The sequence below is a fragment of the Channa argus genome, chromosome 7, assembly GCF_033026475.1.
Source record: "Channa argus isolate prfri chromosome 7, Channa argus male v1.0, whole genome shotgun sequence".
Classification (NCBI taxonomy): domain Eukaryota; kingdom Metazoa; phylum Chordata; class Actinopteri; order Anabantiformes; family Channidae; genus Channa; species Channa argus.
This window is the reverse complement of record NC_090203.1, coordinates 2,278,946-2,409,960: the sequence shown is the minus strand read 5'-3', so window position 1 is coordinate 2,409,960 and position 131,015 is coordinate 2,278,946. Positions and strand designations below refer to the sequence as shown.

The window sequence follows — 131,015 nt, the reverse complement described above, 5'->3', positions numbered from 1 at the left end:
TGTGGAACTATGGTGACTAACACAATAAGTCACCAGACCTGCATTGTTATTCAGATCTAAATATATATACATTTTCAATAAAGCGTGAAATGAACTCAGAGAAAATGAAGTTTCTCTGAGTTACAGTCAGAAAGTGAACAATTCTTAAAATTTCCAGAACAAACTTTCATACAAGTGGGATTTTTAAACATCACATGTGGACACACTGTATGTGTTTGTGTTTGCGTAAGCGTGTCGTAGTGAGTGGGTGTTTCCAGTCAGTGACTCTGGAGCCAGAAGGGGTGTAATGATATGAGCCTAGACAGGAAGGACCACAAAAAAGAGACAGAACAATATTAAGCATAATAAATGGACAGGTGTTTAGACGAGTCCTTTGACACCACCCAGACGACGTGGTCTAACTAGATTTTAACAAAAGGTAATACTGTATGTTAAAAAATTAGTATCTTCTGGGGAAACTGAAAGTAGGTTTTACTGTAGAAGCAGGACAAAGTGGCATCTGACTGAGCATGAGATGAACAGAGGAATCTATTCATTGTGACTGGTCCACACACACACACACACACACACAGTAGCACAAAAAACAACATGAGGTACAGTAGAACGACACTTCCTGCTACGAATAAATGTCAAATAATTTGGCACACTATCACAAATATATCCAATATTTACTTGGGGAGGAAATATGTCAGTGCTTGTCTGAGCCTGTACTGAGCTGCATCTGACTCATCTGTTGCAGGAATCCAGCGGTTTGTTGTTTTGGTTAAAACACCAAAATCTACTCACTTTTTCCTACATGAGCAGATGTCACAGGTCTGTGTGGCTGAAGGGTAAATTTGAATTTTGAGAGTAGAGGAGGCGAGGCGGGGCTCCCCCATCTTAACAGGAAGCCCGGGGGTGCTCTCCCTTCCTCACTCCTGGGAAAAAAATCAGTCAGCAACGAAGCCTTTCTGTGCTCTTGTTCTCGGTCTAACTCATCGAAAATATCGACAGTCCTGTTTTGCCTTCGTCCTTCCGACGGCTTTTTTTTCCCCCCCCAGTCACACACTCACACACACATTTCCTCATTGCTTCATGGCCCACTAGATGGTGCTGTGGGTGACATTTTCCAATCAGCAGACAAAAGCTGTGTGTGTGTGTGTGTGTGTGTGGGTGTGGGTGTGTGTGTGTGCTACGTGCTAAGCGTGCTGGCAGCAGAACTCTGTACTGTGCTGACTTCACTTTTTCTACTTCATGTTTTCATCGACTTCAGCACCAAACAATGAATGAATATAAAATAAACCACATGAAACACATTCCACTGTCTGACTGTACAGAGACTGGCCCTAACATGTACTTTAGAGCAGAGTGTGTGTGAGGTATGTCATACACCTCTGTGCCATCTGGCAGTGAAACACGGTCCTAAGCAAGGTGCTCTGCAATGTTGTATAGTCATTTGTATGAGGAACTGCTGCTTGCTCATCTGCAATTAGACAGCTGATCGATGGGAGGTTTTAAAAATGGAAGAGCTGGTTTGTCACTGTCAACTCATTTAGTACATTCAGGCTATAAACCATTAGATTAAATGTAAACGTGGCAAAGGAATGTAGCCTCAGGTGATTAGATACTGTATCGGGGCGAGGTGTGGCTACAGCGGGGATTGGTCAAAGAGCAGAGTCGGAGGCGTTTGTATCAGATAAGTGGTGGTAAAACAATACTCAGGCCTTTAAATTATGGACCATTCGATCAAATGATGTTCATAATAACAAACCTGCAGAAAAATTATAATTCAATGTTAAAGATAACATGCTCTTTATGATTTAGAGCAAAGTGGCACTAAACCTTCTGGATTATTCATCAATAAAACAATTGCATATATAATATAATAAGGACTTTTCAGAGTTTATTAATATAGAATTTAAATCTGCAAATGTAGTAACAACAGCTGTTAGGTAAAAAATCAAGTAGCTAAAATGCAACACATGTGTTAATGTTCCTTTCTAATTGTTAAAGGAAACAAAGGACTCCAGCCATAAATAGATCATAGTTGCAGCAAAGTGGTTGGGTTCAAAGTTAGTCAGATCCTGGTTACACCCAGTGTTGCTGTAAGATCCTATAATGTATGTGAAGGGCCTGTAAACACACCTAACAATGACGTCCGAGTAACATGTGTTGGTCTGGACCAACAGATTTCAACTGATCTGGACCGTGTTGAGTACTATATACAACGATAAAACATAGGTGACAAGTAAAACCAGAGAGTTGTTAGAACACATTGAGAGCTTGTTGCAATAGATCCATGTCCAACAGATGTAACTGAAAACGTAAAACGCAGTTCCTCCACACAGTTCTTCCCTGTTTTGATCTTGGTGGCCGAAAGCAAATCCAAGGCTTGAAACCAACTTCTGACCGTATGGAGTTTGGAGGCCATCCCAGTGCTTTCATTGGTTTCCTCCCAGAGTCCAAAGTCAAGCATGTTTGGTGAACTGGTGACTCCATATTCTTTCTGTGTTGGCCCTGAGATAGACTGGAGAGCTGTTCAGGGTGGACCCCGCCCCTCTCCCCATGACAGCTGGGATACGGTGGATGGAGCGATGTTGGCGGCATCGCTACCTGACTCTTTAGAATGTCCCACAATACCAGTGCAATAGAACACTATTCTTACACATGTTTTAGGTTTGTCAGTCCACAGTCTTCACTGAGAGCTGTTTGCAGCAAACAGTGTATTTGTTTCACACTATCGTGAGTGTTCAGCGAATTCTAATCATATCGACAGATAAGTGAGTTATGTTGCCAGGCTGATTTGAGGAGTTTTGTTTAAAGTACTCACACAGAAACCAGATAACATTGGAATGAAATGAATTCAAGCTAAAAGTCCAAACTTTTGACTTTTTACAGCCATTCTGATACTTTAGTGGAAGAAATCCTGAAAGATCGTAAAAGATGTCAGTTAAACATTATATGAATATAGTAAAACCTCAAGAATTTGATCCTCAGGCCCTTTGTTTTGGATTGACTATAAACCTGCTAGACATTTGGTGAAAAGGAAAAAATGCTGCATTACTCAAATACCCTTGGGTGTGATCCTGACATATAAGGTGAACACAACCTCTCAGACATGTTGGGGCAAACATTGTTCTTGATGATGCCCCACTTTGTTGCCATAACCATTTCCTCTGTTCACTGCATTACTAAGAAGCTTGTGTGAGGCTTCGTAGTAGTGGGCAATGATGTCAACAGGTAGCTGAGTTTGTCAGCCAGCTGTTTCAACAACATCCGGTCTCATTAGTAATTATTTCCGTGTTTTCTTTTTCTTTCCTCTTAGCTATCTAGTCTGTCAATCAGCTGTCAGTTAGCTTGGCCTACTGTACAACATGTCCTCCGACTTTAACGTACAAAGACGGTGTTTGAAGCTACCGTCTCATACGGTTAACTGATCCATATCAGGCGACAGCTACAAACGCAGTCACAGTGCATGGATGGCTGTTCCTTACAACTGTGTCGTGATCCGGCCCTTTGGTTTCACTTCCTGTCTCTGACTTTTATTTTGTATTCCCTGTTTCCACATCCTGCCTTGTCTATTCTGCTAGTTTACACTAATCATCACTCCAAATTCTTTTCACCTGTTCCCCTTGCAATTTAAACCTGGCTCTTTCTTCAGTTTCCTGCCCGATTGTTTCTCTGCATAACTTCACCGAGTCTTACCGCCATTCTGGACGTGACGTTTGGGTCGTATCTTAACCTGCCAGTCTGTTAATTTGTCTGTTTATTGCCTACCTGCCAGGTAGCTAACCAGCTGGGTGCCTGTCTGATCAGTTTGCCTGCCGAATCCCTCTGTGAAGCAACTCTCCAGCTCACCTGCTTACAGGTACTACTCGAATCTGTCCCTGAACCTGATCACTTGTCTGACCCCCTGGCTTCATAGGTCTTTTTGATTATCTGAACTCTGCTTGACTGACCTGGATTCTGCATTGTGTTTCTTTCTGGCCTGGCTCAGAACTATGAATTCATTATTGACTCTGTTTCTTGGATTGTGGACTCTGTTTAACTGCTCTGTGTCCGTTTACTGGATCTATACCTGAGTTTTCTGAACCTGACCCTGAACCTAAACCTTCCCCTTGTGTCTGTGCTTCTGGTTTCTATTTACTATACTCATTACACTGGCCACACATGAACCTCACAGAACTTAACTAGGACCCCAAGACATGCTGGAAATGCTTCAGAGGTAGTTAAATTCTGGTTAGATTTTAGAGCTCGGACTGATTCCCAAACATTCTCCACAACTAGTTTAAAAGGTTCCCGTCTTGCGATCTGTCCTCAGTGTCAGATAGACCAATATTATTTTAAGGGCCTAAGATGCAAAATCAAGTCTAAAACTCAAATTATCAGCATGCCTCAGCCTCCTACCTCCACTAACCTTAACTTTCCTGCTAATCACCTGTCAGCTCCCAGTCCAGACCCACAGCACTCCATTAATGTTGCTGAAGTTCCTGTTTTGGTATCTGTCTCTGATAGCCAGTCCACCACCACAAACGCGGACCCTCTTCCTTTGCCAGCCTGTTCCTGAATCTTTTGCTATGTGAGTTTGCTGACGCTCCCCCTGACCCCTCTTCTTCTCTCACTCCTGTTCCTGGTTCAAAAGATTCTCCATCAGCTTCTGAGACCTGTCCCTTATTAAATAGCACACCCAAGAAAAGGCCAACTTGCAGTCAAAAGCAGCTCCCTGAACCTCAATCCTGCAGGAATCCTAACACCCTTCCCAGTGTCACTGCAGGAACTCATTTCTATTCACCATCACCAACTGAATCTGCTTTGGATCAAACACAACATCAGCAATGCTCAGTAATCAATCAGTTACTGCTAAGTCTCCTCAGCACCATGGAGACCACCAGGGACCCTCGTGCTCGTTGTGCTGCGGCCCTCTAGATGGAAGGAATCATCTCCTCCAGACCGTGGTTCTTAATTCCGCCTGGGGTGGCCAAGGTGCTGAGGGGCTTGAATGCTTTTAGGAGGTAGGTAAACAGGCTCAACCCCTTCCTCTCCAGGACTCCTCACCCATGGTCTGCAAAGCTGCTTTTGAGGTGGGCAACGTTCCACCCGGTTCAGGCTCTGATCCTATTCCTGCCTCCGGGCCGGCTGGCGCCTCGCCCAGTTCTGGTTCTGATCCTGATCCTGTTCCTGTCTCTGAGCGGGACGAACCCGCCTCCAGTTCTGATCCTGTTCCTGTCTCCGAGCAGGTCAACGCCGCCTCTGGTCCTGTTCCTGTTCCTGTCTCCAGGTTGTCCAACGCCTGTCCTGGTTCTGATTCTGTTCATGTTCCTGTCTCTGGGTCTTCTGATACCTGTCCTAGTTCTGGTCCGGATCGTGATCTTGATCCAGATCCTGATCCTGATCCTGATCCTGATCCTGTTCCTGTCTTCGGGCCGGCCAACGCCTCGCTTGGTTCTGGCTATGTTTCTGATCGTGTCTCCAAGTGAGTCGATGCCACCACTGGTTTAAAAACGGAGCCAAAATGGTGGTAGTTTCTATCTCGTGTTTTGGCAGAACTGTTGACACTGCACCACCTTGACAATATGGCCGACAAAATAGCGCTAGGTTCAAACTCATTTTTGGGGTTTTAAACCTCAAATATGTGGGATTAAAAATGTGCAAACACATCAGTTTGGTTAAATAAATAATAATGTTAAGGTTACTAAAAAGTCACCGTCTGCCATAAAAATGTCTACTTCCTTAGCATCATCGCATATGAGATGCTACATTAGGGATGTACAGATTTCACGAATAAGATTTGTCTCACACTGGACTAAACCCCAGAGTGCTATGGGAAAGCCCTGTGTTCTGTGAACTGTCCACCACTCAAACCTTCTCCTTCACAAACTTCTAAATGTTATGACATCTTGTCACATTCACTTTTTTTGTTTTTCACGAACGGTACACATACTGTCTCATATTTCACAGGAGGACAATCTCCTACTGTAAGTACTTAAAAAATGCATTGTTACCACTGATTGTTCTACACTCTGTCAAAGCTTCTTGGCAAAGTGGACCATGTCGGCTCACAAGTTGAACTAAAAACATTTATTATAGCAATTCCGCTAAAATGGAATTCCACCTAAATATTTCACAATTAGAAATGCAGCTCAGGGCATCTTGGACTCTGTATGCAATACTGAGAAAGCTTGTGAAATGACTTTATTGGATAACCAGCATAGACTACAGGACATCTTGTCTAACCCAGCTGGTTTTTGATGTTTTACGCTAAACAAAGATTCTATAGTCATTTCAGCGTTAACAGAAACATGTACTGAGAACAGCTCAACCCACGACAATCAACCAACACAGGCTGTTTGTTTTCCTAACAGGTGTTACTCTTGTGTCAAACATCACATCATGACCCGGACAGTGGAAAAATGTGAGTCTAGTAAACAATCTGTGGAACATTAGGTCAGTTCATGTCATGGTTATGGATTCAGAAATGATCTAAACTTGAAGAGACAAACATATTTATGGACATCTTGTTGATCATAAAAGTTAATTCAAAATACATTTCATGTTCAATCTAATTCAATTAAACTTTATTTATATAGCACCAATTCACAACAAAGTCATCTCAAGGCACTTTACAGAATAAAGTCGAGATTATGAAGATGTATAGAGAGAACCCAACAATTCCACAAGTAGGCCTGCATTCTGAGCTCTAAGTGATCTACTGACATGATATGGTGAAATGAGATCTTCTATATATGATGGAGCCTGACCATTCAGAGCTTTATATGTAAGAAGCAGGGTTTTAAATTCTATTCTAAATTTAATGGGAAGTCAATGGAGAGAAGCTAGTGAAGGTGGAATATGATCTCTCTTGCTAGTTCCAGTCAGCACTCTTGCTGCAGCATTTTGGATTAACTGAAGGCTTTTTAGAGAGTTAGTAGGACACCCCAAAAGTAGGGAATTACAGTAGTCCAACCTAGAAGTAACAAATGCATGGACCAGTTTTTCAGCATCACTTTGAGACAGGATGCTCCTAATTTTGGCAATGTTCCGTAGGTGGAAGAAGGATTGTTTTAGAGATTTGTTTTATATGTGAGGTAAAGGACAAATCCTGGTCAAAAGTAACTCCAAGGTTCCTTGCAGTAGCACTGGAGGACAACGTTATGCCATCTAGAGTAACAATATGGTTGGACATCATATTTCTGAGATTTTTGGGCTCAAATACTGTGACTTCAGTTTTGTATGGGTTTAGAAGTAAGAAATTGTGGGACATACAGATCTTTATGTCTTGTAGGCTTGAAGCTTTATTAACTGATTATTTTCATCTGGTTCTATAGATAAATATAGCTGGGTATCATCAGCATAGCAGTGGAAATTTATGGAGTGTTTTCAGACCCTTTTGGAACTTCATAGCTAACCTTTGTGTGCATGGAGGATTCATCATTACCATGAACAAATTGAAATCTATCAGACAGATAAGATTTAAACCAACCTAGTGCAGTTCCTTTAATCCCAATTTCATGTTCCAGTGTCTGTAATAAAATGTTGTGATCAATAGTGTCGAATGCGGCACTAAGATCTAACAGAATTGGTCTGTAATTGACACCTGGGTCAAGACAGTGTTTTTTAAGTAGTGGTTTGATTACAGCCAGCTTATAGGCCTGTGGTATATATCCTGTTTCTAAAGATAGATGATGATAGATAGAAGATATCTACGAACATGTCTTTTAAGGGTAAAGCTTCCTTGAGCAGTCTAGTTGGAATAGAGTCTAGCAACCAGGTTTTTAGTTTAGATGAGGTAATTTGTTTTGGTAATGTGTTTTTTCAGGCTAAATGTGATTCTTCTAAGTTTCTGGAAAGCCACTTCCTTTCTAACTTTAGTCATCTTTCTATTCTATAATGAATAGAATGATAAACTGGTTTTCCCACATTTAGCAACAATACATTCAAAATCAGATTCAATTTTTTTATTATTCAAGTTTCATCATTTAAGATCTGTAAATTGACTTATGCTAAAGAACAGAAGTTGGCCTTTTACAGTTTATCAGGGTTTATCAGTTATTAGTTTTGTCTTAATGCTAATTTGAACATGGCAAAATGTTATGAAGATTTCTCAGTGTGATAGTTTTCCAGTCTGTTGTTTTGCTCTTTGGTTGTTTGTATTATTCAGTCCAGAAGCCAGAACAGTGACCTTCCCCGCAGGAAAAAAACAATGCAAATCTAATAACATGGAAGTGCCCTTTAATAACCAATCAGAAAAAGGCAGCTAGGCAAACAAAAGGGTGGTTTCACGCCAGCAACGGAAAGAGGGCCTAGTTCAAACAAAAAGCATCACTGACAACAAAAGCCACAAACAACCCCAGCATGCATTCACACACACACACACACCTACACACACCTACACACAAACAAAAGGCTGAACTCAAAGACCCTGAAAACTCCCACGACTATCTCAACAAACAAAACAATGAGATAAAAAAAAAAAAAAAAAAAAACCCCACACAGATCATAAAATACTGTAAATGAATAATTCCAAGTGCTTGTTGTGGCAGTTGGGCCTGATAAAGTTGAATGGGAGAAAAGCTGAATGGAGCCAGACAGGGGGAGGCATGCGTGGCGTTCACGGTCACATGGTGGATCGCGTTTCCTTTGTCTCTGGACCCCACGGCTCGCTTTGTTTGAAAGGGGGGATCAGATTTCCACTCGCCTTTGATCCCTCCTCCTCCCATGCTTGCATAGCTCCTCTTTCTGCAGCCTTCATTCCCTAGCCCCACCCCCGTCCCCCCAAACCAAGCCAGACGTACCTCCCACGCAGCCACACTCCTAACGCACACATATATAAGGTCTTGTCTTCAGCTTACTGGAAACCTGACACAAGGCTGCATCTGGAGCTGAGGCCAGTGCCAGAATAGCTCATCTAATGACTTCATGTGGAAAAACTTCAGGATGAAGTATTCACCAGGCTTAAAACTAAAACTGGAGACGCCATCAGCCCTATGTTCAAAGTACTGTAAATTAACCCTTGCAGAATATTACTTGGGCTAAAAATAATGCAAATATGCAAGTACAATAGACTTGTATACAATAGAGCAAGAGATCTGTTGAATATTGTCACTATGAAAAGGCCAAATGTTGCATTTTAATCCTCATTTACTGTTGCATGCACCTTGATCGTGCAGAGTGGAATAATAATTTTCTTTCTCAAAGCATCAGAAAATCACAATAAACAGTCTTTCTCCAGTTTTGGTAAAGTTGAACCAAGGGTCATCTCTACTGTTTATAGGAACGAGCACACAGACTGCCTTGTAAGGGGAAAAGCAGTTAGAGGCAGAAACCACTGAGAACTGAGAACTCCCAGTATTAGACTGTAATGAATGTGCATTATTTATATGAAGTGTCTGCTTGTACATTACGTTGCACAAACATTAGACGTTTCCTTTCATCAGTGCTGAAGCTCCCTGACACCTCAGCTCTCAGATAACCGTTGCCCACACAGCGTGATTAAATAATCAGGGCTGCTGTGTTGAGTTCATGGAAAGTACCTTGAATAAATAAAATAGGCAGGAGTCCAATAATTGTTTTAACCGTTTCCAGGCACATTTGTTCCTTTGGTATCTCAGCTCCATGCTCAACTTTGAAGGAGTAATGTTAGTATAAAAAGTTACATGAACATGAATACATAACATCTATTTACTTAAAATGAGACCCTTCATTTGAAGCAACATCAAAAGCATCACGCTACAATACATGTAACAGATACAATGCATCTCAAAGTTCCCAACTGAAACTTTATTCTGGCTCTTCGAACAACTGTCCAAATGTATGACAATTGTCCAAGAATAGTTTATTGTTAAATGGGTTAGTAGCCACTGATTATGCCCTACACCCTTCTTTGAAACAAGGCTACAGGTTATTAGTGTGCAGTTGGTTCCTTTAGTCATTAATATAACTGTCCGCATCCCTGACTTCACTTCCTCCCTCAGGACTTTTATTTTGTAGTCTCTTCCTGTTTTTTTGGTCCCTTCACATTGTTCCCAGAACTTGCTTCAGTTCCGCCTGCAGCCTTCCTCCTTCCCATCAGAAGAAGCAAAAGTGATCTACGTCATTGCCCTGCTCACTGGCCACGCCCATCTATGCGGAACAGCTGCTTGGTCTCAGCAAGAAACTTGTTCCACCTTCAAGACTTTCGGGACTAAGCTCTCATGAATTTTTGACACTTGCTAGCCCAGAGGTGGAAGCCGCACTCAGCCTCTCCAGTCTGGCTCAGGGCATGCGCCCCATTATGGATTATATTAAAGACTTTCGGACACTGGCTGCAGACATTGAATGGAATGATGCAGTACTGTACGACACATTCTATAAAGGCCTGGTGGATCGGCACAAGGATGCTCTGGCTCAGCAAGGCCGCTACTCTTCTTGATAACCGCCATAGGGAAGGCCTCCTGGAGAAAGCCCACGCCCATCACATTTACATTTACATTTACATTTACATTTTGTCATTTAGCAGATGCTTTTATCCAAAGCGAAAGATTTAAGTGCATAGGAAGATGCGGAAGAGTTAGGTTTTCAGCAGTTTTTTGAATATTGAGAGAGATTCAGCTGAGCGTGCAGAGTTTGGTAGCTCGTTCCACCATCGTGGGATCATTGAGCTGAACAGTTTTGCTTGGTGTCTTCTGTGCGGTGCTGGGACCACCAGACGTCGTTCGTATGCAGACCGCAGCGGGCGGGAAGGATTGTAGACTTGAATGAGTTAACCACCCTGTAAGCAAGAGACAGAGCTTTGAACCTGATGCGAGCAGCTACAGGAAGCCAGTGTAGAGATCTAAAAAGTGGTGTGACATGGGTCTTTTTTGGCTGATTAAAAATGAGGCGAGCTGCTGCATTTTGGATCATCTGCAATGGTTTGATTGCGGATACTAGTAAACCCATCAACAAAGCGTTGCAGTAATCAAGACGAGATGTGACCAGCACCTGTACAATGAGTTGGGTTGTATATTCTGTGATGTAGGGTCTGATCTTCCTGATGTTGTAGAGAGCAAATCTGCAAGCCCTAGAGACTGAGGAGATGTGGTCCTTAAAGCTCAGTTCGTCGTCGATGATGACCCCCAGATTTTTGGCCGATTTAGTGGAGACAATCACTGTAGATCCAATGTTGATGCTCATGTTGTGTTGCATCGAAGGTCTGGCTGGGAAGACAAGGACTTCGGTCTTGGAGTGGTTGAGCTGACTGTGTCTCTCACTCATCCAGGCTGAGATGTCTGAGAGACAAGCAGAAATGTGCGATGAGACAGTGGAGTCGTCCGGTGGAAAGGACAGGAAGAGCTGTGTGTCATCAGCGTAGCAGTGATAGGAAAGACCATGTGAGTTAATGATGGCACATAGTGATGAAGTATAGACAGAAAAGAGGAGAGGACCAAGAACTGAGCCCTGCGGCACACCGGTAGAGAGGCTATGAGAGTGAGAAAGATGCCCCCGCCAGGATACCTTGAAGGTTCGTCCAGATAGGTAAGAACAAAGCCAGTCTAGAGCTGATCTAGAGATGCCCAAGTCAGAGAGTGTGGACAAGAGGATCTGATGGTTCACAGTGTCAAAGGCTGACGATAGATCAAGTAGAATTAAGACAGATGATTGACCTGTGGCTTTTGCAGCTCGAAGATATTCCACAACTGTCAGGAGTGCCGTTTCTGTGGAGTGACCCCTCTTGAAGCCAGACAGGTTGACATTGAGGAGGTTGTTCTTGGATAGGAACTCTGGGAGTTGGTTGAAGACTGCTCGTTCCATTGTCTTGGCCAGAAAAGGAGGGAGGGAGACAGGTCTGTAGTTCTCCACTACAGAGGGATTACCCAAACCCATGCAGCTTGGTCGTTCTCGCCTCTCTCCCGAGGAGAGAGAGCGACGATTAAGGAAGGGGCTCTGCTTCTATTGTGCCACATCAGGTCATAGAGTTTCCACCTGTCCCGCAAAAAGAACCAGAAAAGGAAGAGCTCAGTAGTGTCCCTACCCCTACCGAGCCGTTCCTTGTCTGGTTCCCCTGAGTCACGCTCCCTAACCCAAGGTTTGGTTGGCACTGCTCCACGCCAAGTTCCTGCACCTGCTCATTGATTCGGGAGCCAACACTAACTTCATAGACAGACACCTAGTTCACTAACTCAAGCTTCCACTAACACCTTTGCCCCAATCACTCCAGGTCCATTCGCTTAACAACCAACTAAACAAGGTACAGTTTAAAACCAAGCTGGTTTCCCTAGCCATCATCATTTAGAAAGCCTGGTGTTCCACGTCATCGATTCCCCTCTGCATCCCCTGGTCCTCGGCATACCATGGTTTGAGACACATAACCCCCACATTGACTGGTGAACCGGCAAGGTTCTGGGTTGGAGTACCCCATCTCATGGTGGTGTGACCACCATATGACTGTGCCATTTACCCTCTTCTGTTCGTCTCATTCAGGCCCTCGCCCAAGCACCACCACCTTTCTGCCTGTCCTCCTCATCTCCTCTATGTTCCCAAGGATCTACGCTCCAGGGTCATTCACTGGTGCCACGCCTCTAAATTAACCCGTCACCCTGGGGTCTCTAGAACCCTTTTTGTCATCCGGCAACGCTTTTGGTGGCCCTCCATGCCTAAGGATGTTAAGGAGTATGTGGCCACATGTCCTGAGTGTGCGCAGGCCAAGACTCCCAGACATTCCCCCAGAGGTCTCCTCCGCCATTTTACTTGTCCCAAAGAGACCCTGGTCCCACATATCCATGGACTTTGTCACTGGACTTCCCCCCTCAAACGGCATGACCACCATCCTCACAGTTGTTGACCACTTCTCTAAGATGGCTGACTTCGTACCCCTTCCCAAGCTGTCCCATGTCTTCCGCCTTCATGGCCTTCCCCGTGACATCATTTCTGATCGAGGACCCCAGTTCACAGCCAAGTGTTGGGCAGAGTTCTGTCATCTGCTGGGGATCTCGGTCAGCCTTTCCTCCGGTGAATCCGAGAGACTTAACTAAGAACTGGAGTGGAGCATGCACACAACTCCCTTCCAAGTGGTCTATGGCTACCAACTACCTTTGTTCTCTTTCCAAGACTCTGATGCCATGATCCCATTGGCCACTGCTGCGGTTTGACTTTGTCACCTTGCCTGGCGAAGAGCACTCCAGACCCTTATCAAATCAGTGTCTAGTTACGAAAAGTGGGCCAACAAGCGGCGCTCTCCTGCTCCACAGTATGACCCAGGCCAAAGGGTCTGACTTTCCACCGCGGACCTTCCCCTTCGGGTGGAGAGCAGGAATTTTGTGCCTCGCTTTGTTGGAAATCAAGGTTCATCACGGACCCTCATAACCATCACGAAGAGAATGTTTTCCATGCCGCATCCATGTTTGATTCACGCCATGCATGTGTTTGTCACTCCATGTGATTTCCTACCTTTGAAGTTCAGACTAATGTTCGACTACGTGCCCATGAGTAACACTAATTATTGAACCAAGCATCACGGACTTCTTCAGTGTTACTAAGTGTATATGTTCCCTGAAAGGGATTTTGGAATTTCGTATATTAAATATTGGATATTGTGTCACTAATAGAATTTTTTGGAGTTCTTTTTACGTCAGGGATTGGAGACCCACCACGACTACGTTCCACACACACACTGCCAGGACCATAATCCACTCCTCCACTTAAGATCCTTACCTCCCCTCCAGACTCAGCTCGTCTCCCCACACACTGTAACTGGAGATCAGCCCCACCTAGCGAGTCGGAGGGCTAACCACATCGCCATCCTGCTTTGCCAACAATAGCCTTCTTTAATAAATGTAATGTTAATGACCCTGCACCTTATTGGGTCCAACCCTACAAACTTGCTCTTTAAAATAACCGCTGTTATAACTGAGTCCTTGCCAAGAACCTTGGCATGTCGTGGCTTCCTCTGTTTTTAGGAAATGAGTCGATCATTGGCCACCGGCTGCTTCTCTTAGTGAATCGGGGCATGAGGGGAGATGGAAATGGAAGTGATGAAAGTAACAAAGCGACAAAGTTAAGAAACATCTGAGGTTCTTCTCATTGTTCTTTTTCCCCTCATCGAAAATTTGGCGATCTGGAATACAGAAATTGAAGACCAACTGATGAGCATTATTTAGAAAAGCCCGGTTCGTTACAACATTACATCACAGGAATGTTTGTGTATTAAATGTCTTAGTAAACTAGCTGGTATAAATAATTATGTCCTCTCATGCAGGTGCAGAACCAACATACTAGCTGGCCGTAGGCTCAAGTCTTTGCAGTGTGTTCAAATTCTCTTTTTTAGTCGCAAATGGAGGCGAGAATCAGCCTTCCTCGCTCCTAGTTGGTATAGTCAACCTTAATACGAGAGGTGCTAGTATTGGCTTCGTGGACTTCATCTGGTGCCCTCATTGTTTCAAATTTAGTTTATGATCAAGCACATTAGCATTTAACCCAAAACCAGTGCTCAAGTACCAGGCTGTTCTCATTGCCAAGGCTTGAAAAAGCGCTGCTTTGTCTAGTTACATGGGTTACATGCTGTCATCGATCGATGCTCTGAGCTTTCAGTGTAGTAGAAAGCCTGATGCTTCAATATTTGATACCTAAAGCAATGACTTAATATATAAAGTTAAAAAGTCTCACTGGGAGATGGACGGGTGTTGGATGGTACAACAGGACACAGAACTCTCCCACAGGAGACCAGCGTTCAACTCTAGTGTGAGACATTGTGGATTTCAATGATGAACTGAACACAATGTGGTGCATGTGGTTACTATAGAAAGGAAGTACAGCAACGTTTGATGCCTTGGGAAGTGCCATCATCTGACACTGTGGGATGAGAATTTGTCAGATGACAAGGTCACAAAGCTGCTAGAATGACAGAGCCATTACATAGAGCCATAAATCAAATCTAATTCCCGATATCAATTAGGTGGGAATTGTAAAAACTGTGCTCAGTAAAATGAAATAACACACAGTTAAGAAACTCTATCCACTATCTATTAGCTCGCTAAGAGTTTGAAAATGTTTGGTAAAGTAGCCTATGAGGCTTTAGTAGCTTCCTTTATGCTTTGCAATTTTGCAAAGCATAATATTTAGATTCAGCAAGTGACCTAGATTTCCATATGGCCCAGGGTTAATCCATCTTAACGATCGCTGGGCGTCTTTGTACAATTGATACAGCAAAACAACACATGCTATGTGAAGCATCCCTTTGATTGCTTTGTTGCGCTGGCATCTGCTGTCAGAAAGAGTGGGGCCCCTACCCCGCTCGGGTCCACCAGCCAGACTACCGAGGTCAGGGGGCCTCTTCCCGCACATAGCTTAAAGATGGCGTCCTTCCTGCTGCCAGGCTGATGTCAGGGCAGAGGAATGTTCAAAAAAGAGCACACTGGGGGGGCCTTGTTCTCCAACACTGAATAGTCCTTGGCGGCAAGCCAAACCACATGCCACACAGCTCGAGATGGAGTGAGGGGGCAGGGAGAGCGAGGACTGGAGGGAGCAAGGAGAAAAAACAGATAAAATGAACAAAGCTGTGAGATGTGTGGAATTTGACATATAGATTTAGTTTGGCGGATGGCTTGAGGTGATAAGGTCTGAAATATGCAAGACATGAGTTTGGACGAGCAGTCTTTGTACAGTAAAAGCCTCACATGTAACTGAATTTTACATTTGAGATTTTCAGTAGTAAAGTAAAACCTTCCCTCCCCTGGTCATAGGAAAACCTTTTCCTGTTTTGATAAAACACAGAAAGTGAACAGAAAGTATCAGATGTCTTTATACGTGGATTTCTATGAGTCTGGCTCTAAAGGAGACGCTGAAAGAAACAACACATACTGTTGCTCAGGCACAGGAGACATTTTTAAGAGGTCAAACTGATTAAACTTTCTCGATGTGCAGTGCCGTGAACTGCCAGGGCCCCGGTAGATACAGTATCTGTACATTGTATACACAGTGTTGGATTGCAGTCTGGGTCCTTTATTTATTTTCTACCTTTACTTTTAAATTCTACTTTGGAACTTATATAAATGTAGAAACAAGCATTTCACTACATGTCAAACTGCACATGGTTGTGTATGTGACAAATAAAATTTTAATTTAAAAGAAAATGCAAAACACTTATCCTAACCCTAATCCAAACCTAATTCTGAACCCTGAAAACAAGACTCAAAGCCTCTATCAGCACTTTGAAGATGTGAGGACCGGCCAAAAACTGTAATAAAGACTCATACAAACACACAGCATTCACTGTGGCTGCTGGCAGTATTTTGTACATTTTTAGGTTGTCGGTGATTTCCGAGTACAACATTTAGCCAAAAATAAAGAGTAAAAAGCTCACAGTCGACACGATGACATTATCTGTTTACAGAGTGAACAGCAAATGAGGTGAAGGGGGTGATTTACAACAGACGAAACACGATCTCTGTCAGATTATACCAAGGAAGTGGATTCAGAGTGAAAGAGAAAGTGTGGATAAAATGTGAGGGGAAATGTTTAGAGAGTGACAAAGTCCAGTAAATTACAGGCTTGACAGCAAAACGCTCTCGATCCACTTGTTCAGGCTGGAACAGAGCAGGAGTCAGACATGTTTTGGTTTGATTCATGGTGTATGTGATGGGCAATGGCCAACAAATCAAAGGAAACGATAAAGGAGGGAAGACATACTGTATGTAGATAAGTCATGTAAAGTAGACAAAACAGACATAACCGAACATGAAAGAGAGGCAGAAACTGATGATGTGATATCACATCAGGAGGAATGAAAAGCAGCCATCCACGCCCCCCCCCCCCCCCACCCACCCACCTCCATAACACACACTAAAACACAACACTGAGTCACTGTTCAGACTAAAGTTTGACACCTAACAACCAGAGAGAATCCAAATAAAAACATGATGTAATTCTCCTCCTGTAATGGAGATGTTGTCTTTTCATCATCTGATCAAACAGACTCACAGACATCTCAGCCCATCTGGGACATGATGTTCTGGTGAATTACTAACAGTCCACACCTAGTTTGACGTGCATAATGACCGCTGCAAAAAAAAAAAAAAAAAAAAAAAGAGGTCACCAAACATGAAATTTCTCAGAGATTCTCCACAATTGATGGCGTATTTGATTTATTTTTACATAGAAAAAAAGGTTTGAAGTCAGTTTTCATATTGGCCCTAATTATTCTTAAATTAAAACTAGACGTTCACTTTGCCTCTGGTTCTTTCACCCACTGTTTTCATAGAAACAGATTAGAGGGAAACTTTGGCAGCATCTATTTTAGAGTCTTCTTATTTAATTTTTTTTTTTACACTGAACAGCCTTATTCTTACATCATCACCACAGAAGAAAACTGAATGTTTATCTTTCTATTTCAGCTCACATACCTTGTTCAATGCAGGAATGGGGGATGGGCCAATTACACATAATTTCAACCACACCACGGTCTAAAATATACTGTCAACAATGTGGGACACGCAGCAAAACTGCGCTAACCAATGGCCCAACATAGACCAACTTGATGTGCACTAACCCTTTTTAATTGCGAATGCAAACACAGAGATTTGGTTGGCATTAGGCACAAAGACACATTGAGTCATTCCGTTTAGGTTTAGCCACTAAATAAACCTGGTTAGGTTTAGCTAAAATGTCAAGAACACGTTTAAACTCACTGCTTCCTTAGGGTTTTACAACGTACGTCACGTATTTCGAGTGGCACCACAAATGTAACGTCGATCACATAAAATCCTTCGGTCCAATTCAGTGCCTTGAAGGGCGACTTCACCAATTTTCAACTTGCTTTTTATGGCTTTAGTTTAGGATGTAAATGTACATTAACGCCTTTGAACTTTCCTCTGACTTGCCTACATCAATATATCTCTCTGCTTGTAGCTTAAAAGTTCATCCAGATGACATCACCCAGAGAGGTTTTTCATCATTAGGACTTCAGATAATATCATTGTGGGAGTAGTGTGAGCAGGATAACAGAATCTGAAGTGAAGGTTCCTCCAAGTGATGTCATCTAGAGGCGTTTTTCTGCTAGAAGTAGAGAGATGCTTTAATGTGGAGAAGACAGACCGAAGTTTGATGCCATTTATTATGTACCCGTCCAACCAGAACTAGACCCAAAAGAAGCATGTTCGATGTCAGTGACGCTCTCCTTTGACACTTACTTAAATAACCAGGTTACGATGGAAGACCTGGCTCCTGTGGAGATGTCTTACTTTCACCCTCATTGCTTTATGTGTCAAATGTTGAAGCTCCAGAGTTTCCATTGTACGCAGGCGACAGGCCCCGTGCATCTCTTAGTGATGCAAAAGGCCGGACAATGCAGCAGTTTTTGACACCTTGGCAATAAAAAAAGTAATTAATGACTGAGGCTCAGTTGGTAAAGCAGTCATCAGTCAGCCACAGGGTCAATGGTTTGATTCCCAGTCCTTTGAAGTCGGATACTAAAAAAGACACAGCTGTCCGTGACAAGTTCTCCATGGGCTCAACAATCCAACAATAAAAATGGTAAAAATGGGCCGTGTTAAATATTCACACATGTGACCGAATGGGATTTTGCTGAGTTGCATTAAGACCAGCACGACATACAGTACGTACAAAACACATAGATCCTGGCTACAGTAAACAGCATTTGTAATGATGCAGTTGGACTCAAGCTGTGTGTGCTTGATGTGAAAATGCCCAGCAGCACCTCTTCAGATCTCCTCGTGCAGCTGTTGCTGTGCTGTGACATCACTTTGGAGCTTGAAGTCGGGCCAGCGTCTGACCTCCCCTAATGAGCCTCCCATGTTATTGTAAGGCTCAGTCACGTCTGGGACATTTTCCTCTTATGTAAGGCTCAGCATGTCCAGACATGCAGTTTTAACCAGTTATTTCAGCCCAGTGCAGGAATCTGACTTTACCCTGCAGCTCAGAACAAGATGTTCCCAACTGCTAATGCAGCATTTATGTGGAATGTCAAGCAGCATGAAAACAACCACACGTCTGCTGAGTTCCCTCAGCACACGAGGCAGAGTTAACCATTTAAAGGCCGAACTGTGGTCTGTAAAACATTTTTGTGAGGCTTCAGATTGTCAACACACTATGCAAGGACATTGGTACCGAAATTACTCCTGTTAGATATTTTGCACAGGGCTCCCAGAGGATCAATCCTAAGACATTTGAATGAAATACCTCAAAAATATGGGGCACAAGGAAATTGAATACTTGCAATCCTGGTCCCTTGTGGATTAACTGTTCCCCGAGAACTATGATCCAGTCCCACTTTGCTAAGTGCAGCCTCACAAAGCTGCACGAATGGCTGTTTACCTTAAATCTTGTTTGTGTGAGACTTTTTGTTGCTTTTATTCATATTTATGTGGAGGTTTTACCAGATGCCATGTGATGACTGTGCCCTTTATACAGTTGTAATAAGTATCTTAAAGTTCATCTGGTCCTATTCATCAGCTGGTGACACCATCTGCCGGCTATGGGACAACTCATCACAGACAATAGAGGCCCATAGATTGTCCAACACTGTTCATTTAGATAACAAAAGTAGGCCAACACTGTTTTAAAGGCTTATACCCTTAAAGACGTTCTGGTTCCACTTGACTGATGCAATACTATTATATACAGCTTACAGCCTGAGATGTCTACTGTTAAAAATGCATGTAAACAGCACTTAAGGGCATGTCACGTCTGCGGGCTTTGTGATTGGTTGATGCAACAGGAGCTCTTTAGTGGTTAGTGGCTCATTTTTATTTCACTGAAATCCAAGAGAAATCCCCTCCATAATCCAGCAGACTCCCCAGAGACATTCAACAACAGTAGAGAGGAATATAAAAAAAATAGAAAATAAAAAAAAACACACCCGCCCACAGGCTTTTGATTCTATTGAAAGTGTTGAAGAGGTGATAAAAAAAAAAAAAAAAACAATCATAGCTTTAAGATGTGAGGAGGGAATTAAAAGGGGTGAACATGCGTATGAAGTGTACAACACAGTGGATGGTGTTAAAGTCGGGATAAATCCCTATTTGCTTTTGTATAGATACATCCATGAGAACAGAGACAAAGAGTTTCATTCCAGAATGAGACATCCACCTACACAGATTGGAATTTAGAGGAACAATGTGTGAAGCAAACATTGGAGGCGTCCTGACAGAAATCTGCTGTCATGACTAAAGACTAAGACAAAGATAAAAAACTCTACTGAAGCTATTAAGATTTGGAAAGTTTGTGTTTATACATTTAAATATTAAAGAAAAAAGAGGGAGTTTAGTTTCTCCAACGCTGATATTTATTGATGTAAAGGGGCTGAACAAAACAATAGAAACACTTCAAAATTACACTGTAGTACCACAAACTTCAGCCTCCAAAATAAGTGCAATAATATTCAACACAAAAAAAATAAAAATGGCAAAGTGAACAATGTATATTATGTCTCTGTCTATATAAGTAGGTAGTGAGAGAGATAGAAATATAAATATAAAAGTGTTGATTTCTGCATTTCTGAACTGCAACTTTACTTCATACACGATGTACAAAGAGATTAGTTTTAGAGTTTTAGTGTCTTAATATCACTACAAAAGTGCAAATGCATCTGTTTGTTATTTTAAAGCATTGGGTGTTGAAATGAGGTTTTCTTAACATAGAGCTGAGAGTGACACAAATGTCAGGTCACAGTGACCTATGACCACCAAAATTAAATCAGTTGATTCTTTGACATTTGTGCCACATGTGAAGAAATGTATGATCAGACAGATGGACAACCTGAAAACATAATGCCTGTGGGTTAACCCACATACACTTGTTTACTTTACTTATGACTGATGATATTGAGTCATGCAGAGAGTTTTCAGTTTTGAGATGTTTGTTTTTGAAACTGCTAATACTGAAGGTGCTTTTTACATAGTAAGCGGGGGGAAGATAAAGGGCAATATACCAAAGTGCACACTTGCTCAAAAATCCCTGAAAAGAACTTTGTGTCATCATTTGCATATCGCTTTAAAATGTCAATGTCTTCGTCCACGTGGGGATGAAGATGTAGTGGTTCCAGTGATGAGTCTTGTAGATGACTGGTCCTCACATTACACCACAGGAACTACAAAAGTCAGGAAACAAAGATTGTTATTATTCTTCACAGCAAATGCAAAAATGAAACCAGAATATCTGTAGAACTGTGGTTGCACCGTTTAAATCTTGAACTTGAATTGGTGGTTGAATGTTTCTGCAAACCAGTGAAGTAGCAGTTTGCATGCATCATTTCAGACACACCGAGTACCACTGGGTATTTTTGCAGATGTAATGAAATTACAGAAGTGTTCCAGAGATATTGTGAGTTAATATCGACCACCAAAATCATCTCAGTTCATCCTGGACTCCGGCTGGATGTTTGTGCCACTTTCCAAGAATTTCCCTGCAGGTGTTTCTGAGGCAGCGCTTTCACAGGGGCTATTGTTTTTGGCATTTCAGGCGTGATTACATCTTTATTACTGTTTGTAGTTTGTGTTTAAGGCACCACAACAATAAATGATTTACCAAAATCAAGACTGATAAGATGTGGTGTGTTTTCATAAAAAATAATGGCACTGTTTCATAAAACCACGCTGAAAATATTAGTGCCTGGACTGGACTTGTAAACATCCGGGTTTCAAGCATCGGCTTTGACTGATAATAACACTGTCAGTATGTAAAAAAAAAAAATTAAAAAAATCCTTTCGGTTTGTCAGCTCCTCAGATAGGAATGGGTGTGCTGCACACTTATGACTTCCAGTCAACAATTCCAAGCTTTCAGACTGTTCCAAATGCAGATTGCACTTGGCGTGGTCATTGTTTGAAAATGTTGTTTTAGCTTCATCTGTGTGTGTGTGTGTGTGCACACGTGTGTGTGTGTTTGTGTGTGTGTGTCTGTGTGTGTCGGGGGGGGGGGGGGGGGGATTCGTGATCTGACACCCAGCTGCAAACAACATCCTTAAAAACTGGATCAAAATAAACAGTGCATTTCCAAAGAACCACCTGGAGTTGGCATTTGTTAGCACCAACGTAAAAATACACACAAGACTTGATTCTACTTGCAACATGTAACTGACACACCTAGACAGGAAAATCATTCCACATGCATACAAAGCATTTAGTGGTACAAAGGGCACAGTATCACAAATACAGTAGAAAGCCGCTCCCATGAATCGGCTTTCAACCACTTTCATCAAGTTTAATGCTGGTGGTGTCCACTTGAGGACCATGCATGTTGGAATCCCTCACCAGATACTCCATCAACACGGGTATCCGTGCACCATCCACTCCGCTGATGTATGCACAGTGTGTGCAATAAGTTGCGTGCACACATTTGTGCTCTTGTCTTGGCAGAAGCTGCCATTGGTTTCTGGAAATGTAATCCGCACAGAGGACAACCCTGTAAGAGCCAGATCAACACAATGATAAAGTTTGGGAGGGTGTGTCCGTAGCGTGCACGTCGACCACTAAGTCTGCCAAAATTAGAGAATGTTTGTCGGTGCATTGCTGAAATTCTCTGGTTAAAAGTAAATCTTTCTGCACTGCTGTTCACAGAAGCCTCTGACAGAACCTCCCCAATCCAAGTTTCGTTCTACTGCACATCCAGAAAAAACACACACTGGATCTTTAAGCTCTGCACACTCCGGTTCTAGCCTGTCTCTAATGTGCGGCAGCTTCTGCCAAGACACATCGCTCACAGGCGGCGTTTTGGGACCAACTACAGACAGTATTTGCTGTGTGGGCTAAATGTGAATTTAATAAGTTCCAGAAAGAAGCAAACAAAGTCAACGAAACCTCATGTTTCTCATCTAAATATAGCTTAAAGGGATGTGAGATTACAGCCGGTAATTCGCACAAGTGGTCTTTAACTTGTTGTGCAGTCCCAGTCACTCAAGATGATGTGAAGTATTTATTTAGGGAGCATGTTGTCATCCAGCTTTTCCGAGCCTTGATCCTCACTCAGCTGTTTGGGCTCCGCTGCAGTGAAACAGCGGGGGAGTTTAAAATAACTGCCTTTATGATACCTGTGAGTAGGACTGACTCTGACCACACTACAAGGAACTAGTGTACTCATGATTATTTACTTTGGAAAGACTTGTCTCCACAGGTCCCTATGGCCCTTCAGATGAGTAATACAAATTGTGGTGTTTAAAATGTCTTAATTCCAGCTTGATGATGTGCAGAGGCTGTGGCTGCATGTTACATGCTCTTCCATTGGGTACAAGATGCCTTTTTGCAATTTAGAACCTGTTTTGGGAAATTAAAGGGTTTTCATTACTGATGACTGTGCTGGGGATTTTTACTGTATAGTGAGGAAAAATAATGATGATCGGTAAATCTGCTGCTAAACAGAAAGTTATAAGTTGTGTCAAGTTGAATAAACGTCCAAATAAAACCACCGAAGAAGGAGGTGGATTTCACGCTGCATACACTGACTACTGATTGATTGGCGGAAACTTTTGGCAGGTCCACTGCAGAAACACAGCACAAAGAACCGTTTCAAAGAAGACTTTCAGCTTTCGTCTGAAAAACTCAGACAAAAGCAAAAATTCAAGGATACTTTTTTTTTAGACTTTTTCTTCATGGTTTCTTTTGTTGCACTGGTGAGAAAGGAAAATATCTCTCGAGAGTGTAGATTAATGTGTTTCACTGAGACGTGGCTGCAGGACAGTATGCCCGACACAGGCATCGGTATTGACGGCTTCAGTACAATGCAGGTGGATGGGAGGAGAGAGGAAAGTGGAATGGAGGTTCTCACACGGCATATTGATCGCAGTCTATATTCTCTTGTTTCATTTCTACCGGTGTGTCTCATTCCTGAGTCAATGTGAATTGACTAATGGATTGAGACACACCACTGATAATAGGTTCTGACACAGCCAACTAAAGCTTCCAGGCCACAGCTGCAACCTTCTCAACAATTGGGAGTCATTCGGTCAAATTTATCAGTAAACCAAGATTAAAATAGGTCAACAGTTTTGTCTTTTTGCAGTTTTCTGTGCGTCGGTTTTTATAACTGGCAACAACATTTAGGTACTTTCCTCTAAACCGAAAAAACACCAGCTGACACTGTATGGGCCAGTAACCAGCCAAGCGCTCCACCCCAACACTTTCTGCAGCACTTCAGTCAAAATATATAACAGAACAACAGACTCAGACACAGTTTCTTGAACAACAAGGATTTGATATTAATTCTGCACATTTAAAAGCCTCATATATTTTATGCCATTCTAAGTTCATTAACATTCACTACTGGGGTTGTTGCGGCTGCTAACAGTCTTCCTAGAATCAGCTTACCCGTTCCAACATACTGGTTACATCATGCAAGGTGGTTTTTGCACAAAAAAAGAGGGAAAGATAAGACTAATGACTGGGTCCCTCCTCTGTTTTGTTGGGATACAAACGGGGTACAAACACTGTGATATTCACCATTAGTCCATGTAGAGAAAAGCTAAGATATAATTTGTGGTTTTCATGCATCTCTGCACACCCAAGGAGGGGAGTGTTGACGTCAGGCCTGTTGTATATGCCGATGATGTAGCTCTATTGCTTTTAATTCAGCTGCTATCGCCGGCTTGCATTGGGGTGGTTTGCAAGCAGGTGTGAATCGCTACAGAGTCAGCAGAGACACTGGTGGTGGTGTGGCCCTAGGGAGGAGGCCTAAAAAAAGAACAAAAACCTATTCCTGGTAGCGCAAACTGGGTCTGAATTGTACAAATATTCAAATATTTAGTGGTTGAAACCAACCTACAAAGATGTCTAGAGGATACTTTGTGTTAGTTTCATTTTTAGTTGGACTTGCGTAATATTAAAATGTCCCCTGCAGTCAAGCTAAATAAAAGGACTCTGCTTTGAATTATTAACATAAAAACATTTTTCCTTTTGCTTGTTGAAAATGTCCTATATGCACATCAAGTTTTTTTCTCTTTTCACTGAGAAAAACCTTTGTATTATGTAAATATTTCTCAAGTTTATCAGGTCAAAACAAAATGTCTCCAATTTCACCATGACAACTATTCTCTTTTATGCACTGCAAGCTAAAATTCAGCTTATTAAACAATTCTACGTTGCTTAGTAAACTGGCATGAGCCTCCAGAAATGGGCTGATATGTGCATATCATAAGCTTTAAAATAAGAAAAACATTACAGTATTTTAATGGACAGGTGCTTAAATACAAAGGACCTTTCACCCAGCTGCTCAGTGACACACAGCCTGCTCTTACAAATATACTATGTGTTGACTACATGTATACATATACAAGACATCAGAGGAGTTTAGCCATGGTCCCTTAGCACGACTGCAGAAAACAGGTTTTTTGTTTGCACTGCCTTTAAGTAACAGCTGGTTACATAAGTGCCCCCATTGCTTTCCTAATGTTATGTATTTCCTGTTCAAACAGGATGCACACAATGGATTTGAGTTTTTGTGCTGACCTTTCTTTTTACACTGATTTAAAGTCGGTGGAGCTTCACTGGAAAGATGTCAACATCACTTACACCAGAGGTTTGCAAGATTAGTTTACATTAATTTAAAACTGTGTGATATGAGGATATTTTACTAGCCATTGCATCATTTAAATTAAAATGATAAAATATGTTGTGTTTTGTGCATATCATTTTTGCTTCTATGTAATTGTTTTCTGTGGTTTTGGGATTAAATAAATCAGCTGAACAGAGCTACCAAACGCTGCACGCTCAGCTGATTCTCTCCCAATATTCAAAAAACTGCTGAAAACTGAACTCTTCCGCATCTTCCTATGCACTTAAATCTTTAAAAAAAAAAACCTTTCTGCTCTCTTGCACTTGTATCTCGTGAAATGTGAACACTTTTCTGATAGGACTTTGCTTTGATGTTTTCTCCTTGACTTAAGATTTTTGCTGCCTTGTACCTCACTTGTAAGTCGCTTTGGATAAAAGCGTCTACTAAATGACTAAATGTAAATGTAAATGTAAACAGAGAGCGAGCGAGTGTTGAAAGAGGAGTCAGTGTCAGTGGGAAATGTGTGGGTTTCCACGGTGTGAGAATTCCTCTCTAAGTTCCCACCAGTATTTAACTGTTGACATGTACACCTTTCTTAATACCTGCAAAAGTCATGTTTATGCAGCGGTGGATTTAGAATCATCAGGAAGTCACAAACTAAGCTCAAACTCAATTAGAATATTGCTCTAACTGCTGTATGAAGCCATTCATTAAAACCATTTTCAATTCTGTGCAGCTTTTTCTCTTTTTGTTAAGGTTTCTGGGGAGTCATCCAGGTGAGGTTATCTGCAAATTATTTCTGGTTAGTTTGAATGTGTGTGGAATTTAATGTCTCTTTGGCTCACAGCTCATAGACACAGAGTAGATTGTAGCAGATTGCTAACAGATGTTAATTCCCAGTGGTGGAAGGTGCTAAGAGATGTTAAGTCCCAGTGTTTCCTGGCATTCCCTGGGACTTTTACGTTCTTTGAGCTGCCATACACCTTCACATTTGGCGACATCTTTTATCTCAGCAGTGTTGACATGTTTAAGAGACTTATCTTGCTGAGAAATGCGTGGGAATAAAATTTATTGGTTTGGTTGCTTCACATTGCAAACACACCTCCTGTGTAGCCAAAACAAAAGAGAAACCAGAAAAACCTTTGAGAAGAGCAGGTTAGGTCTTGACTTAATGGTGATGGCAGTTGATTGATTGGTAACTTTTAAGACAAGGTTTAGGGTAGTGCTAAAGCCAAGGCTTGAATCAATTGCCGCAAAAGTATAGACTCTTCCTGTTGAACCAGGTTTTACATATTCTGCATACAAACCGACAGTCCTCCTTTACATCCAGACACACCCTCCCTGGCCTGAAGCCATTGCTCATTCGTCTCAAACTGCAGCCTTCCAGCTTGTTCAATAAAATACTGTCAAAAAAAAAAGATGTGCACATGTAAAAAAGAGGGAATGAAAGGCTGACATGCAACGAGTACATGACTTTGTCAACGTCAGCCTGCTGGTGTGAGTTTTCAAATGAACCGCAGAGTAAATTTACTTTAGGAGGAAGCAAATAGAGTCAAATATAGATAGTGGAGCTGGGAACATGGGACAGTGAGGGAATAAACAGATGCTTTGAAGGACAACCTGCTGCACAAAGGGCACAGAGGCTTTAACAGATTAACAGTTTGTGGCTGAAATAAAAAAAGGATTCAGGCAGGAAGATATTGGCAGCGTGTTCAAAGGTTTGCGCTGTTGTGGAACTGTAAAAACAGATCATGACATGGCAGAGCAAAGGTCAGATTAAGGAAGCAGACGTTAATCTTAAAGGTCTGTCAACTCTCCAGCTTTGGACAATATTGGGAAGGTAAATAGTTAAAGACATCAAAGTCACTGTGACGTGTGACTGAGGTCAGTGCGTGATCAGACACACAATATGAAACACGAAGTCCCTGCACAGCAGGAACAGCAGACCACTGAGATGACATTGTCATGAGCTCATTCATTTCCTGTGCAGACTAAACTTCCATCTGCGTGATTCTGGTTCTTCATAATGCGATTTGCTGAAAGAGGGAGGTGGAGAGAAAGTGTGGCCAAAGTTCAATGTCCCCGGCATTAAACCAATCCAACTGAATAACCTGACCACGGGACACAAGTGAGGAATTTTAGTGACTGGAAGCGGGTTGCAGGTCACAAGGACGTCACGTGACTGAGCCCATTAGAGTGACTCATTACTTTAATCCAAAAAAAACACTCATTCCCTATGAGAGTGGGAACAGTTGGGATTGATTCCTATTCCTTTTGTAAAGTTTTTATGGTGGAAACAAAGCCAACGAAAGTCAGGTCAGTCTTCAGCTAGTCCACTGTCTGACAAAAAGCCCAGACTTCGCCTTTTCAGGTTAGAGTCGAGCACTATAGTCGACACAGCAGAAAGAAAAAAGTAAGCAGTGAATTTAGACATATTTCCACAGCAGCCTTTTAACTTTGTATCTTCATATCTTTTGTTCCAAATAAAAGTAAAATTAATACAGGCTAAAGCAATTAAAGTGGCAATTTACATACATAGGCTGCATGCAGGTTGGTTTTCTTATGACAACAGTGTGATGACAAGGTACGAGTCAGGAGGACAAAAATGGGGGATTAAAAAAAAAAATCAAGAAATTGTGTAAAGATTAACAAACAGAGGAAAGATGATGATGAAAAGACGTTGATGAAAGATGCAAAGAGGATAAGACAAGACATGGGGCTAACTACACGTCCAACAACAATGCAGTTGGTGCAATCTGTTGTCCACTTTGACAGCAACAAGCTCCAGGAATTGACAACTGTAGTTGCAGACAGTAGCGTTGCACCACGGACACTTATTGAACAGACGCCTGGGCCTGGTGCCCAGCAGGCCTGTTAATAATGCTACTAATGCTACTGCTCATAATTTGAAAAAAAAAATACCCGAAATGAGCAGAAAGAGATGCACGTCAACCACAAAGATTTAAAAAAAGTCGAAACTGATTAACACCGACCTGAAATTCTTTAAAGAAGTAGCAAAATGCCCCAAAACAACTGCTGCACCTAATTGTTGAAATAGACCAAAAATGACTAAAAAGTGATACAAAATGGACAAGAAGACACTAATTAATAAATCCTTGTCTGTGCCCAGGGGCCATTTTCTCCATTTGATCCACCCATGCAGTACATTTGTTCTCCATTTCACACACTGTCCATCTGTTGTCCACTTTTATTCTGAAGGATTTAAAATAAACATGAAGAAACTCCATTAAAAAACAAAACAAAAACTAAACACTTTAGAGAGGTGCTTCAAGCAAAAAAGCAGACTGAATTTGGGTGGAATATCTCTTTGAAACAGCTGCTCTTATCACCAAAGACCGAAACCCGTGTAGGAGTGTCATGAAATGTGAGTAGCGTGGGCGGCATGGGAGAGAGAGAGACAAAACTGCCTCGCAACACAGAGACGTGTATTTCCCCTTCCACAGATTCCAGTGTCAGGGCCTCTCAAGTCAAGAAATGTGTGTGGGAGGCAGAAGTTGGCCATTTTGCCATCAAAACACTGAAGGTGTGAAATTTTTGCAGGTGAAGCAGGGAAATTTTTATGTGGGTGCTGCAAAAGTACATGGTCTTACAGAAAAGCTGTCAAAAAGCAAATGCTTTTCTGGATCTGACATGAAGCCACAAAGAGGAAATGACACTAAAGGGAGACAAAATATGTCCAGACAGGTAAACACATCATCTTAAGTGGGTTGTATTTACATGTTAGGAGCCTGGGGCACATACTTATGCCTAAAATGAGGTTTGGATGCAGCCTCTGATATTTGATGGGTGTTATCTGCCCAACCACAGGAATGATGTTTAGAAAAACCAGTAAACACCAGAGGGAATGAATGTTTTTTCAGACAACAAAAAGGACTCATTTTCAATCCGTCGCTGGGTTATGTGCAAGCATATCATTGCTTTTCCATAATTCTGGTACAGGATACTGTGGTGTCTTGTCAGATTCAGGCCACGCACTTATGGTTTTCTAGGTTTGGATCTTTTTCATGAGATTTTTTTTCAAAGACACTCTGCATTTCTGTCAGCTTCTGCAGACTGTGTTGGTGTTGTTAAGCCCCTCCTGGCTCCAGTTGAGAACGCTCTGCATTCCTTTGCGCATAGCTCTTGTTTTTCTGGCCTCACAGGAGGCATGACTGGGTGTTAGTGGAGCCTGACAGACCTTGGATCACTGAGCTAATGCTAACACAGTTTGTGTGCACCCTGCATGTGACCACTTGAGCTTGTCAGGTGAAGTTCAGGCCACAAAAATGTGACTGGTCAACACACGTGCACGGCTGGCAGGCAGCTCTGTCCTCATGGATCAGATTTCCAGAAAGAGGAAAATTGCTGCAGGAACAATGCAACTGCAGCAAGCTGTAAATGCTACTTCAGCAAAGGTGCAAAGGTAAATGCAGCACACTGCATTAATGCTGAAACTATGAGTAGATAAACAGAACGTGGTGCTCAGGTTTCCTTCCACATTCCAAAGACATGCACGGCAGGTTAACCAGTGACTCTAATTTCCTGTATGATATTTGTTGGGTGCAAACAAAAGTTCTAGACAAAGTGAATTTGTACCTAATCATTTCAGAAAATCAGACTTTGAGGGAGAACCACGTGGTGTCAGTGGCCTGAGATCTCTATTATTCATCATTGCATTACACCATGTCGACATTTGGGACCGTTCTCACAGGAACCATTTTTCCCGTCTTTTCTCACGCTTATCGTTTATCAGTCTCCAGGCTAAATACCCATATAGGTTGCTTCATCTAACCCTTACATATGACCAATGGCAGTGACCTTTCAAATAGTGCCCTTGTGGTGGCACGTGCCCAGGTCTTCGTTGTCATGGAAACAATCAAAAACACACAATTACGCGTGTTTGACATTGAGGCATAAAAGAAAAACTTGATTAGGTTTAGCAAGAAAAATCCTAGTTCTGGTTAGAATAACTGCCTGTGTGTCGCTATGGTTGCAATAATGAGCGCTTCACATCTGGTTCACCTTGGGAAAGTCCTGGGTTTTCTGACCTGACCATCAAACACATAACTGCAGAGTTTATCAACCGTCTGCACAACCAACATATGGACTGGGTCTGTTTGCAGATGGGTTGAATTACATGAGATAGTGTCAACAAGACTGCGATTACGGGCAGTTTCCAACAGAAAACGGGGAGATAAGTCAAGAAATAGGGAGATACTGGGAAACATCCAACAGCTGATAAAGAAACAAGTCGTTTGTGACTGTGTGTCAATGTTTGTGTTAGTGTATCAATATCCTGCTTCTCAAAATGAGATACTTTGTACTTTCTACTGAGATATAATACTGAGAAAGTATCTCATTATTTTGAGTTAATAAGTCCATATTTTAAGATACAACATATTGACATCTTTCCCCCAAGTGGTGAAAACAGGCTTCCAAAGAATCGAATGGAGCAATTTATGATAACGAAGAGTCCAGTCCACATCGCGGGACCTGCATTTCCACTTGTGGCCACTGCAAAAGAGTGGCCTCCAAAACTAAGCACCACTTAGGACTTGGAACTTATAAACCGCTGCCATTCGTCTTTGATGCCCTAATTTTTCCTTCATCTTAAAAAAAAAAACAAAAAGAAAAAAAAGAAAAGTCATGTTAGATAAAATCGACACTGCTGGTCGCTTAAAATATGTCTTGACAGCTCATGTTTCTTGTCCCTATCATCACCATGAGCGATTTCGCTACAATGTCACACTTATCAACTACTGTAGTGAGCACAATGTTATCGCCACTGCCAGAAATGATGGCCAGAGGTAACAGAAAGGCATAATCCCTGAAGACCCTAACCATAATATTTCATTTCCAATTAGCTCTAACAAGATGAATTTGTAACAGCTGTAACAGGCCCTTTTGTTCTGATCGCTCATCAAAATGCAACAGCTGAAGAACCAATGATTCTTTAATACCAATGATTCATGTGCTCATAGAGTTTATTTACAAGAAAACAAAATGCTGCATGCAGCACTTTGAAGATCAGTAACATAACAGCAGCTTATTCTCACAGAGCTTAGATAACCTATCCCAGATTTATCAGAGGAATCTGCTTTCAGTCAGCAGCCTCAGAGGTCACAGGGCAAACTGCATTATAACTTTATCATGAACAAATGATTTTACCACAAAGTTGCAGTAGATAACTAATAACACAGCCAGTATTAAAACGTGTGTTATCATCTCCTATTGTACCATATGTGGTTGGCAAGTTGCTCAACAGTTCCGGTTCAGGGTTTAAATTTGATCATAAACTGTTTAAAACAGTCGAACTGAATTCAGGAATGACATCACTCCTCAGCTAGTGCTGACATTCCCTTTGTCCTTGTCACTAAATGCCAGTCACTCTGAGTACCTCACCCTTCAACGTATGAGTAGAGGTGAACAGGACTGTTTATGTAGGTGCTGACATGAGTGGGACGCTGTTGGTTTATAGCCTAATTCTGATGTGCACTTTAACCATGAAATACGCCCTTTCCTGTCTCAGTGTCACATAGTTGTAACTGTTTAGTTGTAAAACTAAAACTTTAGTTTAAGTGACACCTTTTTAGTGACACTTATTTAGTTAACTTTAGTTTAAAAGTGACACTAGTGACAGTATCACTTAGTGTCACTTTTAAACTAAAACTTAAGTTTAAGTGACACTTATTTAGGTAAGTTTATTTGAAAAGAGACACTAGTGACAGTGTCACTTAGTGACAGTGTCACTTAGTGACCTTATCACTAGTGTCACTTAGTGACAGTACCACTAAGTGTCACTTTTAAACTAAAACTTTAGTTTAAGTGTCACTTTTAAACTAAACTTAACTAAAAAGGTGTCACTTAAACTAAAGTTTAGTTTAAAACTGACACTAGTGACAGTGTCACTTAGTGACAGTATCACTTAGTGAACTTATCACTAGTGTCACTTACTGACAGTACCACTAAGTTTCACTTTTAAACTAAAACTTTAGTTTAAGTGACACCTTTTTAGTTAAGTTTAGTTTAAAAGTGACACTAGTGACAGTGTCAATTAGAGACAGTATCACTTTTAAACTAACATTTTAGTTTAAAAGTGACACTTATTTAGGTAACTTTAGTTTAAAACTGACACTAGTGACAGTGTCAATTAGTGACTTTATCACTAGTGTCACTTAGTGACAGTCACACTTTTAAACTTAAGTTTAAGTTTAAAATTGAAGTGACACTTACTTAGTTAACTTTAGTTTAAACGTGACACTAGTGACAGTGTCACTTAGTGACCTTATCACTAGTGTCACTTAGTGACAGTACCACTAAGTGTCACTTTTAAACTAAAACTTTAGTTTAAGTGTCACTTTTAAACTAAAACCTTAGTTTAAGTGACACTTATTTAGTTAACTTTAGTTTAAACGTGACACTAGTGACAGTGTCACTTAGTGACTTCATTACTAAGTGTCACTTCGTGACAGTATCATTTATGGAATTTATCACAAAGTGAGACTTAGTGACGGTATCACTTATTGACTTTGTCACGTTTCGTGGTTCAAGTGCACGTCAGAATTAGGCTATAAACTAACGGCATTCCACTCATGTCAGCACCCACATAAACATTCCTGTTCACCTCTACTCATACATTGAAGGGTAAGACACTCAGAGTGACTGGCATTTAGTGAAAAGGACAAAGAGAATGTCACCTCTAGCGGAGGAGTGCATTCACTTAGTGACAGTATCACTAAGTGAATGCTACTTGTAGAACTGCAGCAAACAAAGATTCACCACAGATGCAGAAGCTTGCTTGGTCCAGAATGAACAAAATCCAACTATCAGCATAAGTTTTAAAAGCTCACTCATGCGTTCTAGTTCTGTGGTGAAAAAACAGAAGACAAACAACACTGTGGCCTCTATTGGGTGCCTGCCAACTTCATGGTGACTCCAGGAAGTCACTGCATCCGGCAGAAAAATATTTTGATATTCATACTGTAGCTCATTTCATTTCTACCAGAAGGCTGGAGCCAGCTTTGGCTGTGTGGACTATCTTAGTCTTTACATTGTAGACAAACTGGGCCTCTGTTACGCATTTAACCGTTTCATACCATTAAATTGTTTTCTGTAGACAGGACTGTGTGTGCTACATTTTTTTTATTTCACTGACCACGTAGTTCCTCGAGGTGACGTGGTCTATGGCGACATTAAGTTTGTGCATCAGTAATGACGCTAAATAAACTAATTTTACAGAGCAGGATGGTCTTGAAGATGAATTAGCAAATCATACAGCTCCGGTCAGCACATAATGAACTGGTTCTGTGGAGACACAGATATGAAACGTGTTTGCTAATGCTGAGTATGCTGCTAGACTCACTCTAACTCACTTTTTAGCCAAGCAAACAGTGAACTGCAAACAAAAACTCCTGCGCAAACACACTAGGATCAGATGACATACTGTATGGCCCATGGCAAACACTCTGGATGCATATATGCACATTTCATGCGGAACAATCGTTGTTTGTTAACTACACAGTGGAAATGAACAGGTGAGATACTTCTAATCCATAGAAACTTTTTTCATGCTTAAACAGCGGCAATGGGAGTCCATGCTCGCAGTCTGCAGACAGGTGTAATAGGCTCAATGCTCACCAAAAACAATGAATTAAATTTACATTTCTGAGAAATGCGCATCAGAAAATAGATGGACTTAACGAAAGCTGAAGACAAACACCAAAACAAACACGAATCAAAGAAGCATGTCGAGGATCTAGTTCAGATCCATCATAACACAGCACCCACGCAGTTTTCTCTCAGGGAGTTTGATCCCACAATTTCCATTGATGTGATTTACAGTCTTGATAAGCTTTTGCTATGTTTACAAAAATATTAGCATAAAGATGTAGTTTCCTGCTAACACCATGTTTGTGCACCGTCACGCCTAATGTGCATTGATGCAAACGTAAATGCACCATAGGCCGCATTTTATGTTTTCACAGTTAATGCAATTTAGAGAGTAAATTGTGATTTGTCTTAATAAGATTCTGCTAACTGTGTGCAATCTGTTGACTGGTCTCATTGACAGCAAAGGTCTAAGAAGGAGGAAATTACAACATTATGAATCATTAACTCTATTTCTTTTGAGCTTAATTGTCCTATGATTCTACAATTAAACAATAAACTGTTATTATTGCTGCTATTTGTTTTGTATTGTTCTCCCAAAAACAAAGAACAATTTAAAAACTGATAGCTGTGTGTATCATGCTTCCTACATTTGGGTTCATTTCAATTCTGCTGTGCGTTTCTTACTCTAATTCAATTCAACAAGAATGAATTACTCATGTGTATTTGATTTGATCAGATGTCAAATGGATGCACCTTCGCATTTTTTGAGTGTGTAACTTCCTCAAACAGCTGGACACTTTAGTTTTTAGCAAATGTTCAAGGTCGAGGTACATTTTATTATCCCCATGGGGCAATTTGTGCAACCACAAAACCTCACACACCAAACACAAACGACAATAAAAACATAATAAAACAACACAAACAGGTTGAATGAGTCACGTAGTGCTATTCGGGAGGGCGATGAAAGCTGGGACAAATGAATTCTTAAATCTAGTTGTCCTACAGTTTACCAGATGGCAGCGGCTTATATTCTGCAAAAACTGGGAAAACTGTGCTTTTGTATTGAGTGGCACAATGATCAAGATTAGTGCACAAACACATGATGTTCTCCAACCTTAAAGAGACCTGAAATGTTAAAACTGCACCATTCACTGCTGCGCCAAGATCACTATGATGTCACTGAGCAGCGGTACTATCTTACTCAATATTGGACACGGTGTTACTCAAACTGGACTAAACTGTGCAATTGTCAGTGATGCGCCGATACACATTTGTTGATCTAGTGAGTATTTCTGGCAGCAAGTGTATGTGGGGGGATGTCAAAATAAACTGTGTGTTGGACGATAACAAAAGAGCTCGATGGTACAGGCGAATAAAATACTGCTTACACAAGTGACAGTTCACCTAATTGTTGGTTATTCCAAGGGATTTGTGGAAAAACTAAAAGACGTGGAGTAGCAACAGTGTCATCCTTTGTCCAAGATGTTGTTCAAAAGGTCTCCAAATAGGAGACTGTTTGTTTATGGACACATCTGTGCAATTACTAAACTGCTAAACCTCTTTGGAGATTTAAAGAACTTTGAATTCTAGTGCAGCAGGATTTAGATACGCAAACACTGGATTAAGCCACTGACAGTGAGAACAAAAACTATCACAAATATTTTGAATTCTTCAGTTCTATCCATGGCAGAATTTGAGTGGATTATATATCCAAATTGTCATAACACACAGAGAAACCTTTTCTTTGTCTCTGTGAAATGGCAGCTCTCTTTCTGGCTGTGTGATGGTGACAGGCTGGCGCTGGCAGGACACTTTGTGTCTTTGGTTCTAAGCTGAGTGCTTATTTTGTCTGTGCTGTAATCCCTTCTAACGCCAGCCATGGGGGAGGATCAAATACTTACACCCCAGATTTAAATTCCCAGAAAGGCCTTGGGAGACAAAACAAAAGCAAAACTCACAGGAAAAAACCCTAATTGTCATTTGTTCTGTTTTGTTTTTGGTGCATAGGTGCGTAGGTAACGACGGGGGAAACTACTGGAGTAATTTAATCTGCTTAGTAAAACATTAATCAGAGCCTGGGCAGCACCTAAGATTCTGACACCAGGTAATTTTTATGGTCTGAAGATTACACCCACACAGCTGGGACAGTCTCTACCTCGTATCACTTAAGTGAAATGGGTCTGGATCTGGAGCAGCATGATCAAATCTGGGCAACAAAGTGAACCAGTATTGCTTTCGCTATTCTTCCCATACTGCTGATGTGCCCCTGAGCAAGACACCTAACCCCATATAATCCCAAGTAGTGGATAATGTCCAGCACTGTGGTTTGACTCAGGGGTTATCAATCCTGGTCCTTGAGGACCCCAGCTCTGCTGGTTGTCCCACTGTCCCTACACTAACCACTGCTCATTATCTGGATCAGGTGTTTCCAGGAAATGGGATGCTGAAAAATTCCAGCATCTCCCCAGTTGACTTTGTCTTCCCTCACTCCCACCTCATCCAACATGGTATCTTCCATCTTCTGATTGACCAAACACACCTGATCCAGGTAATCAGCAGTGGGTGGAGCAGGGCAGAGGATAGTGGGAAAACAAGCAGAGCAGGGGTCCCTGAGGACCAGGACTGAAGACCGGTTGTTTCATTGGGTCAGCTCACAGTGTGTACAGAGGTGGGTAGTAACTAAGTACATTTACTCAAGTACTGTACTTAAGTTCAATTTAGAGTTAATGTACTTTACTGGAGTATTCTATTTTAGCTACAATTTTCTTCAATTCAGAAAATTCGGAAAACATTTGATGACGCGTTTTTATTAATTAAAATGTGCTTGAACTTTACCCATTGTGCCATTTTTACACAAAGTCAGTGGGTAACTTTGGTACTTATTTTTAAAATAACCCTAGGTCCTAAATCTTCTCTAGTTATCTATCTTTGAGAATCTGTCGAATTAATCTGGACTAGAGTTGTACATTGATGTTAACAAAATAATCAAATTAAGTACTATTTAAAGTACTTTCTTTTGCTTTTACTTGTACTTTCGTACTTTAGGTGATTTTTAAAGCATGCACATTTGTACTTCGACTCGAGTAAAGAATTTGAAGCAATACTTCTGCTTGCACTTTTACTTCAGTTCGTGTATACTTCCACCACCTCTGTGAATGTGTGAATGTGAAGCAGGATGTTGCTGAAAAATGACTTTATGATGGTTTCAAAACACAGCCACCTGAAATACCAGAAACCAAGGAGGAGTTCAAGTGAGAAAATTATCGATGTCTTACTGATATGATAAAGTTATAATGCACAGCAGTTTCTTATGTAACAATAAGAACGAGTCCAGGAGGTGAAAGTTGGCGTCAGCTTCCCAAGTTATATTTGTCCTGTCAACGTCAGTGTATGTTACATTATAAAGGATCTGCACCTGTTTTACACACAAAACTGTGTTCACAAGAGTCAAGTAATAATCTATAATAATAACAGCTGCATAAAGTCTGTAGTCATTCCAGAAGGAGCTGAGTGAAGTGAGAAAAGACCTCAGTTGGTCTCACTTGAGTCAGCATCATCTGGGGCTTACAACTACAAGTTTGAACCTTGAAGTGTTGAGTCAGGAAGATACGAGTTTGCCAGACCTCTGTAGACCACGCTAAATTAGAATACACACCCAAACGCCTGACTAAGGACTGTTGATAGTCACGCTGCATTGTGGTGCTAGGTAAGTATGGAGAATCCAAAGCAGCCACAAACAATAGAACAAACAGTGAAAAGAGATGAAATACTCACAAACAATGACGAGTCCAGGCACTTTCTATAGTCTGCCAGTAAGCAAATATGGGCAACTTTCTAATCCTATGAAATCAAAAAGAGAACACGATGTAAACACAAAATAATCACATCTAAAGACGACATCAACAGCCCATTATTAAAACTTGTGTTGACAAAGATTTCATTTCCATTGTGCTTCATTCATGTGAACTTTAAAGCACACAAATGGAAACAAAAGGAACAAAGTCAAATCTTCAGCTCCGACTCAGGTCAAACAAAACAAACCGAAGGTGTGATCACACAAAAAATAGGATGTAATTTTCTGTGTGTACTGTCTCTAATGTGGGTTTACAGCTGCTCTATAGGAATGAAAGCACTCGTTACATAGATCATTTCAAACGAAATGCGAGATCTACACGCAACTGTAGATCTGACTGATTAGGTCAGGTTAAGTTGAACTAATCTTGAAATACCGCTGGTCCCACTTAGACATGATGAATAAAGCAGCTGCACTTCACAATTTAAGGCTCCAACATAAGCAGGGACACTGAACATAGATTTATGCAATAACTAAAAACATCAATTCTGGTTTGAGCCCTAAATATTGTAAATATTGTATGCTCACGTACGCAGGTGAGTGTTGGGGTTTTCTCTCTCCATTAAACTCTATAAACATTGCTGGCATGCTGTAACTTTCTGGTTTCTATCTAAAAACCATCTCTGCAGATGTGACATTCGCCTGCATTTGCTACATTAACCTCTTAAAGTTTTGTTTTCAGTGATGGACGTTTCCCCCAGTTGGACAACTTCAGCCAATGGAACCTTTTGTGGAAAGGATTAGGAATAGAGACTTCACGTACATGCTACACCCTGGATTCAAGTCCTACAAAAATGGCAACAAGTAAATATGCTGCAGTGAACAACAATGGATGAATGAGAGAATGGGTTTGTGTGGGCTTCAGTCACCAGGAAGGCAAATGTCATCAAAGAATTCAAGTTTCGAAACTGACTCTGGAATACTGTACATATTTGTGTTGGCAGGGGAAACAGCAGAAGTACAGCATTGACATCACAAAGTAATCTACCAGGAATGTGTGCATCCATGCACGTGATTGCAATGTTGTTGGGTAATATCATGATGTGGCAAAAACTGAGTGAGAGTAAACTTTATTACCCTGTGTTCTAGAAGTGGCTTAGTCCAGTTTGGTCTGATAGTCACGATGTCCAAACCACAGACATCAAGTACATGTGCACCGCAATAATAATTTGTTTCGCATGAGTTCATTTTTTTGCTGACAAAAGTCCTAAACACAGCACAGATGAGGGAAGAACAAGGGGTCTGTAATGGACCCAATGGGAATGAGTTTATGTCTTGAACTTGAGTCATAAAAATTAAAAAAAGGGTTTTAACAAACTCATTCATTCTACAGGTTCCAAGAAGGCAGTTTGCGGTTTGTTTGCGGTGGGGAAATCAGTCATATGTATTACGCACAGCCACATGCTGAACTTCTCCAAATGACCACATAAATGGATGATCCCCAGCAGCACAATGACTCCATTCAGATGAGTTCATTGCCCTTTAAAACTGAGCTCCACAGATTGTTGTGCAGAGAATGTTGGAGGCCACAGGCGACAACAAATCATCACAAGACTGCACAGCAAACAAGTTGGGGCTGAAGCTGTAACTGAACCCATCCTTCTGACCCTCCATCCACCTGATGATTTATCCAGACATAACAACTTCCCACCTTGGAGCATTTGGGTCAAACAAGCCCAGGCCTGTTTCCCAGAAGTCAATGGAAAGAGGTGCCTTGCAGCTTAGTGCTTTTGCTCCTTGGGTCCCAGTTCATACAGGTTCAACAGCTACCAAAGAAATGGCTGACCTACTTTTCATGTTTGTCACCCACTGTTATTGTTTTGTAGTGTCAATAAAAGAAGAATTCCTGTTATTGGAAGGAATCAGGTGTAAAGCAGGAAATCACAATTGTTTTATCAGCACTGCAGTAACCTCTGGCCACATACAGCTGGTAAAGAGGTTGTGCCAAGAACATATTGTAAACTGCAGGTTTGCTGTAACCTTAAGGGAGCTTGATAAGTTATAATCTAAAGGTGATATCAAAGAACTAACGGCTGTTGTGCCACCTCACGTGGCCTTCGGTTTGGCCAAAAGGACAACTTGAGCACAGAGTAAAGTCTACAGCCAACAGCAGCTACCACATCTGCACATCTGCAATAGCAATTAACTCTCCATACCAACATGTAATCTGTATTTTCTATTCAAAAAAAGGGAAGGCAAAAAGATAGAAATGTGGAACAACGCATTTTCCGCCTGAGTCTGCCTCTTCTGAATCATTCTGATCAGTTGATCTTTAGTTCCTGTATTTCAGATGTTCTGAAAATATTCTTGTACTGGAATGTGTATGGCCAGTGGCCGAGCCTTGTTGTGTTGTGTCAGTGGAATTAAGACATTTTTATCCCTTGGGTTGGTACGTTTCACCTGGTAACACGGTAAGACATCAGTGTAGAGGTGATCTTACTCGAAACTGACAGATCGCTGACCGAGATCGCTGTATGACGAACACTGAACATTTATTGTACTTGCTTCTCAACTTAGCCGATGACGGGTCAGTTGTACAAACAAGTTTAAGTACAGTAATCTCACAAGCGCGTTCGCAAACAGCTTCATCAAACAAGTTTCTCAAAGTATGGCTGAACTCACTGAACTCGGTGGCCTCCACAGCTACACACTGAACCTTTGTTGCGGTCCGAACCGCCTTGTGGTCAGTTCCTCAGCTCCAGCTACCGTGTCACATCTGCACCCTTCAGTAGCTGAGCTGAGCTGAATTCTCTTGTAAAAAGTCATTGCTATCCTTTGTTTCCTTGACGACCAGACAAAAAACTTAAAAGGCAACCATCAAAGGCAAAGTATCAAAGCTATATAATGTCACTAATGACATCATCAGTAAACAAAAACATAACACCACACAATACAGTACAGTTCACAATACACACTACATAGAACAAACTAAAACTGAACTTAAAACTGAAGAAACACTTGGTTGGCTCATACAGTCAGGATGGGTGAGAGTTGAAGTTCTTTATCATGGAAATGCAAACCTGCAAATAGTGTGATAAAGTTATTTGGACTTCTTAGTTTTATGTTCATATTGATGGACTGGATTCTGTCTTTCCTTCAGCTGCTCAGTTATCTGGCTGAATTGCCAAAGGGGCATGATGGGCGACTGTTGGGTCATTCTATACTTAAAGGGGGTCCCTAAAGTCTTGACTACACTGCTGATCAGTTGGCTTTGGATATTTGTTTATTACCACCCAAATGGCAAATATCCATGAAAAATGCAAGTCCTGCTGTACTGTAGCTCTTGTGTACTGGAATAGGTGTTAAACGTTTAACTTATGTGTAACTTAAATAAGTTGCATTCAATGAAATGACAGTAAAATAATTTAAGTATGACACATTCCTGTTAGCTGTTCCAGAGTCCAGATGACATTTAAGGCAATGTTTTTTGGTAACTAAATAGTTTCATCCCGATGTCCTTGTGGACGAAGTCTCTGCAAAATAAAGAGTAAAGAATGATTTTACCATTTGCCATCTGGAGTATCACATAAAAGGAAGAAGAACAAAAAAAGGAAAACACTGGCAAGTTCCATCTTGATTGGGTGGGAAAAGACTTGAACATGGGCCAGTTTAGAAGTGCTATATGTACACGGCTGGGGCCTGGTAGTTATTCTTAGACCAAACGTTCCACTACTTCCTCCCTGTCTGCAACAGGCTGGGAATTTTACTGGGAGGATCACGCCCCTTCGAAAATGAATGCTTGCCTTGTTACTTAACTGTTGCTTCTTTAGGGAATAAAACAAACATCGGAAAGCGTGGCATGACATAAAGTGGGGTCAACGACCTGCTCGAAAATACACCGAGTGCTGAGAAAGAGCAGATGGTCGGAACAAATTCTGCGTGAGCAAAGAAAACAAACATGTTGCTGCCGTCTCACAGCAGCCAGAGTTACTTAACAAGAGAGTGTGCTGCCATATAATTAGGCATATTCATAAATACAAAGGACCAACTCACCAGAGGAGGACAAATACACCCACACAAAGTACAATTAAGATGCACCAGAAATGACCCTCTAAACAGCTTTTCACCACCTCACAACATAATGCAAGTATAAAAATAGTCACTTATATAGCGCTTTTATCCAAAGCACTTTACAATGTTGATTCCTATTCACCCCCAGACTCACACACCGATGGCAGTGGCTGCCATGCAAGACCCACCGGCAGCAACTTGGGGTTCAGTGTCTTGCCCAAGGACACTTCGACATGTAGCCAGGAGCAGGGATCAAACCACTGACCCTGTGGTCCATGGTCAACTGCGTTACCAACCTAGCTACAGCCGCCCAAGTATATGTTTGGCTTTTGAATTACTGGGAAGAAAACAACTAATTTAAAGGAGGTAGCATCAATCTTTTGGCATTTTTGTAATGAAATAATGCTTAGACGCAGCCTTAGACTTTCCATACGAGCTTCTAAAAGCTGATGCATAATCACCTAAGGATGCACTTCCTGGGTAACTGAGCAGGAGTTCTGCAGCTCTGGAATCACTTGTGTCCCAAACTTGCACTGTGTTTTTATATTTGGACATCATTTGCAGTCATGGACACATTTTTCATGCTGGACCACATACATGCCGCTTATTTATAAAATCCCAGCTGGCAGTCATTTGTGCATGAAAGGATTCTGGAGAAGCACTAAAAAGCTCAGTTTAGCTTAGTATCTCTCCAACTGTATGATCATGGTTATGACACATAAAGAGAAAATAATGTTTCTGATCACAGCAACTGGAGGACGCACTCTGGAGTGATAGTGGGGAGTCTGTGTACGCGAAAAAGTTGTCTAATATTGCAATACTGTCATCAATCAAAGAATAAAGTTTCAAAAGGACAAGACGACTCCACTCAGAAAGGAACCCGACACGTCAAGCAGTGTATTAAATTTAACCTGTGACAAGTATCCACTCATGACAAAGAACTTAGTGTGCAGAGTCCAGGTTGAGGTGCAGATGAGTTGAGGCCTATGATGCATAAAAACCTAATTTTATGCTGAATCCATATAAGAATGACCACCCACTAAAAAACAACAAGGACTCTTTATTTGCTTTTTTATTTTAATTGCTGTTCCTTAATTGCTTTTTTAATATACTTTGAACTGCAACAACCAACATTTATTCAGTGTCTTTCCCAGGGACACTTCGACATATATAGCCAGGGCTGGGGATCGAACCACTCACCCTGTTGTCCGTGGACGACTGCCTTTACCAACAGAGCCGCCCCACCTAAACACCAACTATCAACAAACATGTTATTTCAGTGCAACTGTACGTGTGCATGGATGATGCACAGTGGCTCTTCAATTTAACCCCCTATAAGGTGTCATCTGTAAATAGCCTCAACATAGGAGCTTATCAACTCAAAAGCTGCTCTGTAGCCTTCAAAAGGAAGTTACTGTGACCAGGGGATGCGTGTTTGCTTTACATCGCAGATGACACTGCAGAATGTGTTGACATCCATAGATAGATAAGTGTAGGAATAACTGTGCATAACTCAGAAAAGCAGTTTGGAACCAGAGAAACTGCATATGCATATTTCTGTATTTTGCATAAAGCTTTATGAAAGTGGCATTTGGTGTCTGACAGGTGTTGTAATACGAGCATTGAGTTTTTGAGTGGTTGCCGATAAATTAAAGTGCACCACCGAGTCAAAACACAGTAAGTGGCAAGTGATCTCTAGGAAGTGTAGCAAAGATGCACGACAGCAGTATGTGATTAGCAAGCAAAGAATGTTGTGCTGCTTGTTTTTACCGTACAGCAATGGCAGACTGTGCTAACATTTAATTAAAGCCATGAGACTAACTGAGTCTCTAATTCTCGACTAGTGAAGCAGCTCTAAAAGCCCTTGTGATGTTGAAGTACTTTCTTTTTGTTGCAGGCTAAAACTAGTAGGAACCTTATCAGCTTTACTTAAACAAACTGACTCATCCTCTTACACAGCTTTAGTTCAAACTCCGCCACACTTTGCATTATCTTTGCATCTCAGGATCAGAATTCTTAGTATTCACAGCTTCTAAGTAACTAGCCGAATACTCCTGTCAAAGATAAACTTTGTGCGTCAGCCGACTTCCGAGAAACTGCTGCTTTTTTTAAAATGAAGGGGCGGGCTGTTGCTATGGGGAAGTTACAGGGCTGTTTCAGCCAGTGCTGTGACCGTTTTACCAGGCTGTTCCTCATAGCTCAGGTTACCAAACTGCAAATAAAAGATAGTTGCTTAGTGTGGAATGGGCCTCTGTGGAGCAACTTCTGAGCAGTAAAACATGATGAAATGGTCTTTATCCAATTCTGAAATATTTAGTTCTCTAAAATGTAGTGTCAGAAACATTTGAAGAAAAAGTTCCAAATTAGAGCCACTTAAAAAAAAAAAAACAAAAAAAAACAAAAAAAAAAGAGGCCTTAAAAAGGCCCACATCCTTAAAAAAAAAAAAAGTTACCTGAACACCAGACAAGTTTCGTTCTGAATACTGGTCTAGGCTTTGTGCATTCCCAAAGGTGAGCCAAGCTCAAAATAATCAATACTCCTTACAGTAACTGAATGTTAAATATGTGAGCTGCTCATAGTTTCATAAACCACTCCTTAGAACCATCCCACGAGGGGAATGTGTTCACCTGCTGAAAGTGTTGAGCGAGTGTGTTCAACTACAACAGATCATTCACATTTTTTTTAGCAAAAGAGCTGCTGAAATTTGACTTAGCAGCATGTGTTAAATAAGGTTTCCTGTTCACGATGAAGATTACTGTGACCCTCTAACCGTAGTGGGCTTAACCAAAGTAGGAGACTTCTAACACCAAAAAATAAAAATTCTTTGTTAACTTCCCTGTTGTCGTATCCAACCGCAACCGTTTCATTTTCATTTTTGACGCTTATTATTTAGGTCAGTAAAAATATGTAAATGTGCATAAATGAATAAAAATTTAGGTGGCACACAAATACATTACTATGGATTCTTTAGTTTACTTTGTGTAGTTTTACATTTTTCTTATTTACATATTGTGCCCGTCATGGATACACAATCTTAATCTAACAATCTTCCAGATATACAGAATATTTAAACATATTAAGTCCAAACATAGTGCAGCATTTACATTCTACTTAGGAGACCATATAAATACCATAATGTTATGTACACATTTAAATCATGTATAGCTCTAATAAAATGGTTACCAACACCAGGTCTGTTCAAAGTCTCTTCCACTTTCCATATTCAGCCCCAAGACACAACAGTGCCCCATTTGCTACACCCTCAACCCACTTGTGTATTGTGCAAGCTGCTCTATGAAATTGCCTCAGCCTCCAACTGCCTATTGTGTATCAGCCTGTTCTTCACAATGAACTGTGCCAGGGTAACCAGGCTAGTAGCCAACATCATGGGCCGCAGGAGATAATTAAGGGAGGTCTTCTGTGGACCATCACCATGGAGAGGCTCTACCCAATTTCCTCCTAGGACCTCAGTGAATGTTCCATTTGTCCTGTAACTTGAGACAACAGAAGGATCTGAACCAAAAAAAAAAAAGAAAACAAAAAAAAGAAAAACACAAACAAAAAAATAAAAAAAAAAGCACCACACATCATCACTAAGGATTCCCCTACTTGAGGCTAGATATGGTCCACACTCAGATTCAGGATTTTAGAGGACATTTCGCATAAACACATTCCTGGTTTCTCACTTTAATTGTAAGCATCAGGAAAGTAGATCCAAGTGGAGCTTTTGACAGTTTCGAAAAGTCTAGAAAACCTTTCTGACTACAGCCAGATCACAGGTTTGTCTGGCTGTAATGTTGACACAGACCATTAAAAATACAAACACTGTAAATATCCAAGTAGCCAATCAGAAGGGACCATTTTCTGGGTAGCTAAAGGAGACTTTCCAACCCAGGAAGTAGACACTGTTATGCAATTTTGAGGATGTTGTGAACCATTTAACCCAGTTTCACAATATAGCTAGTGTTAATGCATTCAGCTCTTTTGCACCAGCTTCATGCAGATAACACCCCATTGCTGCAACTCGCAAAACCTGCGGATGCAGCTGAGCGCTTGAGGCGACGAAGGCGCTGCTACAGTCAAACTTCTAGGAAACGACAGCCATTGCTGTACCTTGGGTTGTGGTGTGATAAACATCAAAGGCTGTGTCGATGTTAAACTTAGTTTAGTGTGAGGTGGTTCTTTTCAGCACGACAGAAAGAGTGAGTGATGCCTTCTACGTTTGCGAGATTGCTCAGACAATTTCAAAAAGGTTAAACGATGTTAAGAACATTTTATTTGAGCTACATTTATTAGCTTACAGCTGGAACTGCAATAAGTCTCTAATTGAAAAACATACTCTTACATTCCTTCCACCAATCACCAGCACCCTTTCAGCTCATTTCACAGCACAGACTGTATCTTTCTCTCATTTTTGCCATCAGACAACATCAATTTCCACGCTGCTGTACAACAAAGAGTTTTGCATGTGGCTCCTACTAGTGCAGTTCAAAATTTTCATAAGCTGGCAGGGCCACAATCATGCAAAGCCACCCTGACTCCCTTCAAATGGTTGAACTGTCCAAACAAAAGCCTTCATTGAAACTTGCGTTCCATAGCTGCTTTGGATTGGCCCCTGCTTACAAACACCACTGTTGTTCAAGAATAAAGAAAAAAAAAAAAAAAAAAAAAGACAGTTCCACTGTGCTTATATAAAGCATACAATTTTGCATAGTCATTGACATTATTTAGAAAAATAAATTTCTTTTTTAATTAAATACCCTAACTTTTGGAAGAATGACTGGTGAGTGTAATGTCCCTTTACATGAACAGCAGGATGTGTGGGGGAGGAAGGGAGTCAGACAAAGATGACTGGATGATTGTTTACAAGTTCCATTTCAATCCTCATTTCAGTCCGTAATAAGGGAAATGTAGCCAAATCCAGCATATTACATGTCTGTGTCCAAATTCACCTGGTCAACAGGGCCAGTGTTGCCCCGATACCAAAAACTCCAGCAAAGGCCATGAGTGTGTTCCTCATTGAAGACTCTGGGTCTGTCACTCGAAAGAATTCTACAAAGCCCTCCTGGAGAAAAAAGAAAAAAAGATTAGAAATCATGCAGAAATCTGAGGGTGACACACTGGGGACAAAGGTGTTTGTTCATTGGACACGTAACCATAATTGCCCAAAGAAACCAGTTACACAAGCAGGTCTTTTTGCTTTTTGCTTCATACTGTCTTTCCGCCATAATTCATTGCTTACCCAATTGTTGTTTTTGGCCAGCCAGTCCCGCTGGTTGGAGATCAGGTATGTGGTGATCTCCTCCGACACTAGCTCCACACAGTTCTCCCTGCCTTTGTCCTTTAGGTGCTTACAGACAGTTGCACCGAAAGCCACCAGACTGACAACGCGACCCCAGTTTGTTGCCCCATCTGAAAAGAGGCTTGTGGCCACTGCACTGACAAAGCTCACGTCATCCCCTCTGTCATCCAGTGACAGTTTGTTGATCATACCTGGACAAATGAAAATCTTGGTCAGAAACTCTTGACATTGACAAAAACCGTTGGACATTTATCTGAGGCCTGCACCTAAATATACCACTCAAATCTACTGGAATATGGTTAAGCTGCTAACTAAACTCAAATTGAACACATGCGGTTATTACTGCTGATTAAAATGGCTCCTGCTAGCGCAAGATACTAGTTCTAAACATGGAGTCTGTTGTAAGGAACCAACTGACGCGAGCAGACTGTAGCAGCTGCAGCAGTACTTACCATTGTACGTGTATCTGTGTTTATCCAGAACATTCTCCACAACTCGTCTCATCGTTGCCTGTGCTTTGCTCTCATTCCACCGAGGGCTAGAAAGTCCAGAATATTCTTTCAGAAACTGGCTCAACAGTTGCCTCGTGTCGTTCTCCAAGACTTCGTCCCCTGCTGGACAACTGGAGACATGGTTTTCACTGTCCAACGACAGCTCCGGGGTGCACGGCAACGATCCGTCCTCGATTTCTTCAGGGTCTTCCCGGTGGGTTTTTGCTGCGTAGCCGATTGAGGGGTTGACTTCCAGGCTCATGGGCCGCTTGGTGCTTCCGTTTCCGTTGAGAGAGTCTATGGAGGAGCCCATAACGATCTGCGAGGACGAAACTCCGGAGGCATAGTGCTTGGCTCCCTCCGCGACTCCATTTTGAGGAAGAATGAAACAGCCCATTATTCCGTTAATAGTTGGCCGTCTCGTCGAAAGGGCACTCATTTCTGTAATTTACTTGACGCTTTCGGTAAGCTGAGTATGGAAAAGCGCAAAGCTGCTAGATCTTTGCCTTGTATATATAGAGAAAAAAGAAGAAGCTAGCCTTCCGCTTGGCTGTTAACATTACTCATCGTCCTTCTCGACGTTGCAGTGAAACGGAAGTGAAGCATACGGGGATCGCCTAGATATAGGCCATTTACGTCACCACGTTCGGGAGCGCCCCATTACAACAACTTCCGCTCCATTCCATTCGGTTTAGTGTTTTTTACTATAGTGACTACAATATAAAAACAGAAACAAATAAACACGCAATTGATTAAGGGGCGATTCTGGTATTTTTCCATAACCTAAAAAAAATCTGACACACATGGTATTAAAGGTAATAGTGGCAATAGCAAATTATTATATAACTGTAAAACCATATACATTAAAATTTATATAAACTTCCTTTTTTTTCCCCCTTTTACACCAAGACTGCAGTTATGTCAAACAGCATATATACTCATGTAATTAAAGTGCTTGGCTCTGTTTTGAGAAATGGCTGATAACATTGATAACTTACTCTGGCACTGATCATAGACTAATCAAGAGAAGGCAGCCCTAGCTGTAGACTGCAAAGACGTGTCATTCACTCTGTGGACTGCTCACATTTTTTTTTGTCCTTTCAGTTTATCCCGTGAGTTCAGAGTCGCCACAGCGGATCATTGTCCACATGTTGATTTGGCACAGTTTTTACACCGGATGCCCTTCATGACGCAACCCTCCCCAATTTCTCACATGAATAGATCTTGAATGTTCTACAACATCTAAGGTGATAAGTATATTTCATTAAATACTGTATAAATACTGGATGACACTTTGGAGGCACTATTACCATTATATCTTACTTTCAGTCCACTAAAATTGATTTTATAGCCTTATAGCCACTTGATTTTATAGCGTTAGTTACTAATCATTATTTTTTCAGATTAGATTCAACTTTATTGTCATTACACATGTACAATTACAAGGTAATGAAATACTAATAAAAGACTCTTATAAATAATATAGAAATACTGATGTATCATTATGATGAATGAGCTGTCATTACATAAAGTAGTTAAAGTCCCCTCCACTTTTACCAGAGCTGTTTTTGTGGGTTTTGTTTCTAGGTTACCAAGATCTTAGACCTTTATCATTATGCATCAAATTCAAGACCGTTTAAAATACACATTTCTTATCAAATCACTTGTACTTTAAGTCTATTTGAGAAAATTATTTATATTGGAATATGCAATTCACTGTGTGTTACTGCAAACTAGGTTAATCATCTGAAAATCTTTACAGTAAGATGTAAAATTGTCCCTAGATAATTTTAATAAAGTTAATGGCACCTTTTTAGAGTATGGAAGTATTGGAAGAATTCATCAGTGCTTTAAGTCCATGTGAGTCCCGTTAACAAGATAACAGAAGAGACATTATACACACTAAATAACCTCTATTGTCATATGACGTTATGGTGACACACCTTCCCTCATACTTATAATAAGCGGGTCTAGTCATCACAGCATTTGAGTCACTTTACCCTATAGTTCCCCAAACACCTAGAAATGTCCACTGATTGTGACTGGTAAGGCTAGAAACAAGTGGAAATTTCTAAGGCTTTCTAAGGCCACATGTTAAAGGACTGTGCCTCCCCCTAGTGGTCTGCGGGAGGTTGTGTCATCTTCCACAACCCTCATTACGAGCTAAGATGAGTCGAACATTAAACAAAACAATTGGGAAAAAAAACGTGTTATTAATGTAAAAGTTTATTTCAAATACTGACAAAAATCCTCTCACCTACTCCCACACAACTGAAACATTCCAAGTACTCCTGTACTTTCCTAAGTCTTAAAATCATTCCTGTGTTCTCCAGTTATGCTCATTATTACGTAAACCCTTATTCGATTTTTCTTGGAAGCAAGGGTGCCTCTAATTTCCCTGCAGTTATATTGGGCCAGGATGAAATATACTAATTATGCATAACAAAACACAAGAAAAAAAAATTACTTGCAAAAACAACAACAGTTAAGGTAAAAGCAGCACAAAACTTCAGAGCACACAGCCTGTCATTTCTTTATACATTCTGGCACATGTTTATCATAGCTGAACGAGAGACACCCTGTGTGTTGGGTTTGAATCATACCCTGTTATTTCCTCTCGACTTGCTCTGTGCAAAGCCAAACGTCACGTAGCATTCAAAAAAACTCTGGTCCACCGTTTCCCCCCCACACAACACTTTGCAGCTTGTTCACCCATTTATTGTAGAAATCTTCTTATAATGAGGTTTAAACGCAATAGGATGATAATTTGTCTGGGCTTGTCGACCAAAGTGTGATAAAGAATACCAGATGAAAAGCTGGATTCAATTTAAAATTTAGCAGCCGAATTTGAATTGAAGCTGAATTGACTTTGCCACAGGAGCTATAGGAATCTGAAACAGAGATACTTGGGGAGAAGAGAGTTGAACTGGTAGAATCAAGAGGATAAGTGTACTTTACAGGGTATCATCTCTTAGATTTGTCTTTGAATCAGCAGCATTTACACATATTTTCATATGATACAAATTCACATACCCTCTGCAATACACTAATATAGAGCAGAAGTAGTGTTAAACTGAAAGGAGAAAGGAACCATTGAATCAGAAATAGCTCAGGCTATTAAAGAGGGAAAAGCAGGTAGGACAAGTCCCTTCCTGTTGAAGTCTATTTACAATGGCTGGAACAGAGAGAAGCTGTGCATTCATACACCATAAGCACATACGTACAGGTCAGTTCTCTTTCACCCACTGCAAATTTGACACTTTTTTAAAGTCTCAATGAAAAACAAGTGAGGTTGAGGATGTGATGGTGCATGCACCTTATCGTGTAGACTATGTGGTGGAGTGTGCATTTGTGAAGGTTCCCTGAAGCAGTATCATACACGGAGGCTGATTATCGGTGAGCGCCAGCATCAAGTTTAGATTCTTCAATGTGTAGTGGGTACACATTCAAAGTCAGTAGATTTGGTGATCGCTCATTTGGCATGTTTCAGATCGGAACAGGTGGGACTTGAGCGCGAAGTACAGTCACACTTTCCCCCCTTAATATAAGTTACAAAATGTCTGTGCTTTACCAACTGTTGAGCAAGTGCTTCCTGCAGGTCCCACAGCAAGTCTGCAATGATGATCTTGGGACCTGCACTGACCCCGGTTATCAGGTTGCCAACAGTTTACACTCTGACACCCCTGAGACCAAAAACCAGTCTGTGTAGTGTGTTCATTTAAATAAAAGTAACATTGATCTAAAAGGGGCTAGTAGAGTGGGTCTCTAAGCCAGCTAAAGTTTATGTAAGCAGTAATAGTAATCTTTCACTAAAGTTAGTGTTTCACAAAGTTGATTGGCAAAGAGGGCGAGATGGGAACCACTACCACTGTCGTATATATTTTTTAACACAAAGAAATCCATGAACAAAAACTAGAAGTCAACATCCCCCTTTTTTTGCTTAAACAATCAGCTGTAATAAGTTTGTTAGGTCCCAAATGTCTAAAAACTATTTGTATTGCACGTGTCATTGCAAAGCTATCACTGTAGTTTCTATTTGATACGACTTTTGTGTGGGGATACAGACATCAATTATCTGTGTTTCATAAACCGTGGCTTTAAAGATCATGGGAGCGTATTATGTCCAACAGTGATTAAATCTGAGATCCAAAAACTGTGTGAGACACCACAGCCTGGGCTTCATCACAGTGTGAGTCAGATGATTAGACTGTCACATTGGAATAAGTGTATCCCCAGTTGGTGAGCCTGATAGGTACAATAGGTAATTTGGCCCTGTTGGTAAAAGAAAAACAACAACAGACTTTTAAAGTCTGAAATCCCAGGATCCCAAGGGAATGGATTTAGCAGTGGCATTCTGACCCTCGAAGCACTTATCACAATATACGCAGAGTATTACTTGCAGAATATGTACTTTGGAAAGTGCAGGAAAGTCCCTCACAAATGTTTCAAACCCACATATCTCTATGCAATTTACCATCACCAATTGGACAAGTCAGAATGGCAGGGTTCCAAGTCTTTCAAATTCATACATGAACAATCCCAGCTGACTCTGGGCTGCAGACAGGAGCATGTGTGGTTGGTTTGTCAGGAGAGCTAAATAAATGAAAGGAGGAAGGAAGTGTGACTGTGGGCCTTAAGTGTTTGTGTGGATACTTCCTATAATTACGCAGATGCTCCACTCCCGTTATAAACATGTAAGGTTTTTTTGTTACGTTACAATCATGCAGCATATTAACATTACCAGAGAGAGAGAAAAAAAGTGGTATTTTAAATCTGTATAACTTCTGCAGCATGACCCCTGGCTTTGTTTGACGAAAAGTGACTGAAGGATGAGATGAATGGAAGCCTCCTTTTCTCCATATTCCCCAGTATGGTGTCAGTGAATGCTAAAGAACTCTGCCCCTCACAAATTTGGTGTGCAAGCAATTATTCACATACATCTTCCAACCCCTCCCATCAAAGCCAGCCACCAGCATAGAAAGGGAACGCAGAGAAAACGCTGCAACCATGGTTCCTAACTCCCTTGCACACATTAATTTGGTGTCATTCAGGATGCAAAAAGAGAACAAAACATACTATATAGAATACAAAGTGCATTAACTCAACCCATTCAACCCCTGTCCGATGACACACACACCTACTAATGCATCTTGGAACACCGAAAACCAAGACATAAGGAAGGCAGCAGAGCAGAGTGCGCAGAGGGGGCAGAGATGTGCGTGGTGGGAAGACAGAGAAGGCTGTGACCTTGTGGGCTGCCAAACCCTTCGTTCCTCCCACCCCGCCCCACCCACATACAAGCTAATGGAGTTTGAACTTATACAACTCTGCCCGATATGTTAAAGCCAGTGATGCCTGGAGATGATAAGGGTGGGGGGATGGAGTGGAAATTTCAGGGACATGGTTGAAGAAGAGGAAGAGGGATGCTTGCTGGGTGTCCCAGGAGGGGCTGAGGGTGCTTCTAGGTTGATAAAGGCTAGCCGGCTAGCTTGCTGGTCACCAAGGAGGACTTCCTCTGGGGCAGATCCTGCGGCGTGGGAATGTGGTCACCGGTCACCAGGTTCTTGTCAGGCCCCGCCACAGGAAGCTGCTTGTTCTTCATCTTGGCCTTGGCCATGTTGTAGTCGCCCGAGTCAAAGTATTTTTGCTGTGAGAAAAAAGATCAGCGGTCAGTACTTTAGGCAAATGACTTTATTTATGAAAGTTTAAGAGACACATCTGTCTCTGCAATTGCTCCTCCTGTTTACTGGTCCTGTGAGGTGCTGTTTGTAATGCAATCTCAACATAAGAACGGGGAAAAGAAAAAAAAGAAAACACAGTCCTTCTATCCAAAAGTCCCAATGCTCAGTTAAAGTTATTATGCAGTTTAATGGTCTTTGTTACTGACACTTCAGTTTTCTTCAACTTTGGAAGTGCTGTGTGCTTGCTGTACCCTACAGGATGAGAGCAATGGCACCTAGGTTAAGCTCAAAACAATTTCTAACAATTTTATAGAATATTTTATTATACCACTATGCCATTTTAATTACCTAAACCAAAAAGTATCATCATATCCTCAGTCTGTGCATGTTTATTCTGAGAGTTATCTTATGATGAAGCACTGCGGTTTTTCTTTTTGGCGTTACCCTCAATCCGCCTCGGCTACACTTACTCTTAGTCAGTGATTTCCCACAATGACTTTCAACCATCTCCAGAGGTGGCTGTTCTTTGTAGAATATACAGTATTGTGTAGGTGGGAGAGAGAAACAATTTTTCTAGTCAAGGAAAAAAATGAGGGAAAAGAGAGAGAAATGCCTGTATTGTCTTTTCTGATGGTCAACTTACAAATAAAAGAATTGGCCAAACAGTCTATTTACCATGCTACGAATATGGCTAGGTGGTTTTCTTGTTCACCGAGTAAAGAAATACGTTTTTGTATCTGCTTTAACAGATTTATCCCTATAGGATTTTAGAAGAGAACACAAAAGTGCACATCTACATAGAAACCATAACTGTTTCGTTGTGAACCACATACGATGTCTACATGAGATTATTTAACTATAGGACCAAGTAAAACAGACACAGAGGTATCTTGTGCCTGCTTTTAACAATGTTTAGAGATGTCAATTTTTCAGCGAAAGTGATGCACTGGAGCTCAACTCATCAAGTACATCAGCTGGACCAAAAACACACAATATATTGTGCAAGCGCGTACAGGTTCAGGGGATTGCTGAAGAACATGCTGCGATGGAGGTGGGTGCAGGCACAATCCTATTTCACCACTGTACTGTCTCTGAACATGTCACGGACAAACTGCAGTCACCTACCCCTTTCTGTAATCTCTTCATGAGAAAGTCTGAGCCGCCAGGCTTCTGGCCCAGGCCAGGGTACTTGGCCTTTAGCTTGGCCTCTTCAGCCTTCACCGGGTTTGCATTCTTCTCTTGGGAGTCCTGTGGAGGCAAGTACAAATAGATAAAAAGACTTCACAGAAAACAGGAACCTTTGAACGTGTCAGCTGGCACATCTTTAGGAAAGTCAAAGCACAACAGGAACAGCTGGTTGTTAGACAAGCACTCATTCATGTTTACCTAACAACTCTTACAAGACTTAGGCTAAATTGTTAAGTAACTTTATGTTCTACTATGGGGAACTCCCTTCCAAGGAAGACAGGCAATCAGGGTGTTGTTAGCAGCTAAACATTTTCTTTTATTTTTAAGTAATATGGTAATAACAAAACTTGTTGGTCTTTGCTACCTCTAGGAGTCATTCTTTTTCTGCCCTACGTAAAAACCTTTACATTAAATATCATGAACCATTTATTGGTTGTGTAGTTATGTATGATTTTTTTTAAGAAAAATTCCAATGATTGAGGTCAGGAAACAATTCTTAATACTTAACAATACTTCTTCAGGTTCAGGTTCTTGTGACATCTGAAGATGGTCACAGAAGCCTGGGGTGGCAATGATTAACACTAGCCAAACTGGTCCAATACAAGTCAGTCAGTTTTTTTTTTATTTATTTATTTATTTTTTTACAACTTTCGATTTTCTCGTAGGTAGATATTGAGACTGGCAAATGAGGACACATCCTGAGAAGGTCCACAGTATGAATCAGGTGTTTTGACTAATGTTAAAACTATCACTCCCTGCATGCATGCATGCAAGCATACCTGGAGCAGGCAACAATACAGAGTAGACCTACTTCCACTATGCAGACAAGATAGGCACTCAGCTTGCAAAGCTTGCTGGGGCAGGGATAAAATGTGACTCAGGACACAGAAGCCGATGAACAGATTCCCTCAGGAGGAGAGGGCAATTCGTGGCACCAAGTGTGCTGATTCACTTGGGTCCATGAAAAGAAATTTATGAGCTACTACATTCATCCCCAATGCAGGGAACTGCAGAATCCAACAACAGACTTTGTACACTCTCTAGAACAGGTTTAAAATTCCATGTGAAAAACTGTAAATTCTGCTTAGGTAGATACATACACACACAGTGTATCTGCTTGTTCCAGTGCCTCACTAAAGCTCTATAACCCTCAACAGGACTGCTTAAAAAGTGAAACCAATAGATGTGTAATGGATGGCGTTACAATTGCTTATGATCCATCTGTTATCGTTACCAAGCACAATCCTAATGAAAAGACAAAAAAAAAGTTATGTGGATACAATATTGGGACAGTGGGTTAGAGATATTCCTGATTCCTGATAACATTATCATAAAAAAAAAGCACTGTCAAAAACAGAATTACCATGCATTGCAAAAATTATGATTAGAAATGTGTGTAAATTATGCCCAGAACCAAGGTGATTTAGAGTTTGCAACTCCCACTCTGCTGTTTGCAGCCAATCATTTGCTCGTAGGACATGGGCAATGTGTCAATATTTATCAATAATCGACTACGAGTACATTTCTTGTGTAAAAGTTTTTTAAAACAACAGATCTACTAAGCCACTCCTAAATTCTTTCTGAAAGGGTGGCTAAACCCTCACTTTGCTTCTCAATAATTGTACATTATCATGTGACGACTGCAAAGTTCTTATAAATTCTCAGAAATTTCAATTTGCGTTAACACGGAAAAGGTCTTGTACCTATGTTTGTATATCTTACCCTTTAGTTTTCTGTCAGTTTAATCTGTTGCACTGCATTAAACCTAAGCAGAAGACACTACCTAAAGACATAATTTGACCATAACATGTATCCACAACTGATGTTTGATAATGCATTGATCCAGATGTGCACATCACTGCCGGCGCTGTAGCAGTGTGTGGATATGCGGAAGCACTACCACACTGCAGTTGCTACCACTGTTAGGAATCTAAAGTCATGTGCCATATTTTAAGCAACCGGTTTCGCTCAATTATGTCTTTATTTAGAGGCTGTGGACCTGCCATGGAACGTTGTGATATCCCCCAGGAAAGGCTAATGAGGCCAGAGCTGTGCACTCGCCAGCCAATGACACAAGGTAAGGGACACAACAAAGTGACACATTGCAAAGATGGCCTTCATGGAGGCTCAGTTAGGGTGACAACATCTCCAACCTGCGTCCTCCACGGCTTTGGTGCAGCGCTGAGCATATTCAGAACACTTCACTTGTGCTATATGATGTTAGCCACTTCTAGCTAGCATGCACAGTGGTTAGCTGACAACACCAACACAGCAGTCAGAAACCCACCTGTTTTTCGTCCTCGTAGTCCACTTGAGTATCCGAATCCAGATTTTCTGACGACATTGTGCGAGCGTGATGGACAAACAAGTGTCCTGATAGTGTCAGACAACTCAAAGAGATGAGTATACGAGGTACTGTTTGATGTACCTGTACTGAATCTAATCCTTCTTTTCTGAACACGACTGCGCCCCAACAAAAATGGCGTAACGAGGTGTGACATCACCAATGTAGGGGAAGAGTCCTTCTTGCGATTGACATAATACAGTCACCAATAGAGGAGCAGTAGTTCACCGCGTCAAGCCAATGAGATGCCGCAAATGGCGCTGTTCTTTGTGATAGACAGCCTATTGGCCAATCATTTTACAAACTGGAGACTGGGGGGGGGGGGGGGGGGCATATGCGGAGGCCGCACTGCATCAACACAAATAACCGAAACAAAGCAAACAATATATAATCTGTGCAGTGTGTTCGATTTTAATGTACTATACACAATGTCATATTTATGAAGAAATGCACGTCAATTTGTTTAACGGTAGCCATCGTGGTCGTTAACATTTGTCTTTGTACTGCACTTTTGACAAGGTAACTGCCCTGTGATTGGTCGCTGTGTGGCAGCCCGTCAATCAAACAATTAGCGGGAAGGCTTGTTTTCTGTTAATGTGTAAGTTAAAGTTGTTGTGTCTTTTGTGAGATATTTCCTGCTTTTATTACTGCCATGTGAGTAGAAGATGCCAACAGATTAGGTTAGAAACTGTGCAAAGAGAAAACTCCAACTAAAGGGATATTTGGCTAGTCAAAATAGTAGGAAATTAATAATGCAACATTAGCATTAGCTGTAAAGGTGGCTAAGGAAGTGTGAAAGTGTGTTTTTTGGTTCTCTTCTCATCATGTTTTCCCTCTGCAGGTATTTGGTTTGTGGCGTCTCACCAAGGCTATGGCTTGTGTACAACAAGTTAGAAGTTCACAGGTAATTACATTTAAAGTACGTTTAGACTTTAAACTAGCTGGCTACTATGGATTTGCTGTGTTGTGACGTAACAGACACAGCTAGCAGACAGTGATTGGTTTAGCTGGTCAGTGTTTATTTTACAATTCAAATGACTGAAGCTCAGTAGTCACTGTACGTACGTGTACCAGTCCCACGTCTCAGTACATCTTCACATGTAAGGGGTGCAGCACTTTAAAATATGTACGTTAGCTGTCAAAAATTCACTTAAGAGTGAGAAATACACATTTATTTAACTTAACTTTTAAAAAGCATCACATTTAGCAATAACGTTTAACTTAGCAGTGAAACTAGCATTTCATCCTGGATATGCTTTTAAATGCACCGTTTTGCTCTGCATATTTCCAGTGTTTGTGTTAACTGTTAATAGTTCGAAGTACGGTAAGAAGTAGGTGATTCATGTGTCACCCATGCAGGATACCCAGCTTTTGCCTAACCAGGTTCTCTCAGAGCAGCAGTCTTTGGTTGTTGTGAAGAAGCTCCTGGCGATCGCAGTGTCAGGCATTACATACCTCCGGGGTCTTTTCCCAGAGAAAGCCTACGGGAACAAATATGTAGAAGGTTTGAGGGTGACATCACTCAGACTATCAAATTACGCTTACTATTTGGAGATATTTTTTAAAAGATTATTTCCTTCCCATTACTTTTTTCTTCCCACAGATCAGAAAGTCATGATTCTTAGAGAGGAGCGTAGCTGTCCTGGTGCCAGTCAGATTGTTCAGTGGTAAATTGAAAGAACAAAACTTGTAATGTACAATGTAATGTAATCTACAATGTTGTTAAAGTTAGCATTTGATAATAAATAATGGAAAGAACAGAGGGAATATAGAATAATAATATAATAATATAGAATTAGTGGTATCGACATTACTGCTAGATTTGTGTCATCGTCATCCCAACAATTAGTTAAAAAAAATTAAATTCCATTATTTTCACCTAAAAATATTCATTTAACAATACTGATTATAGTAATTTTATCAACTACAGTCATTGATTTAAAAAACAAAAAGGGTAAAAGATTACTGTTGGGTCAAACTGATTAAATCTTAAATCAGGTATTTGACTCATAATAATACATCCGCATTTATTAATTTATAAAATAAAAGAGAGATGATTTTTTTAAACCACCTGCTGGTATTAATGTTGTGGCTGATCATTATTTAAATTAAAGTACAAGAACACTTCGATCATTTAGACATATTGAAATTCCTTCAGGATGCAGGGTTGCTTTGAGGCCATCCAGAAGAAGTATGTAAGTCATATTCAGTCTTTGTCAGACATCAGAAATTAACCATCAATGTAATTCACATTTTTTATTGTATCTCAGTATATAACATGCTGACAGCAATTTTTTTCCCACCAGCTACGGACGGTCATTATGTCTGTGAGTGCATTTCAAATCTATAAATACTTATGTTTGATCCTTTGAATGTTCGATTGAAGGAAATTCGTCATGGTTGGGAATCTGCTTGGGCCAGTTACGGTAGCAAAAAGATATACAGGCAAATGCTAGGAACTGTAATTACAAAATAGTATTTGAGAGTAATTATAAAAAGGATCGGGATGCTAATGTTTTCTCCATTTGGTTTTAGATCTATACTGACGCAGATAACCCCCAGGTAATGGGCAAATTGCCTTCTTGTCTATGTTCAACACTATTCAGCTATTGTACAGATAACTAGGTTTTTATATCGTTATTTCTTATCTCCCATACAACACCTGTCATATCTTCTCCTTCAGAAAGTGACCGAGTTTTACAAGTTTAAGATCCACTACTCTACAAAGGGAACACAGATGGATTTTGAAAGGTAAGTCCATTAGAGTAAATCTGATGTTGTGCAGTAAAAACAAGTATGACACATTGTTTTCTGTTTTCTGCAGAACCTTTTGGGAGTCTTTTCTGTTTAAACCGTTTACAATAAGGGTTTCCTGGAAAAACGGCTAAGATGGCAGAAATGTTTAAGGAGCAGTGGGCAGATGATTACTGCTTGTTTCTCATCCTGCTTCTTTTTTGTATCAGCAACAACGACACGTTTATGAGTAGTTCATATGGCAACACTAAGAAGGCCAGCATCCTGCTGGTGAGGAAGCTCTACACTCTGATGCAGAGCCTGGGTCCTCTGCCAGATAATGTGTGCCTCAACATGAAGCTGGCCTACTACGATGATGGTAGCACACAAACACACCCAAGTCCACAAAAATGTTTAAACTAAATTGCATAAAAGATTTGAAAGCTTTGCATTTTAAATATTCCAACAACTAGACTTGTGTTTTACAAAAGTGGCATCATGAGCTGCATTTAGAGAGATTTAGCTGCAGCTCATGACTGAAGACAGGGCAATATGTCAGGACAGGTGGGAAAACTATTAACGAAATACACAAACGACTCACACTGTGTAGAAATAAAAACCAGGCACTTAATTTTAAGGCCTTATATATTTGCGGAATATTGAAATCTATTGTGATTTGCAACTATTGCCTGTTTTTAAAATATAAGAAAAAAAGCTTGTTAAACTGGAAATGAAATGTTTGTCATTGTTATGATTTCAATGTGTTGTTATATTTAGCTGTATTTTGTGTAAAACACCTGTCATATGGTTTACTGTCAATTATTTGAATAAATATGATAATAATGAAAATGCTCTGGTTAAATATTGTGATCTGCCTGGAACAGTCATAAAACTGATCTGCATAGTTATTTGCCTCAATATTTCAGTCTACAAGTATCACATATTTTCAAAACATGTGGTTGCTAATATTTCTTGATGCATGACTTTTTAAAAACTGTTCTTTTCAGTTACCCCTCAGGACTACCAGCCACCAGGTTTTAAGGAGGCTGATAGTGACACCATGGAGTTTGAGAGGGAGCCAGTGAAGCTGACCATGGGTGAAGTGGTCACCCCCTTCCACACTCTGAAGTTGGATATGGCCACGGAAAAGCATAGACTGGAGCAGGTGAAGGACATGACGCACGGAGAGATGATAACAAAAAATGGTGGAAAATTTGGTTAACTATTTCAGAGCTATTTAACTTCTAATTCTTCGTATTTGTCATATTAATATTTAGTCAGCAAGTTAACCAGATAACGTCACTAAGACAGCTGATTATTGATGCACAGTAATGCATGTTGCTAAATGTCTGCAGATGGAGGAAAGTTTTTCTGTGACGGAGAAGTGGGTGCTAAAGATGGAGGAGGACGGCATCCTGTCACAGGTCAGCACACAACTGAAAAATTTGAAGCGTGTTAACAGAATGGCAAAAAACTGAACTCATGCTTTTAACATTTACCATTTTAACTTCAAACATTTTAAAGTATTCATTAAAGGGTTTTAAAAGCACCATAGATACAGAAAATGGAAAATAAATGGATCTCCACCTTCTCCACCATCCTCCAACATTTTATTTCTGTTTTTAGGATATGTGCTCTGTATAAACCTCTTTAGGATCAGGGCCATGTTTACACATTTTGACCTCATCATAGTTTTCAGATGCCTCATTGACATGTCCCTCAGAATTATTGGATGTTCAGAGTGTCATGAACAACACTTAGTTGGGGAAATACTTAAATTGCAGATGCTAGCAAGACTGCACGTTAGATGTGTGAGTCTGTCTGCCGTTGTATTCAGTGTGCTCAATTGTGGTGCTCAGATAGTTATGTGGATACATGTTTTTATCTTCAGAGCCATGTGATTGAAGACGTGGAGAAGCCTGACAATGAGAGCACAGACTCAGACAAGACCGGTAAATCCTCCCACTTGTTTTATGAAAGTCTGTTGTAGAGGTTATGAAGTGGATTTAAAATTACTGTACATAGATTTTTGATTTTCAAGCTATTTTACAGAATTTGTGTGTGATTTATGGAGATCATGCAATGTGTGTGTTTTTTATTTAAATAGAAATCCAGATGAGCTGTCATGAGAGGAATAAAAGCTGCAAGAAAGTCACTGAGGTATGTGTAATATCATCTCTAACATCCCCAACACATTTTGAGCAACTGACACATAGGACAGATAGGAAAACAAACTAACCCATTAATACACCGATCAAATTAGTTTGATTCATTGCTGTTCACTGTCAAGTGAAAATTCGTGGTGAATAGTGAAAACAAAAAAATAAAAATAATCCTAATCAAAAACTATTACATGTGTTAAGGAGAAACCTGGATGTATAAAATAAGAGGTTCAGAAGTGAAAGTACAACTACTGTCTGCCATTCATCCCCTTTTTATTTCTTTAGCAGCTAAAAAACATGAGGTTTGGTGGGATCAGAAATGTAGATTAAATGTGAAGGAAGTCTTTTTATAGCTGCTCTACCTATTTGTTTACTTTAATTGAAGACACTATTTTCTTTAAAAAAAAAAAAGAGAAAAAATTTTAAGGGGTCCTCAGCTGTCTGGAAATGCAGAATGACTTAAGGCTCTCAGTCAACATGAACAAAAAGCCACTGTGAGTGCACTTAAGGGCTTTGGCATTATGGACCATCTGTCCCCTCTCAGATGGACACTCTGGTGACGAAGACCTCTGACATGGATGTGGGCTTGAAGAGGACCAAAAGTGGACGGATCATCAGGCCCCCTGCGGTCAGTCAGCCAACCTTTAAAGTCAAATCTTTCATTAAACTATTACAGCTAGATGACTTGAGAAATGCCACATTTCCCTGTGATGCCAGTCACAGCAGTCAACAGAAATCTATGATTGAGCCATTTATTATTCACAAGTCTGCAGTTCGGTGTGTGTGGTACTACATTAGAGAGAGAGCTACGTTTAAATAAAGAGTGGAACACGTGAAAACAATCAGAACGAGTTAGGCGAGTAAAGCAACCAAAAGGACAGACAGGAAATTGAACTGAGGTTCTACAAAAAAATTGTACAAAACAGGAAGCAAGAAGTGAAAAACAAAAGTCAGGGATCATGAAAGATACAGACGACCATTCACCCTCACATTCACATCTACAGCCACTAGTTAACCTAGGATTCCTGAGTGCCCACGCAAGCATGGGGAGGACACAGCTGGCCCAGAGTCAGACCTGCGACCTTATTGCTGTAGGTTAGCAGCACTAACCACTCTACCACCATGTTGTCCCACATGTGCCAATGCTGATGTAGGTGTGGCCGACCACTACTACAGAGGCTCTTACAAGCTCACTCAAAGATCATTTATGATGTTGATAGAAAATCATGTACTTCTGTGTTATTGAATATTGTATGTCAATTTATTTAGAAGAAATGGAAGAAGCGAATATCATACTTCAGTACACAATAACTGTGTCACAGGTACATTTTGATTTTAAGAAAAGGAATTTTATTTTTTAAAATGGGAGAATCAAATAATGGTGAAAATGGTGAAAAAACTAATTAAACAGAGGAGCTCATTGGTATAATGTTGATATTTTTTACTGTGTGTGTGTGTGTGTGTGTGTGTGTGTGTGTGTGTGTGTGTGTGTGTGTGTGTGTGTGTGTGTGTGTGTGTGTGGGCAGAAGAAAAACCTGACTGTGAGCAACATCAAACCAACAGCTGTGGAAAACAAAGTGGTGAGAAACTTGTCCTTATAGCGTCCATGAATTCAAACAAGATGCCAGTTTGACAGAAAATGTATATATTTATAATTTTTATATTACTATAAAGCGCGAAATTGAGATGGGAAAGAATGAACCCCAGAATACTTAAATATGCAGCATTTGTGGTTCTAGTTAGTCTGGAAATGTATTAAAGGTTCAGTGTTCACCGGTAATGGTGGGTGGTAAAATGTCACACATGACAAACAACTAAATTTCGAGAGAAATACCGATTTGAATAAATAATTGCACTTTTAGATTGAGGATGAATTTCGAAGTGGAAAATGCGTAGGAACCCTGTTAGTTCAGAAATGAGTCAGCGGCGATCACTTTGGTTTCGCAGAGTGGGATGTTTGTCAGGAGGAACATGAAATAGTGTTGCTGATGTTCGTCAACTGCGTGTTTGTTGCATTGTTTTCAGGTTTCTCAATATGACATCTCCAACAGCCAGGAAACGCCATCCAACCCTGCATCAAAGAAAAAACGCAAATTCAGTGAACCCAAAGAACACTACTGACCTCACATGGGACAAACACATTTGACATTTCACTAGTTGTTTTTTTCAGACCTGCAATGGAAAATTGCACTATATTGCAATATTTTAAGGTTGCAATGTAACAGATCTAAATACAGTTCTAAAACATTTTGCTATATTTTAATAACCATTACCCATGAAGTGGAAAAACAAATTAAAGTAACAATTTATGTTCCCTTGAGGTGTTTAGGGCTGTTTGGCTGTTAGAGTTCTGTGTTACCTGTGTACAAAGCAGGTTTTGTGGATAAAATACTAAAATAAAGGTTTTGGAGTTCACTTCAGCAAGTGTCAAAGTTTTATATTTTTTAATGTTATAAGGTCTAATATCAGAGTGTAAAAAAGACTTGTCTGTCAGTATGTAGTTTAGCTGGATTACTGCATTCTGTGTATACAATATACACAGAATACATATATACAAGAATTATTATTTTAAAAAACTTATCTACTTTTTTAACTTGTATTTCAAAGCCTCATTCATGTTCTGAATCAGTTTCTTAATATTGGTATTATTATTATTTATTTTTTTAATTTACTGTGAAAAAATAACCGGTAAGTGGAATAAACCGATAACCAGAGCAGAGGCAGTCCGTGAGGATACTATGATGCATGCCAGGATTTTCTGACTCATATTTGCATTAGCTGTTAGCCGTCTTTGAGGGAACCATGTTGGTAGGATGGGTACTGTGTAAGTGGAGAACTGTCTAACTTTAAATATGATCTCTCTTCTGCAGGAGTGTGCTTTCACAGTTTCGGATTAGCTGGTGATAATCATGTGCTTGTAATCTGAAACTACATTTTCTAGTTTGGCTCACTGATCCGGATCAAAGTGAAATGGAGTTCTGGAGGCCGTGTGGTCATAATGCTCAACATCTGCTTCCATCAGTACTAGGACACCTGTGCTTCCTTAGTGGGTTGCAAAAGGAAATGTAGACCCCTTCTACACTTTAGAGATTTAACTGGTTCCGCTTCCTGACAGTGAAAACCTCCAGCTCACTCTCTCTGCCTCTTGAAAAAAAAGAACCGTCTATCTTTAAATAGAGCCTAAAATGCCACCATTTGCATGTGAGGCGCCTTAAATGAAGCTGTTAAGTGAAAGTGGATTATATCTGTACACAGTGACCTTTGGGCCCAGATAAGGGCCCATCAGCAGCCTCCCGCCTGCCAAGCTCTGTGTTTTTAATCTTCTATTGTTTTTCCCAGAGAGAGGCACATTTGCTGATAGACTGCCTAACCCACTGCAGATCAATACGGCAGGAAGCCTTTGTGATGCATATCCAAGCAGCCCCCCTTCTCCGTGTCTGCAGCAGGCCAGAGGGGTGACGAGAGAGTGGGACTCCATCAAATAAGTCCTCACTTCCTAACACGGGCATTGTCTTGGCCACCACATTTATTTCATTGTCTGTGTTTTTATGGGCATTTCTGATAACAGTGAAGCATAAAGCAGAATGGGCTGGGAAATCCATGGTGGACAATACACACAGTGCCGGCACATTGACGCTCTTTATGAGCTGTGAAATGAATCAGGGTTACCTAACCTCACAGCCGGACTCCGGTGGCATTTTTCAACACTTTTTATTTATTTGACAGCAGGGGATTCTCTGAGTATTGATATATGATGAAATGCAATGACAGTAAAGGCACCTTCGCAGGTCTGGTCATGTATTGTAGATAACCAATATCTCTGCTGTAGGCATTATAACAACACTACATCACAGAAATGAACCAATAAATAGAACCCAAAAGGCAAATTGTATCCAACGGCTTGGAAACATAAGAAGAAACACACTGAAAAATACGCACATTTCGCGTGTCTCAAGTGGCATATCGCCTCATCTGGCACCACTTGAAGATCAAACACTTGAAGGCACAAAGACTTGAATACGTGCCACTTGAAAATGAAACCGCGTAGGACCAAGTTTTATCGGTAGACCAGCATTGTTGCTAAGCCCATTCCAAGTATATAACAATACAGGGGTAAAGGAATCTAAATTGCAATTTGATTTTACCTCCACCCTCAATCCTTCACTTGGATCCTGGGACGCTATATCATTTCTGTACGCACACATCTCGCAGAAATGAATTCTGAAATTAAATTCAGGGACACACGTCCAGCAGCCAGTGTTAACAGATCAATCAGCTGCTCAAACAGCAGGAAGGGCCCGCTGGACGCCTCTGTAGACCAATCGGAAATCTGGGTTCAGTTTGTCTGAGTCGATAGCTTGGGTCCGGGCCTGCGCCATGTACAGTCCAGGCAAAACACACCGACAGACTGATGGACAGAAAGGCGCAGTCCATCCCAGGGTACCACATAGATTAAAGTCAGCTTCTGTGAGCCTATAGTCGCTGTGCGGTGATTGTGCCTACAGGGCCTATAGGCCCCAAGGGGGGGGCAGGGCTTTACAGCAGGAGGGGGAGGATCGGATGGAGTGGACGTCCAGCCCAGAGACCGTGACCCCTTTGACCTTGCCAGAAGGGCAGCAAATGTTTCAGAGCTGATTAGCACTTCCCCAACAGAGTACTGTGCTCACTGTTAACCCTTTGGAATCAGGTAGCGAGCAGAGAGGTTGGAGGAGATCACAAAAATATGTCACTCACTCATCTAAAGTACAGTCAGGCATTGAGTGAATTAAAATATTTTAGGATGGAACATTCTTATGCAGTTTGATTCATTCACATCAAATAGCAACACACTTTATGTTCCCAGACAATAAATTCCTAACAGTGAATTTAAAGGTCAGCTTCAGGTACTTTTACTTACTTGCTTGCTTTTCCTGCTGTGCCTCTCTACTTCAATCCACTGCATTTTGATGCAAATACTGTAAATTTTAGAGCTGAATTACTCAGCTTTGTTTAGGCTCATTGCATTGTACTGAAAAAAAAATATATATATATATTAGCCCTTCAAGAAGCTTTAGCATGCTAAAGCCATAATGTCATAGTTCTCCAGTATTATAATGTAAAACAGAGTATTTTAGCATCCTGCATTTTCATTCTTCATATTTTTATACAGATGTACATTTGGGCTGTTAAGCAAATAAGACATCTTAATTTCTTTCTAGTGCAAAGTGATGCATGTCATACAAAATATTATGAAACAACTTACAGTTCACAGTATAGTTCAAAATATGAATACGGCATTGGACTGTAGTTGCATAATATTTGGATCAAAAGTAATAGCATTAAGAAAAGTTGAATGTCTTGATTCAGCTGAGAGTTGCAGCAGGTTAACGCCTCGGTGTATTTAGGTAAAGCTTTGAATGGAGGATTGTCTGTATGTGTATGTCCACTTTTACCTAAGTAGGGATCGAAATACTTTTTCTGACATTCTGTGTCGACTTGTTTCTTTGGTTTGGGCAGGTTAACTTCCCTTTGACTTCTCTATATTAAAAGATCTCATTGTCATCTCGTTGCTCACACTATGGAGTTTGTAATAATCATGGTCGACCTGTTCTTGCAGTGCTCACCTCATCTGAACTGCCAATGATGAAAAACTCCTCTGGGTGACGTTTTTCAGCTACAAGCAGAGACATATGTAAATATATCAAATTTAGAGGAAAGTTTAAAATCTTTAATGTACTTTTAAACCCTAAACTAAAGCCAAAGGAAGCAAGTTGAAAATTGGTAAAGTCCCCCTTTTAACAACAGGATAACAGCAGCAAATTAATATCCAGGACAAACACTAGGGGGCGATAAGTAGCCATACAATGATTTGAAGGATGAGGCCCCTATACATTACTTTTCCTGCCTTGAGTCATGACAGAAAGGCATGGTCTCCCCCGTGCATGCCTTAATCAGCTCATACAGCTGGCCCTCACACTGTAGACAATTTAAAAAGCATGCGATGTTACTAAAAAGCCAACACGAGGCTGTTCAACTTGTCTTTTGAGAGACACTGCAGTGGAGTCAACAGTATTGATCCGAAGGAATGATAGAAGAAGGGGGAGGCTGAGAGCAGGTGGTAGTGGGCCAGCAGATTCAGGGATTTAGTTGCTCACCGGGTACGTATGGTCAGCTCTGCTGAGCAGTGAGGGGAGCAATACCTACTCGAAACAGATGCTCAAAGCAATGGGATGTGCCCCCATACTGATCAGAATGGACAGCTGAATTGTTTACCACCAAAGGGCCCTTTTCTTTAGCGGCAGGCCCACGCACAATGGGGCCCCCCACCACAGTGACACACTGAGGATTTCTGTAGGGGGAAGCAGTGGGAGAGTGGGGTGGGGTGGGGGGGGGTGCGTGTGTGTGTCGAGGGACAGGGGTTTGGCAGGGTGAGCCTCTGTCCGTACCCCCTTTTTTCTTTCTTTGTGCTCAGATAGACCTCTTTGCAGCCCCCATCTCCTCCACAAAGCCCCCCTAAAGCTACTGGAGGGCAGGGGTTTAAATGTCACGCTTGGCCATCAGAGCACCCAGCCCCTGGCTCGTGTCTCCTAGGGGAGGAACGCCAAGAGACAGGGAGAAGGAGAGAGGAAAGCTGAGGGGAGGGAGACACTCGCCCTTGCCCCATTGTCCATGACGATAGGCATGAGGTGCTAACTGACTCCAAATCAAGTATATCCTCTCGCCACGCGCCCTGTCCCTGCTCCTGCTCAAACACAAAGGCCCACTGTGTTTCTATTTTTTTTTCAACCATCCACAGGGTGTGAATAGTAGCTTTGGTCATGGTATGTTTGACAGAGCAGCTTAAAGGAGGCTGCAGAGCCTAAATTCAGCTGGCCACCGGGCGGAATGATAAACACAGATTGTCATCCTGAGACGCTCAGGATCCGTCCACATTGCACTCCGGTGAGCTCTTACACGAGAAAAAAATCAATGCGAACTTTTTGCGTTCAGTCACATAAGAGGGACTCCAAAACATTAAAGCGAGTGGAGTGGCGAGAAAGATGGGGGATGAGATGTGGGGTGACAAAGTGTCAAGCTGAAATACAAGTACAGGACGAAATATATGAGCTGCCGGCCAACTTTATCCCAGCCCAAGGTCCTGGCCCATACCTTACCCACCCACAAGATTGAGTGTTTTATGTATCTATTTGTTCTAAATAGTGGCACACTTGACCTTGATGCAAGATGTGTGTGCTTGCAGTCTGGCCCGGGAATCATCCCTTCTGTCAAGAATGGGAGGGAGTGACCTTGAACCACAAAGGCGCAGGCGTAGCTGAGTGCACAAACTCATTTAACTCCTGGGTTTGTTATCGACATGCTGTAATCGTTAACATTATGGATGATGAATAACTACAGATTGCCGCATACCTGCGCAATACGTTGCCATGCCACACGGACATGAGCCGGCCAAGGGCCCGTGATGGCAGACACGCCGTACTGATGGTCAGGTGACTGGAGGGCCACATCACTTAGACTTGTTTTTCCACCCTATCACAGCAACAACTCATCAAGAGTGCCAGCGAAGCACACTGAGGTGCTTAAGGACATAGATCACTTCTGTGCTTTACACTTTTTTTTGAGCACATATACCTCTATGTGTACTCAGGAACACTTAACCTCCAGCATCAGCTGCTCAGGCATCTGCAGTCGAACAGTTTTTTTTTTTTTTTTTCCCCGACTCTGTATTGATTGTCGTAAATTGGTGAATTTACCTTAGTTCCTGAAAAGCACAGAAGAAGGGCGAAGAAATTATTATTGTCAGCATTGCCAGAGCTCCAGGCATGACTTTAAAATGTTTAGTTATTAGCACTAAAGCGATGATCCATTTTCCTCTATTTTAGTTGTTTTTTAACTAGAAGTACGTTCAGAAACCAACTAAATTAGTAACCAACTAAACTCGGTTGTATTATCTTGCGTCTTGATTAGGGAAATTAGCATGATACCAAATTCTATCACAGTTACTGAGGTGAATGAGAACTTGTATTTATTTTTAATATTAATAGAACCTTTTTAACAACAAGTAATACTTAACAACCCAAATCAAATGTTTATCATGCTGATTCTCCACTTTTCCGTTATAGGTGCTTATAAGTATTAAAAGTTAATTTAACACGGATGTACAGTATGACAGAAAATGAATAAGACACTTGAGTGTCTCAATCCCTGACTATGGAAAGTGTGTGAGAAATAATTGACAATGTGATATTTCACAATGTGCTGCTTTGCGATACGGTGTCGTATGCAAAAATGCATATTGTCATACGTTGTCTGTAGGAAACGAAGGCGTTGCTACAGTTTTATCTTCTGCAACAACCTCATTAATGTTATGAGCATTCGGGCTCAAATACTAGTTGCTATTCAGGCTCCATTTAAAGCAGAAAGCAAGATTTTGAAAATGTTAAGAATATGAATTATTGATTAATAATGCCCTGTATAGAAAAGTCATTGTTATCATGGGCAAAATCATGTTGCGTGAGTAATGTGGTTACCAGACCTATTAATCCCTGCTGGTTGGTGTTTGGTCCACACAACATACAACCAATTAAACATGATTACACATTCCACCATAAGTAAAACTGTTCACATGCATTTGCTGTTTTGCACATGCAAGACACCAAAGCAGGTCAGAGTACTACATCTGCCTTTCACAACCTGCCCAGAAGTTTGAAAGTTTAAATATACATTCCGTATACAGTAACTCAGAGCTTCCAACCCAGACCCACAGTTTGACCACATGCACATTCTGCCGGAGGGTAGAAGAAAAAGTTTGGTAGATTTTTCTCTCTCTTTTTCTATTGGCCTTGGGAGTTTGACTTCTGCCCTGCCAGTGTTTTCCTCCTCTCCAGGCTTTGAGGGCTTTTCATCTCGCCAAGGTGCAAGGGCAGCCACTTCTTTCCCCTCCCAGCCCCTTCCTCCCATCCAGCATGCACATGCAGCGAACATGTGGATTTCCATTTCGGCTATAGCTCTGGATTAGCACCTCCACCACCCCAAGGCTGGCTTAAGACAGGAGGGCAGACATTCAGCATTGTTGGTGGGATGCATGTGGGGGAGTAGATCCCCCAAGACTTGTTTGAGGCTGTTTCGGATTCTATGGATGAATCCTCAACGTGGCTGTTTAGGGTTAGCAGAGTTGTTAAGTTTCAAATTTTTGTCAACTTAATGACCGCACATATAGTACAGCCAGCCCTGCACTACATGGGAAAAAACACAACGGAAATGTTCACTCTGGCACACTTTCAGTAAAATGTGATATTTTTATAACTTGGATTTAGTTTTTAGCGTATGCATAATCGCTACACTACATGTGACTAGATTTAGAGGGTTTACCTTTCTGATATTTATATATATATATATATATATATTTGTTTGTTTTTAATGGACTGGAAGTGAACACATGTTTTTTCGCTGAGGTGAAAAGACAAAACTCAATGGAAAAGATTTAATAAATTTGCACTGCTTTCAAATCCATTTGTCCAGATTTAAAGATATTCGATTTGGAGATTTCCGTTTATGTTTGGACACGGTGGAGTTGCTGCTCTATAAGCACTGAAAACATACTTTCCTTAGCAACGTGTCAAACGTTTTGATGGGACTATTTCTCCACTAGTTTTCACTGTAAACCAGGACACTTTATCTAGGACACGATGAACATTACATCTTTAAATTAGATTTTTCAGTGTTTTCAATGCCACAAACTTATCTTTCTTTTTCAGCAGAGCACAGAAACACAGGAACGTGGCACTGTTCTACCTAAATATATAAAATAATCCCTAACTATATATTATTCTGAAAAGCTCCTTGACTCAGAGCTCAAAAGGCTTAACTGCAGGCTTACATTAGTCAAACCATAATGGTCAGACATGAGGCCATTTTACCACAAGCCTGTCAGACCTACGAGGCATCCAGTGGCAACAGCGCCCGTTACATCTGACCCGACCCAACTACACCTAAATTGTGGCTGAATTATTGATACATTGGCGTTGGCCGCTTTGCAAGTGGGGGCATGAAAGGGAGCCAACATGGGAATGGTCTGCTAATTTTATATGGGAGCCTCAGGGCACATTCCTCGCAGTGAAGACCAAACATATTGACATATATGTGTAGGGGGAGAGACTGTAATATCAGCCTGAAGGTAGAAAAAAATGGACAATGTAGCAATCTATATAGACTCAACCTCCTTCTACATGTGTTTTTCTATAAACGTGTTATACAGTCACTGACATGATGCATGTACAGAAAACTTGGCGGTGTTAAGATGGGATGTGTGCAATATCCTACTCCTTTTTTGTTTTCTTGCTTTTTAGATTGCTTCCCTGGAATCATTGCAGCTTAACTGCCTGTTTCACATTCATTTGTCAGTGTAATATCAATACTGTAGGGGAAATGGCGAGATGAATTGTGATGTATGGGATCAAGTCATTTAGAAGGGCAGACCAGGGAGGTGGGGACTGTTTGTAGCTAAGCCGACATCGCTGACCATCAGCGAGCTGGCCGGCTAAGTTCTCCAGAAGTGTCCAAAAGCCTTTGTGTCCTCAGTGCACTTTTATTTCCACCTCTCTTGGAATTGTGATGACCGTGCCTCGGGGCGACAGAGACACCTTGAGGAGCACCCACCTTTAAATCCGCTGCTCCATGATTTCAACCATGACCCCTCGCTGGAGGGATCCCTCAGGCGAGATTTAAACGAGCTCCCCCAGGTCCGCAGTGGTTCCTTTATTCAGCACACTTTAAAAGACATGAATTGGCCCTCTCTGATGGCTAATTGTAAAATTTATTTGAATAAAAAAAAAGAGACGATTTGGATAAACTGATATAAAAATGTACATGTGTGGGTAAATGTCCGTGACATGTATGTGTAAAGCTTGTGCCAGAAAGAAGAAAAGGGCTCATTTTTGGAATGATTGTGACAGACAGACAGGAGATTTGTCGAGGGCCCCTGCAACCTCTGTTCCCTTTTCTTTCTTTTCCCTCCTGGAGCTCGAAATACAAAAAAACACTTTATTATATTTACATGTTATCACACTCCAGGCATTTTTCTTTCAATTTCATCAGCTCTTTCCTTTCAAATCCTCTTCTCTGATATGTAATCCTATCACTTACATTTTCACAATTCCATTCTTTCTTTCTCTCTGCTGCTGTTATGGAGGACGAATGGCGAGAAAAGCATACAATATACAGGCTATTGATCCACGCCCATCACTGCAGAAAAAAAGTTGGTTCAGGGGGTGGGGGAACAGAGGGGGACTGGACACAGCGATCGATAACCTACTCTATCAGCTGTTTCCATGGCAACGGGCCGAGCAAGGACAGAGGGTTGCCATGCATTTTGCACCTGTCTATTTCATATACCTATTGTGATAATGAAACTGTCAGGGAAACAAATGTGAAGGTGACGTGGGGCTCCAGCCCCCCGTCAACTTCCACAATTAAAGAAATTACATAAAGGTTAATAGCTTGCTGGAAAAGAGAGGTAAATAATGGCAGTGAGGGCCAGGGTTCTGGGGAGATTTCGGTGACCTCCTCCTTCCCTGATGTGGGTTGAAGGACACATGAAGGCAAACTAGGTCGCAGCAAGTCGGGTGCAAATCCAGGTTTCTGGGCTCTGAATTACCTTTTGAAAAAAAACATGCACAGATGACAGTGTGAACCTGGCAGTTGTTTCCTGACAGTGGAGAGAATGGGCCTTGTTTGTGGTTGATCCCAATTTGGAGGTCAAGCAGGCGTGATCAATGTGCTGGCCATTAACTCACCGTGAGTAACTGTAGGCGTAAGAGCAGAAATATAGCAGGGTTGATACTGAAAAGGAGTGAGAAATGAAGGCAGTCAGGAGGGAGGGAGTGGCGCTGTCGGTTGAAGGTTAGCCGACGCTTTCTTCAGATCAAAACCCAGCAGGCTGAGCCAGACAGACTGTCAGGAGAACTTGACACCCAGACGATCACTGGGCATTGAACTTCCAACCTCCTTTGAACCGGAGCCTCGTAGGCTCCAGCGCCATCGCCCTGAACTTGGTGGGACCTAAGTGAAAGGGACGGATATGGTGATCTGGGGCCCATGTTGATCATGTGCCATATTGATTGCAAATTGAAACTACTGTTGAAAACATAAAATTGGGAGGGAGAGAGCGAGTGGAAAGGGAAGGGAACCAGTTGTGGCTTCTCACTAGAGCCACGTGGCCTTCTTTTCACGGTGCTGTGGTTGGCAACATTGCTGCAGAGAAGATAATGGCAGTTTCGAAGTGCCATGCAAACGGTCTGCATTCATTTGTTTGAGGGTTCCCTTGCTGTACCAGTATATCATGGGGTTGTTGTTGATGCAGCACTCATGAATGACAAATTACAGACCGCAGTGAATTTGCTTGAATGACGGCGGAGTGAAACTCGAGCGTGAACGCAGCGTGTCGGTGTGTAGCAAGCTGCTCCACTGTGGACCACACAGCAGTTGTCCTCTATCACCAGAGGCACTGTGTGTTTTGTGAGCTGTGACAGCAAGCTATTGACAGGCACGTGGCGCTGCAGTGTTGTTCAGGGGCCGCTGGCCACTGCACTGACCTTTGACACCCCATCCATGCACCAGCCTTCATTGTTAGGGGAGAAGGAAGAAGAAAGAGGAGCAAGAGGAAGAGGGGGTAAAGGGGAGATAGATGACCCACGGTCTCCTTGCGTTTGGATTCTCCCTCCCCCACAGCCTCACCCCATCTTCCCCCACTCCACCTTATGCCGATCAATGGCAGTTTCATGTGGCTTCTCTGGGCCCGCAGTGACGTGTGTCCTATTGATTTATCGACATTACTCCAGGCAAGCGAACCCAGAAGCCCCCTCTCACAGTAGGCAGCCAGGCTCCAGCCCAGCAGAGGCATACCTCCCCCTGTGCCGGGTGGGCTCATGCCAAGTCATCCAACTGTACCAGGTTCTCTGGAAGCAACAGCGCATTTGCTGCACACAACTGAACACTATTTTCGTGTGGATGCTTGTCTGCGTATGTCACTGAGAATGCTTTTAGGCATCACCCCCCTCCCTCTGTTCATTTAGTTTCAGCTTGCCCCCCCCCCCCCCCCCCCCTTCTTTCCTGCACTCCATGGGACATATAATGGGGACAATGAGTGAGACACCCTGGCACTCACAAACACATTTACTGTCGCCTCCGATTTCCAGAGGCGACTATTCCACTTTTATGGTTAAAAGGTTCTTTTCTTTCGTCCATGTCAATGTCATGCCTCTGTGGCTATGGCTCATCCTCGTGGCTATTGCTCTCAGCTGCCCTTCTTCCTTTTACTGGGGTGTTGGGACAGCCAATCCTTTTACACTCTGCCCCTACCCCCTCGGGCTCTCCTGTGTCCAGTGAAAGGCCAGCGGATTCAGGGAGGGGAGGGGAGGAGGGCAGCTGGACACTCCCTATGGCCTGGCTATCTGCTAATGTGGGGGTTGTAGAGGGGGGCAATTCAACACTATTAGGATAGAACTGCAGCGATGGCAGCTGGCCCTAAAAAAGGAGGAGGAGGGGGATCAGGGGAGGCTCAGAGATCAGTGACCTGGCCATAGTGTCCAGCTGGGGTGTCATTTCACGGCCCACCTCTGGCCACGTGCTGAGTGACCATCTGGGGATCTGGCAAACCCCACAACAGAGGTAAAACCATCTTCTTAGTTGCAGGGACGGACAACAACAAAAGTCAAGAAATCTGTCGGCCTAATCTAGAGAGAGGTGGGAGGAGGCACTGCAGCTGTGTGTTGTTTGACAGCAAGTATGGTGCACATCTGCTGTTTAATGCAACGCAATGCAACTAAGTCTTTTTACCCCAAAAGGGCTCTGATTTTTTTATTTATTTCAGATACACACAATTTCTCTTTTATTGTAGATTTAGTTTGGGCTGTAGATGGTAATTTTCAAATACAATTCTTTCCAACTTATTTGGTCTGTAAAATTAAATAGTGACAGGATTACAACGAGACATTTTCAGGTTGCTATTTTGTTACAGCCCATAGTTGAAAAGTTAGTCCATATAATGTAAATACTATTACTTAAAACAGAAAATGCTGAAAAGCCTTTATAATCGTATTATTTTAGCATTTTTACTTCATGAATCTCTTTGCTGAAAAATTGTTTCCATCAAAATTTGACACACTGGATTATCGATTAATCTTTGTGGCACTACAGTTGATTCTTGTTGTTTATATACAGAAAATGACTAAGTACGTTTCTCTTCAATTTAAATATCTATAGGACTGTGCTACCAAAGTAGAATCCCTGAAAGATTAGCGATACATTTAAATCGAACTCCCCTTTTTTTTAGAAGAGCCCAAGGCATGCAGTAGCCCAGATGGGCCACCAAATTCTCTTTGAGCTGAGCCGTTTAGCTTGATGGCTCTGAATAGAGAAAGGATTAGCACTAGCTTGTTGTGAGTGCTAACCTCATCGCTCCACCTTCTTCTCCTCCTCTTCCTTCTCCAGCCTCTGTGTTGACCCATTCTGTCCCCATCCTTTCCTCTTCCCCAAACCTTCTGTCTTAAACAGTTTAAGGTGATCAAATTTTGCCCATCGTCTCAATCGGAGGAAGGGAGCAAAGGTTGCTGACCCCACCCTGAATGTAAAGGTTGTGGAGGCGAATCCTTATAATAAAAAGAGGTCCTGCTAACTAGATCTGACCTTCTAGATGTTTCTACAAGCTTAAAAATATATTTGTCTGTATTTTGGGGGATCCTGTAATCCCCTTAACTTTTATAATTCTTCCGCTAATGAAAGTGATCTTTGTGTTCATGTCTGATAGGTTTCTAATTAGATTCACATAGACCCATGTGGAAATGATCCAAAGCATGAGCCAGGGGAGGATTGGAGTGGTGGAGTTATTGCTCTGAGAAACATCGGCGTGCTCTAGTGTGCTGAAAGGAATTCATAAATGTGGTGGAGGGGTGGAGTGGGCAGCAATTGTGCACTCGTGTAATCTTTGGTCAGCACTTCTTCATGGCAGGTACAGTGATAGGCAAGAGATCCTCTTCTGAAATTTGATTAATTGTTGTCTCTCCGCCTCTCAATCCAAACATTGGTGGAAATGGAGGCCAGTTGACAGGACAGATACATCAGCCTCGGGAGCTGCAAGTCCCTGGCAAGCAGAGGCATTTCTTATCCTGTAACAGGATATCCACATACAGTGAGGTGTAGAAAAGTGAGAACTGCATTGTCTTCATTTGGCCATAACAAGGAAGAGGGGGAGTAGGAGTATAAGGAACAGAGAGACAGAGAGAGGAGGAGGGGAGTCAGCCAGCCAGCCAGGCAGCTCGCTAGGTTGGGCCGAGGCGTATCGATTGATTTCCCAATAGCCTCTGGTCCATGAGCGGCGAACCCTGGCCCTGGTTGCTAGGTGACCACACCATCCAAGATGGAGAGCGGCGAGATGAAGGGTGACAGCAGCTCTGAGGGTCAGTGGGGCCACAGGTCATTCTGCAGCCCCTCTGGGACGCTCCGGACGTGCAGATAATGTTATGAAACTGGACCTCGGCTCACACCGAGAGACGGGTGAATATAGAAAGACAATATCACCGCCATCTTTGCGCTGCTCTGCTCTGATCAATGCAAGTCTGAAAATTACGCTGTAGCTGTATATATTTTTATGACGTGCAGGATGGCAAAACAAAAGATCAGTTTTATGAAGATCGTTTCAGGTTTCGAGTTAAACATTGTAGCTATGTCTGCAGAAATAGATTCCGTGAAAACTATGGCCCCCAAGTGTTTTCAAAAGGGCCATTGACCACATATCATAATATAGATTTAAAAACAAAAGGCTACTCAAATGGTCATTGTCCAAAACATATTGCCTAAATGTGAAGATGAAGGATATTGTTTTTAACCATCTCACACTGTTGTTCTCATTGCACAACCAGAACAATTTCCTGATATGTACCTTCAATTTACAAAACCATTCTGTTAAAATACATTTTCAGCACCGTAGGATTTCGAGGGTCCATAGTAGGGATAGAAATCGTACGTTTATGTATTTACAAATTAAAATTAAATGGAATGTGCTTTACTCGAATTTAAGAAAGACATTGTTAGGGTCTGATTTTAGACACCCAAGTCCATTTTACAGCTTTTTATGAAAGCATGACTCATGACAAGACCTCACGTCATAAAAAAAACATATTTTTACTTTTACAGTCTTACAGTGAAACCCTTCAGTCTTAGAGCAGAATAAATACTCAGCCTAATAAACCTTTTGTGATCCGAACAGTACAAAAGAAAAATACTGTAAACATGAACTGGCTATTATCTATATCACATATTCCACAGTGATACATGATACCGTAGTGCTTTTCTACATATTGATTGTGCCACTGTGCAAGTGAAAAATGATACGTAGGGCAAAAGAGAAGAAGAAGCAGAAGGAGGAGGAGGAGGAGGAAAAGAAGAAGAAGGGAGGGTGGTGGATATAAACTGGGAGATGAATGTAAAAGGATCTACACCACATTGCAAGCTCTGCACTGAAAGACAAGTTACCAGAAGGCAAAAAAGCAGCACAGAGGGGGGTGGGAGGCTTGTGTGTGTGTGTGTGTGTGTGTGTGTGTGCGTGCGCGTGTATGTGCGTGCGTGTGTGTGTCGGGTTGAGGGTCATGGGGAGGAACCCATCCAGTCGGCCCTGAAAGGCCACCTTGCATTCGGGCTGTTGCCTGTGTTCTTCCTGTATGAAGGATTTCCCTTCATCCTGTGCCATGCCTCTCATGTCCTCCTCAGAAGGAGCCTGAGCGTTTTCATGTCTGTTGGAGTTCCATATCCTGAGGAGGGAGGACTTATGTGTCTCTGTGTGCGCTTGTGTATTTTCTTCCCTCCTATCTATTAATAATATTGGGGAGAGCGAGAGACAGGGAGATAGAAGTGGATGTTTGCTTTGGTACAAGGCAAAATGTTTCTGTGTTTGCAGCCCTAAGCTGTGCGAGCATTCAGCGCTTAAATATTCCCTTCCCTTGTGGCTTCAAACTATCTCGTGCCCTAAAGGGCTGCGTGGACCTCCCTGGCCAAATATCCACATACCTTTAACAGCAATTGGCAACTGAAAATTTCAAATGGGAGGCGTTAGGGTGTCAGTAGCTAGAGAAAGAGTCGAGGAGGTGAAATATGGGAAAGGGGGAAAGAGGAACCGTGTAAACCAAATCGCAGGGGAAATGGTCATTTATTTCAAGAGACTGTAAACGTTTGACTCGCAAGACTTCAATAACTAATTATCATGACAAATTAGCTGAGCGTATTTAGGCCTTTTGCCAAAAAATGTGGTGTCACTTTTAGTTCTGATATGAGCTTGGAGAAGGAAACCAGTTTGACAGTTCAATCCAGCTTCTTTCAGCTGTCTGCTACTTTGTCCAGCTGTCCATTAAAAAGAGACATTCTGTAGCGGTCGCTCTTCACTGGCTGTCACTCTGTGGTACCCAACCTTTTTTGCACCATGGACCAGTTTCATGTAAGACATAATTTCACAGCCCGGCAGAGGGGCTTAAAATAAAATTATACAATTCAATTCAATCTATAAGTGCTTTACAACAGACAAGCAGAATATCCTAAACAAGCAAATACAGAAAACACAAATGCATCAAATTTTAGTAAGATAAAAAACAATGATTAAAATAATTTATAAAATTAAAAGTGGATTGGTTAAAATAAATAATTTAAAAACATATGGGGCAGCCATCGTCAGTGGGTGAGGCAGTCCTCCACGGATCACAGGGTCAGTGGTTTGATCCACACTCCTGGCTAAGTGTCGAACTGTCCTTCGGCGAGACACTGAACCCCAAGGTGCTGGAGTCAGGTGAGCACCTCGCATGGCAGCCACCGCCATCGGTGTGTGAGTGTGTGTGTGAGTGGGTGAAAGAGATGAAACAGTGTAAAACGCTTTTGGATAAAAGCGATCTAACGTGGCCAGTTAGATACAAAATATGTCCTCACCACTAAGAATCATAAGCCACTTTGAACAGAAGCGTCTTCATCTTGGCTTTAAAACATGCCCACCTCTCACACCAGATGTCCGAAGCGCTCGTGTCCTGTTTGCAAAGAACTATTCATTTACTAAGTAGCACGGGGCTAAAAACAAACTGTACCGCTTTAAAATCAATTCTAAAACCTACTGGAAGCCAGTGGAAAGAGTAAAAATTCAGAGTTACGTGTTCACACTTGGGGTGTTGGCTAAAAGTCGAGCAGCAGCATTTCGAGCCATTTATAGGAGAGATAGTGAAGACTGCAACCAGCCTACCAACAAACACAAAGTGCATGAAAATAGCACTCACCAATAATGGAACCTGGGAAATATTTTGAACTGGGGCCTCTCCAAAGAGTTCATGGCCAACGCCCTTAGCAGCCGGCAGGATCAACTGTTCACCGACGGTGAAAGGAGTCCTGGCCTTAGCAATACAGTGTGATGAAGTGTGATGCTCAGCACACTCACATTGGTTGATTGATGTGGTGGCCTTCAATAATTGCTTCTGTTCTTCTAGTTCCAGTTCTGTCCTTCTAGGGTGCTTGGTCTACTGGTCTTTAAAGTGTTCCTTTGAGATGTTACCTTAGAAATAACCAAATCTCCTCTAGGACGTTTGAGGCTGAACACATTTGTAACCACCCACTGACAAACCAAATATTAAAGGTTTGCATGTTCTCCCCGTGTTAGCGTAGGTTTCCTCCGGGTGCTCGGGTTTCCCCATTGCTAAAAACATGTGTGTTAGGGACCAGGTCAGGTTGGTCCTTAGTGGCGGCGCTCTCAGTCTCAGCGGCTCAGGACTAACCCTCCATCATCTGACGCAATGTTGTGGTAAACCTTGTACGTATGCTGAGGAATATAGCACTTTACCTTTACAACCACTGTCAATGTCAAAACTGTCACAATTCGTCTGACCCATCCATTAAACCACAAAAGCATTACTTCTATATCTGCTTCTGATAAACAAAAACCACGATTAAGATGGAAACACGAGATCTTTGTAGACTTTGGAACAAACAGCCTGTGCTGCTGTGTCCGGTGAGCACAGAGCTAAAGATAAATGCAAAGAGAATCGAGTCTTTGGGCAGAGGAAAGGCCTCTGTATTAATGTTAGCAGTGCCCCCACGGTTTAAAGCCCTGCCTCAAAGGCTCTTTTCATTCATTGGCATTTGGACTTGCATCACAAGCTTCTACCAGTGTGTGTGTGTGTGTGTACTCTTTTCTCAGATGGCTGATTTTTATCTTTGCCTTGAAAATTGTGGAAAATTGCGCGACCACACTGCTCATCCCTGCTGTTTTGGATGTGCCTTTGAAATAAAGTGACTTGACTAAATTACAGCTAAGACGAGTCCTCCAGCTGTATGTTTGTGTGTGTCACTGTGAGTGTGTTTAGCAGCAGAGAGCGAAGGGGTGGGGGGGGGGGGGTGGTTAGGGTGGATGGAGATGGTATCAATCGCCAAGCCAGGCCATTGAATGTATTGATTAGTTACCTTTCTTATTAACATGCTGATTAAAGAGAGAGAGAGAGAGAGAGAGAGGGAGTGAAAGGGAGGCGGACGAGGCGGCACACACAACACACTTCTCAGCTCGCCTCGGACGGACGGAGAGGAAGCAGCAGCCGTGGCCGAGAGAGAGAAAAGGATGCAAAGTGGATTTAACAGCCGAGCAGGGAAGGAAAATCAGGGAATAATTGGGAGAAGGAGGAGAAAGGGAAGCGAGGACCGGATGCAAGAGAAGAGGAGGAGGAGGAGCGGGATGAGGAAGAGGAGGAGGATGATGAGGAGAAGGGCGGGGGGAGTGGATCTAAAGCAGGTGGTGGTGGGGGGGGGGCAACCTGACTGGAAATCCAAGGAAAAAAAAGGAGAGAAAAACCCTGCTGCCTTTGATCCCCCACCAAGTTACACTGACTGGCTGAAGAGACAGATACACACTTTTCGGCTGTGAGACAAACACATTTACACCCACACAAGCTTTCACACGCACACACACACACTGAAACACACACTCACTCTATGAGGCTGACAGGCCAAGGCAAAAAGCATGCATTACTGTAGCAGAAAATAGCTCCGAGTGAGCCTCTGATCAATATGTTGATGCTTTTTAAACAGTGTTGTTATCAGCAGGTGACCGCGCAAAACAGCGTGCGGCGAACGGATCCTTAAGATGCAAGCCAAGGCTTTCCCAGACAGATGCAGTTTATTTAGAGACAGACCGGAAGATGTGGAGAGCAAGATGGAGGGAAGGAATTAAGGAAGGGAAGGAGGGAGGGCATGCGGGAGGATGCAGATGTGTCTGTGTGTTTGTTTGTGTCTGAGCTTTGCAGTGGGTGTGTCTGCACGTTTGTCAGGCTGTTTGCATGGAAGAGGAGGAGGCAGCAGCCTCGGATGCAGAAACTGACATATAAACGGCGTCTTATCGGAGATGAAACAGTGACTGGGAGCTTGTGCAGTTTGCTGTGGGAATGGTTGGCAGCTACAGGATGTGGCTGCAGGAGGCCCCTGCCTGCATGTGTGCAACGCAGCGTTCGCCTCATTCACGCCTCGGTTTTTCTTAACTTGTGTTTTTAATGTGACGCATGCTTTCAAGTCTCGACCTACTAAATGCATTTAGTCAGTCGTCAGATGCTGTTATACAAAGTGATATTTCCATATGTTTCAATTGGAAATGAAAAGTCTTGCAGAATGACCTAGAAAAGACTTTCTATTGTAGAACTGCTGAACCAAACTGTGAAACTCTAATGTCAGGGATCCACTAATCTCTGACAAAATAAATCACTGGACTTTTTTTAAATATCAAAATACTGTATGTTAAACAAATCTAAACTATTCATATAGGCTCAACAGGCTGGAAACTTAGAGCAAATTTTAAACTGAGGCTATGACTTTTTCATATTTAAATTCCCTTTTATTTAAATGTGTAGGTCCAGGACTTCAGCTCAGTCGTGTTGCTGGACATCACTCATTGTTTAACTTTTAAAAACTTGCAACGAGCACTGACTCATAGGACAAAAAGAAAGAAATAAATAAAAATTAAACAAAAAACAGAGAGGGGAGAAAAGAAAAGAAATAAACTCAAACAAGTTGCTACTTATCGACCTTTACACCCCCTTAAGCTCCATTTTGCATGAATTAACCACTTTTCCTTCCTCCCTGCGCTGTTTGGGCCACCAGATAATTTCATTTGCATAAAGAATGTGGAGCCAATTACAGAGGGAGATATTTACATTTTATATGAAAAATAGTTGTAGGGCAAATAGGAAGCTGTTTAAAATGCATAGATCGATACTGGCTTCACACACACTCACACACACACACACACACGCATTCTTCCTTCAATCTCTAAATGAAAATCTTGAAAATAAATGCTTTTATTTTTATTTAAACAAACTGTCCCTGCAGCAATATTGTGGACAATTTGATTTAATATATTCCAAAGAAAACTATTATAAAAAGCTGAAGAAGCCAAAAGAAATCTAAATATTTCAACATACCCCCCCGATGTAATGTTTCATTGTTGCAGGTGAAACTACTTTTTTGTACCTCCCCCCCCCCCACACATCCCCCCACCCCCAGTATTTGCTGCTTGTAGCGCATTATTGGCTCCTCCGCACATGAGGCGAATCTAGTGAATTAAACGAGCGAATTTGCATTAGTCCAGTTATGATCGATAATAACATTATTCACGCCGCGAAGTCAAGTTCCACGTGACGGTGAACACGATTATTACTGCAACTAAAAGCGCAAATACAAATGATGTGATTATCATTTGTCCGCTTGCTCAAAGTTTCCAGTGTTTTGCATTTTCGACCTGGTGGAGGCAAATTGATTCTCCTGAGTGTGAAAAGTTTGGATTTTTATTTTTATTTATTTAAATTTATTTTGCATTTAAAGTTTTTGAATTGTGGTCTAATGTTGCTTATTTTACATATTGTGTTTACAGTAGGTTCTATTTAAAAAAATTATAACTGTCAACCATTAGTGGAACAATTCAGAGATTAAAAAATGTGTTTAGCCTTTTTTAAATTTAATATAACGTGTGAAGCAAAAACCCCATTAATTTTAAAATGCAGGTAAAGGTGTGTTTGTGTGCTCGTGTAACAGGCCACACACCGTTAATGCAGATGAACACATAGGCCTGCAGGTTAAAGGCTACTTTGCTTTTATCAGTGTTCATGAAAAGGAGATTTTCAAAATGATCTAATACATTTTACGTTGCATAACAACATAAAAATTCAATGTTCTTTTGCAACTTCATAGTCATTAGTATTTATGTTAATCAGTGGCTTCAGGTTTACTAAAGGTGTTAGTCAATATCAGCTAATGGTTCTACATTAATGCTAATTTCTACCATTATTATTGCTATTACTATTTTGTTCTTTTTTAAATTATTTTCCCCTTCAAATTAATTCAGCTATTGATTATTCACATTGTGATCTGTGTAACGCCAGGTCTCGTGGTAATAATTGATTTTATCGATTGGTTAGAGATGGGAGAGAAATAAAAAGGGAGTTGACGACAACAACAAAACGTAAGAGGGAAACAGAGCAGTGTCATTTAGTGATCGCAAATATGAACAAGCTGATTCTGTTTGAAATTATTTTACTGACAATTAAGTGTTTCAATTACACGTTTATAAAGATATTATTTATTTCCTACAAATACATTCTGCCACATATGAAATTAATGACAACCGGTTTTCACAAGTAATAATAAATATACTATTTTATAAGAATGAAAAAAATAAATAACAGCTATGTAGCAGTGTCAATAACAAATAAAGGCTTAAGAAAATTTTTGAAGCTCAGCTCATATTCGCAGAGTTTACTTTCACTCAACAAGAACATTTTTATTTCAATCTTTAAAGTTTTACTTTGCTGTTGTAATGTCCTAAGTCCAAAAACTCTAAAAAAAACAAAAAAAGACTTTCAAAAACAAATAAGTGCTGCAACAAAGTGTAGGTTCATTTTAAAAAATATGAATGTATTTATATTTCTCTATAAAAATATTTTTATTTGTTTATTTGTTAATGTTTATATACAAACATATCGTCTATTCAATCTCACATTGGCTGTTGGTTTTAAATTTTGGAGAAATACAAATTGGTGGCAGGTCAAGAAATGTACTTTTAGCCATTTTGGTCAACTTTGTGAATCTGCACCTGAAAGAAAGAAAGTTTTGCGCAAACCTAATTCGAGGAAAATAGAAACAAATGTCCGGAGTTTGTGTTTGCTGTTTGCCCCATATTGACTTTTCCTGTTTGTTTTGCATCACTAATAAACCGGAAATGCCTCTCAGTTCCTCCACTATGGTTGTTTCAAATTAATTTCACAAAAAAAAAAAAAAAAAAAAAAAGATGAAAATTTGTGATGCTCAGAATTTACTTGTGGTGCTTTTTAAGAGGCTGTTAACAGGCAGCGAGGTCAAAGTGACTTTAATAAGAACTACATTAATGTGGAAACATGATCACTTGTAATGTGGGATTCGCTGCACCATCTGTTTAGCGTGTGTATTGTTTTTTTATTTAATTGTGTCACAAATTGTTGAATGACTTTTTATCCTTTCTGCAGCTGTAATTTATATTTCCCTTTCAATATAAGAGCCGAACATAGCAACTATCCAAAGACTGTATGATGTACATTATTATGTGCTCTAATAAATAATTAAGAACATCAGTTTGTGTTTTATGTGAATGTACCTCATTTACCCACTGTAACTGTGGGTCTTACTGAACCCTGCAGATGAGAGTAAATGCGTGTAGTTTTAAATGTCATTAGCAGACATTGCAATATGTGTGTGTGTGTGTGTGTGTGTGTGTGTGTGTGTGATTAAATAATGCACGGGATGTGTAAATGAAAACGACCCATATGACGTGTGAAGAAGCGGAAACAATAACACCAATGTCCCTGAAATCACAGCATGACAATTATCATATTTTAGAAATTAAAAATAAAACAACACAAGGATTAAAACTGCAGCTTTTCCTTCAACGGGTAAAAACACTCTCGAATCACAAATAGAAGCAGCGTTTGCTCTTTTAATCCTTCACATGATGGACGCTGCGTAAAAACCGCCATTTAGATTTTTAAATTTTTTTCGCTGCTGCAAACAAGGAGTCAATATCTCCTTCAACACTGTAACCCCGCGCCTGCTCTCCATCCATTATCATTTACCAATAAGTGATCACGTTTACTCGGCGATTAAACAGCAGGTTTGGGGGACGAGTGTAAAACACAGGATGAGTAATGTTGCACTGGATTTGTTTCTCTTTTCTGTTCTTTCTTCCTCTTCTCTCCTGCAGCAGCGGGCATGTTTGCAGGCCTTCGGGTCAGCATGCACAGCACGTCCATGGCTGCAGAAAACACCACTCTTCTGCCTATTTTTTCCTCCACTAATAAAATATGAATTTATGAATCTTGACAAGTCACTCATCCCGCGCACAACGGAAACCCATTTGTCCTCCTCCTTGCCAACTTTCACTGCAGCTCCAGAGAAAAAAACCATTTGCTGCCTCCGATTATTTTTTAGCACACGCATGGTCATTTTAAGGTCACAGCATCGTCCTCTGACCCTTGACCCCCTCGCTATTGGCTTGTCGTAATATTGGCGATGCGGCCACACACGTCCCTCAGGATAAAAGCTGCAGCTAAATGGTTAAAACACGCTCGATATTGGCTTTAGATTAAAAGCTTATTCTACACCCACCGTATCTAAAGCCACTTTGGATAAGAGCTGCAGCTAAATGGCCAAAATCGGAGGATCCCCCCATTTTATTTATTGCCTGTATTGGTAATGGGGAGTTTGAAGCTTCCACTGATGCTCTCACTGTAAATGGTGAAAATGTAAATGTTTTGGCTGTAATGTTGCTGATCTCACTGCGAGGAAAGTGGCTGTGGATGTGAGCATCAGCTAAATGCTTCAAATGAAAATTTCTCTTGTGGCTTAGAGCTCGGAAGCTGCACTGTACCAGCTGAGATGGATGTGAATATATGTTTCCTCCTAAATCCCTGCATTATACAGGAAGAGATTATTACATCATAGTGGCCGATCGCAGGCCCTGGTTTCAGTTTCCCTCTGGGCAGGGAGTGTAAAAAAGTTGGGGGGCCTTGGAGCTCGGGTGTCACCCTGACTTCTCGGGTTTTCCAGTCCCAGAAGGTGAACTTTCACCCCGACCTCCAGAAGGACCCTTTATGCGCGCTCTGTAGCCGTTGACCATTTTTACCTCCAGCTACTGCCCATCCTTGCACGCATCCGTGTTGGCTGCGCGCAGGGCGGATCGATAGGGCAGCATCTGCTCCGGGAAGCCGGCGGTCCCACACCGCGCACCGCTCCGCTGTTTCCAAACGCCAGAACTGCTCATCTCTGAAAATTAAACTGACAGACAGATATGATTAGTATGCGCTCTGCCTCCCTGCTTCTCTGTCTGTCTCCGTGTTTCTCTCTCTGAGGCTGGCGCGCGCGCAAACACGCACGCGCAGGCCCCATCCGCGCAGAGCAGATGTTTATTTATGCTTCGTATGCGCACACACGCGCCAGCTCACGTAAATGGACGCTGATCTCGTGCGAAGCGCGCGCACAGAGCCTTGCATGCACGCACATACGCGCGTTCATCTCACACATGCAATTCCAAACGACCATGTTGTCTTCCACGTTGCGGTTTCGCCAAATGACATTGCACGTGCGCAAACCGCACACGCGCTCCCAGCAGGCCTGCGTGTGTCTGCTCGGTGCAGCAGCAGCAGCGGCAGCAGGTCGAGGGTCTTCTGGAAAAAGGGGTCGCGGGGGACTTTTCAGACTCAAGTGTTGGCGCTGTGAGTGAATGGAGCCGCGTGCTGAGTGCTGATTAAGAGCTGGGCTGAGCACGAGCGTCACTTGACAGCTTTTATTCCTGAAAGGTGGGATTTACATTTGTCTCAGACCAACGAGACGAGTCAGGAGAATTGAAGAAATACAGGAACCTTGTGGCAGACATGGCACTGAAAAGAAAAATGCACGTGCTGGAGATGCGGGCCTGGTGTGAAGATGGCCCACAGCAGAGGGTCTTTCAGTAGTCAATAAGTTGGTGAAGCGACACAAATATGCAATATATTTACCCTTAATCCCCAGCGTTTTAATCATGGCAGGGCTGAAGCAGCCGCGCACTGATCTTTGAAACGACAATCAAACTTATTATTTCCTCATAACAAACAGTAAATGCAACTAAATAAACGTGTGATAGCGCGTTCAATCCCCAAATTAGTGATCGTGTTTTTGTGGTGACAGTTTCAGCAAACACGTCACTCGTTACATAAAGAAGAACACAACGACATTAGCTGCGTGCAGCCTGTGAAAATCCATGGACGCAATGAAGAGCCGAGCGCAGCAGAATAACCAGGATGTGCGCACATATTCATAGGCCTGAGTTGTGCATGCGATCAGCAGAAGAAGGCTTAACCTGTGGGGTTATGAGAAGGGGAGCATCTCCACCTCCGCACCTCCCCCGCCCTGCCACCCCCCCCCCCCCCGGAGAGAAAGGGTTAATTGGAGTAGGAATTTCATCGCACATCTGTCAGATTTTTAAGGCCGTGACGCACTGAAAGCAGAGTCAATGTGAGCAAGGGGGGAGGAGGAGGAGGAGAAGGAGAAAGAGTTGGTGGTGAGATCGATGAAGTGGCAGGCAGAGGGAAGAAGAGGAGGAGGAAAATCTCACGAGATAATGAAAGAAAAAGGGGAGAGCTGCTAGAGCGCAGAGCAAAAACGAGGCTAGACCCGGAGATTTTTTTTCCCTTGGAGCGGAAAACAAAGCCTGGTAAAAGGGGAACGGGGAGAGCGAGCGAGGGTCGTCGCTATAACCGCAGATGGTTTTTTTTGCGCGCTGGTTTTGGTGAATGTTGCACCCCGGGGCGCAGCGGACCAATTGTGTGAGTCTGCGGGGCTGTTCGGCGACACAATCGGAGAGATGCACAGGACAGACAACAGCCGCGGACACGTTCTGAGAAGTGGATAAGCAAACAGAAAAGGTAAGATTTCGGACGCTTTATTAATCCGCGCGCGTTGGACATTTAGTGTCTGAATCCGAATCGTGTGCGATAGTTGCTTAACGCATCATTCAGCTACGTTGCGTGTGGTGTAAATATGTAATGTTCAGCGCTTCGCACGCGCGCTGCCTCCTTATTCATAACTTTGCATGAGAACGAAGCCACTCTTTTTTTGCTAAATCTGATGTTTTCTTTTGCTTTCCGCCGGAAGTGCGAGAGAACAAGTGACACCGACGCTTACTGTTTTTAATATTATTGATGCGCGAGCGTGAATGAGTGTCCGAGGCGGAGGAAACAAACCGTATCCGGCTGTTTCCTTTGCCTGCGAAGATGAAAGTTTAACATCAGCGCCTGTCTTGTCTCACTCAGGCACAAAAGTGAGGCTTCAGCCGAGCTGAGCACCAAAAGGGGGGAAGGACAGAACCAAATCTCAGCTGAAGCTCCTGCTGTTGTCACAAACTCATTTTCTGGGAGTTTGAAGACAGTACTTAACATTATCAGATAATTAATTAGACACCCCATAAGCCCTGAAATCAATTCATCCACAAATCAATAAATCCATAGTCTGGTGTAACGAGAGACCTTCCAGACTGTTAGCCTGGCTGTTGGACAACAAAACAAGAGAAGAGCAACAACACACACACACACAGGCTGAGAAATACTCATTTATTTGTTGAAATCGAAGATGGATGGGAGCCTAGGGGAGATGTCCCTCCACAGCCACGCAGACCTGGTTCACAGCCAGGACGGCAGGGCCATGCTGCACTCGCGGGACCTTTCAGCTGCTTTCCCCAGGCCCTCCCTCGGGGGTCCCTCCGTGTCTCTGGAGCCCGAGCCCCGTCCACCGGGCTTCGACCACTCCATGTCGGCGCTGGGCTACAGCGGCGACTCTCCGTCCAGCTCCGGCAGCACCTACACCACCCTGACCCCCCTGCAGCCTTTTGACGACAAGTTCCACCACCACCACCATCACCACCACCCTTGCCTGCCTGTCAGTAATGTCATCGGCAGCTTCACCCTCATGCGTGAGGACCGAGGCCTCAGCACCAACTTCTACAACCCTTACAGCAAGGACCTGGCCATGTCCCAAAGCCTGTCTCCCCCCTCCACAGGTTCGGGACTGGGCTCCTCCATGCATGGCTATGGCAGCCTGGGCAACAGCCCCAACAGCAACGCGGGCCAGATGCTTCACAGCAGCTACGACGTCCACGGGGGAAGCCTCTTCTGCCGGACATCAGATTTTGGCCGTGAGATGTCGCCACCGGGCTTAGGAGGAGGCGACGTGTCAGTGGGGCATCAGTTGAACAAAATGGAGGCTCACCAGCACCCCCCAGGCCACCACCCTCACATCTACAGCCAACACTACCAGTCCCACCATCACCCGAGCCAGCAGGCCTCTAAGATCGGTGAGCACCTGCACTCCTCGTTGTCGGCCTCGTCCTCACCGGGCGAGGGCATGCTGCCGGGCTCACAGGGCAGCGGAGGCAGCGGCGGGGAGGAGATCAACACCAGGGACGTGGCCCAGAGGATCATCACCGAACTGAAGAGATACAGCATTCCGCAGGCCATCTTCGCCGAGAGGGTTCTGTGTAGGTCACAGGGCACGCTGTCTGACCTCCTGAGGAACCCCAAGCCCTGGGGCAAGCTCAAGTCTGGCCGCGAGACCTTTAAGAGGATGTCCCGCTGGCTCCAGGAGCCCGAGTTTCAAAGAATGGCCTCACTTCGGCTGGAGGGTAAGATCTGGCTTTGCTCTCTATCTTCCTCACACAGACACACACACACTCACACTCACGCAGATACCACAACAACAAACAGACACACTCTCTCCTCTTGTTTTCCCCAAACACCTTCCTCCTCCATGTCTTCCTAAAAAATTCTCCTCTCCAGCAATCAGTATGCAGCTCAGGCTGAGACACGAGGAAAAGCAAAGGCATCATACTGATGTCTCCCGTCTTCACACCGCTGTGCACGTACCACTGGTTTGTCCATTGTCTCAACAGCCTGGGTAATAAGAACTTAGCAGCACGTTGATGACAGTTTGAGCAAGAAAAGGGCCATATGTGCCCTTCCTTTGTTTACTTTGCTTCCCAACAGCCCCTATTGATTTGTACAGTAGCAACAACAACAAAAAAAAAAAAAAAGCCACAGACATTTGCCCTCCTCTTAAATGAACCATGAAGATCAGCGTGAGCAGCAGTTGGCAATTTAATCGCTTTTGAGCCCACAAAATAATTTGTGCAGATATGCCATGCTGGAGCGATTGATTAATTCGAGCAGTGATTTATATCTGCTCAGCGGCTGAAGTTGAGTTGGCAAGGTAGCTGATGCAAATTAGACTTGAGCTTTCGCCAGACATCTTTTATCAACGTCGTCACTGAGCCAATTACTGTGAGGTTAAATACAGATGTTGTTCGGCTCTGAGGCAGCAACCTGCAGGTTTGGTAGACTCCACATATTTGCAAAGTCTTCCGTGCAAATGACGCTTAACCAATAAGCTATTTTGGTAATTGGTTAATTAAAAAAAAAGCACCTATCAGGCAAAAGTGCTAAACATTAGCTGGTTCGACAACTGCTTGAAATGTGAGAGTGTGTTTTCATATTTTACTATTTTTGACATTTGATAAACCGAAAAATAATTGGAATCAATAGTCAACAAATCACTGGTTGCAGTATTTATTCAAATTTCATGGGGCTAAAGATTTTTTCTTTTTTTGAAAGGCACATTGTAATCTGCTGCTTGACATTTAATATTCTTTGGGGACGTGGACCGAAGACACGACAGCACGCTGTACAGTGCCGTGTTACAGTGTTGTCCCTCCGCAGGGACCGAGGGCCCATCTGATACACGGTGCACAGAAAGATATCCAAGTGAACACGGAAATATGAGACGAGCATAGGCGTGTGTGTGTGTGTGTCGCTCCAAGTGGTCTGCACACTGCAGGGGTCTGTGAGTAGTACGTGTGTGTGAGCCTCCCCAGTTGATCACTGCTTTTCGCTCTCTGTCAGCAGCTCGACTGATTAAGCTCCAACAACACAATGGGGTTCATAGGTAATGATTGTGCACTCTTGCAATCCCTTCACAATTATTGATCTTTGATTGTTCGGCTCCGAGAGCACATGTGTACATCCTCCATTCAGCAAAGCGTTGCCACAATCACGCCCCAAAACCTCTTACCTAATGATTGGTTATCTGTGGGTTTGTTCTGTAATTCGACGTAATTGTTGTGCGATCGCCTTGTATGCAAAACACCTGTTCCTGTCCCACAATCATCTAATCTCCCGGATGATTAAAGAGCTCTTTGTTCCTTTGAGCAGATTTTGCTTAAACCACCAATCATCCTCTGTATTTGCAGAATCCTAGTTTGCCCGTCTTTACAAACACAAAACATCATTTTAACGAGTCAGTCCTCCAAGTCTGAGTAGTTGATCAATCGGACTCATAAAAAATTAAAGTCCCTGTCCAGAGAGCTGTGCTAATGTTTGACAATGCACCTCTCTCTGCTCCCACACACTCTGAAATTGCATATTTAGTTCTTGGCAAAGCCACAATTTGGACAGCTCCGCACTTTTCTACATAACCTACTTTCCGAAGGGGGTTGTTGTGTTTTTCCCCCCCTGGCCAACCCCCTTTTGTTTAATTACAAGCCTCTATTGATTTCCATGGGAAAGAGCAGCACGCCTTGCCCACACACACCTCGGCTGCATCGGCGAATCGAGACTGGAATTAGAATGCACGGTGCCCTGTGCTCCCCAGTCTGAAGATAGCTCAAGTGCTCTCTGATTCACGCCTCAAGTTTTAGGATGATCCTCCTTAATGCAGCACTCGCGTAAATACATTAAAGGCCCTTCAGATGCAGCGAGCTGCACTGTGTTACTTCCATAATTATGTCTCCTATACATGAGCCTGTATGCACAGTAATTATTGGATGTACTTCCTGCCATTTTGTCTTTTCAAATAATCGTCTTTCGGCAGAGATGTTTCGCTAAACATGGAGGTGGTGGATTTATCTGCAGTATCTTGTGTGTGTGTGTGTGTGTGTGTGTGTGTATATACGTGCTGTATGGATTATTGTGCTGTATATGAGATGCATCTCTGGTCCAACCTTGGGCTGTGGAGGAGGCAATCAGGATTTAGTCAGAGAAGAAGGCAGGATAAAGACCACACAGCCGTGGCCTGACACTTAAAGTCGAGGAGGAGATCACACACTATAACTTTAAAGATGATGGCCGAAGCCCTTGACTGAAGGTCTGAATGAATAAGAAAGGTCAATGCGGTTTACGTGTCGGCTCCAGTGCCTGCACCACCCCCACAGTAATGAAAGCCACAAAGACTCGTCCAGTTCTCGCTGCGTACAGTTCACATTTGGCGAGCAGGCTCAAAGGTCAACGCTGATTCCATTTGCATATCAGGAAATGCGAGCGGGTCGACGTGGCCCGAGCGGCGCAACATCAAACAAACAGGGCTGCTGTTTTTGTTGTTGTTGTTTTTCATCTGGCTATTGCAGCTCCCCCCACGTCAGTGCTGAAGGGGTTAACCAGCCTCTGTGGGTCGAGGAGTCTGAGCTGCACAGATTTAATCAATAATTTCTATCAGCCCCTGGCCCAAGAAATCAGCAGGGGGTGGGCTGGGGCTGGGGGGGGGGGGGGGGGGTGCGAGAGGGAGAGGACCGGGAGGGGAGAGTGTGGGGGGGGGGCACTCTGGCTGGGGGGGTGTAGGTTGGGACGCCGGGGGGTAGGGAAAGGGCTTTCGATCACGTTTCCGCAACACGAGACAGGGGCATACATCATGATTAGGGGCTGTTCCCACGATCATAAGAAGCCTATAGGGGAATATTTATGTCTTCAGGAGTAGCCCCTGCGTAGGGGATTTATAGCATGGTAATTGTGAGCCTTTTACACATGATTACAGCATAAGGAAGCATTTACTTAATGGCCAGTGTTATGATAGCCAGTGAGGGAGAGAGCCGAAGATGGGATGGAGGCGAGGAGGAGAGCAGCAGGACACCCCGACTCCTCCAACAAGCCATAAATCCACAGTACAAGCCAGCACTATCATGTCATTCCTTTCATTACTACATGAGCCGAGAGTGCACCACTGTATATATACATACACACACACACACACACACACACCTTCTATAGCTGCAGCCCACTTTCCAACCCCCAAGCCAGAAATATTGATGGTGGTGATGGTGTAATGTCTGCAGAATTGTAGCATTTGGAGAAGAAAATAAAAAAAAAAATGATTTCACGTGTAATGATAATATCGTGCTGCTGACACCTCGGCCCGCTTGGATTTTAATGAGACGCGGTTCGATAAGTCTCAGAAATGCAAACGAGCTCTTGATGTCTTAAAAACTAGCGTTCCCCTGTAATCTCAAGTTCACAAGTCAGAAATTTTGCTCCAGATAATGATTTTGGAGGAGGGCACTTGCAGAGGATTCGCAGCAAGATAAATACTCAAATGGATGTTTGTTGTCGGAGCCATCAAAGCTTGATTGGTCCCGACTCTGATGGCACTCGTGTGGAAAAGACGACAGTAAGGTCACACCTATTCATCAGAAGCTCCACTAATGAGAGAAATTTGCGGCTGTGAGTTGGGGCAGCGAAGAGTCGCTCGTACAGTAAACAGCAGCAGCAGCTCTGGCTCTGTGAGATGCCTCTCAATGGGAAGATGTAAGCCAATCAATTGAATGTGTCAGTGCTGCTTTGACGAAGGCAGCATCTGTATTTTATGTGCGTGTTAAGGGTTGAAACAGAGGATTTCAAGGGTTGTTGCCGGCTGATATCTCCATCTAATCAGGTCATTTTTTTTTATCAATAGGACTTCCATAAATCTTCTTGTCTTAAAACAAGTGAAGACATCTGGCAGTGCAGCAGTGTTTCAACTAGTTTTCACTATAGGACGCAGCTTGTTTTAGGAATTTTTGAGAATAAAGTGCCATTTATCTTCATTTTAGCACTGAAACCTGCCTCCTCTGGTCTTGTTTGTAGACACTTAAAACAACATATTTATCAAATTCTCGAAATAATTATAAAGAGGATGAAAATATCCCAGTTTGAGCTGGCATCTTATTGTGAAAATATTTAGGACAGTTTACAGAGTAGACTGTTGCCATGCTAAAAATAATCGAAGAATTATTGTTATCCGCAATTTATTTATTTATTTTTTTATGGCAAAAGAGCCTCTGGAACCTAATTTAGCTGTGCACTGATGGTCTTATTTGGAAAAATACTATTGCACAGTCAAATCCATGAGCATAAAGAGCAAGAGAATGTGCGTTTGTCCACCAGCGGCCCCAGTCCACTGGCTCGCCCTCAGTGTGCATGTGCATTTATTTGTGTGCTTGTGCGTCGCCCTGTTGTGTTGCGTGCGCACACACCGATGCTTACACTTAGAAAAGCATTTGATACCATCAGCAAAACAGTCGCTCAACTGCACAGTGCTGATTGAAACCTCTTAAAAGTGTGCATTTAGGTAATTGCACAACTCCCCCTAAATATGTTTTAGTCCACTTAAGGCTTCTAAACACCCTGGGCTCTGCCGACTCGGCTTGTTTCACTCACCCCTGACGTAACCCACCTTTAATAGAAAATAAATTAGTTCCCCCTAAAGTGATTATTACTCACTCAGTGCCGCCACATGTAAATGACTTTTATGAGAAACTAATGATGTTGAAGTGTCCACTAAGGGAAAGGGAAAAGAGTAAGTGGAAGGAGATGGACAGAGAAAGAGAGAGAGAGAGAGACGGGAGGGGAGGGGAAGTTGGCTCGGTACACAAAGGCAGAGGTTGGTGTTGTGTTTCCTGTAAATACAGAATTACAGCTTGTTAGAGGTGAAAGGTTCAGCGATGGATATGCAGAGGAACATGCAGCCTGAATTCAAAATGCTCGTCTGATTCTCAAAATGGATCTAAGCTCAACCCACACACACCAGGCTATTTTTCCTCCTCGCTGAACAAAACTGCCGTTTTTAATATTCCATTTATTTTTGCCTTTTTTTTTTTTTTTTTAAACTTCAGACTTTTTTCTGAGGAAATATTGATTATATAATTGGGTGGGCTGCCGGTGGTACAGTGGTGTTTAACCCAGACCCTGAGTTTGTAGTTTGTGGTTGATGTGAGCACGACTCACATTAAAAACATCAAATTACCAAAATACTTTTTCACCCCATCAGTGCTTACAAAGCAGGACAGATGGCTTTGACACAGCTAATTGCAGAACACGTAGTGACTGGTTTAAAAAACAAAGCAACTTAATTTAAATGCACATACGAGATTTTTAAAAATCTGATTACTTAAGACACTGTGAGTGATCCTGAATGCTGAAACGTTAAAATCATTTTTCTTGTTTCCTACATGCCTCTATTTGTATATTAGATAACATAAAACATACACAAAGTAAAAATTTGTACCAATAAGTCCTGTAATATTTGTATTTTCCAATTTATGACAAATAGGGTGCAGCAATCATAGTTTAGCTAAAGAAAATGAGGGAATTTAGGCTAAAAATTGTTCCTGTTTGGTTCTTTGGCAAAATGATAATAGCATTGTGCATCTATGGGATTAATTTTTCATATTAATTTGTCAGCGGATGACAACACCGGAGAGATTTGTGAAAATATTGCCTGTCTTTCTAAAGTAGGGTGGAGAACATAGTAAAAACCATGAAGGAAAACCTGAGAGTTTTGTCCTGGATGCAGTTTTATCCCAGCAGCCTCACTGGCAATAAGATGTGATGGCTTGAACATCTTGATTCCTTTACTGCACAATGAAACAAGCTGCTGATTCATCTCTTTTAACTAATTAAAGTTGCTTAGCTAATCTGTTTTCTTTCAACAAATCCACTTTCTTCCTGCTTAATCCATTTGTACTAGTTAGCCAGCCAGTCTTTTTGCTGATCTGCTTCCCCTTTGCTTTTTTAAAAATGTGTCTTTTATCCATCTGCCTGCAGCCTGCAAGCGGAAAGAGCAAGAGCAGAACAAGCTGGAGCGCAACCAGGGCCCAAAGCGCACCAGACTGGTGTTCACGGACCTGCAGCGGCGCACCCTCATGGCCATCTTCAGGGAGAACCACCGCCCGACCAAAGAGCTGCAGGTCACCATCTCCCAGCAGCTAGGCCTGGAGCTCTCCACTGTCAGCAACTTCTTCATGAACGCCCGCCGACGCAACCTCAACAAGTGGGCCGACGAGGGCCGCCCCTCCTCCACGGGTTCCTCTGGCTCCAGTGTTTCCTCCTCCGCGGTGTCTTGCAGCACGGCGTGATGACGGACCACCGAGGAGGCGCGGTGGGGAGGGCGCTGAGGGAGCAAGGGGGCACATAGACTGGTCTAGGCAGAGATCAGCCGTAATAAATGTCCTCCTCGTTATCAGACGGAGCGACGGAGCCAGCGATTAAAGTTGATTTTATCAAGATGAAGCATTTTTTCCCAAACCAAAGTTGATCACTCCCTTGAAATGGAAGGGAGCGATACCCTGAGTGATACGATCGCAGGAAGTGAGTTCCTGCTTGTATAGTCAAGGGTGCAAAAATGATTTGACTCAAACAAGAGTCACACCCTTACTTAGACGCCATCTCATTGCATCATTTTGATTATGTAGATTAGAGATAATGAGGGTATTACAAATCAGGAGGAAACATATTTTGGTGTACCTTCAGATCTATTGTCATCTCTCCAAATGTGAAGAATCAAGAGGTGCCATTTGCTCATATCTGGAGAGCTCCATTGTGTAACTCCTTAATCAAAAGTGTTCATCCAAAGACGTTAATCCTCCCTTATTGTTCCTACAGTCTTGTTTTTCCTCAAAAATCAAGGTGAAAGAGGAAGAAAAAGCAATTTTTTTTATGGTTTAATTTATTTTTTCATTTCCCTTCTTAGCATGCGTTTCCATGGTGACGGTTCCCTGTACTGTATGGCGTTGTTCCAAGTTCAGAGCCGGGGATTATTAGGAGAGTTCTGTAGCATCCATAACTCCCAGCTGTCAATCATAAACCATCAACAGGAGCCTGTCCCGTATTTTGTGAAGATCGTCCCTCCTTGAATGAATCAGAGTTTTCAAGTGGGAATCGCGTTGCATCGTGTGGTACGGCAGGACAAAAATCAATAAACACAAGCAGGACGCAGAAACAGACTTGTTGGTGTTAACGTCGAGCTTTAAGACTCTCACCGAGCTTCCAAATGAAAGCTCCACAGCCATTTTTTGACTCATAAATCAAGCCAAAAAAAAGGAAGAAAAAAAAAGGAAAACCTTGAAAATAAAAAGGTTCTATGGAGAAGAGGTTCACCTGACACAATGTATAGTGACATTGTAGTATTTTTTCCACTCATTTCCAAACTGTACACACCTCTGCTCCATTATGATTTTTTTTTTCTGCTGTTGTTTTTTTTTTTTTTTTTTTTTTTTTTTTACAGATGTCTAGAAAATGGAGGAATGTGATTCTTTCAGCCCTTTTTGTACAGATTTCAAGCACATCGCTCTATTTATAGAAACACGTTGGAAGTGCGGGGCAGTTTGTTTCAGCCCTGCTGACGTACAAGGTCATTTTTTTGGTCCACAAAGGAAAGGCTTTAACGTGCCTCCTTATAGCCAATAGTTGAATCGAACCACGAACATTTCAAATGCAATTGCTGATCTGATCGACGTATTTATTACTGCATTTGTGTATTTATTGTTTTTCCTTTTACTTTCCTCTCTCTATTTATTTGGTTATTTATTTATGCTATCTATATACTGTAAGTATTTATTTAAACAGTGTTCTGTATGTCTGTGTGAAACTGAAGACTTTTTCTGATGGGCACTTTTAGCTGTAGATTCCCATCGTAATACCAAAGATTAACATTGCCTCCCTGAATGTACGGCCTGAATCCCCAAACCCCGTACCTGATCCCAACCCGATCCAGCCCCACCACCCAGTGATGTTATGTATCTCTCTCTCTATCTTTAAGGCCTGGCCTTTGTTTTTGTTTCAATTTTTTGTAGAAAAATGGGGATTTCTTTACTCTTGCAAATGTCTCTGCGGTCAGCTCTTAATGCCAAGGCCAAAGCTTGTTTGAATGTTGTGATAAGATTTATAATTAATAATACTATGAATAGTAACAATAATAATAATCATCCCATAGGTTCACTGGTTGCTTGTAAAGTTGTGTTCAGACCAATGCCATCTGGTGGGTGTGCAACAATCCTGGAGACCCGCTCAAAGTGCTGACTGAAGGCCCTATAGAGTGCGAGTCCTTCAGGGTCTCGTGCAACCACGCGTACTATGTGTCTGCCTGGGGATACCACCCCTTCCAGTCTCCTTCACCTGCCACCCCCCCGGTGCAGACACTTGTGTCTATGTCCAACTCAGTGTATGATCTCACCATCCTCCACATGCCAAGCCCTTCTGACAGTTCTCTCAGTTCCAACAGGGTTTACTTATGGGTTTTGAGGGTTTTGGGGTTTACTCCTGTTCCTAGGGTTTTGAAGGTCTTAGGATTTGTTGCTGGACTTCTCCTAAGGTATATTCTGGATCTGCTGGGGATCTTGGGTTTTGTTCCTGTTCCTAGGCTACTTAAGGTTTTTGGACTTGTTGCTGTACTTTTCTTTTAAGAGTATGTTTCTAAACCTTTGCAGATCATGGGTTTACCTGAATGGCATTCTGAATGAAATTATTCCTGGCTTTGGGTTTTTCCCTGTTAAGGGTTAGGGTTAGTACAGCAAGAGATCTTATTGTTTGTCACTAATCTTCTGAAGAGTTCGGATTTGGTTACAAGGCCTCAATTCCTGTTCCTGAATTTCTTATGGTCTTTGAGTTTATTTGTCTTTGTGTAGGAACTTCTGATTTCTTTAAGGGTTATGGGGCTTGTAGGAAATGTCCCTGGCCCTTCAAGAGCCTCCAGGTTCATTTGGATCATCTAGGCATCTTAAAGCTTGTTCCAAGTCATCTAAAAGTCATAGAGTTTCCCCTGCACCATGCACAAGTTTGCGTTTCCAGCATTCTGCTTGGTGAAATCACGAGAAAATCACCTACGATCTGATTCTTTGACCCCTGTGTAAATGTGTCATGGATAGCTTGGCCATTTTTCACCCTCAGTCTCTTTTTCTCTCTCTTTTTTTCTGTCTTTAACGTTGGAAGGGGCGGATTGCAGGGGCCCCCTTCACAGCGTGCACTTGAAAGACAGGCGGTCATGAAAGAGGCCATCGACTTTTTCTCTGACTTCAAAGGGAAGGTTTTTTTCAACTCATCTCCTCTCTGGGTATCTGGTCTGGGGTCCGCTCTTGGCCAGACCTGTGGGCTTTAGGGGGCATTCAAAGAGGGCGGAGGGAGATCAGAGAGAAGGCTGAATCATCCAGAATGAGGATAGTGGTAGTGGTGTGTCTGTGTGTGTCTGTGTGTGTCTGTGTGTGTGTGTGTGTGTGTGTGTGTGTGTGTGTGTGTGTGTGTGTGTGTGTGTAGGAGAGGTGGGAGGGGGTTGTTTGAGGAACAGGAGGTGTTGGAGTAGTGGGGCATAGAGCTGAATTAAACTTTAATGAGCAACAATTGTAAGCATGCTGAGAGTGGAAGGAGGCGGTGGAAGGGTTGTGTAGTTGAGTCTATACTGGGGGGGATACAAAAAATAAAAGAGCTTGTAGGCTCCTCTGCCGACCCCTGCTCGCTACTGTCATTGTATCAAAGCTGAGGTGACACCTTTCAGGTTCCCCTTTGTCTCTCTGACTGGAAGACTTAAATGGAGATGCAGCTTTTTGTACCATACCACCTTCTGTTCTGTGTCAAGTAGGGAAGCTCTTTCCTTTATGTTCACAAGAGAGAGAAGGGAGGTGTAAATTCAGCTGGCTGCTGCAGGTGATCCGCAATGCCACTTTAGCCTGTGGCTCCCCCTAGTGGCTCTTCTAAAAAGACCCTGAAACGAGGCTGGTACATGAGACCATTGCAGAGAGCAAATAATGAACTAGCAGAACTTAAGGCTGATGTATACTTTCAGGAAAAAAAAGACCAAAAAAAGTATTTTTTGATAACGTTTAAACCAAAAATACCAACCAAAGATTGATGGGTAACTGCTGAATCATTATGTATCATGGGTGGTTTTAGCAGTTCCCTATCAGAGCTACCGTAGCACTCAGAGGATTCAAAAAAGCACCAGTGGGGTTCCATGTGCTGATTATTTATGTTGCATAAAACAGTATTATGTTGATCTGGAACTGAGAAACTGACATGAGGCAGTGTCTTCAGATGGACGTCTTTTGACTCTGTCACTCCTAGTGTCCCCTTGTCTGTCCCTGTCCTCTCCCCTGTGTGTATCTGAAGACTTTACCCATCTACCTCAACTGTGTGAGATGTTGTGTGGCAAAGATATTCCTTAACCAAAGAACTCATCCTGTCAGGGTGTCTCTGTCTATCTGTTTTATCTGTCCATCCACCTCTTCTTCATGCCTTGTACTCCAAACCAAATGTGCTGGAATCAATCCGTAACAGGAGGCAAACAAGGCCCCTGTCCAGCCAAAGCTAAAGGCCAGTATGCTAGGGTGTCCCATGGATCCATGATCTGTATATAAACAAAACCATTCAAGACCAAAAAAAATAAAGGAGGTGACAATCCAAGCAAGGAGGATCTTGCTGTAATCAACGTTGCCTATTCCTTGTTTTCCCGAAAACTAGAACCATGTGACTTGCTGTTAACGTGAAAAAGCCCAAGAATCAAGCGCTCATCCCAAAATCAAATTTTAAAAAAGCGTCAGGAGACAGAAGCTATTTTTCCACATTTGTAAGCCACCTCCCACCTGTTCTTTTTCCAAAATGTTTAGTGTAGTTGAAACACTGTTCGATCCCACTGTTGTAAGTAGGAATTAATGAAATCCACACAAAGCTTTAAACGGGGAAGAGCTGAGGGAAATATTACATTTGAGTCCCAGTTTCCTCAGCTTTGACTCGACCCACCATGCTTTATCGTGCCATTCTTGTCCATGTGTTAGACTTACTAATGAATGTGGCTAACCAACCAAAGGCTTTGAAAAAACAAGATACACAACACTTTAAACGTCAATCATGGTGGGACATTTTGTATCAACAACTAAAGAAAATCCCTTTGAATACCTCATGTGAAAATTGTTTGTTGTGATGTTGCACTAAAAAAATAAAAATGACTCATTTGTAACCCAACCCTGCACTCGGATGACTTTATTCTGACCTTGTTGGAGGTGTCAGCAGGGGAGCTGGGGTTCTTTAAAGGCCACCACTGACAGATAGTTTTTAAAAACACTGCTAAACCGTATTATATTTGTCCAACATAAATGTACGTAATCACACTAGTTAACTCTGATGTAGTTAACTAGTTTGTAGCTTTAGTTGCATTTTGGATGCATCTTCTGTTTTTCACTTTAATGAAGCCATTTGTGTCCTTGTTTAATGCCAGTAATTTGGAAATGATGCTCATATTATTTCACACTACATTCCCCTCAATTTCAGCCTCGCATCGCGTGTTTTTGAAATCAATGGGTTTCTGATGCTAGTTAAGTTGGGTGTATTTAATAATAAATGTGATCCGGTTTGATGTTTCTTGCAGACGATAACATTGAAATTGTATTTAGTAGATGACATTCATTGGTTTGCAGCCTGTGGATTAGTATTTGGGCATTTTGGAAAAAGCTTTATTTCTCAGAATCTTCTTACGAGAACTAAACATAATGAAGGTAGAAAAATAAATAAATGTAAAACCACCAAAACCTCTACATTCTGAGAGAAATAATTTTATGGTGAATCTTCAGCCTAATGTTTTACTACAAGGTTTTATTGCAGAAACCTACAGAGAGTTCCTTCATAACTGGGCCTGTCTCAACCTGCAGAGTGAATTGTGGCTCCTGTGCACACTTGTCTTTCTAAAGCACGTCCAATAAGTTCAATTGGCCACAGGTGGACTTCAGTCAAGTTCTGCACACATCATAGGAGTAATAAAGCAAACAAGACACACCTGACTGCACTGCACTGGCTCTGAATACGTCTCTAGTTTTGGATTTTAAAGTAAAAATAACACATTTTCTCTTTGTCATTTTAGTTCATCGAACTTAGCCTGATCCGAACATTTGATCCACTGAAAATGAAACCTACAACTCAACAAAGCGACTTCTAATTCCACTCTTTCAGTAAAAACTCCACATGCAGCTCAGTTACTTTTTAAGCCTTGGTTACAGTCAGAAAGGACATGTCCCGACTTTGTCCAGAGGTTTAAAAGGAGCCTGTCTGTAAAATATTGAACAAGTCTGTAAAACCCCAACTTGCATTTTGTATATTTAGATTTTTTTCTGGATTATACAAATGACATAACTAGTGACTGTGGCTCTGGGGGTAGAGCAGCCCTCCACTAATCCCACGGTTGTTAGTTCAACTCCCAGCTCTTCCTGTCACGTTAAAGTGTCCTTGAATTTAACACTTTGGGTACCAAAAGATCATTTACCAATTAGACGCTGGTGGAGAGATCTTTCACAATTGCCTTTCTTTATTTTAAGCTGAGCTCAGCAGCTGGTGACACTCTGCAACTTCCCAACATGCCACAGCTTTTATACAGCTGCACCAAACACTTGCAGAGGAAAAAGATTCTGCCGTAAGAGCCGAGTATTGAGAAGTCGTGATATTCGTCATCTGATAAGTGATGAGAAATGTGGCTCTTCCTTTAATGTTGCACGCAAATAAAACTAACTTTTTGCCATTTAACTTTAGTGTTTAGCGAGAGGCCTGGGACTGTGCTGATGTAAAACAAATAGCAAACTTACAACAGAATGTTGCTCTTGGTACAGATGTTTGTCTTTATTACAAGTTCAAACACACAAACGTACACTGAAAGAAGTGGAGAGAAAGTTACCACTCAAATTTACAATTTTTAAAAAACACCACTTAAACCTCAGTCTTTAAAATTTGCCAATTGCAGCTTTGAAGTTAAAATACTATGAATTAAAAGTTTAAAATACACATAAAAGAAAAGATTATATCATATTAATTTCCTGTGTAGCTAGATGAGGGGATAACAACCATACAGAGCAATACCACACTGGTTGCCTTTGTTGCGCGACATCCGGATGTAGCCGCTGTCTCCAAAATAAGTTCCCCAGCTGGAAAAAGGAAAACCACACAATTACTTAATATGACACAGAATATTCACAATATCTGATTTTCTGAGTTTCCATAGAAAGGAGAGGCCATGGACAAGGGAAGACTGTGCCATTAAAGAAACAAAATCACCGTGTAGTAATAAAGATGTAGTTGTTTATCTGATAAAGTTCCAGCCCAGCTTCAGCTGGTTCACTGGATCAAACAGCTGTTCTGATACAGTCCAAATGCCTCACCTGTTCTTCACCAGCCAGTAGTCCTGTGTGCTCTGAGTGCCGTAGCCCACAGCAAGAACACCATGGTTTATAACCTCGCTGCAGGTCGGGTCGTCATACACTCCTGAAATGAAATGGGTTCAAATTATTTGAAATAGATCTGGTCATATTCAGTTATTATTATTATTATTATTATTATTATTATTATTATTATTATTATTATTATTATTATTATTATAAGAATCTCTAAAGTGTTCAATATTAAATGCATATATACATAATTAAACAATAAATAATTACATTGATCATTTGATAATGTAGTAATGTATATTTACATCATAATTTGCTAAACATTTTATGAATCTATTAAACCTAAAATTGTTTTAAACTATTTTAAAACATTTTGTATATTATTTGTATTTCATAATAGATATTTCTCTTTAAAAAATATTTATATTTCACCCATTTGTCTTCATAGTAATAAAGTTTAGAACATTTTTCTATGTTTATATTTAACTATATTTTAAATTTCCTTCTCATTTCACAATAACATTTTTGCCAAACGTTTAATCTCACAACATGTTGTGTTTCATTATGCAACGTCTCACTTTTAATCATCTCACTTCCATAGCCAATAATATTTCCTCCGCCTCCTTTGCAGCAGCTACCAGATCTACTGTGTCTATTGATAAAAGCAGTAACTGTCTATAATTATAGATAATGACTGAGTAATTCTGTTTAAATCATTGATAATCTGATCAAAAAATAAAATGCTATAAGCTGTTTTATTATACTAATGAATGATTTAAAAAAAACTTAGTTGAGCTTGAAACATCTCATTAAATATCTCACAGATTGATGTAGATGCTCAATTTATATATTTTAACAATTTGTTCATCTGAAGTCTCTAATTTATTTTGAACAGTTTGGTATTTCATATCTTAGATGCTGATGATGTGTTACATACCACTGCTGTAGAAAGTAAACGTTGGTTTTGAGGCATCAATCGCTACTGAAATGGGTCCAATGGTTGCAATTGCCTCCTTCAGAGCCTCCTCATCCTTTTCAGGCAGAAAGTGGTACTGGGAGCAATTGGCAGCACTTTCTTCAGGGTTGTAGTGACACTGTTGTTCCTGAATTAAAAGAAAGACTGCGGTTAAAAATGCTTCAAACAAGATGTGTGTAAAATATTCCTTAGTACCAGAAGATGCTATGGCAGTACATAGAATTTACAAATATTACTCTTTCATTTAATAGTTTTGAATTCCAGAACTTTTTAGCTTTAATCCCCTGAAAGCTGCCCAGTACGGCCTTACTCAAGGAAACCACAGTGGTGTTGATGAGGGAGGGGAAAGCTCTGCCCTTTCACTTTTCTGTCTGTCAGTTGGCAAAACTTCCGTCACAAGTTTTATTCTCAAATCTTAAAGGCCACTACATACAGCATTGATCATCTTAGAACCATGAATGGCTGTAGCCAATTTTACGCCATTTCATTTAATGCATATTGAGATATTGTACATAAAATTATAAACCTTAGCAGGATATATTCTCTGGAGACCACAAGTATGTTTACATTTTTTCAGCAATTCATCAAATAGTATCATTGTGCTCATTAAAACAAAATTTCAAACCACTGGTAGTTTCTATTCTTTTTTCAGTCAAATTAGATATTTCAAATGTGTGAGGCTGGAGCCATTGGATCTGCTCACAACTGCCCTCATCCTCCACAAGAACACGAGCAAGAGTGAACCAGATGAAGCCTGCAGGACAAACATGTTGTCTGTCCAATTCATTTGTTGTTGTTTCAAAGAGACATTAACAGCAGACCACAGACAAGCCAGAAGAGCAGCTGTCTACAGCCTGAAGGCTCAGATTTAACTTCTTGTACGCCCGCACTGTTGTCTTGTACACAAATTTGTTAAGTGTGAATTAGATTTTGCATAAAATATAGAAATATGCTCCTAACAGCGTTTTGTGCATTGTACGTTTTTGCTGTCCCAATATGTTGTTGGGATATATTGTGCATAACAACATGTAATGGCAAATACGCTTTACTGGCTTTAGTTGAATAGACATTAAATGTCCACATGCAACTGGGGAAAAACAATGGTTTGAAAGTTAAGTAGAAACATAAAAGAAATCAAATGGTAAAGCCATAATGAAAAAATAAATAAAAACTTTGCTTGACTCGTGTTTTAGCCAATTACAGACCAATCTCCAATGTCCCCTTTATTTCTGAAATTCTTAAAAGTAGTTGCAAAGCAATTATGTGACCACCTGCAAAGCAATAGCTCTGAAGATCTCCAGTCAGGATTTAGATCCCAGAAACAGCACCAGTGAAAGTCACTTTCACATAACAGACTTTTCTCCATACTCATCCTGATAGATATCAGTGCTGCATTTGACATCATTGACCACATTTTATGACAGATCCTGGAACATGTCATTGTGGTGAAGGAACTGCACTAGGTTAGTTTAACTCTTATTTATCAGATAGATTCAATTTTTTTCCATGTTAATGAGGAAACTACCGCGAACACAAAACTTTCTGTTCTAGGACCAATAGTTTCTACATGTCTCTCCTTTTTAAGAAGCATTCCAGGACGCGTTTGCTGATTTTGAACTTGCTTTTTTGGTTCTAGTTTGGGTAGGACATTTACATAAATGAAATGAAATGAAATTTAACTTCTCTCTGACTATATTTAAGAAATTCTTTCAATTTGTAGCTGCAAAATGCCTCCAGATGACATCACTTGGAGGAACCTACAGTTCAGATTATGTCGTCTCGTTGCTCACATGTTTGTAATCATGGTCAACCTGTTTTTCCAGAGTTCCCCCAGATGACATCATCTAAACTCCTAATGATGAAAAACTACTACAGCTGATGTCACGTGGAGAAATTTTTTAGCTAGAAGCAGAGAAATATTTTAATATAGGGAAGTCAGAGGGAAGTTTAAAGACATTAATGTATATTTACACCCTAAACGAAAGCCTACTTGTGGTCGCCAAAATTTCCAAAGGTAGAATGGGAGGCAGAGCCTTTAGCTATCAAGCTCCTCTCTTGTGGAACCAGCTGCCAGTTGCCTGGTTTTGCGGCAGTCGCAGGAAATGGACTTCATCAACACCACTCACTCATGGCGAATTCTCTATTACTACCTCCTTTATTTACAAATCACCTCAGATGGAGATAATCCAAACTTTGCACTATGGAGCTGGCTGGTAAAATCTGAGTAATGTCAGGGAAAGTCTGGAAAACGTATGAATTCCAGTGCATGTGTGAAAGGGGCTTAAGAACGTGACTGATCAGACTGCTGGGAGAACCCGGATACACCGAGCTCCTTCCTCTGCCCTCCTGCTTCTCTTTCTATACATTTATTCGTCACCACTGCATGACATTAACTCTGTGTCTTATTTCTCCTGTAGTTGTCTTTGTCCTTCTCTGTCCCCGGCAGTGGAGCTGTGTGTTTTCCAGTGCACAGCTATTGGTCCTACCAACCTACTCGATGCTTTCAATTTAATTCAAAAACCTTCAGTTCAAATCAAAACCTCGCTTGAATTTCAGCACATCAGGTACTTGTAGGTCACTGCTGCATAAAATTTGCATATCAGTATCATATCAGAATGAAGTAATCAAATTTGCTTCCAAATGTTTCTGACATGACACAGACTCCCTATAGTCCAAGTTTAATGTTTTTTGCATTTTTGACGAGCAGGTTGTAATCAGTTACTCACCAGTCCTATGTAGGGGTATGAAGCTTCAGATTCGATGCCCTGGTTTTCGATGACGTACTGGAAAGCGTTGGTCATAAAGCCTCCATCGCAGCCGTGGTTACCATATTTGCCACTGCAGTCCACCAGGTTTTGGGGGCTGAGGTCCACTAGCTTTCCTGTCGTCTTTGCCAACTGGCCCTCCAGGGCCCCTACAGCACTAAAGGCCCAGCAGGAGCCACAGGAACCCTGGATTTAAAAGACTCTAGTTACTGTAATGTCATGAACACAATGCTAGTGGCTATAAAGTGAGATCACACACGGTTCTGGATAACTTATCAACACTTCATATACAATGTACGACATCACCAGTTTTGTTCCTGCAGCTTCAGCATTACAAAAAATGTCTTGTGCATCACTTCATGCACATTTCCAAATTTGGCAGAACAGCATGAGTTTGTAAAGATGGAGCAGGTGGAGGGTCCAGCAGATTGGAAGAGGTTAAAGAACTACACTGACTCTTTAGCAAATGTTCTTGTTTGTCAATTATATTTAACATGTTGCAGAGAACAGAAGGAATTCCAAAATCAATATCTGAGTGTCTCTGGTTGAATGATACTCATCTGGTCACCACTAGTTTTACCCCCTCAAAACACAGCAAGTAATTTGTGAATATGATGATATTTTTCACTTCTTTGCAGTGAAACTCAATATTAATGAATTTTAAATTAATAAACACCCTACATTTTATTTAAATTACTGACTTTTCACAACAACATATTACAAATCTCTCTCTCTCTGTTCTGTATTTGTAAAGAAAAAAATGTATAACTCAATATTTTAAAGACATTTTACAGAACATAATAATAATATTAAAAAAGAATAATGTTGCTTTTAAGCCTCAAGACAAAAGTATAAAAACATTTAAAACATGTAAGTACAATAGAGCCTGAGTGCAACTAATGCAATGTCTGTACATATAAAAACTGTCAAATTGTGTGCATATATAAATAGGAAATTATGAATATTATTTCCACTGTTTATATAAGTTTTAAAATATTAAGAAGCCAAAAATGCACAAAAGTTTTTAAATCCAGGAACAATACTGGATTTACAAAGTTATATTCTTTTTGTCCTTTCAGCTTATCTCATGAGTTCAGGGTCACCAGAGATTTAGAAAGTTTTATAATTTTTACGTAATTTTCAAAGCTCAGATACTTGAGTAATAAAAAGTGACAGTTTTTAAACGGTAAGTGGGACGTTTTGGTGCTGATGTGTAACAGGCAGTCTTCGCCAACAACAGATTGTGGCAATGATTTGCAAAACTGGTGTTTATGTGACAACTCTCTTTGTGAACACCAACCGTTCTGAATAAAAAGGAACTGCAGGAATGTGGGAAATAACAGGTTGATGACATTGTTAACTGCATCACAAGACAATGAAAACAGAATTATATAGTTTGGTTTTTACCTGATTCTTGACACTGGTGACACAGCCCAAGTCTCTCCAGTCCATGGCATCTGGTGCAGCTACACCTGATTTCCTGGTAAACGGCGTCCTGTGGACGTCAGTTGGAGGACGGAGTGTGGCATAAGTCTTCAGGATCTCCTCTTGAGTCTGTGAGCAATCACACCACAAAAAAGTAAATGAGCAGCACCAAGCTTGGTCCCATATCCACTTAGCAGGTTTTGAATTTTTACATTTACATTTAGTCATTTGTCAGACGCTTTTATCCAAAGCGACTTACAGGTGAGATACAAGGCAGCAAAAATCTAAGTCAAGGAGAAAACATCAAAGCAAAGTCCTATCAGAAAAGTGTCTACATTTCATGAGATGCCAGTGCAAGAAAAAGCAGAAAGGACGTTTTAAAAAAAATATTTTTTAATATTTTGTTTAATATACATTTAAAATTAGTATTTGTGAATATTATAATATTGTCCTTTATTATATTACTTTGCTTTGCTGTGGATTAGGCATCATTTCAGCATCTTTCAGCTCCAAGTTTGTTTCAGTTTTACTGCACTTATCAGGATTTCATGTTTACAGTAACCATAACAAAAAAAGTACATGGACCTTTCATTTCCGTTAAAGTGGACTCTCACCAAGTAGAAGTGGTATAATGCAACAAAATGAGGGATTATAATTAGCTCGTAAATTGAGAACCTTCATATCAAACTTTTATGAGCAGACATTTTATTGCCTGAGATAACACTCCTACACTGAGAAATATCAATGAGGTCAAGCAGATGAATATGTTTTAGTTAAAGTATTAGCTTTCTGCCCTCCAAGAGTGGACCAAAATTTAATTTGAATATTGCCCAACAAAGCCTGGTAGATTTTGAAGCAACATAGGTTAAAGGACACAAGCCAAAACAGCACTTAGTTAATATTCCAGTAAGCAGTCTGAGTACTATGGTCATTCATTAAGTCAGACCCAGGACATACCGTAGGCTAATGACCATATATGTGGACAACAAATTGTAGTGAGCTTGATCGGTGAACAAGCTCAGAGCGGAAATCATCTCATTACTCCAGTAAAATCTCAAAGGCCGAAGCCAAGAAACTCAAGCTAGTTTCCCAAGCAAAGTGAAGTTGGGCCAGTTGAAGAGCCAAAGGCTAGAAAGACAAAGTGCTCATTCTATGTGAGGTTAAAACAAACTTAGTGGAATTTAGTTTTTGCATTATTTCAAGTTTTCTTCACGTGACTAACCCTGAACTTAATGACATTATTGGTAGAAGCTGAATAAATTAATGCCTTTTATTGGTGGCGGCTGAAACTAAATGGTTTTGGAGCCTTAAAAATGAAAAATAACAAATCCAAAGGCCAAGCCTGTTATTTTTAGTCTCAAGCCCACTGGTTGGTGCTTTAATGTTTTACTTTGAATAACAAAAATATCATTACATGAAGCAAATCTTACTTCACACTATTCTCTATTTTGATGCAGATTGAAACAAACTGTAGAATCAATTCAATCTCCTGTTAAATCAATGTGTCTTCTTCTATACAAATGTTGTACCTGCACAGTATTTCAAGTGCACATAAACCACTTAAGAAACTTGACCAATATCTGACAAAACCTGCGGAGGAAGTACAAGTAGTTTTCTGAACAGTGATTAACCTGAGAGGCGGTACCCAGGGCAAACCCACAAACTCAAAATCAGCTAAAAGCACCAAGATAAGAAGTTCATTGCAGTAGGTGAATATTCTTTACACAGACTTTAGTGCGAAAATCAGTCTGAAGGGATAAAACCGAGACAATTTTGTGATGGAAATATTATTTGAGCTGCTGAACTTCAGGGTTCAGATAAGTCAGGTTGTATCCATGCATCTACAGTATCTGAGTCCTGCTCCCGTCAAGCATTAAATAATAATCATAAATCATAAATTGAGTGCCTCACCAAGTCTCCCATTTGGTTCATGCCCAGTTCATAGGTGTGAATCCCCATAGAGGCTTCCAAGTTGTGCATGGAAATAAACTTTAGATTCTTCTCCCACAATTCCCTGCGGTGTGCATCCTCCACCTTAACACAGACAGAGAGAAAAAGGGCGTGAGGTCAAACACCGTATATAGAAACGCTAAATCTTATGGATTTTCCTCCTACAAACACTAGTTAATAATTTCAGATGAAGGGAAAAAAACATGTTCTCAATGACAGAACCTACAGTATATGTAAATTCCACCTTTAAATAAATCATTTACCTCATTCTGGTACATTTTGTTGTGCGTCTTCTTCCACATCTGCCAGTGAAGGTTCAAACTGCTGTCAAACGTGGCTGGTGCCCCATCCCACAGGGAAACGAGCAGCAAGCTCCAGAACATCAGGCCTGTGGACGCAGAGACATGGACAATATGAGAAGACAGGATATCATCTGACCTTTAGTGAGAAGGACCCTGCCTAACAGCCTAAGGGAACAATCCGCCTTCCAGAGGTTCATCCTCCAAAAGAGACTAATGTTTTTTTTAAAAAGTTTGTTAGTGTCAGAGGTTGCATTTAATGTGCAAAGAACGGGCTGGGAATTCTTATATGGATTAACTGAACTGCCCCAAGAAGCTAGAAAGCTACCACCTAATAGAACAAATTAGTACAAAGCATGTCACACATGTCAAGAAACTGTAGCTGTACAGTGTTTTGGTAAAGTCTGCCACATACATGTAGCATTTAAAATAACTTTGAAAGTAAATGGTATTTTATCTGCTTTTGTTATTTTCAGTTTTATGTTTTCTACTTTTTAGAATTCAAAACTTTGTCCTTTTTTTTATTTTATGGCACAAGGACGCTGTGCTTTAGGTTTCATTTTTTAACATACTTGGCTTCACTATTTGTGCATCCACAGCAGCTCTGCCTCCAAGAAATATTCTTAGAAAAGAAAAATCTTTGAAGAAAATCTGAATTACTGCATAAGGAACAAAACTTTGTAATGCATAAAATATTAACATGCTTTTAAAATAAATTTAAATGTGCAGATTTAATTTTTTGATGTCCTTTTTTAGTGCCATTCTAGGTAAAAACAATAAGGAGAAGTTTTGAAGTTTTGAAATTTAGCCTGTAGCCAAAGGCTTTAATTCTTAATTAATCCTGTCACATTAATGAGGACTTGGATGAAAAGTTAAAGTTAAAATTGTTGAAAACTTAAAACATTCACTTGCCTTGAACAGTCAGACTCATCGCTGCTTCTCTCTTCAACCCCTTCGGTCCTGTCTGCATTTTCCTGCTGGTTACTTATGAAGACAAATTTGTGTCACAATGTGTCACAATTCTTCCTCTTTAGAAACAGAAATTTGCGCTCTGGAATAACCTGCAGCCGAGCAGAGCAGCACACGGAAGTTACACAAAAGTCATGTACTTCTCACAATTCAGATAGCAAACTCTCAAAACTGAACCAAAAAATCATTGCTCGTATTTGTGAGGGCAGAAAAAAGAATGTGGCATCGTATTAGGCCACTAAAAACACTAAAATAAGGTTAAAGTGTAATATTGTAAGGTCTGAAACCTGAACAATGCCCCCTTTTGGGTACCAATAGGGTAGAAAAGTGCAGATCATTTACCAATTAGATGCTGGTGGACAGAACTTTCACGTTCTCGCTTCTTTGTTCTAAGCTGAGATCAGCAGCTGGTGACACTATGCAACTTCCCAAACAGTTGTACTATTCCTTTACAGGATTCTCTTGGCTTTTTAGTCAAATAGCCAAATGTTTCATGAGAATGTCAGTAGAAAATGTAAAAAACTCATAAGGCTTTTCTTTCAATGTCACTTACCAAGGGGCACTAGCATGTGCATAGGACAGGACGAAGTCCCAGGTATTGATTTGGGTCTTCCCACTGTCATAACATGTAAAAGCTGAATTGTCCAACTCATAAGTTGATCTAAATTTTAGTGTATATTACTGTGACTGTGAGTCTTGGAACGGATAAGTGTCTTTATTACAAATTCAAACACACAGAGTCAGACACAAACATACAGTGAAAGAAGTTCAATAATTAGACATGACAAAAATTACCACTAAAATTCACAATTTTTAAAATAACACCACCAAGTACTTGTGTTAAACCTTAGTATTTTAGATCTTCCCTTTGCATCTATAAAAATACTATGAATTAAAAGTTTAAAATAAACAGTCATGGCCAAAAACATCGACACCCTTGCAATTCTGTCTGTTCTTCTGTTTTGGTTTTCACATTTATTTTTTTGTTTGTTTGCACTGGAACAACACGCACACACACAAAAAAAAACAGAAGTAAAATCTGATACAATTCCACACAGAACCGTAAAAATGCACAGGTCAAAGTTATTGGCACCTTACCTTAATATTAGGTCCCCTTTGGAAAAATAACAGAAATCAGTTGCTTCCTGTAACTATGAATGAGTTTCTTCCGCCTCTCTACTGGAATTTCGGCCCACTCTTCTTTTGCAAACTGCTCCAGGTCATTCAGATTTGGAGGAGGCCTTCTCCCATGTGATTCAGATGTGGCCTCATTGCTGGCCATTTCAAAACTGTCCAGTGATTTGTTTGGAACCATTTCTGAGTGCTTTTTGAAGTGTGTTTCAGGTCATTGTCCTGCTGGAATGATCTCTTGTGGAGATGCAGCTTTATGACACTGGCCACTACGTTGCACCCCACAATTCTTTGGTAATCATCATATTTCATGATACCGCTTCCACAGTCAAGGCATCCAGTGCCAGAAGCAGCAAAGCAACCCCAAAACATCTTTGAACCTCCACTGACTGTAGGGACTGTGTTCTTTTCTTTGAAGACATCATTTCTTTTTCTGTAAACAGTGCCATGATGTACTTTACCAAAAATCTCTACTTTTGTCTCATCTGTCCGAGGATTGTGGTTCTTTATCCACCATTCGAACAATCCTTTGTTGTAGTATTTCATTATTTTGCTCTTCCTTCCACATCCAGGGAGGTTAGCTACAGTCCCATGGGCTGTAAACCTCTTGATGATATTGTGCACAGTGGACACAGGAACATCAACATTTCGGGAGAATGTCCCTGTTTTTCCACAAATCCACAGACACAGACAATCGTCTTTACACTTTTCTTTTCTCCATGCTCTGCAATTTTTATCAAGTCTGACTTTTCTTATATTGTGTTGTTCCAGTGCAAACAAACACAATAAGCACGTGAATACCAGAAATTGGAATTGCAATTGGAACAGTTTTCTGAAAGAAGCCATGACTGTACATAAAAGAAAAGATTATATAATTATTCACAGATTCATTTTAGTTCCTCTGTAGTCAGATGAGGGAATAGCAGCCATACAGAACAATACCACACTGGTTGTTCTTGATTGGAAACAGAACAAGTTCTCAGTAAAGGTTTATGTGTTGTGATGCAAATATATACAAAACCTTTTCTACATCAAAAATTTTAAATTGGTTTACTTGAATCACCTCTAAAATAACATAAACAAAAATGTTTTTTATGTAATTAACCCAACATGCCAATATAAAGCTGCACCAAACACTTACAGAGGAAAAAGATTAGGCTGAAACAGTCGCGTATTGAGAAGCTGTGATGTTCTTCATCTGATAAGTGATTTATTTTTGTATGCAAATAAAACAAACTTTTTCCTATTTAATTTTCTTGTTTAGAGAGAGGTGGGTGATTGTGAAATGACGTGCTCATTTCAGGAAAATACGCAAACAGAATGTTGTAAGCTTCAGTTTGTCTTCCTTGGCAGCTGTAGCCAAGGAAGTGGTAAGTGGGATAAGAGCTGGTCTCAGTTGGTCATCCATGGACCACAGGGTCTGTGGTTCGATCCCCGGTCCAGCAATCAAGGATACTGTGGCCGACGGCCCAGGACACTAAAGGGGAGGAGCGAGACTTGTGCGATGGTAAAAGGCTTCCCCTGGCTAAGCAGCTTCTACTGGCAGTCCCAGCCTGTATTAAAGATACAGTATGAGGCATTACTGGTCTAGTCCTTTCAAAATTAAACTCTCCACCAAAGGTTTTTCCAGTTCCCCAGTTTATTTCTACTGCTTTACCACTCGTCATCACCGCTCTTAATTGTTTTCACCTATTTATTTTTTATACCAAGCTTTCCCTCGTTCCCGGTCGGATCATCGTCTTTTATTTGTCGTGTTTGTTACCTGTGCAACACCCCGTCTCCAAGTTTCCACGTCTTGGCTCATCTTTGTTATACATGCTTCACCCTGTCTTCGAGCTTTCCCTGGCTCATGGTTTTTGGACTCCTGAATTTTGTTTGTATAGACTTCTGTTACCTGCTTTGGTCTGAGGTGGGAGGGATTAGTCATGAAACCCGCTGAGGTAGTTGAGTTTTGGCAAAGATATAGAGAGCAGATTGATAACCGTAGTTATTTTTCAGTGATCCCTGATCATTCGTTTACTGAGCAGCAAATTGACCCCTATTTCTGTCTCTGAGCGGGTCGATGGCGCTACCCATCCCGGTCTTGCACCTGTATCTGTCTTCAGCTTGGCTGTCGCCAGCCCAGCTCCTGACTCAGATCCTGCTCCGGCACCTGCGTCTGGGTGGCTTGACACCTCGCCCGGCCTCGACTCAGATCCTGCTCCTAATCAGCCCAGGTTTTCCCCCAAAACATTTCCAATTATCTATGTAGCCCATATCATATGCTGGACACCATTTAGACAGCGGTTGAATGATGACATGATGTCAAGGACACTTCGACATGTGACCGGAGGAGCCGGGGATTGAACCAACAACCGCTCTATCTTCCTGCGCCACAGTCGCCTACGGAGTCCGACATTGTTTTGGCAAAGTTACACACTGATTCAACGTTCATTTTAGTGACCTCCAAATTGCGTAATCGGGCGTCATTAACCTCCGTCTTAATAATAATCTTACTGTATTTACATTTATCTTTAGCCATGAGTTTCAAATATGATTCAACGTCGCCCCGCTCTGGCCCCAGGAAGACATTTGACTACGGCTGCTGGAGTCTGTAACTTGACGATTCTGACTATAGAGCTGCCAATGACCAGAGTTGGTTTCTCAGTCGCTAAGTGTGGAAAATCGATTTGAAACATGAACTAGTGGTAAAACTCTGTTTAGTATTAGATCTCTTACGAACAGTCACCCAGCAGGACTGGCTTCCTGGGTGCATGAGAACTGCTGGGGAACAGCTAACACGGGATATGCTGTGTTGGCCCATTGTTAGCAATTGCTAACGGATAACTGCCAAGCTAGCAGAGCTAAGATAGGTTCAATTTGGAATTAGTAAATATTAGCTAGTTATGTTTAAGAAGAGCAGGTCCATGTGTAATACAAGCGTATGTCACGTCTTAAGTAGAAATTCTTTTGTATAGAAAATAACTTATTAACTTTTTATTAAGTAAAAAAAGAGCTGCAATTAATCAGTGAACAGTCTTTTGGCAGAAACAGTTTAAAAGTGATGAGAAATGCGGCTCCTCCTTTATTGTTGCATGCAGATAAAACTAACTTTGCTATTCAAGTTTATCGTTAACGAGAGGTGGGTGATTGGGAAACGACAACTGTGCTCAGGAAAATACACAAACTTACAAAAGAATGTTGTAAGTTTGCTGTAGGTTTCAAGTTTGATGCGGTGTGGTGACCCTGAACTCAACCCAAAAAGACAAACAAAAAAAAAGTTAGTGAGAGGTGATTGTGAAACTACAACTGTGACAACTTACAAAATTCTGTTGACCCGTTCTGACCCATTTTGTTGTAAGTTACAATAGCCCAGCTCCTGACTCAGATCCTGCTCTGGTACCTGCCTCCTCCTGGTCAGAAGTTTTGTAAATTTCTTACAACAGAATGGGGGACTGGTCTGGTAGGACTGGTCTTCTCATTAATGATACTTGGAAGTTTTCCCCAACAGCACCCCTCAGCAATCTGTCATCTCTGGAATATCATGCCGTTAGGATCACAGCACCAACTGCAGTCCAGGTGATTGTGATATATTGACCACCGGACCAGCTGGGAAACTTCTGCGATTAACTGGACATGTTGCTGTACCACTTCCTAGAAGATGACACTCCTCTCATCGTCATAAGAGACCTGAACATCCACCTGGACAAACCACATACAGCTGACGTGTTTGCTCTTCTAAACACGTTTGACCTGAGTCTGGTCTCCACTCCTCCAACCCACAAAGCTGGCAACAACCTCGACCTCATCCTCACCCGGAACTGCACCACAGACAACATCTTGGACTCTCCTCTGCATGTATCAGATCATTTCTTCATTCAACTCACAGTCTTTATCCCTACACCTTCGCAAGCTCCCACCACACTTGTAACATTCCAGCGTAACCTCAGGTCTCTAAACCCAGATCGATTCTCCTCACTGGTCTCTGCAACTCTGCCCCCATTACAGGACCTCTCCATCCTCAATGCAGATGCAGCCACAGACAGCCTCTGCAATACACTTTCATCGCGTCTGGATTGTCTCTGTCCCATGTCTGCTCGTCCCTCAGGTTCTAATCCGTGGCTCACTGAGGAGATCCGTGAACAACGCACCATGCTCAGGAGTGCTGAGAGGAAGTTGCGCAAATCCAAGTCTCCATCTGCCCTTGCTGAGTATCAGGATCTACTTGGACCTTTTTCTCACAGTGTCACCAGGGCAAAGATAGATTACTACCAGAAGAAGCTCAGCAACACCTCGGACACCAGAAAGCTGTTCCCCAATTTCAAATCACTCATCTACCCACCTTCACGTCCGCCATCTACCTCTCTCACTGCCGACGACTTTGCCGACTTCTTTACCAAAAAAGGTGGCAGCCATCAGCTCACAGTTCTCTCCTCCAGATGATGACATCCGTCTAACTTCTCCCAACACTGCATTGCTCTCATCATTTGCAATTCTGACTGAGGATGACGTATCCACCCTTCTTCTTCTTCTTTTCCTTTCGGCTGCTCCCTTTCAGGGGTCGCCACAGCGAATCATGTGCCTCCATCTAACTCTATCCTCTGCATCCTCTTCACTCACACCAACTAACTTCATGTCCTCCCTCACTACATCCATAAATCTCCTCTTTGGTCTTCCTCTAGACCTCCTGCCTGGCAGCTCCAACCTCAGCATCCTTCTACCGATATATTCACAGTTTCTACTCTGAACATGTCCAAACCACCTCAATCTGGCCTCTCTGACTTTATCTCCAAAACATCTAACATGATCTGTCCCTCTGATGTCCTCATTCCTGATCCTGTCCATCCTCGTCACTCCCAAAGAGAACCTCAACATCTTAAGCTCTGCTACCTCCAGCTCTGCCTCCTGTCTTTTCTTCAGTGCCACTGTCTCTAAGCCGAACAACATTGCTGGTCTCACCACCGTCTTGAACACCTTTCCTTTCATTCTCGCTGATACTCTTTTATCACACAACACACCTGACACTTTTCTCCACCCGTTCCAACCTGCCTGCACTCGCCTCTTCACCTCTTTTCCACACTCACCGTTGCTCTGAACCGTTGACCCTAAGTACTTAAAGTCCTGCACCTTCTTCACCTCTGCTCCCTGTAACCTCACCATTCCACCTGAGTCCCTCTAATTGACACACATGTATTCTGTCTTGCTGCGGCTAAGCTTCATTCCTCTGTTGTCCAGAGCAGACCTCCACCTCTCTAGATTTTCCTCCACCTGCTATCTGCTCTCACTACAAATAACAATGTCATCTGCAAACATCATAGTCCAGGGAGATTCTTGTCTAACCTCATCTGTCAGTCTGTCCATCACCAGAGCAAACAAGAAGGGGCTCAAAGCCGATCCTTGATGCAGACCCACCTCTACCTTGAACTCCTCTGTCACACCTACAGCACACCTCACCACTGTCTTACAGCTCTCATACATGTCCTGCACCACTCTAACATACTTCTCTGCCACTCCAGACGTCCTCATACAATACCACAGCTCCTCTCTCGGCACCCTGTCATACGCTTTTTCTAAATCTACGAAGACACAATGCAACTCCCTATGACCCTCTCTGTACTTCTCCGTCAGCATCCTCAAAGCAAATACTGCATCTGTTGTACTCTTTCTAGGCATGAAACCATATTGCTGCTCACAAATACTCACCTCTGCCCTTAGCCGAGCTTCCACTACTCTTTCCCACAACTTCATTGTGTGACTCATCAGCTTTATTCCTCTGTAGTTGCCACAGCTCTGCACATCTCCCTTGTTCTTAAAAATTGGTACCAGTACACTTTTCCTCCAGTCCTCTGGCATCCTCTCACTCTCCAAGATCTTGTTAAACAAACTAGTCAAAAACTCTACTGCCACCTCTCCTAGACACTTCCATACCTCCACAGGTTTGTCATCAGGACCAACTGCCTTTCCGCTCTTCATCCTCTTCAATGTCCTCCTCACTTCACTCTTACTAATCTTTGCTACTTCCTGCTCCACACCAGTCACCTCTTCTACTCTTCGTTCCCTTTCATTTTCCTCATTCATCAACTCTTCAAAGTTCTCCTTCCATCTTCCCATCACACTCCCGGCACCTGTCAATACATTTCCATCCTTATCTTTAATCACCCTAACCTGCTGCACATCCTTTCCATCTCTATCTCTTTGTCTGGCCAACCTGTACAAATCCACCTCTCCCTCTTTAGTGTCCAACCTAGCATACAAGTCCTCATATGCTCTTTGTTTGGCCTTTGCCACCTCTATCTTCACCTTACGCTGTATCACGCTGTATCTCCCTGTACTCCTGTCTACTCTCTTCAGTCCTCTCAGTGTCCCACTTCTTCTTAGCTAACCTCTTTCTCTGTATACACTCCTGAACTTCCTCGTTCCACCACCAAGTCTCCTTGTCCGCTTTCCTCTTTCCAGATGACACACCGAGTACCCTCCTACCTGTCTCCCTGATCAAATTAGCTGTAGTAGTCCAGTCATCTGGAAGCACCTCCAAACCACCCAGAGTCTGTCTCAGCTCCTCCCTGAAAACTAAACGACATTCTTCCTTTTTCAACTTCCACCACTTCGTCCTCTGCTCTGCCTTAGTCCTCCTTATCTTCCTCACCACCAGCATCATTTTACACACCACCATCCTGTGTTGTCTGGCTACACTCTCCCCTACCAATGCTTTACAGTCACTGATCTCTTTCAGATTACAACGTCTACACAAGATGTAGTCTACCTGAGTGCTTCTCCCTCCGCTCTTGTACGTCACTCTATGTTCCTGCCTCTTCTGAAAGAAAGTGTTTACTACAGCCATTTCCATCCTCTTTGCAAAGTCAACCTGTCCTGAACACCAAACCTGCCCATAACAGTTTCATCACCTCTGTTCCCTTCACCTACATGCCCATTGAAATCTGCACCAATGACAACTCTCTCACCTCTGGGGATGCTCTGCATCACTTCATCTAACTCACTCCAGAATTTCTCCTTCTCTTCTAACTCACATCCTACCTGTGGGGCATAACCACTCACAACATTGAACATCACCCCTTCAACTTCCAGCTTCAGACTCATCAACCTGTCTGATACTCTTTTCACCTCTAGAACATTCCTCACAAAATCCTCTTTCAGTATAACTCCTACTCCATTTCTCTTCCTATCTGACCCATGGTAAAACAACTTAAACCCTGCTCCTAAGCTTCTAGCCTTGCTACCTTTCCACCTGGTCTCCTGGACACACAGTATGTCCACCTTCCTTCTCTGCATCATGTCGATCAACTCCCTAGCCTTCCCTGTCATAGTACCAACATTCAAAGTCCCTACTGTCAGTCCTACATTCTTAGCTTTCCTCTTCTTCTTCGTCTTCGACCAACAGTAGTCCAATTTCCACCGGTACCCTGTAGGTCAACAGCACCGGTGGCAGTCGTTGTTAACCCGGGCCCCGACCGATCCGGTATGGAAGTCTTTGTCACGATTCGCATGTTTGATTTGGCATGTGTTTTACGTCGGATGCCCTTCCTGACACAACCCTCTGCATTTATCCAGACTTGGGACTGGCACAAGAAGACACTGGCTTGTGCCCCCTTGCGGTTGCATTGATGACGTATCCACCCTCCTCTTCTCTAATCATCCGACCACCTGCATTCTGGATCCAATCCCTTCCACTCTTCTCCAAGCAGCTGCAGCAGCTCTAATGCTAACTATTACACACGTCATCAACACATCTCTCAAAACAGGGACTTTTCCAACCTCTTTCAAGCAGGCCTTGATTACCCCACTGCTCAAGAAGCCTTCTCTTGATCCCTCTGTAGTGGAGAACTACAGACCTGTCTCCCTCCCTCCTTTTCTGGCCAAGAGCAGTCTTCAACCAACTCCCAGAGTTCCTTTTCAAGAACAGCTTCCTCGATGTCAACCAGTCTGGCTTCAAGAGGGGTCACTCCACGGAAACGGCACTCCTGACTGTTGTGGAATATCTTCGAGCTGCAAAAGCCACAGGTCAGTCTTCTGTCTTAATTCTACTTGATCTATCGTCAGCCTTTGACACTGTGAACCATCAGATCCTTTTGTCCACACTATCTGACTCAGGCATCTCTGGATCAGCTCTAGACTGGCTTTGTTCTTACCTATCGGGACGAACCTTCAAGGAATCCTGGTGGGGGCATCTTTCTCACTCTCTACCGGTGTGCCGCAGGGCTCAGTTGTTGGTCCTCTTCTTTTTTCTATCTATACTTCATCCCTATGTGCCATCATTCACTCACATGGTCTTTCCTATCACTGCTACGCTGATGACACACAGCTCTTCCCGTCCTTTCCACCGGACGACTCCACTGTCTCATCATGTATTTCTGCTTGTCTCTCAGACATCTCAGCCTGGATGAGGGAGAGACATCTTCAACTCAACCTCTCCAAGACCGAAGTCCTTGTCTTCCCAGCCAGACCTTTGACACAACACAACATCAGCATCAACACTGGATCTACAGTGATTGTCTCCACTAAATCGGCCAAAAATCTGGGGGTCATCATCGACGACCAACTGAGCTTTAAGGACCACATCTCCTCAGTCTCTAGGCCTTGCAGATTTGCCCTCAACAACATCAGGAAGATCAGACTCTACATCACAGAATATACAACCCAACTCATTGTACAGGCGCTGGTCATATCTCGTCTTGATTATTGCAACTCTTTGTTGATGGGGTTACCGATATCCACAATCAAACCCTTGTAGATGATCCAAAACGCAGCAGCTCGCCTCATTTTTAATCAGCCATAAAGGACCCATGTCACACCACTTTTTAGATCTCTACACTGGCTTCCTGTAGCTGTCTACAATCCTTCCTGCCCGCTGCTGTCTGCCAACGAACGACATCTGGTGGTCCCAGGACCGCGCAGAAGACACCAAGCAAAACTTGTTAGCGCAATGATCCCACGATGGTGGAACGAGCTACCAAACTCTGCAGGCTTAGCTGACTCTCTCCTAATATTCAAAAAACTGCTGAAAACAGAACTCTTCCGCATCTTCCTATGCACTTAAATCTATTTAAAAAAAAATTCCTTTCTGCTCCTTCTTGCACTTGCATCTCGTGAACTGTGAACACTTTTCTGATAGGACTTTGCTTTGATGCTTTCTCCTTAAAGTTAGATTTTTGCTGCCTTGTACCTAACTTGTAAGTCACTTTGGATAAAAGCGTCTGATAAATGACTAAATGTAAATGTCAATGTAAATTGCTGCTCACAAATGTTTACCTCTGCCCTTAGCCGAGCTTCCACTCCCGTTCCCACAACGTCATTGTTTGGCAATCTTTTTTTTCTTATTCCAATGTAGTTGCCACAGCTCTGCACATCTCCTTTGTTCTTAAAAATGGGCACCAGTACACTTCTCCTCCAGTCCTCAGCATCCTCTCACTCTCCAAGATCTTGTTAAAAAAACTAGTCAGAAACTCTACTGCCACCTCTCCTAGACACTTCCATACCTCCACAGGTTTGTCATCAGGACCAATTGCCTTTCCACTATTCATCCTCTTCAACGTCCTCCTCACTTCACTCTTACTAATCTTTGCTACTTCCTGCTCCACACCAGTCACCTCTTCTACTCTTCGTTCCCTTTCATTTTCCTCATTCATCAACTCTTCAAAGTTCTCCTTCCATCTTCCCTTCAGACTCCTGGCACCTGTCAATACATTTCCATCCTTATCTTTAATTACACTAACCTGCTGCACATCCTTCCCATCTCTATCTCTTTGTCTGGCCAACCTGTACAAATCCACCTCTCCCTCTTTAGTGTCCAATTTAGCATACAAGTCCTCATATGCTCTTTGTTTGGCCTTTGTCACCTCTACCTTCACCTTACGCTGCATCTCTCTGTACTCCTGTCTACTCTCTTCAGTCCTCTCAGTGTCCCACTTCCTCTTAGCTAACCTCTTTCTCTGTATACACTCTTGAACTTCCTTGTCCACTTTCCTCTTTCCAGATGACACACCAAGTACCTTCCTACCTGTCTCCCTGATCACATTAGCTGTAGTGGTCCAGTCATCTGGAAGCACCTCCAAACCACCCAGAGTCTGTCTCAGCTCCTCCCTCTTCTGGAAGAAAGTGTTCACTACAGCATTTCCATCCTCTTTGCTAAGTCTACCACCATCTGTCCTTCTGTGTTCCTGTCCTGAAGACCAAATCTGCCCATCACATTCTCATCACCACTGTTCCCTTCACCTACATGCCCATTGAAATCTGCATCAATCAACACTCTCTCACCTCTCACCTGGGGATGCTCTGCATCACTTCATCTAACTCACTCCAGAATTTCTCCTTCTCTTCTAACTCACATCCTACCTGTGGGGCATAACCACTCACAACATTGAACATCACTCTTTCAATTTCCAGCTTCAGACTCATCAACCTGTCTGATGCTCTTTTCACCTCTAGAACATTCCTCACCAACTCCTCTTTCAGGATAACTCCTACTCCATTTCTCTTCCTATCTGACCCATGGTAGAACAACTTGAACCCTGCTCCTAAGCTTCTAGTCTTGCTACCTTTCCACCTGGTCTCCTGGACACACAGTATATCCACCTTCCTTCTCTGCATCATGTCAACCAACTCTCTAACCTTCCCTGTCATAGTCCCAACATTCAAAATCCCTACTGTCAGTCCTACATTCTCAGCTTGTATCTTTTTCTCTCTGCCTACGACTGTGGTTCAGGAGGTAGAGCAGCCCTCTGCTAATCCCATTGAGGTTAGTTCAATTCCCAGCTCTTCCTGTCACGTTAAAGTGTCCTTGAATTTAACACTTTGGGTACCAATAGGGTAGCAAAGTGCAGATCATTTACCAATTAGATGCTAGTGGACAGATCTTTCTCCCTTCTTTATTCTATGCTGATGCCACAGCTTTTATACAGCTGCACCAAACACTTGCAGATGAAAAAGATTCTGCTGAAACAGTCGAGTATTGAGAAGTTGTGATCTTCTTCATCTGATAAGTGATGAGAAATGTGGCTCCTCCTTTATTGTCACACGCAAATAAAACTAACTTTTTGCCATTTAACTTTAGTGTTTAGTGAGAGGCCTCCAACTGTTCTGATGTCAAAGAAATAGCAAACTTACAACAGAATGTTGCTCTTGGTACAGATGTTTGTCTTTATTAAAAGTTCAAACACACATAAAGTCAAACACAAACGTACAGTGAAAGAAGTGAAGAGAAAGTTACCACTCAAATTAACAATTTTTAAAAGACACCACTTGCGTTAAACCTGTCTTTAAAATTTGCCAAATGTAGGTTTGAAGTTAATACTATGAATTAAAAGTTTAAAGAAAAGAAAAGATTATATCATATTAATGTCCTCTGTAGCTAGATGAGGGGAAAACAAGCATACAGAGCAATACCACACTGGTTGCCCTTGTTGCGCGACATCCGGATGTAGCCATCTTCTCCAAAATAAGTTCCCCAGCTGGAGAAACGAGGTGGAAAAAAGGAAAACAACACAATTAGTTAATATGATACAGAATATTCACAATATCTGATTTTCTGTGTTTCCATAGAAAGGAGAGGCCATGGACAATGGAAGACTGTGCCATTAAAGAAACAAAATCATCGTGTAGTAATAAAGATGTAGTTGTTTATCTGATAAAGTTCCAGCCCAGCTTCAGCTGGTTCACTGGATCAAACAGCTGTTCTGATAAAGTCCAAATGCCTCACCTGTTCTTCACCAGCCAGTAGTCCTGTGTGAACTCAGCACCGTAGCCCACAGCAAGAACAGCATGGTTTATAAGCTCGCTGCAGGTCGGGTCGTCATACACTCCTGAAATGAATTGGGTTCAAATTATTTTAAATAGATCTGGTCATATTCAGTTATTATTATATTTTTATTATTATTATTATTATTAGAAAACATTTCAGATGCATAGTCTATCATCTTAGTTTGAATATCTAAATTGTTCAATATTAAATGCATAATTATATTAAACAGAAAAAAACTGAAAAAAAAATCAATATGATCTGCTGTGGCAAACCTGAACTCATGGGATAAACCGAAAGGACGAAAAAAAAAATAATAATAATAATTAAACAATAAATAACTAAATTGATCATTTGATAATGTAGTAATGTATATTTACATCATAATTTGTAAAATAATTGAATCTATAAAACCTAAAATTGTTTTAAACTACTTTAAAACATTGTGTATAATTTTTGTATTTCATTCCAATATTTTGTCTCTAAAAATATTTTTTCACCGTTTTTCTTCAAAGTTATATAGTTAAGAAAATTTTTCTATTTCTATATTTATCTATATTTTAAATGACTGATTTCACAATTTCATTTTTGCTAAACGTTTAACAACATGTGGTTTTTCATTATGCAGCTTCTTTGTCACATTTAATCATCTCACCTTTATAGCCAATATTTCCTCCCCCTCTTACGCAACAGCTACCAGATCTACTGTGTCTATTAATAAATGCTGTAATTGTCTTAGCAATTAATGTAGATAATGACTGACTGACTAATTCTGTTTAAATCATTGATAATCTAATCAAAAAATAAAATCCTATAAGCTGTGTTATCTTAATGAACTAATGAATATTTGAGCTTGAAACATTTCCGTAAATATCTCACAGATTGTTGCTAAATTTATATATTTTAACAATTTGTTCATCTGAAGTCTTTAGTTTATTTTGAACAGTTTGGTATTTCATATCTTAGAAGCTGATGATGTGTTACATACCACTCCTGTAGAAAGCAAACGTTGGTTTTGAGGCATCAATCGCTACCGAAATGGGTCCAATGGTTGCAATTGCCTCCTTCAGAATGTCCTCATCCCCTTGAGGCAGATACTGGTACTGGGAGCAATTAGCAGCACTGTAGTCAGGGTGGTAGTGGCACCGTTGTTCCTGAATTAAAGGAAAGACTGCAGTTAAAATGCTTCAAACAAGATGTGTGTAAAATATTCCTTAGTACCAGAAGATGCTATGGCAGTACATAGAATTTACAAATATTACTCTTTCATTTAATAGTTTTGAATTCCAGAACTTTTTAGCTTTAATCCCCTGAAAGCTGCCCAGTACGGCCTTACTCAAGGAAACCACAGTGGTGTTGATGAGGGAGGGGAAAGCTCTGCCCTTTCACTTTTCTGTCTGTCAGTTGGCAAAACTTCCGTCACAAGTTTTATTCTCAAATCTTAAAGGCCACTACATACAGCATTGATCATCTTAGAACCATGAATGTCTGTAGCCAATTTTACGCCATTTCATTTAATGCATATTGAGATATTGTACATAAAATTATAAACCTTAGCAGGATATATTCTCTGGAGACCACAAGTATGTTTACATTTTTTCAGCAATTCATCCACTAGTATATGGGATACAGTATTTCAGTTTGGACCAAAGTTAAAAACCCAAGGACTGACTAAGCCATGTCACAATTCTCCCATCTTCATCTTCAGCAAAGTTATTGTGCTCATTAAAACAAAATTTCAAACCACTGGTAGTTTCTATTCTTTTTTCAGTCGAATTAGATCTTTCACATCTGTGAGGCTGGAGCCATTGGATCTGCTCACAACTGCCCTCCTCCTCCACAAGAACACGAGCAAGAGTGAACCAGATGAAGCCTGCAGGACAGACATGTCTGTCCAATTCTTTTATTGTTGTAAGTAGAAAAATAAAAGAAATCAAATGGTAAAGCCATAATGAAAAAACAAATAAAAACTTTGCTTGACTCGTGTTTTAGCCAATTACAGACCAATCTCCAATGTCCCCTTTATTTCTGAAATTCTTAAAAGTAGTTGCAAAGCAATTATGTGACCACCTGCAAAGCAATAGCTCTGAAGATCTCCAGTCAGGATTTGGATTCCAGAAACAGCACCAGTGAAAAGACTTTTCTCCATACTCATCCTGATAGATATCAGTGCTGCATTTGACATCATTGGCCGCATTTTATGACAGATCCTGGAACATGTCATTGTGGTGAAGGAACTGCACTAGGTTGGTTTAACTCTTATTTATCAGATAGATTCAATTTTTTTCATGTTAATGATGAAACTTCCACGCACACAAAACTTTCTGTTCTAGGACCAATAGTTTCTACATGTCTCTCCTTTTTAAGAAGCATTCCATGACGCTTTCACTGATTTTGAACTTGTTTTTTTGGTTCTAGTTTGGGTAGGACATGTACATAAATGACATTTAACTTCTCTCTGACTATATTTAAGAAATTCTTTCAATTTCTAGCTGCAAAATGCTTTCAGATCACTTGGAGGAACCTACAGTTCAGATTATGTCGTCATCTAAACTCCTAATGATGAAAAACTACTCCAGCTGATGTCATGTGGAGGAATTTTTCAGATAGAAACAGAGAAATATTTTAATATAGAGAAGTCAGAGGGAAGTTTAAAGACATTAATGTATATTTACACCCTAAAGTAAAGCCATAGAAAGCAAGTTGGAAATTGGTGAAGTCGCCCTTTACTGGTCAGGCTCCATCATATCTAAAAGACCTCATAGCACCATATCATCCCAGTAGACCACTTTGATTTCAGAATGCAGGCCTTCTTATGGTTCCCAGAAGCAGAAGGCAGAGCCTTTACCTATCAAGCTCCTCTCCTGTGGAACCAGCTACCAGTTGCCTGGTTTTGTGGCAGTCGCAGGAAATGGACTCCATCAACACCACTCACTCTTGGTGAATTCTCTAGTACTACCTCCTTTATTTACAAATCACCTCAGATGGAGATAATCCGAACTTTGTTTCCAAATGTTTCTGACATGACACAGACTCCCTATAGTCCAAGTTTAATGATTTTTGTATTTTTGACAAGCAGGTTGTAACCAGTTACTCACCAGACCTATGTAGGGGTATGAAGCTTCAGATTCGATGCCCTGGTTGTCGATGATGTACTGGAAAGCACTGCTCATATAGCCTCCTTCGCAGCCGTGGTTACCATATTTGCCACTGCAGTCCACCAGGTTTTGGGGGCTGAGGTCCACTAGCTGTCCTGTCGTAATTGCCAACTGGCCCTCCAGGGCCCCTACAGCACTAAAGGCCCAGCAGGAGCCACAGTAACCCTGGATTTAAAAGACTCTAGTTACTGTAATGTCATGAACACAATGCTAGTGGCTATAAAGTGAGATCAAACACGGTTCTGCACAACTTATCAACACTACATATACAATGTACGACATCACCAGTTTTGTTCCTGCAGCTTCAGCATTACAAAAAATGTCTTGTGCATCACTTCATGCACATTTCCAAATTTGGCAGAACAGCATGAGTTTGTAAAGATGGAGCAGGTGGAGGGTCCAGCAGATTGGAAGAGGTTAAAGAACTACACTGACTCTTTAGCAAATGTTCTTGTTTGTCAATTATATTTAACATGTTGCAGAGAACAGAAGGAATTCCAAAATCAATATCTGAGTGTCTCTGGTTGAATGATACTCATCTGGCCACCACCAGTTTTACCCCCTCAAAACACAGCAAGTAATTTGTGAATATGATGATATTTTTAACTTCTTTGCAGTGAAACTCAATATTATTACTTTTCACAACAACATATTACAAATCTCTCTCTCTGTTCTGCATTTGTAAAGAAAAAAATGTATAACTCAATATTTTAAAGACATTTTACAGAACATAATAATAATTAAAAAAAATAATAATAATGTTGCTTTTTAAAACTATGTTAAATGTTGGTAAAAGCTCCTGATACATTTAAATAACATATCTTCAGGTCAAGGATGCAAACACTGGAAAAACTGGAAAATATAAAAGCCTCAAGACAAAATTATAAAAACATTTAAAACATGTAAGTACAATAGAGCCTGAGTGCAACTAATGCAATGTCTGTACATATAAAAACTGTCAAATTGTGTGCATATATTAATAGGAAATTATCAATATTGTTTCCAACTGTTTATATAAGTTTTAAAATATTAAATCCAAGAAGCCAAAAATGCACAAAAGTTTTTAAATCCAGGAACAATACTGGATTTACAAAGTTATATTCTTTTTGTCCTTTCAGTTTATCTCATGAGTTCAGGGTCACCAGAGATTTAGAAAGTTTTATAATTTTTACATAATAAAGCTCAGATACTTGAGTAATAAAAATTGCAAGTGACAGTTTTTAAACGGTAAGTGGGACGTTTTGGTGCTGATGTGTAACAGGCAGTCTTCACCAACAACAGATTGTGGCAATGATTTGCAAAACTGGTGTTTATGTGACAACTCTCTTTGTGAACACCAACCGTTCTGAATAAAAAGGAACTGCAGGAATGTGGGAAATAACAGGTTGATGACATTGTTGACTGCATCACAAGACAATGAAAACAGAATTACATAGTTTGGTTTTTACCTGATCCTTGACGCTGGTGACACAGCCCAAGTCTCTCCAGTCCATGGCATCTGGTGCAGCTACACCTGATTTCCTGGTAAATGGCGTCCTGTGGACGTCAGTTGGAGGACGGAGTGTGGCATAAGTCTTCAGGATCTCCTCTTGAGTCTGTGCGCAATCACACCACAAAAAAGTAAATGAGCAGCACCAAGCTTGGTCCCATATCCACTTAGCAGGTTTTGAATTTTTACATTTACATTTAGTCATTTGTCAGACGCTTTTATCCAAAGCGACTTAAAGGTGAGATACAAGGCAGCAAAAATCTAAGTCAAGGAGAAAACATCAAAGCAAAGTCCTATCAGAAAAGTGTCTACATTTCATGAGATGCCAGTGCAAGAAAGAGCAGAAAGGAGGTTTTTTTTTAAAGATTTTGTTTTAAACATTTAGTTAAATATACATTTAAAATTAGTATTTGTGAATATTATAATATTTAGCTTGTTTAGCTCGTAAATTGAGAACTTTCATATCAAACTTTTATGAGCAGTCATTTTATTGCCTGAGATAAGACTCCTACACTGAGAAATATCAATTAGGTCAAGCAGATGAATATGTTTTAGTTAAAGTATTAGCTTTCTGCCCTCCAAGAGTGGACCAAAATTTAATTTGAATATTGCCCAACAAAGCCTGGTAGATTTTGAAGCAACATAGGTTAAAGGACACAAGCCAAAACAGCACTTAGTTAATATTCCAGTAACCAGTCTGAGTACTATGGTCATTCATTAAGTCAGACCCAGGACATAACGTAGGCTAATGACCATATATGTGGACAACAAATTGTAGGGAGCTTGATCGGTGAACAAGCTCAGAGCGGAAATCATCTCATTACTCCAGTAAAATCTCAAAGGCCGAAGCCAAGAAACTCAAGCTAGTTTCCCAAGCAAAGTGAAGTTGGGCCAGTTGAAGAGCCAAAGGCTAGAAAGACAAAGTGCTCATTCTATGTGAGGTTAAAACAAACTTAGTGGAATTTAGTTTTTGCATTATTTCAAGTTTTCCTCACGTGACTAACGCTGAACTT

General features: G+C 41.5%; 6 protein-coding genes and 1 long non-coding RNA gene across 20 annotated transcripts in view; 3 read left to right on the top strand and 4 right to left on the bottom strand.

Annotated features, from left to right (window-relative positions):
* Positions 1 to 20,210: 20,210 nt before the first annotated feature.
* mcl1b (MCL1 apoptosis regulator, BCL2 family member b) lies at positions 20,211 to 48,302 on the bottom strand. 3 transcript variants are annotated; one of them, XM_067511084.1, is made up of 5 exons: positions 47,659 to 48,302; positions 47,147 to 47,397; positions 46,857 to 46,969; positions 37,814 to 37,879; positions 20,211 to 21,037 (listed from the first exon to the last, which is right to left on the bottom strand). In XM_067511084.1, exons 1-5 carry the CDS (start codon positions 48,134 to 48,136, stop codon positions 21,019 to 21,021), a joined length of 927 nt encoding a protein of 308 aa, XP_067367185.1. In that variant the 5' UTR covers positions 48,137 to 48,302; the 3' UTR covers positions 20,211 to 21,018. The 3 variants fall into 3 exon arrangements, with proteins under 3 accessions (XP_067367185.1, XP_067367186.1, XP_067367187.1); XM_067511085.1 differs by lacking the exon at positions 37,814 to 37,879; XM_067511086.1 differs by lacking the exons at positions 20,211 to 21,037; positions 37,814 to 37,879 and having other exon boundaries at positions 46,158 to 46,969.
* Positions 25,233 to 40,271, top strand: LOC137130666 (uncharacterized). 2 transcript variants are annotated; one of them, XR_010914876.1, is made up of 3 exons: positions 25,233 to 25,453; positions 38,575 to 38,696; positions 39,226 to 40,271. It is a non-coding gene; the product is annotated as an uncharacterized lncRNA (long non-coding RNA). The 2 variants fall into 2 exon arrangements; XR_010914875.1 differs by lacking the exon at positions 25,233 to 25,453 and adding an exon at positions 33,118 to 33,963.
* A 381-nt stretch (positions 48,303 to 48,683) lies between the features above and the next one.
* hormad1 (HORMA domain containing 1) lies at positions 48,684 to 64,210 on the top strand. Of its 11 annotated transcripts, XM_067511079.1 has the most exons (17): positions 48,684 to 48,944; positions 56,555 to 56,643; positions 57,752 to 57,814; positions 58,270 to 58,414; positions 58,514 to 58,577; positions 59,069 to 59,105; positions 59,217 to 59,237; positions 59,446 to 59,472; positions 59,594 to 59,661; positions 59,874 to 60,022; positions 60,651 to 60,808; positions 60,999 to 61,067; positions 61,535 to 61,595; positions 61,751 to 61,803; positions 62,350 to 62,433; positions 63,332 to 63,385; positions 63,831 to 64,210. In XM_067511079.1, the coding sequence occupies exons 3-17, from the start codon at positions 57,782 to 57,784 to the stop codon at positions 63,924 to 63,926; spliced, it is 1,119 nt and encodes a 372-aa protein (XP_067367180.1). In that variant the 5' UTR covers positions 48,684 to 48,944; positions 56,555 to 56,643; positions 57,752 to 57,781; the 3' UTR covers positions 63,927 to 64,210. The 11 variants fall into 11 exon arrangements, with proteins under 11 accessions (XP_067367180.1, XP_067367177.1, XP_067367179.1 ...); XM_067511076.1 differs by having other exon boundaries at positions 58,270 to 58,577; XM_067511078.1 differs by lacking the exon at positions 62,350 to 62,433 and having other exon boundaries at positions 58,270 to 58,577.
* Positions 49,906 to 57,061, bottom strand: ensab (endosulfine alpha b). Its single transcript, XM_067511087.1, has 3 exons — positions 56,854 to 57,061; positions 54,504 to 54,626; positions 49,906 to 53,344 (listed from the first exon to the last, which is right to left on the bottom strand). Exons 1-3 carry the CDS (start codon positions 56,908 to 56,910, stop codon positions 53,174 to 53,176), a joined length of 351 nt encoding a protein of 116 aa, XP_067367188.1. The 5' UTR covers positions 56,911 to 57,061; the 3' UTR covers positions 49,906 to 53,173.
* Positions 64,211 to 87,680: 23,470 nt separating the features above from the next.
* Positions 87,681 to 102,730, top strand: onecutl (one cut domain, family member, like). Its single transcript, XM_067511071.1, has 3 exons — positions 87,681 to 88,768; positions 89,156 to 90,519; positions 96,740 to 102,730. Exons 2-3 carry the CDS (start codon positions 89,472 to 89,474, stop codon positions 97,048 to 97,050), a joined length of 1,359 nt encoding a protein of 452 aa, XP_067367172.1. The 5' UTR covers positions 87,681 to 88,768; positions 89,156 to 89,471; the 3' UTR covers positions 97,051 to 102,730.
* An 807-nt stretch (positions 102,731 to 103,537) lies between these two features.
* LOC137130659 (cathepsin S-like) lies at positions 103,538 to 112,564 on the bottom strand. The gene is made up of 8 exons (XM_067511070.1): positions 112,437 to 112,564; positions 111,489 to 111,613; positions 111,187 to 111,309; positions 109,258 to 109,404; positions 107,812 to 108,036; positions 105,047 to 105,212; positions 104,101 to 104,203; positions 103,538 to 103,866 (listed from the first exon to the last, which is right to left on the bottom strand). Exons 1-8 carry the CDS (start codon positions 112,492 to 112,494, stop codon positions 103,767 to 103,769), a joined length of 1,047 nt encoding a protein of 348 aa, XP_067367171.1. The 5' UTR covers positions 112,495 to 112,564; the 3' UTR covers positions 103,538 to 103,766.
* A 12,167-nt stretch (positions 112,565 to 124,731) lies between these two features.
* Positions 124,732 to 131,015, bottom strand: part of LOC137130656 (cathepsin S-like) — an 8,199-nt gene continuing 1,915 nt past the window's right edge. The window contains exons 4-8 of the mRNA XM_067511067.1: positions 129,962 to 130,108; positions 128,454 to 128,678; positions 126,344 to 126,509; positions 125,317 to 125,419; positions 124,732 to 125,068 (exon numbers count right to left, since the gene is read on the bottom strand). Of these exons, the coding sequence (XP_067367168.1) occupies positions 124,969 to 125,068; positions 125,317 to 125,419; positions 126,344 to 126,509; positions 128,454 to 128,678; positions 129,962 to 130,108 (741 nt within the window). The 3' untranslated portion in view covers positions 124,732 to 124,968. The remainder of the gene's footprint in view (positions 125,069 to 125,316; positions 125,420 to 126,343; positions 126,510 to 128,453; positions 128,679 to 129,961; positions 130,109 to 131,015) is intronic.

Bases quoted from the DNA above. Each gene is read 5' to 3' on its own strand.
- mcl1b (XM_067511084.1), bottom strand. From the start codon at position 48,136: ATGAGTGCCCTTTCGACGAGACGGCCAACTATTAACGGAATAATGGGC. The intron at 47,398-47,658 runs GTAAGTACTGCT...TCATTTGTCCAG, and splicing joins ACACAGATACACGTACAATG to GTATGATCAACAAACTGTCA. The intron at 37,880-46,856 runs GTGAATTTGGAC...TTGATTTCATAG, and splicing joins ACACTGGCCCTGTTGACCAG to GATTAGAAAGTTGCCCATAT.
- ensab (XM_067511087.1), bottom strand. From the start codon at position 56,910: ATGTCGTCAGAAAATCTGGATTCGGATACTCAAGTGGACTACGAGGAC. The intron at 54,627-56,853 runs GTGGGTTTCTGA...TTGCCTCCACAG, and splicing joins ACTACGAGGACGAAAAACAG to GACTCCCAAGAGAAGAATGC. The intron at 53,345-54,503 runs GTAGGTGACTGC...TTTTTCTCACAG, and splicing joins TGAAGAGATTACAGAAAGGG to CAAAAATACTTTGACTCGGG.
- hormad1 (XM_067511072.1), top strand. From the start codon at position 57,782: ATGGCTTGTGTACAACAAGTTAGAAGTTCACAG. The intron at 59,473-59,593 runs GTAATGGGCAAA...CTTCTCCTTCAG, and splicing joins CTGACGCAGATAACCCCCAG to AAAGTGACCGAGTTTTACAA. The intron at 61,068-61,534 runs GTCAGCACACAA...TTTTATCTTCAG, and splicing joins AGGACGGCATCCTGTCACAG to AGCCATGTGATTGAAGACGT.
- onecutl (XM_067511071.1), top strand. From the start codon at position 89,472: ATGGATGGGAGCCTAGGGGAGATGTCCCTCCACAGCCACGCAGACCTG. The intron at 90,520-96,739 runs GTAAGATCTGGC...ATCTGCCTGCAG, and splicing joins GGCCTCACTTCGGCTGGAGG to CCTGCAAGCGGAAAGAGCAA.
- LOC137130659 (XM_067511070.1), bottom strand. From the start codon at position 112,494: ATGCAGACAGGACCGAAGGGGTTGAAGAGAGAAGCAGCGATGAGTCTG. The intron at 111,614-112,436 runs GCAAGTGAATGT...CTGCGTCCACAG, and splicing joins GATGAGTCTGACTGTTCAAG to GCCTGATGTTCTGGAGCTTG. The intron at 109,405-111,186 runs GTGAGGCACTCA...GATTGCTCACAG, and splicing joins TGAACCAAATGGGAGACTTG to ACTCAAGAGGAGATCCTGAA.